Source organism: Enoplosus armatus, chromosome 10, assembly GCF_043641665.1.
Source record: "Enoplosus armatus isolate fEnoArm2 chromosome 10, fEnoArm2.hap1, whole genome shotgun sequence".
Classification (NCBI taxonomy): Eukaryota; Metazoa; Chordata; class Actinopteri; order Centrarchiformes; family Enoplosidae; genus Enoplosus; species Enoplosus armatus.
In genome coordinates this window covers 9,330,004-9,438,332 of record NC_092189.1, presented here as the reverse complement: position 1 = coordinate 9,438,332, position 108,329 = coordinate 9,330,004, and the positions used below count along the sequence as shown (strand labels likewise).

Sequence of the window (108,329 nt, the reverse complement as noted above, 5' to 3'; positions counted from 1 at the left end):
TTTGCTACTTTTATATGAATCTATGATAGTAAACTGAATATCTTGGGTTTTGGACTGTTGGGCTACAAACAATAAATCAATTAATCAGGATCTGCAGATGAATTGATAATGAAAATAATTGTTGTTTCTAGGATGCTACCAAAATATTGAGACAGTATCAAGGCTCTGCTTTGGACTTGTGTACAACGTAGATGTGTGTGTGTGTGTGTATACAGGAACAATAATGAGGGTAAAAGTAATGAAGCAATATATAATTTCAGTGCAATAGAGCATGCCCAGTAGCATAATGTGGCTTAATGTATCTGCACACAGCATTGTTCGTGTAAAGCACAGAAACACACACATACATGCTGAAAGACTTTCCATCTAGGATTCATTTGTCTGTTTGTCTGTGTACTTCTCACACTCACACTCACACACACACGCACATACACACACACACACACACACACACGCACGCACGCACGCACGCACGCACGCACGCACGCACGCACACACACACACACACACACACACACACACACACACACACACACACACACACACACACACACACACGCACACACACACACACACTTGTGCACGTGTGTGATGTAAAGGCTTTCTGGAGCATGAAATAAGCTTTCCTAGGGAACAGCGAAGAAGAGAGTGGCTGACGTCCCCTGCTATTTCTTAATTAAGTACACACAACTCTCATCTTAAAATCGTAAATGTCACCTCAGAGCTTCTGGCTACCGTTCCAGTCCTTCCTCTTGGTTATGGCTCTTAAGTAAAATGCTGAGGTGCAGTCTGAGTAATGCAGCACTTGGCCATACTCTTAATAAGTTGCTCTGAGTGAAGGATTCTGTAGTTACAGCGGAGGGTCATTCATTATTTTGTATTCCCAAAGACAAACCAGAAGAGTGAAATTTTGTTCATAATGTCACAGTGAAAAAAAATGCTCATGCAGTGTATCAACTGTCAAAACACAACATTTTCCCAAGAGATTCTATTCCAAACAGGTAAATAGATTCTCTATTCTCCTCCTTCTCCCCTCCCTCTACTCCTTCTGCCTGTATATCACTCCCAAGGATGTGTGTGTGTGTGTGTGTGTGTGTGTGTGTGTGTGTGTGTGTGTGTGTGTGTGCGTGTGTGCATGATGTGCTCTGGACTGTGATGAGCCGAGAGGAGGCAGCTCAACGATAAGAAACATATCAGTGCCCAGCACCTGCCTGCCTGCCTGCCTCCTGACTGACTGACTGACTACATAAGCTGCATGCATGTGGAGCCCCCTCTCATTGTAACAGCAAAAATCCCAAAACTATAACAAGGAAATAAAGTGGAGTGTGCAGACTTTAAGGCTCGGTTTTGCCAGTGAATGCATTTTCTCCCTGCGTGCCGCGAAAATTAACCACATCAAACAAATTTGAGTTGAAATAGAATTTCCATTATTTGCTGCTCTGACTTCAACATGTGATCAATCCTGAGGAAAGATGAGAGCAGGAAAGTTGTAGCTTTGAAGATGAAGCTGCTTTGAGCAAACCTCAAAAACAAACAATTATGTCTGAGCCCCACGAGCCTCAGTACATTTGTCACTGTGTAACAAAAGGCTGCAGTCATTTTGCTGACAGGTTAGCTTCTGTCAGTACAGTTATACGCCTTTCAACTTGTTTTACCTGCTCTATAATGGCCCTGCCAACTCTGATCATGTGTTGCCAATACATAAGGCTTCCTTTTATTGGGACACTCGAAATATCTTGTGTCTTTTCTGTAGCGCCTGACTTTATTACCTTGAATGTTTCATAAGCACATAATCTGTCACTCGAGTCACTGTTTGTGCTCTGTTTGGTTTGGTTTGTGTCTGCAGCTCAGTGGAGCGGCAGAAAGAAGGCTGTTAATGTCATTTAGTACATGGTATCACAGAGCACAGCTGTTAATTATCTTAATGCAATCAGACATTTGTTTGTCCTCAGTTCAGAGTAAAAGGCTTGTGCACTCACATGCCTGCAAACATCTCAGGCTTCCAGACATTGCTAGCATTGCTACCACTAACACCAACCACTGTGTCTAATTTGATTACGCTTAAACTGTATCCCATGCAAAACCTTGTATGTTTCTCCCCACACAAACCATAACCAAGGTCATCTAATTTGCCCACCTCTCCCTGACTTCCCTGCTGTTCCTTCCTTTCTTCAGCCCCACACCCAAATACATGTATACAATAGCTGTGTTGCACTAACCTCTCAGTGCCCCTGTCACAACACCACCACTTTGCAATCAACTTTGCTTTCTCAAACTTCACACACATGGCTGAGCACACGCTATCACACAATGCTGAAGAGGAGAGGAGAGGAGCTGTGACGATGAGCTGAGACAGGGCCGGGGCCTCAAGGAGAGAGGCGATGAGCAGCCAGTGAACACCTCTAAGCCACTCCACACCTTAGAGACAAGGATCTTAATTTAACATTAAATGTTAGATGTGTCATTCATGGCATTTTCCATCACTTTTATGACAGCCTTTGCACATAATTATGAAAAGATGGATACATTTTTGTAGCTGTTGAAAAGGAAAAATTATATTCCTGAGAAGAACAGCTGAAATTACGACAAAGTGACAAGCTTACACAAAAGAGACCAATGCTTATTATCTGGGACTCAAATAGACTCATATTTTTCCTATTCTCGCCTTCACCATCATGACACAAATGTTCCCCAGTGCACTGTAGGTGCTGTGCACCACTCTTTATGCAATAGAGACGATTTTACTGATTGATCCCTTCAAATGCTCCTGCGAAAGGTTCAATATGACAGACCACCCAGAGCATTACCTGCAATCTTGTTGATTATCTCCCCATTCACATCGATTATCATGTGGTTGCCTCCCCCCTCATACTCAGTTATCACTCTGTTGTTGCTGATACGGAGCTACGTTATTGATCGTAGCCCATTAACAGGGACAAAAGTGCAAAGTTGCTGCCTGATTCATCACAGCTCATGGCAGAGCCATCACTCAGTGGGCCACCTACACTTGCAACTGGAATAAATATCCATCCACAAGTGAACTTAACACCTTTAAAATAAATTGAAATGAGTTTAACAGAGTGTGAATGCTGCAAGATTCCAAACAGATCTAAAGTGTAACAATTATTGTCAAAAACAAAGCAAAAAAAGTGAAAAGGGAATTATATGATATATTATATATATATTATATGCCATGTTCTGAAAATCTTTATTCTCTGATTTCTCCATTAATTGTGCTGGTTGCACGCCTACAGAATTAATAATAAAACTGTACATTTTACTGGGCTTTGTACTGTGCCATTTTGCATCACCAGCTGGAACAACAAACAAACATTTGTTGGTGAAATGGTCAATATATCATTGCTGCAGAGGGACAGTGTCATTGATTAAAGGAGTGGCTTAGCGCCAAGAGAAATTCATTGAACATACTTATTTACTCTTTGTAAGATAGTTCTTTCAAATATTGAACACCCTGACTAATGCTAGCGAACGCATTACACATGACAATGACAACCGCAACAAGAGTTGCGAGCAGTCAGCGGTTCTGCTTCAATGCAATAGTCAAGCTCTTTTCGATATGTGCACCACAGTAGGCTACATATTCCTCTCTCCTCTCCTTTGCCCAGGGTGCATTAAATGGATTAAAGCACTAAGAGCAGCCAAGCATATATTCATTTCCTCCACACTGAGGGTAGCAGCAGACAGCAGACAGCATATTATGGAGTGTCACAACGTCCCTGGACCATCTCGCCAAATCAAAGACGGAAGATTAAAATCTTTAGAGTAGATACAATCTTCTTCATTTAGCGGCTTTGATGCAGCAGCGTTTGTTTGCTTTTTGCCCAACATAAGCAGGAGTTACCACACTCACATGGGAGAAAAGATATGAATGTATTAAACAAAGAATAGGCCTATGTCGTGCAGTATTTTTCTGCACAATTGATCATATTAAATTTGTATCAATATTCAGTGTAACGCCTGAACAGGCACTTTATAACAACAGAATCATACTCAAGGAACTTGACTGATGCCTTACCTACCTTACCTCTGCCTTATCCTAACAAAACTGAAATGGATTCTCTTGTAATATCTTTATATATAGTCACTGTGACGATGATCACACAATGCTAACAATGATTTGATCGAATCAATCAACTCGCTAACTGCCACTAGGGGTCACTGGACATTGCCTACAAATTACATTAACATACAATACATTTGCTTTGGTGTATATGTAATGGAGGAAACGTTATTGTTGCCTGGATTACGTTCACTGGTAATATTTTGTGACAATACAGGAAGTGCAATTTCTTATAAGAAGCAAAAAGTAATTAAGAGGAGGTCGCCGTGGATGGTTGGATGTACATTACAAAGCTTATAAGTTTGACACCAGACATTGCAGTTTGAGTCCCTTGTTAAGGCAGTTTCAGACCGAACACACGAGAGTGAATAATTTCCATGAGGTAGAACGCAAATTTAAAGAGCAGCGCGGAAAGCAGCTAACTAGGATGCTACAGACTACACCAGAACGTAGAAACGCACAGTAGGACTTTTCTAATATACTTTTTTACTCAAGTCTCGTTACAATCAGAGAGTAGAGTTACATAAACCTATTCTTTGCTGTTATAACTTCCACTTCCTGTCAATGCCGAGATCCAACTGGACGGGTGTTGTGAAGCTCAGTGTATTTGGAGTCAATGTCCATTTTGGTTTGTTGGAAACATGTTGGAAAATAATCGTAATGCAAGCTACTATCACTCGCACAGCTGCCCAGGAGAGCACAGCAGCAATGTTGAACATTTGGTGCTTTTAGTGTGAAATTTACATCTAAATCATACACATCTCGTTAAGGTCAGATCTTAAGTTATCACATCCTGTCTCATGTTTCAAGTCAGCGTTGACTTTTCCAAAACAGAACCGAGGCCACAATCTTCTCACTGACATTTAAGTGCTTTGAGTAGACCAGGTATTGTAAGGAAAACAAATTGCATACACTGACAGTGAATGTTATGCAGATACATTTGCAGATATTTCATTATGTTGATAAGAAAAAGGAATCTGTCAAATCAAAAAAGCAGATATACAGTAGGTTAAACCTGCTGTTTAACTGAGGTTTCACACCTTGACCACACCACGCGGCACTATCAACCAACATGTGCTGTAAAGTGAATGGCAAAATTACATTAGAATATCTGTTTATCATAAAGTAAAATGATGATACTTCAGTAGAGATGATGTTCCACTCTTTAAGAAAAGCCCTGCAGCCACAGTGGATGCTGACTAATGCACCCAAAAAAGATGGCCATGCAGTTGTTGATATAATAATTAATAAAAATGACATTTGAATTTCTTACTTTGCTCAAGTGAGATAGCCAGATGGAGAAATGTGGTTTAGAAATTGACTGTGGCAACACATTGGAAAACCTCAAAAAGAACAAAAGCCATACAATTGCTGCACAGTGCTTGGCCTGATCCAAGCCGAGGCAGGGGACGAGTGGGGCCTGGCTGAACCCAAGCAGGCAGGCAGCAGGGGCATGGCAACCCAGCAGGCCAGATAATTACACACCCTGATGGTGCAGCCACTTGGTATTCTCTGCACACCCACTAAAACATACCAGCACTAGATAAGTCGGTGGTAAGAGAGTGAGACGGAGGGAAAGAAAGGGAGGGAGAGCTGCTACAGAAGCTCCCAGACCAGCCAGGCCCAGACCACAGGGAGGCTGGCTTACAAATCAACCCCATGCCTTGGTCTGAACCAGAGCCTTCTGAAAGACAAAACCAACACGCTATGCTAAAGGACTCCAACTCTCTCCATGATGCATGCCTCATTTTACTCAGTGATGTGTAATCTTCACCTTGTCATGTCAATAAATACAAGCGCTCTCCTGGTCAGGATGCAGATGGGGAAAAGCAGTGATAACAAACACAGACGATGCACTTCAGTGAGTAGTGAGGTAGAGGGGTTTATGAGGTGTTGTACTAGTGTGTCCACACCTTGTCATTACTATATGTAAATGCAAAATATTGGCAGAACTGTTGTACTAACTGTTGTTACAGCAAAGCTAATCAATATTCTGTCTTCTGCTTCTTGTGTTGCTGTGAAATGTATAAAGGAGGAAAATGGAGCTGAGGACATCACCTGTTGCGCAGTTAAGCACAATGCATGAATTAATATTACAGAGAGAGAGTTTGTGGAAATGTGAGTCAGAAAATGTGTTTACACTGTGTGAAATGCATAACTGAATATTAGTCAGAAGCACAAACACAGAAAAGGTGTGGGGAAATGAGCTGCATGCTGCACACTGCAGGAGAAGACCACTATTGGTAGTCACAAAAGGGCGGAGTTGGGAGGGGCGTGAGGGTGATATGTAATGGGTGGCAGCGATAGGAGGAGGGGGAGGAGGGGGAGGCAGCCATGCTGTATTTGGTAGAGAATGAGTGTCATTCTGTGTGGTTCCGCTGTCAGGCGAGCTGCTGAGAGCTGTGTGCTTCACTGAAGGGTGACAGAAAAGAGACAGAGCCGCACTGCTGCTGTCACGGCCACTCTGCCTCTCAGTTCTCAGCTGTGGGCAATGAGCTGGTGTACACTGGCTGCAGGCTGCTGGACCTGAGTGGCTAATCATATCAATTTCACGTCGTACGTGAAAGCTATAGTCAACTGTTAGCTAATGGTCTCATTTACAGGGAGGAGGCTGGAACTCATTTTGTAAAAATGAGCCTGAGCCACACTGCCAAACACTTAAAACCTCTGTCTTATTTACAGTATTTATATTTCATCTTGAAAGGTTAGCTCTGGTAAATAACAAGAAATAGATCAGGAATGAAAGTTGAAGTTGGCACACAATCTGTACAGCGCAGAGTCCCATCAGAGCACGGGCTGGCTGGTGGACTTTGGGGAGAGAATAATGTTATGCAGGCCTGACTCTCTCCTTTCAGCTCCTGACTGATGAATCAAATGTAGTGAAGTGGAACCTCCTCAGCCTGAGAACATAGATTTAAAATAACCAGCCAGGGAAACTGCATCTCCTTGCTATCTAAGGAAGCTTATTGAACTATGACGGCTGATTTTTTTTCCTACTGCGCTGCAGTTTCACTTAGGAAATATTCCTCATCGCTTATTTCTGTGCTCCATATTTCATTTTACATATTTCTGTTTTACTGCCCCGTGGTTTTTAAATCAATTCTCTATTGCTGCTCTTTTTTTCACCACCACTACACTGTAATGTAAAAGTAAGCAAATGCATTCAAGTATATTCACACACACAGAAAAGTGTTGGTGTGGAGACATGTAACCGATTGGGCATTAATACATGTAAGCGTATTATTTAATCAGGTTTTTTTTCTTCAAATATTCAGCGTTATTTGTCTGTTTTTCCCTTTTCATGTAATTTTAATTAATGTTCACTGGACTAACAAGCAAACATCTGACTCAGTACATCCCACAGGGTAATTGAGCACTGGTTCTCCGTGTCTGCCTCATATATACGGTATGTATTTTACCGTCAGCAGACCAGTGAGTGTGCTGTTTCATTGATTGGTAAAGTGGACCCAAATGGAAGGTTAAGAAGATTGCCTCCAGCCGCAGTGCTATGGAGATGCAGCTCTACACTTGTAACTCAGTTTAAAAGCCTGTTCTTGCTGCTGGAATTCAGATGCGGCTCATAGTGGACAGGAATTATGGTATTATGTAATTTATCACAGGTATGCAAAACAGTCGATTTTATGTCAAATTGGTAAAGTGAAAAACCTCTGAAAAAACCTGTGGAGTAATAAAGTGCAGTAAAGTCTCCTAGTTCACAGCATCAGAGAAGTTATAATGGTTTAGGTTTAAGTGCTGTATTCAGGAGCCGCGAAGGTGACTCTGAATATTGTAGCCCATAGTTATGAGGACCACTCAGAGGAATAAAAAGAAGAAGAATGCCTACACCGCTTTGGCTTTCGTCAGACAGCACCGTCATGTTTGCCTTAATATTTATGACCTCTACAGGGCTACCGCAGTGTCAGGACAGCATTAAAGTCTGCCCCTTGCCCTCTATAAATATATTCTTTATGGGCAGGGAAAAGGGGGAAAGTCATAACAAGCTATTACATGGATGAGCTGCATTTCTTAACCTCATCCGCCTTTTATCAACCAAGATCCTGCTCGGTGACCCGCAGAGACCGTCAGAGCTGAACATCTGTTTGGCTAACCTCCTCCATCCATCTCTCCTCTGCGACGGACTCGGCTCTTAACTGCCATGCTGATCCATCACCAGCTCCACCAGTCCCTCCTCTCTGTGTCTGTCTGTCCGTCTGTCTGTATGCCGGAGACAAGGCCGGGCTATTGATCTCAACTCAATGAAGCAGGCTCAAGGTCTTTACAGCAAAGCTATGTTTTAACTGACTGAGAAACCCGTTGTCAGACCAGGTTTTGTCACAATGTGACAAGGTCTGTGCTGCCAATGTTAATGGTGCAGCTTGGTAGAGCTGAATTATGCTCTGAATGTAAACCCAAGGCACCAAAAAGAAGCTATTCACTGGGCTTGATGCAGGACTAGCTGCACACACACAAAGAAACACTCCTAGTAACTATGCTCAGGGACTGTGCCAATGATCAACAGCAGCTGGTTTACAGTAGCCCATGGCGGCCAAATTAGGCTCAAGGTATTGTATTACTATAGGGACTGATAGTGTCCCTGTGTGCCTGTGGGAGTCAACAGTTAGATTAGTTTACAAGGCTACAAATAGCAATTGTTTTCATTATTAATTAATCTGCCAGTTAGTTTCTTGAGTAACTGATTAATCATTTGGTCTAGAAGAGGCCAGAATATAGAGAAAATATCACGATTTCCCAGCTCAAGTTAACTTGTTTTGTCCTACCAACAATCCAAAACCCAAACATATTCACTTTACAACAGTGTAAAACATAACATATACAGCAAATATTCACATGAGAAGCTACAAAATGACTTAAACCATTAATGGATTATCAAAATTGTCAGCCAACTAATTGTTTCAACTCTATTTATAATATTTATATAATGATAAATCAAAATACTGCCTATTTTTCCCTCCTGATCACAAAAAGTCAGGAGAATTAGGGCTGCAATTAACAATTATTTTCATTAGCGACTGCTGATTATTTTCTCTAGAAATCAATTACTGTGTTTGTGCCGTGGGGATATGGAGACACAAGAAAGACAGAGTAGGTACACAGCAGGTAAAAGGTGACATAAGAGACTCAGAGAGGGGATTGACATACAGAGCAGGGTGGTGGCGCTCTAACCTTCCTATCAGAGTGAACCTCTCGGCTGGCGCCAACATATAGCTACTCTTTAGCAGAGAGGTTGCGGGGTTAAGCTGGCCTGCAGACTGTGCAGTCTGGGAGGTGGGATATTAATTTCCATGTTGTGGTGAAGGTCATGTGGTGTGATGATCACATTAATAATGTAGGAGTGAGTCAGAGGAGCAGCTAAGGCCAAGACCAACAGGTCAGCCAAGTCCAGTCAAGTGAAATCAAGGAAGTCTTCAAACATGTGGCCAAGCAGATGTTGCCTTTTCATCACTTTTTTATATCAGGATGTGCCTGATTTCTTTTCCCCCTCATGGGATCCCCAATTAGAATAACTGGCCGACTAGTTTCATCCAATTCTTGTCATTCACAGCATTCAAACACTTTAAGATCAAAAATAAAAGAAATGTTGTGAGTAAAGGCAATACGAAAGATCTCTAGCCTTTGACACAATAAAGGAATAGAGGAAGATTTAAGCACACGCTATTGGGACATGTGAATGAATGATTGATCTCTCGTAGATACATCTGTTTATACTGTTCAGATAACACTGTGGGACATGGCATGATAAAGCCTGTCCACTGTCATTCATCTTCATTTGTCTTGGTCGAGGTGCTAACGAAAAACAGAGTGACTCAGAGAGGCGGAGAGAGAGATGTAGAGGGAGTTCAGTCCAGGTAAGAATGATAGGATGTCAATGTGTTAACAAAGCTCCACTGAAATCCATTTCTGGAGGAGGGTTTGTTTTCCATGTTTCCATTTGTCGCTTAATGGACTTTTGGAGAGGAAAGCGAAATTATGTGCGGTGTCATCCTCAAGGTTGTGAACTCCATTGTGAAAGAGTCACATCCACTCCAAGCCCCATTCACTTCTTCATTTTTTACCATCTCCATTTCCAAGACAATAACACCTTGTAGAGAAACACCATAAACAAAACACATGCGGGGAAAGCATATATCACTTTTTTCGTTATGGCATTTTCTTTCCCCAAGTTTATTCTCATCCAAAACTTTCCCCAAGATGTTCATTGTCTTTTGCTTGCTTTTTCTCAGAGGGTCTTTATTGGGGTTTCAGTCCAGTCCAGTCCAGTTCTGAGGAACTCAACCGAGCAAATTGTGCTGATGCAGTAGTGTCTTGTTGCCAATGTATAATATACATGTTTGTCAGCTCCTATAGAACAGTGGCTCCCAAACAGTTTTCTCTGATGTAGCCTCACCACCCTGTCAGATGAGCTCAAACACTCCTTTATCAACACCACCTGTCATGTTCCAAACATGTTCATTTGAATTGATTTAAAATGGGGTTTTTTTGGACTGGTCATCATATAAAAGTAAATATTGTGAGAAGATTTTTTTTCAGACACAATGATCCTGGAATTGTTGCAGTCAATTCTTGGTCTCCTTTTTTCTTTGTTTCATAAGGTTTGATCAAGTTTTCAGTCATATTACTACCACTTGGGAGTGGCAGAAGCTGGACATTTCAACCTTTTATCCAATACTTTCAGCTATTTTGACTTTTTTGCTCTTTTGCTCACTCGTTTTTATGCACTCCCGATCACAGCACGAGGTGTTACAACTGACTCAGATTAGTGGGAGGTGTGTCCTGTGCTGACAGCTTATCATAGCTGGTGGTTTGCCGGTCATTGTGACTATAAACATACTGTTATACTAGATACAATAAGATCACCCCTACACCAATTGTGTGTTCATTTTCCTCCTATACACATGTGTATATATATTTATATATATATATATTTAATTCATTTTTAACAAATCATAAATTCTGTTTTTTCATCTACTCCACAATCTTTTTACACAACCCTGTGTTGAAAATCATCGCTATGTAACACTCATTCATCTGCTCAGAGACGCTCACATATTCACAACTGTGCAACACAGAAAAGCACACATTGTATGAAGGCATGGCCATGCATGCACACCTTCAAGGCTGAGACCACATTTTTAAACCATGCATAAAGTACACATCTGACATAACAACTTTTCTCCACTGAGTCATAACCTCATTAACCATTCCAACCTTTTAGGCTTGCTGGCCTGACATTGGACAGTGCAAATAAAGAAAGTGGCTAATTGTTTGGCAGGACAAGAAAGGTAAAGCGCTCAACAGTTCAGTCAACTGTGTGTAAGTGGACATTTTTCACACAAACAGCCCGAAGAGCCGATGCTCTCTCTCTCCTTGCTGCATCAATCACCACTCAAGCTGTTGCTTTTACCCACAGCCACAATCCATTTTCAAATAGACAGCCAGCTTTAGCTGTTAGAGGAGAAAGACTAGGTGGTGACAGACAGATAGACAGACAGTGACAGAGAGAAGTATAGGTGGGCAACAAGTTCAGAAAGTGAAAGTGAGAAACAAGTCAGCAGTGCTCGCTAAATGAATGCCATCTGGCCCTACGAGGGAGGTCATTTCTGTAAAGAGGGGAAAGGAAGCAGCCATGCTGGCAGGCAAGCCAGCAGGTGAACCCAGCCAGAGACAGAAAGAGGGATGAGTGCTGCAGCTGCACAAATCTTTCTGTCTGTATCTTTATTTCGTATGACAGAAATGTAAGCGGCCAGCACATCAAGTGAGGCTTAGAGAGATGGAGTTTTTATCGTTTACCTAGCAGCAGGGATAAGAGGGGTTGGCTAGAGAATCTACCTGCAAGAGAGAGAGACATTGGGGGAAGCAGATTAGATGTACGATTCAGGGAGGAGGTCATGTAGGTTTATGTAAATTTAAAAAACATGTCTGTGTGTCATAGGTGCCACAGGGTGCAGTGCACAGGTATATGATTGAGAGACTGAATATAACTGCATAGTAATGGTGAACAACAGAAGAGGACGGATTTGCAAAAAAGATGTAAGAGCAATGTGAGCTACTTCCAATTTAACATCCTTCTTCCTAAAGTTTTAAATGATCCAATCTCGCAGATAAAATACACTATGAAAAGTTTATCAGTAAGGAAGTCCAGGTCTGACTTTCATATCAGCCTTCATTTGCCCCACAGAAGGAATTGGTTGTGTTGTCCTGCAGGATTTCTGCGGGACTGGCCGGGGCTGCCTGCAGGGACAGAAAGGATTAGGCCCGGTGCCGATGGCTTCTTTTGATTGGCTCTCTCAGTGCAAAGGCCTGTCTATCACCATAAATCACAAACCGCAAATCCTTTCAAAAAACAGTACAAATATTTAGCAGAGGTTTTTTTTAAATCACAGCCAGCAATTGAAGAACAGATTGAACACAGTGGCGACCATGCTGCCAGCATGACTTTCATGTTTGCAGCAGCTTCCTAGAGGCCCGACATGTGACAGGCAGAGTATCTTTGTCCAAGAACGCTCATTTCACAGTACACTGGGGAGATTATTGTGTCGCCTCTTTCATAATCCTGACAGGATTTTTGCAGATTCAAGGATTTGCTACATTTGATACGAAATGTTGGCAGCCTGCGTTCCAGGCTGACAGAGGATTTCTCAGTGATTGAATGGGATGAGTATGCAACATGACCTTATATACATATGTATGTAAAATTAGATATAGTGGTAACTGAAACTGAAAGATCTACCATCTTTAAACTGCATTATCTTTTCTAGTGTTTGTGGTCCAAAGTATTTTCAGCTATGGTTAAGATGTGTCTTGTCACGAAGCAGAGGAAAAGCATTAAGAAGTTGCTTACACTGCAGTTTTCTCCCACAACTATTCAGAGTTTCCTCAGGAAGACAGTAAATCTGTCTTGGACACAAGCAAACACTGACTGATACACATCAGCTATTCAATACTGCTATTAGCTCAATCATCTTATGTGTTTGTGTTTGATTTGTCTGAATGAGCAGCTAAATGCATACAGTGTGTGTGGCTAGTAACATAACATTTTAAATGGGGAAAATGTTGTCTGTTCAATCTGTTCATTGTGATACTGTGAATTTCACAGATAAATAGTATGTCTGCTGTGTCCCTGACACAAGAGTGTTAACACCTATGCCCAGTTCATGGAAGATATAACATTCAAAGTAACCCTTCAACTCAGCTGAACCACAGTTGAAGAAAACATCACCTCAGGATTACTTTTCTACCATGAATTGTTCATGTGTGAACACGAGGGCAACACGTGTGACTGTGCAAGTCAACACACACGCTTCATGGCACCCACCACTGATACTGTCCTCTTTTACTGTCTGGCTATATTCCAGTCCAAGTAATTCATCCCTATGCTCCTGACTATGCTCAAGTATCAAAGAACATAGTATTGCTCCAATTGATTGCAGTTACTAATTGCATTTTTCCTACGTTACCCGATAGCGAATTTCACGGTACTGTTTTAGATATAAATTAATTGGCACAATAAATCCTTATTTTTATTATACATTTTATTTATTGACTATAGACTATTTGTGACTATGTTTGACTGTTTGTGAGAGAACATACTTTAGTCAAGTCTAAGAGTCTACAGATGTTTTACAGGTATAATGTTTATCATCTTAGTTTAGCGTGTTCTAAAATTAGCTTATTAGCAACAAAACATAAAGTGCAGCTGAGGCTGTTAGGAATGTCATTAGTTTTGCAGGTATTTGGTCAAAAATGAAGATTTTTTTTTAATTTTGACCAGATGATGCTGATGATGATGGCTAGAGGTAAAGTCAGGGGATCACCAAATTCATTTTCTGGGGACCATTAATGTCTGTACAAAATGTCATAGTCGAGAGATTTCAGTGGTGGATCAACCGACAGACTGACTATGCCATCCATAGAGCCCCGTTGCTAGCGTGGATAAAACCTTGTAAGCTATCTGAGTATATTTTTCTTTCTATTTCTTATTTTTATATTTTGTGCATACTTTTATTTCTACATTTATGCTGCTTTCTAATCTTGAATGGGAGCACCAGTACTGTTACATTTCCCCCCCAGGGATCAATAAAGTATTTTTGATTCTGATTCTGATTAACTGGTCTATAGAGATTACTGCCATCACTGCTGCCATACATAGCTTCAGCGTAGATAGCCAAAAGTAATAAAAGTTCACTCAGAGCAGTTTTCCAATATGGTACCACCACAAACTGAGCAACAGGGCAGTATACAAGTAGGGTGGTGCAAACTCCTCAAGAGGGAAAACCCATATTAGATTGAATTCACAAAATGGCACCGGTGCTGATGCATTCTTATGTTCATTAATTATTTAGTCAGCTAGAGGATAAAAGCCAGGCCTGTCTGTCTGTCTGTCTGTTTGTCATAAATAATCCCTCAGATAGTGCTCACCTATTGTCTGGCTTCTCAAGGCAATGATCCAATAAACACACAGTCACTTATGACTCTCCTCAATTTCCAATTAGCGCTGCACAACTCCCAAGTTTCTGCCGTTGATTCCATCTCTGATTCAAATTACAATTTATAATTCAGGCATTTGCCAGACGCAGTTAATCAGAGAGATTAACAATTAGTGCAACAGTAAAATAAGTGAAAATTCCTCAAGCATCAACAGGGTAAGTAGCCAGATAATTCAGAGAGCCATGTGGAAGTGCCATACTAATTGTCACTGGAATGGACTCTTTAATTCCTATTAAACCATAATTAAGAATCTACATTTGAGATGCAGCATCCAAAAGGCTAAGCCGCAACCCCTCCATGAGGGAATAGGCTAACCTAATTAAGTCTGAATAATGTTGCACGAGCAGAAATTATGTTGCATTCATTTACCCTAAATGCATAAATCAATGTTGTCAAACTCATTGTCCTCCATGTGAGTATGCCTGTTGACAAGCCAGCTATTTCATTTAATAGGCTAAATGTATACTACATCACAAGTTGTTTTTCCTACAATATTCCCTACAAATGCATTTAATCAAATTTATAAATGCTTAATTCACCAAGCAAGACATCAACGATCAACAGATAATGTTTTTGTGTTGTGTGTGAAAAGTGATATATAATTAAGGATCAACAATGTTAACCAACTCTGTCCTCTTTAAGCATGCATCTTCAAGGTCTGTGCAAGATTTATAGAGACTTTTTCTATAAAAAGGATTTATATAATTTTGAAGAGATCATATTTTCTGTGGCATCATCCTCTATTAGTCAGAGATCACGCTAATTGTTTCAACAAGGAGAGGCAACCTCCACAGAAGAATTTAAGTGCAGCTCAGATAATAAATTGAACTGAAATTTAAGCTAAAAACTGCTGAGTAAACTGAGCAAATGCGTCAGCTGGCAGCAGGGCCTGTATGCTGTTCGCCACACAAAGCTACAGGAGAGGCAACTTATTTATCCTCTCCTCAAGGGTTTTCAGCGGTATGTCTAATTTTCCTCAACAGGACTGCAGCTTTTTTGTATTCACAATGGCTAAGATGTCCTTCATCTTTACTAAACTAGTTTGCCTTCTTTCACAGTAAATTTCCTGCAGAGCCCATCCGGTTTCCACAGCAGCTTTGGGCTGTTACACTCTTCACAAAAATGTAATTCAATCCCATAGAAACATTTTAAACAGTTTTGAATGGGCTTCATGTATGTAATTATAGGCAACAAAGAACATTTGACCATTAGTTTTCTTTTTTTCTTCTCTCTTCTAGTCATAGAAAATCTGACTTTCATCTCAGACTGGATTCTCAACTGAATGTGACAATCTGCCTGTTTGACTGCAGTGCCCTCCTCTCTGATCTCACCAAGAAATAGCCAGAGGTCAACTACAACACATAAAAACAGTTGCAGGTGTTTTAACGAGGACCATAAGGGGAGCACATAGTCTTTCTGTCTTGGTTGCCTGTCACTATTGGAATTGACATCTTTTTTTTATTTTATTGTCTTAAAATACATTGCTGGCAATATACATTAATACTAATACTGCCAACTTGTTTTATTTCTCTTATTTCTCTTGCACCTTTGTATGAATTATGGTTATGTTATACACTGGCTGCAGATTATACACATCAGCTACATCCAGTGAAAACCAATAAATAAGCCAAACATCTTTTGAAGCTTTTTCTCGATGTTTTTAAAATAATAGAAACACTGTACAACATAATGCAAGTCAGTTCAACATAACCACAAACTGCAGCCTCCAACACGTCCAAGGAGCATCAACATCTCTATGAGAACATGATAAACTTAATTAAGATTTTATTGGATTGTATCCAATGTAGCCAGGTACTGTATGAAATGCAGTATCCCGCCAAGCTAATAATAGCCCTGTTAGAATGCAGGCCTGGGAGGATAATAAGTAAAAGGTCATTCTTCCCAGACCCTGAGGCCTGGTGGGTCTCTGCAGACTGGGACACTGGAGCAAAGCAGGTATGTGATGCCCTGACCTCTGGTGCCCGAGGAAATGTTGGCATCTGGCCACAGTGGCTGCGGAATGATGGGAAAGCGTCTGGCCACATCACTATTCTCATCCACCCACCATCCCTCCGTCCACCCGAAGCTTCAACAAGCTACCGAGAGCCGTAGTCATAGCAACGGGCAGGCCTGCCGATGCCCTTGGGGATCATTTCTTGACAGAATTCCTCTGCGTCCTCTCTCAGTAAAAGGTCGGCCCCTCTGCTGAATGGCTGTTTATCTTTGCAGACGCGTTAGCTTCGGTGTCCCCCAGCTACCTTCATTGCTCTCCCTTCTGTTCACTTCTTCCTCGCCACTTACTGCCATAAGTCATCTCTAAATGAAGTGAAGAATTTAAAGCTACAAACTCAGTGAGGTATCCACAAAGCCACAGGACAAAAACAGACAGAGGAGGGTGTATTCCTCTGTTAATGATTCAACAACAGTTACTTATGCTTGTATAACGATGATGTTGGTGGCGCTGCACAATTTCAGCTGTATTTCAATTTGATCTTGATATGTACAAAACGACTCGGGGACTATCAGAGTCCTACAAGAAAGGCTCTGTGAATAATGGACATGGTGTAGGTGCAGGCTATTCACAACAAGGATATTTATATTGTCTCCTTGCTGAGGTCACAAATCTTGGCTCCTCTGCACCGCATAAGACATGCTGAGGAGTTGCTGACTTTCACAAAGACACACACCAATCACACACACACCTGATGAACGGCTCGTCACTGGCACCTCCTTAAAGATCCCACAGAATGGGTGTCCTTCCAGCAAGTGGAGAGGGAGACAGATGGCGGAAAGAGGAAGACATTAGAGGGACAGAAAGAAGGAGAATAAATGGGTGGGGGGGAGTGCACTGTCAGAATCCACTGGGAGAATCAAAGGAGGAAATAATCATGCTCAATCAAAAATATGTAATCCTTTTTCAAGGCAGAACCAGCTGGTGAGGCATCATTTGTCACTGCTGTGCACCTTTGATACAGACAGATGATCCTTTGTAAGTCAGATGAATGTTGAATACAGAATTTCTTTATTCAAATCTAATCTTTTTAAATGATTAGTATAATTGAAATTCAAAGCACACATAGCATAATGGATTTTTAGTCATGGACTGAGCTCAGTATGAAGCCTATCTACGATTCATCAGCCCTCATCTGATACCATGACACGAGGTAGAGATCAGTAATGCATCACTGGAATTGTAAATGAGCCATGCTCCCCCATAAGCCACTGTTATCAGAAACAACAAAGTGACAAGAATATGAATCTGAACTATTGACTAATGTGACTCAGCCTCCTGTTACTGACAGTTTGTTCTCTGCCTGTGGCACTCAGAAAGGTATTTGCTCTCGACAGTGTATCCCTGCATAATAATCCCCAACAGTGCTGCCGTGCTCTTTATCCGTCTCTCTCTGTTTTAGCCCATCTGCACCATTAACATCACAATCACTGGCTCATCTTTAGTCGGCAATCATCATCATCCTAGATCACAGATATGAGCATAAGTATCTGGCTCTCTTTCCCTCGCACAAACACTTCCATCCATTTTTTTTTTCTTTCAGTCATTTTTTTCTGCCACAAACACAGAAACCCACATGTCGCATACACACTCACACACAGTCTTTCAGTAATCTTGCTTTCACTGCCTCCCACACAGGCATCTGTAAAAGAGCATGTGTGGTTCACAGCAGTAGTTTGGTCCACACTAGGAGAAGCTGGCAGATTCAGAGACCTTAATGTGTTACATACTCTATGTGCATTATGTTATAGGTCCTTGATAATTGCAGTTTCTCTAAAGGCCTCAAATGTCAGAAGCTTTTACAAAGTAAATGCCTACATTTCTTCTTCCATCCATCAATACAATGCAGAACCTTGTGAGGAGCCAGATGCAACTTGTTGACAGTGAAAGATGCCTGGGATTGTAATCTTGAATGTTAAATTTTTCAGCTTCACATTTGTCATTTTATTTTTCTGTTCCAAGATGTGCTTAGACAAGCTGTGGTTTCAACACAGAAAATGCTACGAAAGAGTCTTTTGGCATACTGTGCACAAAGCAGGGTATCACATGTCTTCGCTTGTTTCTCTTGTGCAGGTGAATGATTGCGAAACAGAGAGCGGCTTTTGCAGTGCGACCCTGTCCCATGCTGCTCCCTCCTCTCAGGGGATGGCCAAGGTCCAGGATGGACACACGAACGCATGTGACAGGTACACGGTGCTGCACATGACCTTGACACTTGTTTGTCTATGCACAAAGAGAATATTCCTCTTTCTAAAAATGCACTTGTACATTTATTTGTATGTTATTCAAGAATGTGTGTATATCCTCCGCAGCTCTGCAATGTTAGAGGAGAGCCAGGATGGTATGGACAGTGGTACCCTAAGTCCTGCCTCAGCTCGACAGGTCACCATCCAGCGCCACCCGACTCAAGGCTTCGGCTTCATTGCAGGCAGCCAGAGGCCTGTCATTGTACGCTCCGTCTCTACTGGTTAGTGTGTGTGTGTGTGTGTGTGTGTGAGTGAGTTTGTGTGCGCATGTGAGAAAGAGATAGAGAATATAGGGAGAGTGACGGCACTTTGAGTAGATCCTGTTAAGACTCAAATTTAACTTTACTGTATGTATATGACTTTGTATGCTGGCCCATCTTATCTGCAGACGGCCCCTCCTTTGGCAAGCTTCTCCCTGGAGACCAGATCTTGGCCATTAACGAGGAGACGGTGAGCGACGCGCCCCGAGAGAGAGTCATAGACCTTGTAAGGTAACATCCTTTACTGTCCCAGGAGGGAGGGAGGGAGGGGGAGGGGGGAGGGGGGAGGGTGCGGGCCAGGGGACCAGCAACACGGGTGAAAGGCAGTAAAGAGGACACGGGCAAAGAGGGTGGATCAAAAGGAAACAAACTGTTTCTTTTTGCTGGTGATGTGTTACATCAACACAAACCTGTGGATGAGTCAGTCCTTTTATAGCTGAAGGACAGCAAGGAAATGGCAGATACATAAACCCGGAGAAGCTCTCCAAATACCATGCTGTCCGCGGCATTATCTAACCCACTCCACTCTCTGTTGTCTTTCCATAGACGCTGCAAAGACACTATAGTTCTCACTGTGCTGCAGCCCCATCAGGTAGTATAATGGGACACTCACTCTCTCTTTCATGTTCCTCTCCCTCAGGATTTCTCTTACTCTTCACCAGTCTTAACACATTTTTACTGTCACTCTGAATCATACAGAAACAGCATTCTGTTCAAACTCTGCACACTAATGCAGTGAAGACATACATCAGTATTCACGGCCATGCGTACATATTAGAGTAGTTTCTTTTTCTGGTAACCCCTTTCAGAGCACCTACATGTAGGCACATAAACACATAAACGACCTTAATAAAAAATAAAGATTGTGTGTGCTGCCATTCGTATATAGGAGATAGATAAATACCACTTATTTAGCCAACTAGAGATAAGATAGATAAGATTTATTCTTTTCAATTTCATAATTTGGAACCTAGAGTCCTAGAGTCATATGAGTTATGCAGCAGTTCTGCAGGCATTGGGATGTGCTGGCTATAATTGATTAACATCTATATTGTGCTCAGACCAAAAAGCTATTGAAACAGTTTAAAAATATTGAAACTTCTAGCAGGTGAGTTCCATGTTGAAAATCAGGTTTTGCAGTTGACGCATTGCAGCGGCTCTCCAACACATGTCTCTTTAGCACTGGCAGTCACAGGGGCTTTTCTCTCATTTACGACTCTTCTTTCAAGCTGACTCTCTCTTCTTATCCTCAGTCACCTAAGTCTGCCTTCATAAGTGCAGCCAAGAAGGCCCGTCTGCGAACCAACCCGCCTAAAGTGCGCTTTTCAGAGCAAGTGTCCATCAGCGACCCAGACTCAGTAAGTTCGTAACTAGCCGTGTTTCTTGGTGCATGCAAACTCTCATAAAGTATCCTCTCTCCATCCTCTTATTTCAGTCTGAACTTCTCTACTGTGTGTGTGTGTGTGTGTGTGTGTGTGTGTGTGTGTGTGTGAGCGTTTGGCCTTGGCCTCAAATAAATTGCTTTCTTGACTGATTTGAATTCTCACAGGAGCAACCTGACCCTCTCTTCACAGGAATTTAAACATTTTGAAAACAATATCAGTTAGAAATCTTTGAAATGTTTGTGGTTGTCTGGCCGTTAGTGTTCAATCTTACGTTGTTGCACACGGTGGAACAAACATTTTCTTACCTGACTAATCAACAAATAACACAACTCTCACTTTATGCAATTAAGACCTGCTGTGTGAAGTAAAAGTGAGGGTATTGGTCTTTTTTAGAAAATTAAATACCATTCAGCAGTCCTCCCCAACGCATCAATTTCCATACAGTCCCTAAAGCCTGGTGGTCAATCAGGATCTATGGGGGCAAAAGGAGGTTACATTGTAAATAAAGTGGGAGCACAAAGATGATAAACAACGGACAATCAATAAAGAATCAGACGTTGGAGGAAAGGGTATTTCATCATTTTCTATTTACCTGAACTTAATGGAAGAACGTAGAGAACAGGACTGCTCATCACATGGACCACCAGGTCTCTGATAACCTTTGGGTAAAGGAGTGGTAGGCAGACGGCTCGAGCTCGCTTTCCAGTACAGCTGATTTTACCGTCCACTCTAGCCAAGCGAGTACCAGTAGTCAACTTCATGTGAACCCAGAGATTCCCTTTATTAGACCTAAATTAAGACTTTAGTTAAAGTGAGAGATATTCCCACAAACCAGCCAAACCAGGCCATCAGCTCCATTAATGACGAGAGCAACTCTGTAGGAGGGCTGGATCTCCTCTCCGACTGAACTAATCTTCGTCCTCGTTTCTCTCTCAGAATTGTGAATCCAATTGATCACAGCTCAAGGCACCGCTGATGCAGAGATAGGAGGGGGGGTGCTATGATTGGTAATGATCAGATGTTTCAGCCACCAACCCTTGGCAAGACATTTCTTAATCTCCGTCTCCAGTGATCAGGAGCCACAGGCTGCTATTGATCAGTGGAAGGCTTATCAGTGTTGCCCATCTAACTTGGTGTTTATTGAGAGAAGGGGGCCGTTGAGCTGTGATTTGCCTCTCATACTTTCCCTGCATGTGACAACTCAGCTCCAGCTCACCCTCACTAACAAGAACAAAGGTAGTGGCTTGTAAGGGGAAGTGATAGAGTGTGGCGTCTCTTCGCTGATCCAGCCTCACTCTAATGCTGCAGCATGGAGAAAGATCTGCTCACTCACAACCCAGGCCTTAGTTGCCTCCAATCTGCACAGAAGAACAGCTTGTTAAGCCTTCTGAATACTTAAGTTCTCCAAAAAACAGACTGCCGGGCATCTGCTGTGGACACAGCTCTCCATTTCAACTAAATGCATTTTCTGAGATATATTGTTACAATAAATCCACATCCCTTTACTGTCACGAGAAATGTCTGCCTGCTGTTCTGACAAATCCCATCATCAGATACAAAAAGGAAGAAATACAGGAAAAAAGATAAGGATTTATTTTGTTTTGGCCCAGATTTATGGAGGATTTCATTTGGACAGCAAGGCTGTTTCTTTCTGCATCCTTGCCACATGCCCCTCTGTCTGCCTTATTACATTAAGATATCATCTTCCTCTCTGATCACAACTGTGGTTCTTTGAAACTATATAATGAGAACTGAATAATTTCCTTAAAAAGCCCTCAGTAAGATAAGAAAAAAAAAGGAGACAGAGACAGGATGGGGAGAGTGCCTGTCACATCACATCCGAGCAAGAATGAACTGAACAGCATATTATAACTTTTCTTATAACGAGTGCTTTGAGTAAAAGCAGTAACCTTGAATCGGGCCTCTTCTGCCTCCACTGAAATTCTGTGGTGAATGCTTTCAATCCCTGCACACCATCCAATTTTCTTTGCATGGTATACATATTGAATGGATAGATGGGATAAATTGAATAAGTCCTTCTTTGATCCTGATACAATGCATGGGGTGGGCATCCTAAGGCAGAGTTTTTGCTCCTTCTCAGACTCGCCAGAGTTCAGTTAAAGAATCTCTCCATTGTTCACATAAGACATCTTTGTTTCTTAACACTCATTAACGCCTCATTAGCAAAGCACAGACCCACCATTACAACTGATTGTGTTTGTATTGTACAAATAACTCTTGATTACCTTTTTGGCACATTCTCACACATACCATCATTTTTTCCCCACTAAATCAAAGCTGTTTTCTCTTTCAATCTCTTTCAGACAATGCTCAAGGACGACTCCTTGCTACTCATACCAAATGTGTTGAAGGTGTTCTTGGAGAATGGACAAATTAAGTCCTTTACATTCGATAGCCGTACCACTGTTAGGGTATGTATACACTGCAGCTGTGCACTTGGGAAAGGTAACTGAATTTCAACATTATTTGATTTTTACTTAAAGCAGCTATAATCCAAATAATGGTCGCTCATAGTGATGAACCCACAGATAATTGTCACCCAACTCAGCAGTTCCCTCTGGTTCTATGGAGCGTTTCAGTGTCTACTTTAATACTTCTGTTCAATCTCATCGCTCTCACCAGTGTCTGTTTCAGTGAAAAAATGTTTGATAACACACTACTCTGTAAGGTGATAATATGTCATGGTTGTGTTTACAGCTTGATGTGCTGCCCCCAATTGGCCCAAAAAAAAATTACTATGGGTTAGACATTAAGCCTAATATCATAAATACATGAAAAGAATTGGCATATTGTTGTTGACTCTTTTCCATGACATAATGTTGAATTTCGATTTTTAACATCTTATAATATAATGATTGTTTTAGAGCTTCATTTGAAGCGATTGGCAATACAACCCATGTGCACTTTGTCACATATGATTTCCTGATTGATATAAATTACATAAACCACATGTCGCTTGAGCCTCACCTTCAAGTTTATATCTAATAAGTAATTGCTTTGAGAAAATGAAGAGAAAAAACAGATTTAATTTTGTGAAACTTCACCCTATCAAATTGTGGAATTTAAAATCTCAGTAATGTGATTAAGGCCATAAAGCAACAAATGATTTCCGTCAGACAGAGGTCATTTCTGTCTGTATGTCAGCCTCTGAGATGAGTCTGACATCTCCGAGCAGACTCATTAAGCGGACTCTATTAGATTTCACAAATCTCTCCTTGTGCTCGTGGAGGGAGAGTGAGCAAGAAAAGGAGAAACATAGCAGCACTTAAAAGGGGGAGATGGAGGAAGCTCGCCCCTGTCAGCCTAATTAAATGGAATTTCAGGATAGCAAGAAGGCCCAAATCAATAAAACAATGCCACCAATTAAATCAATGACACAATAGGATCCACAGTTGTATGCCCATTAGACTGTCTGTCAACTAAAGAAGATTTCCTGCAGTATTTCAGGCTACAATCTATAGCATTATGTGGGTCCTTTAGTTGATTGTGTGGCTTCCCCAGGTGTCATTTAATGCAAGCCGCACAGGTCAGTACTGTTAAAACTGCTTATCCCTGTTTTTGCTTAGGTCACATCAATGAGGGTCAATTAAATTATTTATGGAGAGCAAATCATTAGTGGACTTTACAGCTCTTAATGAGCCTCCATACTGACACTTACAGGCAAACTACAGTAACATACCACTACTGCCCATGCCTCTAATATATTAAGAGGGCAAAAAAATAATGAAACCTTATCCTCAGGCATAGCCCATGGGAAGATGTGATAAACCATGAATTTCCACGCAGTGTTCTCTGTACTGTATATGAGAAAAGCTCTACATCATTCATAGATACTGATCCGCACAAGAGCAAGAGTTTGCCCTGCACACCCCGCCATGCAGACGTTATTTTCTTGAATAGGATACACTCACTGTACAAAATAAACAATATCTATGGAAGCTCTCCATAGGACAAAATGACAAATAAGATATCAAAGTAAAGAGCCTAAACAGATCACAAAGATATACATTTGATAAACTACCCTGTACAAATATGGAGTGAATTCAGGGTGAAAATAGCCTCCATACATCAAATATATGTTTTTAGTTTAGCAGTAGAATGTATTCTTACTGTGGAAATCTATTAAAATCTCTAATCTGTTTCCATCTCTCCTCTTCCAGGATGTGATCTCCTCCCTGCAGGACCGCCTCTCACTGCGCTACATTGAGCACTTTGCATTGGTGCTGGAGGCAGGTGGTCTGGACCAGAATCAGAGGTTGCATCTGCTGCAGGAGAACCAGCCCCTGACACATGTAAGAAACCCAAATCGGTAAAGAGTATAAGATGTGTGTCAGAAACTGTTTCAACTGATGGATATGCTTGCGGGATTAGCAGTATGAAAGCAATAGCAGCAAACCCAAGCTATTATCAATATAAAATATGACAAAGTGCTAAAATGACAATTGTAATGAACTTTGCATTCAAACTCACAGTTTCAGCCTTGATTGTGTCTGGGTTGAGTTTGCTTTTGTCAGGTGTTTAGATTTCAGGCTGTTGGTTGTTGGCTTGCAGTTTACATTTCCCTCACATCTCCTCACTTAGACGAAACTAAATCCATACACACTTACTATAGCATTGTGGACATACACGGTGCTGCAAGTACATCCAGAATGCAAACCACCCTGTTCACTTATGGAAAATGCTACTGTGATATGTGTGACTAATGCCAAAGATGTAGTTGGTTATCCAGCTGATCTTGTCGTTTTCCTTCAGGTGGTGCATAGAACCTATTTCCAAGGGATGAAGTGTCTGTTCCGCATCTGCTTCTTCCCCAAGGACCCTGCGGACCTGCTGAGAAGGGACCCCGCTGCATTTGAGTATCTCTATATACAGGTAAAGCACTGGATTAAAGTAGGATTTAAAGGATGTCATTCAATCTCATGACACTGTTGGAGAGATGTCTCCTTAAACAGCAGGGGGTGCCAAGAGGGAGCCAATGATTAGAAGTTCTGATAGGTAGCTGATTTCATTTTACTGTTTCTATTAGATTGTGTTTACCTTCTTTGACTGATTTTAAAGTTAGAAAGGTTGCATATGCCAGAGTCAGGCTTTTGACACAATGGCTGTTGCAAGCTCTCCAAAAACGCTTTCACATTAACTGCAGATATCCAACAGTCTTATGAATTTGGAAGCTGTCCCTGGTAATTAAACTAATGATATGACTTACATAAGGATTCCAGTTGTTAACAGTGTTGTTTGTTGCTGGCTGTGTACAAAACAACATTTCATCATGTCCTAACAGAGTCGCAATGATGTCATCAAGGAGCGCTTTGGCATGGATTGGAAGTCTGACATCACGTTACGATTGGCTGCTCTACATATCTACATCACTGTGTCCTCCGCACGGCCCAATCAGAAGATCTCTCTCAAGCATGTCGAGTAAGTCCACAAACTAAATTAGCCTTCAAATAAACTTATGAGAAATTACAGACAAAAATTGATGTATTGCATTTTTTAACCTCATTACACAATTCTGTGTACCATATCAGTGAGTCCCACAGTGAAGTTTTTCATTCAATAATGTCTAAATGATTAATATTTAATCCTAAGAGTATTAAAAACTCAAATTACTCAAGGATAATTTTCCCTAGGTCGTTATGAGACAAAGAAATCCACTGCTTTGTGAAATTACATCTCTCCCTCAATTTGCTCATTTATTCTCCAAAACCTCAACCTAGCAAGTAATTAGCTTTTGCCATCACAACCACAGAAGCAGAACAGATCCACTGTGCTTGTAATAAACTTAGGGGGTCCATGTCAAGCCAGGGGTCATAGAGGATGTAAGTAAGGCTCACTGTGTCCTCCCCGTGGGATGAAAAAACTCCTTTGTCTTCTCGGTTGTGACATCTTCCCTGGACTCTTATTACCCACACTGTTGTTCTTTTCTTGTGTGCATAGTTCTGCCATCTTTCCCTTTGTTTTTGATCACAGAAAAGAGTGGGGACTAGAGCCCTTCCTTCCCCTCACTCTGCTCCCAACAGTCAAGGAGAAGAATGTGTGTAAGAGCCTGTCTCAGTTGCTGAAGACCTACCAGCATCCACCACCATCGGGCAACAAGGTTTCTCATTATAAAACATTAAGCTGTTGAGGGTGTTAATCAGTTGTTAATTATAACAATTTCAAAGACTGAAATATTTAGACAATTCTTTGTGGATGATTTTACTGACTTTGGTTATACTGCTATTATAACACATTGATAAGCATTGCAAATTAATTGAATAAATCTCAACATTTTGCTGCTTCTTTAGAGGAGATTGAGCAGATTTAATTCAGTGTATTCTATGGTATGTCTGCATGATAACTAGTCCTTTATCTTAGGACAAGCCCTTCATCTCTATAGATGTAACTGTTGCATAAGACTTTATGATCAACATTTGTGGCTCAACAGTGCCCCCAGTAGGAAGTGCTGTGTGTAGAAATGCTTTCAAAGATGAGCGTTCCTTGTTTATCATTCTGTTGACAGGTCCCTCCTCTCCAAGGAAAGCTGCAGTACATGCGTGTACTCAACGACCTCCCACCTTTTGGTGGAATACTGTTCCACACTGTTGGACTGGTAATACATTTTTAATGTAATACATGTGTATCTCTTTTTCCTTTGAAAGGTATAATATGGTGTTCCAATATTGTAAGTAAAAGCAAATAGTTGTAAACCTCCTGTCTTCTTCTACAGGATGAGAAACAATCAGCTACAACACTACTGGTGGGTCCTCGACATGGCATTAGTCATGTGATTGACCTAAAAAACAACCTCACAACGGTTCTAACCGAGTTCAGTAGGGTTGCCAAGATCCAGCTCTACCGAGAGAGCCAAGGAGTGGCTCGTGTGGAGGTGACAATCCATGAGGCCAAGGTATTACAACACAGTCTCTAAAGCTGTACACTACAGTTACATCTGATATGGCTAGACATCTCTTTAGAGATGCAGTTTCCATTTTTAACGTACAAAACCATTCAACAGTTTTATAAATTGTATTTCATCAGGTCATTACAAAATGAGCAGGCAATGCTCATTGCCTGTCCCCTAAATAGTCTCCTAATTCCCCTCCCTACTACCCTCTGCAGCCCCTGGTCCTACTCATGGAATGGCCTGATGCAAGTAACTTTGCATGCCTCATCTCTGGCTACTACAAGCTGTTTGTAGACCCTAAACGGACCATCTACTTCCGGACCCCTGGTCAGTCTCAGCTGACCAAGGCAGGTATGTTAGAAGTCTTCTTGACTTGTAGGGGGTTCAGAACACAAATGTAAAATAATTTACAGAAATCAACGCTGTTTACTTAAAAGCTTAAGATGAAATATTCATATCACACATTTAGAGTTGTTTGCGTGAAGTGTCTTTCTTTCAGCATCATATGAGACACTGCATGTAAGGCAATATTTGGCAATCTTCATTACATTTTCAGTCTACATGGGCATCGATCTGCTTCTTCATTGGCTGAAACCATTACCTGTAGTAACCAGGTTATCCTGGAACTACCATCCCATGGCGCCCCCTGCTGTCTCTCCTCTCATCTCAATCTTGACTCATGGGAATGGGATACTCTATTTTATACACTATTTTTCCCAAGATAGAATAAAATTATGGAATTTTACAGTGAATTGTATTTTTTGCTGTCATCATAAACATTTACTGTTCAAACATGAGCAGATCCTCTGCCATCTGATGTTTCAACCTGTAGTCCACATAATAGAAGGATCATCATACCATCACATTCCACCAGAATCTAACCCTCCAGCCTCAAACAAACTTCAACTTTCAACATCCATCTCTGAAATAACAAATAATCCCCATGTGACCACCAGCTGTCACCTCTGCTTTCCCATGTGGATCTTCTTTATCCCCATTAGTTCTTAACACCTCAAACTCTCCACTGCTCTGACAATTCTATCCTCAGATTACAGAAGTTCCCACCATGCCCACCCACGTTCTGGGGCAACCAGCTTGCCAAGTGGAGGGCGGCGAGGAGACGAGAGGGAAAGCTCTCACAGGGAGCCAGGGTCTACAAGGGCCCTAGTTCCAGCAGAGCCTCAGCATCTAGGCCTGTGTCATGTCCACCTTCGAGAGCAACAACAATTTCAAGAGCTCCAAACACATGCCGAAGCTGAACTCGACATCAATGAGAACTTTATTTCCCAGGATCCCCCCGGGCGGCCCCGCACCAAGTCAGACCCCACCCAGCAGAGTACAGAGGAAATAGCTGGGGTTTTAGAGAGCCCAGCAGTGGAGAATACAGGATTCAGAATCCGAGCCCAAACAATGGGTCAATCCCAGAAAACCCCAAGATATTTTTGTGATTCCTGCAAAGCCAGGCACAGGGCAGAGGGTCTGTCAACAGCAGTGAACAGTAGTGGGAGCTCGGGGAAACACTGCTCCAGTGCTTGTGCCTCCCGAGATGGAGGCGCTGTTGACCTCATGGCCCTACCGCCCCCAGGGAATGAAGAGGAGGACGAGGCAGATGGTGAAGGAGAGAAGCTGCAACCACCACCACCTGCTATTGCTGCACCACCACCTGGCTTCAGGGACAACAGTTCAGATGAGGATGACACAAAGAGAGGGAGGAAATCTCGAACCAGTGCCAGCCCAGCGGTCGCCTCTGGGAAGTTGGCCCAAGCCAAGGAAGATGTGCCTGTGACACTGATTGATAATGTGACCACGAGAACAGTCCGAGATCATGCCCAGGAGCTTGATGATGCTCTAGTGTCCACCTTACAGGCGCTAGAGGCCTTGGCAGCCTCTGAGGACTATCCCCATCACCCTCAACAGCCAACACAGACTGCAGGTCAACAGCCTCAGTCATACCATGGCCCACATCTCACACACAGAAGTAACTGTGTACTAGTAGTACTGATCCATAAATGTTACTTTTTTAACACAGTACATTTGCAGTAGATCATCTTTTTATTATCACTAAAGTGAATCTCCTCGTGAAATAGCAAGAAACCCCTGTATTCTCTTAATTTTGTGGCAGCAATGAATGTATAATAACTGCAAATACAACATATAATTAAGGTAGAAGGTTCAAGACTACCTCATACTTACAGGATACTGAACAATAACCCAAACTGGATTAATATTAAAGTCAAGCTGAAAATATTATGAACCATGAAGAAACAACAGCAAGAGCTGATTATTGCACAACAAGTAAACCTTTTTGTAAATGACAATTCGGCCAACACATGTTTTTAGATTTTATGAACACAGAGTAGGAAATTTGTCTTTGCACGTTTCTCAAGCAAACATGTGCATCTGCATGCAAAAGCTGCAGTTCTTTCAGGTTGGGTGAGATAAGCCCACTGGTGCATAGATCAGTCTGGAAACAGGTTATGAATCTGATCCTGAGGGACTGATTTTGGAAACAAATTAAAACTATTCCAAAATTATTTTTGCTGTTTTGTGATCAAGATGAATCCACTCAACTGCAAATGTCTGGTTCAATAACTACAGTAAAACACTAACACACTAATATATATATTTCTGTCTTATTAATATTTGTTTTTTCTTGATTATCCTAACAGTGTGCTGTGTTACATTCCTCCTTAGGGCTGATTGTCTTAGCTGCCATTACACCTGAGTCATCATTGGACTCAGGCCATGAGACCAACTCCTCTGAATTGACAGATGTTTCTGAGATGGTGTCAGCTATGAAGCATAACCAGAACCAGGCCTACCTGCTTGCTCACCATATCAACAAGGAACGTATCCTCTGCCGCAGAGACTTTCCCCTTGCTATCCCTGGCTGTACGGCAAAGACCATAGGGACTGGGGCCTTCTCTGTGGGTCAGATTCGCGCTGGCTGTCCACCCAAGCAAGTAATCCTCAGCAAGACTGTTCCCTTTAAAGTCAGTCCCCGTCAAGACTCTGCAGTACTCAATGTTGTGACAGAGCAAGGGGGCAATCAAGACACAACTCAGACTGAACAGAAAGCAGAAATGAAAGCAAACCCTGAGTCCACCAAAGCAAACACCATTGATCCCCCTTCTAAGTCACCTGAAGAACTTAAAGTGTCCGATTCTTCACTGACAATTCAAGTCAGTAAAGATCAGAAGTTATCAAGTTCTTCTGGGGAGACACTGAGCCAAAACTTTTCTGAGGGTGTAAAGGGGAAGACAACAGGACCTCTTAATACAGACCCTAGCAACAAAGCCTTACCTATCCTCCTGCCTGTGGACAGAACTGCCTCTGCCAAGATTTTTCCCACTAATATGTGCCAAGATGCCAAGACTGCCTCTAGCGAGACCATGAAGCCTTCAAGCTCTACAGAACTTCTGTCAGTTGACGATCTTTTCTGCACATGCCCAGTTCAACAGGAGCCTGGGCCTCAAATAAGACTAAAAGACCCACAGGTTCAGAAGGTAGTGGTGTTTCAATCCTCCTCCCCCACAGATGATGAGCGTCTTCGGGCAAAAGGCCTCCAGCTGGCTAACAGCAAAGAAAGTGCAGTGAGAGTAGGAGCAGATTCTAGTTTGGCAAAACCCAGCCCTCAAATACAAACCAAGTACTCTCCTAATTTGCCTGTAAAAGCAGAGAGAAAAGAAGCAGCTGAAAGCAAGGCTGAGGGTGCCCAGGGCAAATCCCACACTGAGTCACAGAAATGCCCCATAAAATCCTTACCTATTCTAGATGATCCAACAACACCAAGCCCCTCTGTAGATAAGGTCTCCACTCTCCCAGCCAGAGACTCAAAGAAGCAAGGCAGTGGTAAGGGGAAGTCCCAGCGCAGCGCCCCTTTCTTGAGCTTTAGAAACCTTCTTTCAGCTACGTTCCCAGCAAGAATGCGAAGAGAAACAGATGAGCGAAGGGCTCAGTTGCAGAAAGTACGTCAGTATGAGCTAGAGTTCTTAGAGGAGCTGCTGAAACCCAAGTCATCCCAGGGAGAATTTTTGCCCCAGGGATCCTCACCTGTGCCCTCAGGCACTCCTTGTGCCTGCCAGCTCCGCACTAGCCCTGTCCTAAAGGCACCAGGTATCTCCAGGGAACAGCGACGCAGCTGTGACTGTAAGCGAATGTGTAGGGGCATGCGACTACCTGACACACCAGTTGGCTCTACAACAGAGACACAACACAGAGGCAGAGAGAGAACTATCTCAAAGACCCCCCCAGCAGTGTCCAAAGCACCTCACACCCAAGGTGCTACAAGGAGACCTCAGACTTTAGAGATCAAGACCACGCGAATACGCTCAACCAGCCTTGAGTCAAGAGAACCAAGGGGAGAGCAGGGCTCCTGCTTGCCCACCTGTACTTCTCAAACAGATTGCATGGGAGCTCCACAATATAAGAAGCTCCAGAGGCGATACAGCATTGGAGAGCTGGATAACAACACTAGCACACCTGTGTATGCTGAGGTGAAGCCCAAAGCCAAGAGTCTAGAGAAGGAGATGGAGAGAGTGAGGGCCACAGGGCTGAGGCTCCCAACCCCAGTTGAGCCGGTCCACACTCAGTCTCACCAGGCAGAGATAAAGGGGAAAAAGGGTGTGTTTTTCATTCAGGGAGAAGAGTTACTGCGTGAAAGTAAAGACGGGACTGCAGAGGTGCTGCTGACCCTGCCTAGTGAAGACAGTGATGACAAGGATAAATGCTGCTCATTCTGTTTCTGCTACAGGAAGTGTGAGGCAGCAGATGAAAGCAGTGAAAAGGATGAGCTCTCATACTCCATACCCCTTCAGGTCCTTCCAGGAATGGAGTTGGACTCACGTACCTTTCCTGTAGTAAGCAAAACACTCCAGGTTCTTAATGCAGAGGACTGCAGTGGGGAGGAAGAAGAGGGGGAGGAGGAGGAGGAGGAGCCACAGACACAGGAGATTGACCTGAGAGCCTGTGGTACACTGGAGGGGAGCCTGGCACGGGTACATGCTCTACAGGGGAAAACTTTCAGCTTACCTGATGGTTTCCTAAATGCACAGCTGGATGCTAATGAGTTGCTAGCTATCCTGCGTCAGTGTGCTAACAGCCCACAAGCTGAGGGTGAGGCTCGTCTTCAGCCCTCACAGATTGCAGAGTACAAACAGGAGCTGGCAGTGCGCTTCAAAGAATTTAGAGCCTCTTGTCGGAGAGTGGCAAGTGTTGAAAAAAGCCCAACACGTATGCTTGCTGTTGTCACAGCCAGCTTTCAAGTGTTGTGTGAACTAACTCAGACCTTCATCAAATTGGTCAGAGGGGTTCGTTCAGAAACCCAAAGGCTGCAGCTGCTGAGAAAAGTTGAGGAAGTAGCTATCAACTACACTTTGCTTTTGCGTGCAGCAGAAGAATCAATGGGACACTCAAGCAGCTTACCGACGAAGACAGTGAGCCCTCAAGTTTCCTCCAACACCAATAACATGAGCTCACTCACTCGACCCATCAAAACTCTGCCTGCCCAGTGAGAATAAATCTGGCAGGGATGTAATCAAAACAGTCCAGAATGTGGGTGGCTACTCTATCCAAATTCATCATTTGTTTATTGTTTACATTTTTTACAAGACATGCAATGAATCATCCTCAGTAAAAATTGCAATGCAGCTGTTCCATCCCATGTTTACAGGCCCTGAGGTAGCCTCGTGGATCTTGTTTTGAAATATAAAGATACACCAAACTAATGCACAATGGAATAAGAACCCTATAACAGACTGGGTGATACAGGGCTAATCACCTCATATCAATATTCATAATATACATAAGTCATTATAGTATAATATTTTATATGTGATGTATATTTGAGTTGTGTCTACTTAGCAAATAATATGAAGTTTTGTGAAGAAAAAAAGTGAAGAATATATTTGAAATGTATTGAGTTAAGAGAACTATAAAGATTATAATAAATCATCACAAATAAATGTGTGCTCTGGACAAAAATATTTCAGAGATCTCGTGAAGTAGCGACTTCTGTAGATTGCGTAGTCCAAAGCGTTGGTTGGTTGGGTAGATGGTGATGTATTTGTATGTTGAATTTTCTAACTGTTGTAATGCAAAATGGAGATCTCTGTTGGCTATGTTGACAATGTCTGGCGTATTGATACAAGAGTGAAAATGTAAGTGACAGTGTTGGAAAATGAAAACTGCTGAAAGACAGTAGTATGACATTTTAAACTATACTGACTGACAGAGGCCCATTCTCTCACTATAACAGTGCAGGTATGAAACACACCTGCTCAGGGCAGACAATGTAGCAGAGACCCAAGTCACAGTCCTATCCACTATACAGTAATGAGTGCCATTACCTCACTCAGCTGTAGAGAAGGAATACCCACACATACTTAATAACGCACAGCGTGTATTTTACACCATCACTGATCCATGGCTCACTTGCGTCTCACTTGTTGTGAAACATAGTTTTAAACATAGCCATCCACTTGCAAGTGAGTAAGCTTATCACTAGAATTTTGCACAACCTCTGAAATTAGCTCTGAAGTTGAAATGTATCTTTTAATGTCTGATTAAATGTTTTTTTATTCACTCTGCTGCTGAAAAACTCACTTGAGTCAACGCTACACTTTTACATAACTCATCTCTTCAAAGCTAAAGCTTACCCGTTTCAAAGAATCCTTTGTTTTTATTCAGGTTTTCAGATACAGTATAAACAAATTTGCTTTCTATGTGCTGTTATACATTGTGCAATCTAGCAAATATATAAGAAACACACAAAGTAGTTTTCTATGTATTTTAATAAAACTAACACATCTGTTTCCTGTCTGAAATCGTCTTTGTGTCTCATCCTCTTGTTATTCTTGGAAATTAATCACAGAGGCTTTAAAGTTGTGCTGGCCTAACATGTATACTGGACATACTGTTAAAAGAAAGTGCTGTGAAACCAAATGAATAGTGTCAACTGGGCTGCCACAATACTAAAGACGAGAAACGCTACCTAACTCAAAGGTTTATAAAATACTGTGTAAGATGTAAACATTCAACCTGAGTCAAGGCATTTAACTGGCAAGAAACTAATTTCAGGATACTAAATGCCAAACAATGGACATACTGTTTAAAACAAACTTTCAAATGTTCAATATTTGACAAACATCATTCATTTAAATGCAAATGCAAATGCCAAATAATGTCTCAGTACTGCTGTAAATTTCAGCCAGTCACAACTTTTTGTTCATTTTATTTATATTTTCAGTTTTGATTATTATTCTAGGTATTTTTGGAACAATACCGTTATTCATCAATTTAGCAATACAGCCCACCTGTAATACTTTTGATTTCATACTGGGAGTTTGACTTTCAAGACAAAGGGAAATCAGGATATCAGCTTTGTTGCACTTCTTTTCTTGGTTTCAGAACACATTTGTAGTGTTTACAAACTCTCTTTTAACGGTTTGTCCTTCGCTGTTGAAGTGGCATTTTCCATAACCATGTGCAGTGTTTTCTCTTTCACTGTACTGCATGTTTTCCCTAACGTATTCGACTTTCAGGGGCAGATACTTTGAGCATTGAAGGTGATAATACTGTTTGTACAGATCATTTTCCAGTTCTAAAGTGGAAAAACAGGCAAAAATGAAAGGCCGTGGCGGCAATATGTTAATGTTTTGCAAATGATATTCAGTATGGAAATGTATTATTCTACACTGTAAATGTAAATAGTAAGATAAAGTATTTGAGAGAATAAGAAACACTTTTAGAACATTATCTGTAACATTAAGATTTACTCAAACTCTTCACTATTTTGTAAAATGGAAAAGATAAAACATGTCTGTAAGGTAATATTTATAGTAGTAATGTAACATAGAGACTAATAGCAAAACATATATTTTAATGACTATATAACGAGTATAAAGCATGGGACATGTTTATTTTTATAAACAAAAATAATCAGACAATGTTCTCTCATCAGCACTTGAACATTTTAACATTATGATAAACATTTTCTGTGGTTGTCATTGTTCAGTTGCTTTACAAAACTGTGTGGATTTGTCTGTGTTTCATTCACACAATGAGCCCACCATGGCTTAATCCATTGTTTCTTTATGTGCACCAATTCATTCCTGTTTTTATTTACTGTCAATGATCTTGTCGTCACTGTGGTCTTTTGTCTGTGTACAAAGTTAACTCATGTTTTAAGAGCAATAAAGTATATTATATAAACTCTTTCAGAGAATTTGGAAATGGCATTGCATGCAGTAAACTTGCAGTAGTGACAAGTTGTGCATTAGAATGACTTCAAACAAATGACGTCACATGAAAGACAATTATCTGGAAACGTCTCTCTTGCTGCTGCCAGCAGGTTCTTACTGCTGCGGTTGCTTCATTCATATGCCTCTGGCAAAAACTGATGTTGACTCAATAGTGCAGACCTCACTGACTTGACACAACACCAACCACTGACAGTAGAATGGTTTTGTGTTGTTGACATTTAAGATAGATTTACTTACTTTTTTTCGGTGTTATTCGTATTATTGCTAAGCATTTGAAAAGCAGATCGAAGCTGAGCCAACCACTAGCCAGGGGAGCCTCTTTGCCAAAAACACTGCACTAAGGTTATGTTCATTTGCAAAAATGGCAACAAGAAAGATAATCCAGTAAAAACACGACTTTAACACACATAATTCTACACACCAGCCAAACCTAAACATACACTAATATGCCACTATAATAGTTGATAGGATTTATTCACAGTAGACATGTTGCCATGTCACTGTAGGAAAAGCACAGGTGTAAATAAAAAAAAATGAATGGTGGCTGAATTCCATTTAGCTGCTTCAGTTTCAGGGTCCTGATATTGTGCATGCTGGCTTACTGTCACAATGTCATGGTTTTAACGGGACACTTGAATAGAATGGAGCCTTCGTTATTAGTAACAATTAGTTTTTCCTACTATGACAAGTCAAAATGTCTGCTGTGAAAAAGGCTGATACTTACCTCTTTGTTATGGTCCCTAAGTTCGCCATGTTGTCTCTGAGGTCCTGAAGGGAGGGTCAGGCACATGCCAGGGATCTCTGCCAAAATGTGAAAATTAGATTCAGCTTTAATGACAACACAAGGGGAATGTGCAGTTTTGTTATCTCTGAATCTAGAGTATAGACAGGCTAAATATTATTTTGTATGAATCATATCTAAATCCAACAATCTTAGATAAAGCTAATATGGACAGTGTGTTAGCCTACATATGCACTGCAGTCCCTTCCACATGCCAGGAAATGTGGCGCATGGTTCTAGGAGCCCACATTTCCAGAGGGCCCACAATCAAGTTGGAGGTTTAGAGGAGACACATCAACAGTTAACAAACATTAACGTTTAAACACTAAATAGATTATTTATTTGAAAACTTAAAAAACTTAACTTATAACCCTAACTTAGTAACTTACGCTCATTTGCACTTTTAATATGCATTGCTAGGCCTACATCCTTGGTGGGCTCAGAGTGTCCCTAGATGTGTCGCGCTCGCTCATGTGCTCCTGTTCTTGGCCTCTGCCCGGTGTGACGTCATGGCGGCAGAACGTAAGCGAAAGCGTGCGCGCCGCCCTGGGAGGTAGAGCCGCACGCGTGATGTGTGGGACATAATGGTGGATAGGTAGGGAACACACTTTAGCTCGGTAACAGTAGCTCATCAACTGTTGATCGATCACCAGCTGTTGTCTTGCACTCTTCGGTCCCTCTGACTCGACAGCTGCTCGCTCGCTCGGACTGAACGACGCCCTGGACCGCAACAAAATGCCAAATATCAAAATATTCAGCGGTAGCTCACATCCGGACCTGTCTCAGAAAATAGCTGACCGCCTGGGTCTCGAGCTGGGGAAGGTTGTTACGAAGAAATTTAGCAACCAAGAAACATGGTGAGTTGCTCGTTGGCGTGGCCACTTTAAAGAAGCTTGTAATGAGAGATATACCTTGTACGCATGTTGTATCCTAGCGACATGTATTTAATTAGAAAACGTGGTGTCACGGTGAAATTGCCGCGCAGTGTTGTTAGGAACTTGTAGTCCACGCATGGCTGAGAACTCATGCTAACTAACAACCTGTCTGGTAATTCTGAGCAACGAAGCCACGCTAGTTGCCTCAATAAACTAAAATTATAATGTCATATCTCATATCACGTTGAGGCTCCTTTTCTGACTCAGCATGCTGCTCTTTTAACCGTTGTTCAGACCAGACCACATCACATGTAGACACAAGCTCATTGTTTACTCTCTCATCTGTCTCCTGCCTGCTAGCTCCATGGCACTAAGTGCTGTTTGTCTTGTCACCTCTCTCCTCTGGCAGCGTGGAGATAGGGGAGAGCGTACGTGGGGAAGATGTCTACATCGTGCAGAGTGGCTGTGGGGAGATCAATGATAATTTGATGGAGCTGCTGATCATGATCAACGCCTGCAAGATTGCCTCTGCCTCCAGGGTCACGGCTGTCATCCCCTGCTTCCCGTATGCCCGGCAAGACAAGAAGGACAAGGTGGGGGTGAGGGATATCTGTCTAATTACTTCTGTCATGCCATTTGTCATCCAGCATCATGACCAGAAGCCTGCAGCCATGTCCATCAACAACTGCTTGACAAGGCATATTTGCTACATTTTTTTCTCTTGTTTGTTTTCCTCGTTCTGTTTGCTTTGCTGAGTCAACTGCCGCTTCCGTCCCCCTCCCTCTTGTGTAGCTATTTGCCGGTTATTTACTCTCATTCCAACATTTTAATCATATTGCATGAAAGGAATGTTTTGCATTTTAGCTACTGCGATGATCATTGCGATGCAAGACTAGATATCATCCTGGATTTTGCAATGAGTTTGTTATATAGCAATAAGTGTTGTATTTTTCTTATACTATAAGCCACATTGCAGTTGTGCCAAATGTGGTCATTTTGAACTTTACTGTTCTATCTGAGCAAAATGAAAACTGAATGCCTCTTTGTGCTGGAGTGTGTGTGTATATATTGAAAGTATCAATTGTCAAACCAAAAATATGTGTTTTTATTATCAATATAGCGGTCTAGAGTCTAAAAGATTATAATATTTGACTGGTATAATTTTACTAAATGGCTAAGCTCTCAGTTAAGTGTTATTTTTAGAAACAAGCTATCATGGCCAGTTCACTCATGCCATGTGACTGAAGAGATCTATTTTCATTGCAGAGTCGTGCTCCTATCTCTGCCAAGTTGGTGGCCAACATGTTGTCAGTGTCAGGCGCTGACCATATCATCACTATGGACTTGCACGCCTCACAGATACAGGTGAGTAACATGAAAGCAGACCTAAACCAAAGTGCATCTTATTCACTATCCTGCCATTAATGTGTTCTTTGGGTAATCTATATCTTCTGCAACCCATTTGAGCCTGATTTTGGAAAACCTACATTAGAAACCTGACTTTCATAGCCCTACATTTAAATAGATGTCAACATGAGACAAAGGGAGATATGAGCCTTCTATTGGTCCTTCCAGCAGGTAGTATACATTCAGCTCCTGTGACCCCAGTCCATGTACCTCTATTATCTTTTTCCAGGGATTCTTTGATATCCCCGTTGATAACTTGTATGCAGAGCCAGCTGTGCTGAAATGGATCAAAGAGAACATCCCTGAATGGAAAAACTGTACCATCGTCTCACCCGACGCAGGAGGAGCCAAGAGGTATGCCAGTGCCACTTGCCATAGGTGTTTTCTACCCTTGAGCGTAGTTTACCCTTACCATATCTCCTCTGGAATTTACTTTAGATTGAACATTTGTTGGCTTTATTTATCTTTGACAAGGCTCTAATTTGTCATGTGCATTTATAGTTTTAGACACTTTGGCACGCACACTAGTTCTAACTCATGGACATTATACTTTCCCTTTGCAGGGTCACCTCAATAGCAGACAGGTTGAATGTGGACTTTGCTCTTATTCACAAGGAGAGGAAAAAGGCAAACGAGGTAGACCGCATGGTTCTTGTCGGAGATGTGACGGATCGGGTTGCCATTCTAGTGGATGACATGGCTGATACATGTGGCACAATCTGCCATGCTGCTGACAAGTAAACCCCTTTATTTACCTTCATGTGGTAAATAAATTTGGAACTTTGGAACAGAATAACAAAAGACTTAACCACAGACAAGTGGGCGACTGTGGTTACTTTAGTCCTGATGTCAAACTAAGTTAGAATGAGATCATTACTGAATCCCATGTAGAGACCTCTGTTCCAGGATATATCTAGTCACGTGGAAATGTGTAACACGTTATACTGTTTCTCTCCTTTTAGACTAATATCTGCTGGTGCCACCAAGGTGTATGCCATCCTAACCCATGGCATCTTCTCTGGCCCAGCTATCTCGCGCATCAACAATGCCTGCTTTGAAGCTGTGGTGGTCACCAATACAATCCCTCAGGAGGAGAAGATGAAGCATTGTCCTAAAATACAGGTCAGGATACAGCATTTACTTTGTTTTTACGTAAGGCTGCAACAGATAAGTTTTATTATAATTTTTTTATGTATATGTTTTTTATTTTATGTATAAAAAACAATTTCCCAGAGCCCAAAGTGATGAGTGAAAGATAATTGTATAAAAAGCAACTGTATTTAGAATTATTTGAAACAAAGCCGCAAATCCTCAGTTTGAGACTTGATAAATTACTTACAAATAGTCATTTGTTTTTTCTGTCCACAAACAAATAATCGAGTGTAGTTCTATTGACAACGTCCCATCTTCTCTCCATCCAGGTTATTGACATCTCCATGATCCTCGCAGAGGCCATCCGTAGAACTCACAACGGCGAGTCTGTGTCGTACCTGTTCAGCCATGTCCCCTTGTAACAAATGGTGTCTACCATCTACCGTGTGCTTTTACACCAAATAAGAGAAGAGGGAATTCCCCAAACCAAACACAACCATTAGCAAAGGTGTTCTGCTAACTAACCGTAAAAAAGAATGAACTGTCATGTCTGTTACTAATGCTGACCCCACTCACTTGAGTCCCTTCCCACTTGAGCAGTGGCCCTTCATGCCTGGGGCACCAAAGCAATTGCAAGCTACCAATGTAGGCCAGCGTATTTATTGTACTTGGATAAATAAGTGTTTATCCACTGTGAACTTTGTCACCCCTTCCATAACATGTAGATAAAGAGTTTCTCCTGACCATTTCACCTCTCCAGGAGTCCTTTCAATCTGTTGTCAAAGAGCTTATATAAATATCCCTGGCAGGTTCCAGTGGTCAGGAGAAGCATCTGCCATATAAATTTGTTACAATGAACGAGTGTAGTTTTTCCATGTTGCTCTTGTATCCTCTGCTGTTTGAAAGATTATAATTAATGAAGTGAATGTGTATTGAACTAGTTTACAGTGCCACTGAAGCTCCACTCAACCAAGAGTGCCTCAACAGTCTGAAATGGAATTACTTTTTCCCTCCAGTCCCCCCTTCCCCTATTTAGCTGTGTTTTATTTTGTCACTGGATGAAGAATTTTCACGTCTTATCAGACTGTAGAAGATGTTTGGGATGTTACTTTCAACTCTTGAGGTGCCCTCATTGAGTGGGGTTTGCCCAGTGTCCAGGGTTCACCCTTGCATTGAAGGTCTTTCTATAGAGAAACTATCAGGTTTTTAGTTTGGGGTCTCTGCAGGCTGGAGCTTCCGTCAGAAATGTTCACCTGCTTTTTTTTTCCTTTTTGTTTTTGGTCTTTTTGTATGTCTGAAGGAAGGATTTGTCATTAATGTGCATATTCCAAACCTTTGTGTTTACTTTTTCAGTAGGGTGAATGCACCAGTTATCTGAGGATGCATTCTTAATAAAAATTAAATATGCGTAAAATCTTAAAAACCTGGCACTTTGTTTTTGTTATTTCTCATTAATGCATCATACCTATGGGCTTATAAGGCTTTAAGTTCCACATAACCAGGATCATAGAGGCCTGAGACCTGAGGAAGTTTACATTCTACAATTAAAAGCCGTTGGTCAATATTTTATAGGCCTATTCCAGTATTTTTAGACAATATAATGGAATAAATTCTTTAAAAAAATAAAATGTTAAAATCCAAATATATTTAAGGTGTTTGTTATTGGACTCGTGGCCTCTGTATTTCTAAAAAGTAAAAGAAGTAAAATGTCATTAGGATAATAATTGTCGTGGTATATACTTGAAAAAACGTGTTTTCACATTGAACACACCCTTGTGCTGAAGAACAAGACTTTGATTGATAGGCAAAACAACCAATCGCATACCACGTGACGTAGTTCGTCTTAACCAATAGTTATTCTAGAAGGGGCGTGCCAATCACACCGGCTGATTAATGCTCAGTGCATCCCTTATTTTGGTGCCGCTGAACATCGTTGGGGTTTGACTGTTTATTTATCGGGTAGAAAGGGATAGAAATTATCATCGTAACTGGGCGAACAGCCAGAAATTAACCCCTTCCACGTGCAGCATTGGACGCGCGTGCTGCCTTCAACTTCCAACAGTTAACGGAGGCTAATTAGAGTAGACCCTACGCTTTACATTTTCAGTTTCAGACCGGGTAAGTGACTTTCGCCTGTGGTTTGTCTTTATTGATCTGATCACAGACCATAATATCAAGTGTAATTTATTTTGCTGTGGCTTTTGTTTCTTGATATTCAGTTTCAGTTTGACTGTATCAGGTTACATTTTTACACAGCTCAAGAATGGCAGGAAGTACTGACCATAAACAAGATGAAGAGGGCCTGAAGGACCCAATGGTTGGTTTCCGCAGCTATTTGCACGGAGGGACCTCCAGCTTACTATCCACCCTCCCCACCCTCATCGTCTTCCCTGTCTACAAAACTGTTTTCCGTCAACAAATCAACAACACCCCACTTCACCAGGCTGTGGGACAGCTCTACAAAGAAGGACCTGTAAAGCTCTTCAGGGGTGTGGTCCCACCATTACTGATGAGGACGCTGAATGGCACGCTGCTCTTTGGCCTCCAGGACACCCTCCTCCGCCAGCTCTCCCTGCCATCCCAAAATGTCATCCCCAACTCTGCCCTGCCTGCTCTGGCTGGATTTGGTGCAGGTTTGGTAGAAGCTGTGGTTTGTACCCCCTTTGAGCGTGTCCAGAATGTTTTGCAAAACAGCCAAAATGACCGTCATCTACCCACCCTGAAGAGTGTTCTTGTCAGGCTGAAGGCACAGCGGACGGCCTTAGGGTACTACAGAGCCTTCCTGCCCATCACAGCCCGCAACGCTCTTGGCAGCTCCCTCTACTTTGGTCTGAAAGGGCCTGTGTGTGCTGTCGTGGCGGGACAGGGGCTCTCTCCAGTGGTCTCCTCCTTCATCTCAGGGACGCTGACCTCCATGGCAATCAGTTTGACTCTCTACCCACTGTCTGTGCTGGTGGCAAACATGCAGGCACAGGTGGGAGGGGAGGCGAAAGGGGTCATGGCTTCTTGGAGAATGCTGTGGAAATCTCGGCAGCGGAGTGTGGCTCTGCTGTACCGAGGAGGTTCTCTGGTTATTTTGAGATCATGCATCACATGGGGAATCACCACTGCGATCTATGACAGGCAGAAACGTTCAGGCTGAAGAGGCAAAATTGTTTGTACTATTTATACCTCATCGCTGATAACTCTCACCATTTTCCTGGTGAGTAAATAGCCATGTTGCTCTTTCAAGGCACATTCATCTCCAAACAAGATCCCTCCCTCCCTTCGTGCAGGTGCCCTGTAACCATTAGGCCTTAATCACAGCAGACATTTTGACTTGTCATTGTAGGAAAAGCACAGGTGTTACTAATAACAACAATGGCTCTGTTCTATTCAAGTGTCCCAGTAAGCCATGACAGAGTAAGCCAGCATGCACAATACCAGGACCCTGAAACTGAAGAAGCTATATGGAACCCAGCCATTGTTCATTTTATTATTTACATCTGTGCTTTTCCACTGAGACACGGCAAAGTGCCTTCAGTGAATAAAAAGCCTATTAAGCAGTCGTAAGGACATGATCCCTCACCATGGTCCACACCAACAAACACGCCAATTTTGTGTGCCAGAATGCACAAGCAAGTTGAAGGCACCACTGCCAGGACTTGAACCCCGGTCTCTGAGGTGGTGGGTGAGTATTTATTATGAACCAAAGTAGTTTGTGCACTTGAAATATATAAATATGGTGCTGGTGAATCACTGGTGCCTTGTATTTTTATTGTCTTAAAGGGGGAACATTTACTCATTAAAGTCTGTTTACTCATCATAGGAAGTACCACTCAGCCGGTGAAAACATATACGTATTTTGTGGCTCGTTTTTCAAATACTTTTGGGCATTTTTGCCTTTATTAACATATTAGAAAGAAGAAATGGGGAATGACATCCAACAAAGGTCACCAGCCACTCGAACTAAGGAAGTTGTGTAACATGATCAGCAACTTAGATCCCTAGGCCACCAGGATGCCCATGGAGTTTCCTAAACTCTGATGATCCTGTCGGGGTTGTTTCAGATTGGAGAGTGCAACTTATAACACAAAATCTGCGTTACAAATTGGGGTGTGGATTTTGTAGAAGATGATTATTTACCAGAGAGGTCTAACAAAATTGTTTTCATTATGGGATTTTTTGGGCTGGGCCCATATGAGGGACTGATGGTGAGGATATCTCGGACTCTACTGCCTTGATTTTGACCATCTGTTTCTTGGGAGTCCCCCAAATTCCTGAAAATGCAATACTAAATCACTGGAGCTCCCCTTAAGGGAGATGGATGTATTTTCATGGTGTATAGTCAATATATTATTTAATTTTCTGTGTGATATAGATATTCCATATGAAAAGGACTGGAGCAAATAAGGTGGTACATCTACAGTGCATCCAGAAAGTATTCATACCGCTTCACTTTTTCCATATTTTGTTATATATTTGTTGTGTTATATTTGAGTGTTTTATTTTTAATAAATTTCCAAAATTGTCTAAAAAAAACATTTTTCACTTTGTCAATATGGGGTATTGTGTGTAGAATTTTGAGAGAAAAAAAGAATTGAATCCATTTTGGAATAAGGCTGTAACATAACAAAATGTGGGAAAAGTGAAGCGGTATGAATACTTTCCGGATGCACTGTAAGAATCTGCATGTTCTCCCCATGTCTGCATGGGTGTCCATAGACATGCAGGTTAGGTTAATAGGAAACTAAATTGTTCTATAGCACTGTAATACACTGTCATCCCATCCAGGGTGTACCCCTCCTCTCCCCATTGTGTGGGACAGGCTCCAACCCCCTGCAATCACAGTAAGCCAATGGATGGGATAAATAACCTAATCACAATGTAGCCCATTCAATAAAAGTGTATCTGTTTGACTTTGAAAGAAAAGTTTCAGCTGCCTGTCTGTAACCTCATCATGTACCTGTGGAATTTATATATAATATGTATTGCAGAATAGAGACTTTTTTCCTCAAAGTGCATTAATAAATGTATCTTATCAGTCGAGCATATTAAGTGACACTTGATGGTCTCGTACTTTTCTAATGGATTTTTGTCAAACCATGTCATGTCATAACCAGCCCACTAGATGGTAATGTTGTAAAAATAATAAACATGAAGTCGTCAACTATGATGGGAGCTCAGTGGCTCTTCATTCTGCCACGCAGGTACAGGGAGGAACAAATTATTCAAATGATTACAACACTGCGTGGCAAGAACGGGCGGCTATGCCCAAGAAGCAGCCTGTAATATTTCAGGGAAGTCGGACATCAAGTGTGTCCAATTAAATTCTTCCTCTGAGCTTCGGGAGCCAATGAGAGCCAGAGCATCGGTGTCCATGTTGGCGTGCAGAAGGGCGTGCGGTCTCTATTTAAACCGTTGGCTTTGCACAGATTAAACAGACGCATCTTACCTGTAAAGGACGTCCTCGCTGCGCTCTCCTGCACCAGGTAAAGCTATTCTGAATTGTCTCTGTTCTTCAGCCCGTACATGCAAAAAAAAACACGTAATCATTACAATGCAATGCAAACATCACAATTAATGTTAAGACATTATTTCTATGTATCAAAGGCTTATAGGTGTTATGCAACATTTCTGCAAAAGGCCATACAGCCATTCCAAAACAGTCCGGCTGCGGTTATGCTGGTTGCTCCGTTACACTGTGGGTTTGTGTGTAGATACCTGGCAGCGCTGCATTCCTCTGCACGCAAGCTGTTTGACTGTATGTGTCACTTGATCATTACCATGTCGTAAACAGGCCTGCGACTACTGTGTTCACCTGTCACATCCATAATGTGATGCTGAATATAAAACCTGCATGCCGTGCAGCCTTTTGAAACGCAGGCTGTCCAATCTGAAGGTGTGGACGGTATGATGTGTAGCCCTCAAGGCAAACACTCCAGAGTTACAAGCACAAACTGTGCAGAACGTCTTGCTTTAGTCCTATATCTTCTGGGGAAAAAATGTTATGACCTCATCAAACTTTTTTTTTTACCCGGGCAGACGCACTTTGCGCGCAAAACTGAAGCATTTCATTTTGCATTGATGTTCTTATTTTCTTGCTAGGCGCTTCTTTGTCCCTGGTGTGCATTTCATATTTTCTTAATATCTTTAATGACCACACATAGAGGCAGGTCGATGTGCAAGTACAGCATGTTTCTGCACCTTTGTGGAACTAAGTACAAACACAGTACAACATGACACCATCAGAGCTGTTTGTTCATTGTGGGCAGGTAGGTTATAAAACAGGTTCATGTTGATTCTTGTGGCTCACATAACTCCAGGACTGTCTTTTTTTAAACTGAGGTGGGGCTTGATTTGTGTACCTGTATGGGCATGTACTGCAGACAACATCTTGAGTGCTTAAATGATAATGGGATCATGTGCTCATGCTTTTTGGTGCATGCTTTTAACATGTTCTCACGCTACTTACGGTTAATAGTCCAAATCTGTGTTTTGATATGAATCACCATTTTTGCTCTGTCTCCCACTTTTTTTATTAGAAACCTTCCAAAATGGGCGACAAAGATGGGGTCAATAAGGAGGTGAAGACTTTTAAGAAGGACAGCCTAAAGAAGACTGACACGAAAGAAAAAAATCCCATTCCGACCCAGCAGGGTAGGTGTTTAAAAGAAAAGTGTGCTCTCGCTTTGATCCAGGCTTCACCTTTTCTTCAGCTCCTTGTTCTGCGCAGTTCAGCTCCTCCCTGCCTATCATTATGAAAGTCGACTGCAAACATTGCATTACTGATTAACTGCAGGTACACACCCGACCACCTGAGAGCTCGTTCTGCTTGAAGCCAAGCTGTTCAGAAGTAACACGCAACCCCTCCCCCATCTGTTTATCATAGAGAAAAGCAGATTGTAGTCACTGATACAGCAGAAAAGCCTCACATCAGACCTGGAGTCACATGACGCAGCAGGAAGAGGAGAGTTTAAGTTGTGGCAAAGTGGGCATCCTTTCCTTCCAGAGGCTGAGAGGCTCCCTGATGACTGACTCCTGACTCCTCTGTCTTAATCTGACTACAGCCCCGACTGGTATGTCAGTGGGGAGGACTGTGATTTTTTTTCTCAGGAGAGCTGTGCTATGTTGTACCGTGGAAGGAGGAACCTGTGTTGAACATTTCTTTAGCACAATGTGGGACTTTTACTGTCCAGTTGGTCCTGAATTCCAAGCATGAAAGTGAGACTATGTAACTTTTGAAAGAAGAAGTAACACTTCCTTCCTCTCTTATAAATGAGAAGTTAAATTCATTTGCAATTAAATACACCTTTGATCATTTCAATACACGCAGCGGTTTCGCCGCTACAGCCTTACCTGGTCTGGTATGACCAGTAGCTTATGGTGGCTAATATTAGCTAATTAGATAGGTATTGCTGTATAGTTGACATTACTGAGTCAGTTCACTGACTTTATGACTCTTCTCTACTTGAGCTACTGTGTTTTATCATTTATCATTAACCTGTAAATGACACTGTTCAAGTTACATAGGCTCAGACTATAGACCAAGTAATGTTATGACTAAACAGTAATTATTTTGCTGAAATCAGATCTTTTTTCATTTTAAAGTTGATTTTCATTCCTGTGCCACGCCCTGACGCATACTACATTCATAGTCAGACATTACACTGAAGGGGCACTCCATAGATTTTACACATGAAGTTAAGTTTACTTTTCATGAGGAGTACTATGCAGCCTGTGAAAACTATTGCATAATGTCTTCTGTGGTTCTGAAGAGAGCTGGCTAAATTTGAGAAAACAGCGGGTTAGACTTAAAATGTATAAAAGAAAGCCTGTCACACACTGGGAGTGTGGAGTTCAAAAGGCAGTTATCTAATAAAATATGCTATGAGTTGCATTATGGGAAATGTATGAACCAGCATTGATCTCTGTCTCTGTCTCTCTCATGATCACACAGAAATTGACGAAGAGAAGAAAGCCATGAAAGAGGGGAACTGAGACGCACCAGCCATGATTCCTCTCCCTCAGTCATACCTGTTGCCTGCTCTTCCTCCAATTAGGAATGCTGTCCATCATCTCCACCTCTGCCTCTGTTTTCCGTGCCGCCATGTTTGATTAGAAATGGTGTTGGGGCTGATGCTATGGGGAAAGATCTGTCTGTAATCCCAAACAAATTAATGCAATGGATGTATTTTACTGTGCTTTTTTCCATGCTGTTTAGAAATGGAGCGAGATAACAATTTGACAGGGTCTAGGTTTCTAAAAAAAAAAAAGAGAGAGAGAGAGAAATCATAAATTCTGTTGTTTTAATGGAAACCCAATCATGGTATTGCATTGTTAAAAACTCCATAAGTATGCCTGTAAATGGTGCCATTCAGGACATGTTCTGAAACATAACATATAAAATGATATTTTTGCTTTAATAAAAATCGATGTGTCAAAAATGTTTTGCATTTGTGTATATTTTGTCTTGCTAAACCATCTTGTTTAGTTTTAAGCATATTTGAACAGATTGTATCAGGACGAGAGTGTTTCTAACATAAACTGGACAAGCTAAGTAATTATCAACCATGAGTGGCAACATGTTTCCTTTTTTTCCTCCCCTGACCTCATGTCAGGTGTAACATTGCTGCTTAAGAGGTCAGAAAAGAAAGTTGGGGCAGTTTGAACACTGGATGGTCTGAGACTTGAACTGCAGGCCAATATAAAACTCACATGAGAAATGACAGATTAAACCATTTAAATAAATGAAATGATTTTTAAAGCAGTGTTTGTCATTTATTTAACTTTTAAATATTAGAAGTCACAAGGTTCAAAGTAGAATTTCTTGTCATTGCCTTGACATACAGTTATCATCATACAGGGAAACAATATTGTGCTCCAGTGTGCACAATAAAGAAACAAAACAACAAAAAAGAAACTGGTACGAAAGACAATAAAATATGGTAGTAGGCAAAAGTATGTTGCAGTTGTTGTCCCCTTTTATGCGTTTTGCTATCATAAGCAAATGTCAGCTTATTGTCAATAATGATACCAAAATATTTGTAGTAATGGATACTCTCACTCTCCTGTTACTTAATAATGTTTGAAAAATGTTAAATAAGGTCCAAGTTTCATTTTTGAATAATAAAAGTGTGATCGTTGTTTGTGAGCATGCATATTCAGTTATCCTTGGCTGCACATGAGCTACACATACAGTACTTGACTTCAGTTAAGAATAGTTGAGTGAATCCTCCTTCTAGAGTTACAACAGGTCAAAGCCTGTTAAAGAAAAGGGAGTGGATCAGCTGCAGGTGTTGCACATTCCAGATTGCCAACATGAAATACGGTCTATGTTAGAACAATGAGTTTTAACTTAGTAGTGGTGTCACACTTTTTTTAAAAGGCGTATAACGTATAGCAACATGTTCACATGAATCTTGTGTCTTTGCAGTATGAACGTGCTGCATATTGAGAAAAGAGAAATGCATCACATGGATCAGTGGCTGAGCTTTTTTTTATTTTCCTCAGACTATGTGTGGATTGCTTAAGATAGTGCAGGCTGTGTTTTTCCACAACAAGCCTGTTGAAACATGCACATACAACAGCATGCAAGTACTTGAGAGCGAACCGCATACTTTATACCATCTAATTCTCTTTGTCTTTGCTAAGAATTCAGTTACCAAACTTATGAAGAGTTATGCAGATTTACAATTCCCGTTCTGTTGTAAGGAAGCCTTGCAGAGATCATCGAAAATGAATTACTTTTCAAGGGAATTTTAGCTTTCACAAATCTGCAAAAAGTGATGGTATGCATGTTTCTTTAACATGTTTCTTTTCCAATGATCTTTCAGGATCAAGCTCGTCTGTGCACTATGACAACAGACTAGAGATTGCAACACAAGACGAGAGAGAACACCTAAGGACACAACTAAATGATAGAAGGTAGTCACGACTTGTGATCTTATTCAGCGTCCTTAAAATCATTCTTGAGCCATATACTGGAAAACCAAAACTTTTACATGTGATTTATGCTGTAGCATTGCATATTGTCACAGGGATACTGCTTATTAACTGTCCCACCTGTTTTTTTATTGCCTGCTATGTTCAATCCATGTGTTATCTCCGCGTCAATATTTTGACAAGTGCACATGATTATTGTCTCTGGCAAAACAAGTTATGCAGGTACTTTTAGTGGCATCACTACTTCCTTAAGTTCACATTGTCCAACAATAAATACACAGAAATAAACTTCAAGCAGAGGGTTACCTCTACTTTGTGTATTTTGTTAATCTCTGTCCACCTACTGTACAACATGAAGACAATGAAGACACATTTGAGTCAGCTACCATTACAAAACCACCACTACATAAACTACAGTGTGCAATAACTTCACTCATTTGTCCATTTAATTTAACACCAATAACAGATTTTCTGCATTAATTCGTGCCACAATTTAGGATTTTTCTTTTCTTTAGCAGTTTCCCTATCCTGCATTAAGCCTACAAGACCTGCTTGTATTCAAGGAGTTCTCAGGAATAAGGATTTCTGGGCCCCCCTATACTAAAAAGCATGAGCAAAAACTCAAGCAAAAAAATCAAAAGAAGTGCTTTTCCTAAGAAAAAATGTACCAGGCACTTCTTTCTTTGTATCTAACCCCTAACCCTAACCCCAGATGAAATATTTATTGAGCTTCTTACTTTTAATACAGGGGTTTGTAGCACCATTGTGTAAACAGCGACACCCAATGACTACAATATAGACTAAACAAAGATGTTATTGCAGTACCACATCTCCCCCATAAGCGGCGCCAAATAACAAGGGAACCCCGTAGGAGGCGGGGCGAGCGCTGCTGCTGGTCCGCTCACTAGGCTAACTAAAGTCCATCAACAAGCTAGTTAGCAGTGACCGAGATGATGGATGCTATCGGTGATGCTCTGGCGACAAGAGAACATGCACTAGCTAACTGAGAGCTACCTCGGTGCCTTGACAATCACGAACAAAGCCGAGGAACGTTTCAGGTGGTTGCAATTAGCTGCTTCATTCATGCGGTCGCTGGCGCACAGACGAGTTTGAGCTCCGAGTGGCGGGCAAGCTCAGTCATCAGCTCGCTGGGACAACTGGGACAACACGGCGCACTCACCGGTAGCGATTGTTTTGCTGATAGCATGCTAGCCGAGCTATCGTTAACTAGAGCGCTCAAATGTACACGTATGACTAGATATACCACAATATAGCTGCTGCAGGTTCACAGCTCAGAGGTGGATTTGATGGTGCACAGAGTCCTCTTGTAGCTAGCTGCTTATAACGGTAATTGCAGTCGCAGAGTTAGCAACGTTACGAAGAAGAAAAGTGATCGGCGACATGTAAATACTAGTGATTGTTAGCTGAAATGGGCCAGTTAACGCACCGGTATTAGAGTTAATTCATGTGACTACGACCAAAAGCGTTGCATGTGTTTGAAGTAACGTTAGCTAGAGAGTATATATTTTACTGCTGGCATTTATATGTTGTTGTAGTTACAATGAGTACAGTTGCTGTAGTATTGCTGGCAGTGTGATGGTGTATTCAACACCATCAAGCTTGGGCTCGTGCGTTCATATATAGACTTGTTGTGTAATGTCATCATGTAAATGCTGATGTTATTCTCCCTCCCAGCAGAGTAGGAGCATGGTGGTCCCGGACAGTGCCAGCGTGGTCCCCCAGCCTGACAATGGCTGTCCCACTGGCCTCATGGAGAGCTCCAAGCCCGGGTGTGAGGAGGAAGTGGAGGGGGGTCAGGACCTGGCAGGGGTGGAGCTGGAGGAGGTCCGAAAGCTGCAAGAGCTCGTTCGCAGGCTTGAGGTCCAGAATGAGACCCTGCGCAACAGGGGGAGCAAGACTATCATCCACAGAGGCGCCAGCAGCAACAGCAACCTCACGGCAGCTGTCAATATCAATGACAGGCTGACTTGTGAAGGGGTGACCAACTCCCACCTCAGATTGGAGCACGGTGGCGAGCTGGGCAGCACAGACTTTCAGCTGTCACCCCCTCAGGACAGCAGCAGTAGTGAAGAGATGTCCCCGCTGCCCGTGGCCAACAGGCTGGAGGAAGAGGATGAAGAAGAGGAGGTGGGAGAGGAGGAACGGGGTCCATGCGGGGGCTTTCTCACCTTGACCTGCAGTTACGGAGGGGGACAGTCCCAGGGGCAAAGCCTCACGCCAGAGAGCCCCTCTCAGGAAAGTTATGAGTCAGAGACACTTGCAGAGAGCGACTCAGGGGTGGACCAAACTGCACTGGATGAAGTGGATGTCCTAGATTTAGAGGATGAGTGTGCGGAAGTAGAGGACGAGGACAGTTGGTATGTTTTTACTATCTGCGCTGCTTGTGTCTGATCTCTCCCGTTGCATGCTTTGATAGCCTCCCATTATCCCATGTGTTTTGGTTATCTAACATGTAATTCTATCATGACTGGACAGATCAGTGTGCTGCATCTAAACATTTGCAGTCAGAGATTACAAGTAATATCCACAATACGTTGCAGCGGTAATATAGGCTCTGGGGAAGCTCCATTTAAAGTTTGCATGTTCTATTCGGCAGTTAGAGGAGCCCCGTCAGTCAGATAGTAATTTCTCCTTTTTCATTTTAACCTCTGATTTTAAAGTGTGCTACTCCCCCACAGGGCAGTGACTATGTACTGTACCGTAGCATTAAGTTATTTTGATATTTCAAATTAGACTTAATTCTTGGCCAATACAGAAACTGCATCTCATCCACAGTAAGAAGGCACGTTCAAAGCTTTGCTTAACTGTGGCAAACATTTTCCTCACTGACTCTGAATATTTACTGTAATAAGGAGGGAATGATAAGGTGTTTAGTGGTGGAGGAAAGGGAGAGATGAAAGGCACCAGAGTGTTGAGGAGGCAGAAACAGAAAGGGCAGCCAGCCAGAGCGAATCATTTCAGAAGTAGTTGACATGTGAATACATAAGTCTGAGGCTGTTTGTTGTCTCTTGAACTTGACTCTGAGCTCTCTGGCCAAGGTAAACAATAGACATGACCTATCTGCTACCTGTTTGGCAGGTTATGATGAACACAAAGCTTTTTTTAAGTTATTTGCACCTGTCTAAACTAAGCATGAATGAAAATGCTGTAGACACCAGATATGTTCTATCAAACTGTTTCAAGGAGAAAGGCTGTTTCATAAAATTATCTTAATAATGATTACCTTTATTGTTGACTTGACCCTGCATAGATCTACATTCACTAAGCCTTGTTACACAATGTACTGAACATCAACAAAGCTATATCTGCATTAGTTTATTCCTGTACCCAGGTCAGGTTGTTTGTTTTGAAACAAGATGAACTTTGCTCATTTCTTCCAATTTAATTGGCAGAATATAATTACCCAAAATGAACAGTAATGGTGGGTTAATTACTAATAATCCATGTTAATTTTATGCCAGAGATTAGTCTAGATATGTTTGTTTTTGCTGTGCGCGTCGCACTGCCCAAAACAGGTACCATATTGTGCTCCTGATGGCTACTTTAGCTGCTGAGCCATGCAGCTTAACAGCCAGACCATTCATGACTTATTTTCAGTTTCACATCATTAGCCATACCATATGTGCTTTGTGAGGTTATCATAGCCAAAACATGCAGTAATCCTAACAGCAACATAATCTGATCTGCTCTGGGCTGGATGCTGCCACATGGCTAAACTGCTTTGGGTGGGATTGCACAGCATGTGATCTGAGGGCCGCCCCTGCGTGACCAGACTGCAGCAAGGACCGAAACACTGGAGACAGAGCAACTCTCTGGTTGTGGGTTTTTGAATCTAAAATCTGTAGAAAAAAGAGAAAAAAAATGTATATATTATAGTTCCCAGACGTCATTAGACCAGACAGACAATGTTTCAGCCTTGCCAGGTCAAATCAAAGTAGCAGTGTAAATGTCCCTCTGGTTCTTAAGTTGTGGTCATTCGAGGATCGAGGATGTTGGTTTACTTATGGAAGATAACATCATAAACTCTTAGGCTTGGCAAAATGGTGTCTCCCGCCTATTAGATTCCACACACAAGCTTAAACTTCAAACCTACTAACTTCCACTCCTCACACCGACACAGTCAAGCAGAATAAACCTGAATTTGCAGTTGATTTTGTTGCGTCGATCAAAGTCATCCAACCTGCCTCCTCGATGCTTCTCCTGGGTGTGGTTGAAAAACCACTCGGTTTTTCACTGAAAGAAAGAGCCCCTGTTTTTATAATAACTCTACGACTATTATATTGAATTTAAAATTATTATAGAATTACTGTAAAATTATAGATATATTGATGCTGACTTCTAATCCTCTCATCCATAAATATTATTGTAGAGGTAGGTTGCACAAATGTGTCCATCTTCAGTGTAAACATTGTAGAGAGACTGTTAGCAAAGTGAAACTCAGCAACTATTAACATAACTGTGTCTTGCATGAATGGCAACAACAAGGTGTTAACCTGTGACCAAAACTCTGGATCAAACAAAACACAAGCAGAACGCACGTCATCGTTTCACATCAAACACGGGGTTCGTGCATGAAAGAAGTAGCTCCTAACTCCACACACACACACACACACACACACACACACACACACACACACACACATACAGAAGCTGTGCTCTCTGGCAGGATGTGTGACCAGTGGGAAATGGGTCCTTTTGTGTTTGCCCAATGGGAAGATGATTTGTAGTTGATTGGTCCAGAACCAGTCAGTCTGGGCCTTTTGTGTATCCAGCTCAAAAGGACCAGCCCATGTGACCGCCACTTCAAAGCCTGTGGTGAACTAATGGCTGTTTGCTCTCACTGGGGCAGCACTCGCCACATCTCAGAGGAGGCACCGGAAACACCAAGTCAAGTGTTGATTTCAGATGGTGACATTGTGTGGCTGCAGGCTTTCTGGTAGTGGAAGTTAGAAGCTAGACCTTCAGAGTTGGACAGGAGTTGCTTTCAGATTTGTCCAGTTGGCTGTGGATATAATCTGACTGTGGCATTACATAGACTAGGATGAGCTTGATATGGTAGGCACATGTAGATGAGGCAAATGTGTATTTAACTCAGCAGTCATGTTAGAGAACCAGTTTGAGGCTGTGATAAGGATGTTCAAAGATGACTTACTTACCTAAAGTGTTTGCTCACTCACTGTTTGGTCTGATTACATCATTCACTTTAAACAAAACAGCTCGGTTGTTTGTTCGATGTGGGATCTTTGCTGCTTCATTTTCCTTTTGCCAGAAAACCATTCAGTGGTTGGGTGTTAATTCTGTCAGTCATGCCTATGTTGTGCTTGGTGGAAAACATTCTTACTGTACACGGCATGCTCAAGACTATTAAGTGCATACCTTAGAGGCCAGTAGTTCACACTAATCTCAAGCTTGTTTTTTATTCAAATCTTCTGCTCTGCAGTTACTGGCCCCATGTTTAATAAAAAGTAGATTAGGCTTACTTTTTTTTTTTTTTTTTACCTCCATTTTCCCATCTCTGTATTACTCTCCCAACCCCTTTTACTCCTCGTCATTACTCTCATTTTGATCATTTGTTTTCTTCTTTTCTGCCTCTTCTCTTCAGGTTGTATGTGTCTCCAAAAAAGCAAGTAGCAGATCCAGGGCCAGAGTCTCCATTGAAGTGGTGTCGGCAGGCTCTTGACCACCGCAGCCCAGAGACAGAAATAGCTTGCCGGACTCTGATCAGCCGTCTGGACCAGAGTATGCCTTTAACAAACACATACAAATTCAGATTCATTCAGATGACACAGTATTTGCCTATGTAAGCCCCAAGATTTACAGTCTTTCAGCCATCATAAATGCTAAGCAACAACAGCTTTCATAATCAGCGAGAAACAGATGTTTGTATCTGAATGTCTTTGAGTCACATGTCGCTGCCTTAGAGATGGTTGGCCTAAATCAAGATTACGGCAGCACAGGGAGACAGTCTTACCTCCCTCTGTGAATGTGCTGTGCTCTTATTTACTGCTCACCTCCGCAGTAATGTGTACACTGTGTGTACGTCTCTACGTGTGGACAGAAGTTTGTGTCTGTCAACAAATCCCATATATTATTTATCCTGCTCACAGCTCCTACTTCCTGCACACAGCAGAACCTGAACAACAAAGCCATTCACACCAGGGATGAATGACGACATGAAGTCATGGGTGTGGATTACCCCCCCGGGTCAGCTCCCCTTTTTAAACGGCAGCACCAGGTCATGAAACTGCCTGGTGGCATAGAACAGGTTTTAGCCAAACTGTAGAGCAGGAAAGGTGTTTTTTTTGTTAACTAAAGTATGAATGCAAATATTGCAGCGGTTTTGTTCTCAAAGGTCTCAAACTGTCTACATATTGTATACGGCTATTGTGTAAAACAACAGAACAGAAGAGGTGCAATCAGGTTGGAGGTTTATTCAAATGAGGCAGCATAAAGCAAGAGCAAACTAAATACTTGGAGCAAATGTGCAGAAATGACAGAATAATGCTTAAAAATGTGGTTAAAGCAGGAACGCCTGTAAATAGTTCAGTTCTTTAAATTCCTGCAGCCATCTGAAGGCAGCAGGACGGAGATGTTGATAAATCTGCAGCCTCTGATTGGAGATGTACCACACCAGAGAGCCGTGCCATTACGCACTGTCGTCCATTGTGTTTAACCTCATTAAATCACGTGCAAATGACAACAAGCTGTTACAGAATAACCACACACACCTCTACACACATCAGACGGAGTTGGTTATAACTCGGTATTCTGCCTGTTTATGCGGGAGACACGGGATTACTGGAGCTCATTAATCCTGTGCGTCACAGCCTCCTTTCCAACTTTGAAAAAAAAAGAAAAGCAGATCATGTTTTATTTCTGAAATGCATTATGAAGAAAATGCTGCTGTGTCACATTTTAAGATGTGATGTTAGCATTTGCAATGTGAAATACAGTACAATTATGACTTAATTAGCGTTGGATTGATGCGATCATATAAACTGCTTCACCAAACATTTTTTGTTATTAGTTTCTAACTGTTAAAAAAACACACACCATCTGCCTCTGGCTGGTGCTGTGTCTTCACATCCTGCACCATCCCGACAGCAACGTGATTTCCTGGAGATGCGGTTTCTTCATTTGTTGAGCTGTTGTCGTCATGCGTCCCTCTGATTAGTTGAGCTGTTTCAGAGCAATGAGACCGGTTATTTATTAAGTGCCACACCTTCCAATCTATTTTCACCTTCACCCAACCCGTTTGCACTTTGCACTGCTGCTGCTGGAGACGCCCACACAATCCGTGAGCCCAAGTCCTTCCGCTTTGCACACGAGTGAAATGGAGTCCTTATTATCATTTACATTAATCCCAACCACACTTAGCTATTTTTCATGTCTCTCTCTTTATGTCATCCCTTAAAAATGTGTTTATTGTTCTTGGAGAATGTCTAATCGCTCCTCTCCTGTTCCCTGCAGCGTCTCGATGGAGGAACATGTACAGTAGCCCATCAGCAGAGGCAGGCTCGGCAGGCTCAGGCCTGATCTCTCCTGGGTACCACAAATCAACTAACAAAACCCTACTAACCTGTGGCAGCTCAGGTATGGCATGACATTAACACACTGTGCTCCTTATTTTCTGCTCAACACAACAGTGGGATTGACGTCAGTTATTGTAAGGATGTAGGTCACTTGGTTTGTGTGTGTGCACTAATGCATCAACAATGTGTCCTCTGGGATTTGAATGGTAATAACTATTCTGGCATTTTTTGCATGTTTTACTCTGTTTACTGTGTGTCGCATATACGTTACTGATTAACCAGTTTTCAGAACAGTTTTCTAGATTGATGTTCTACTTCTACAAAGCAGCCATTGTTTACCGTTCATTTTATTACTGTATTAAAATGAACAAAGAATGTAAACTTGTTTGAGAGAGGCAGCCCATCACAGTGACCATTATGTAAGGTTTAATTAATGTGGAAAGTTCTGAAATCACAGCCTAAACTGTTGTCTGGTGAACAGCAGTGAATTCAGGACTGCCTGAAAAATAAGTAAATACAGAAGTCATGAAACGGCAAACATGTATTTGGTAGCTTCTTGCATGACAATGACTGCTATTTGCCAGCCAGCACTGCCATCAGAAAACGAGATGGTCAGCAATTATGTAAGTATACGTGGTTTATACTTCAGGGGACAGAAACAATGTATTTTGATAGTGTGTGGCAATGCTAACCTGTGTGAAATGTATAGGTGACCTTGACTTTTTGATGATTGTTACTTTGCACTCGTGTTATTCCTCACATTGTCTCACAGTACCTGGCATTTCACTGTGCAGAGACCAATAATGCTGATGTTGTTGTGAAAACCCTGTAATTAACAAATCTTTGCATGAACTTGAAAATGCTTGGCTTGCGGGTGGGTGACCCTATCTTATCCCAGACTTTTTACATAACCAAATGCCCCTGGATGATAGTGTCATTTCCCGTTTGTCTCAGTCTGCGAGTCAGGCCTGTGTCAGACAGACACGCCTGGCAGGGGAACTTTTGCATACAGCTTTCCTGGGCATCATCAGCAGACAGTCCTTTCCAGACTAATGTTGCTGAGCAAGGCTGAAGTGAAGTCAGTGTGGAGAGACGTGTTGATTTAAACCTATCAAATGTCAAATTGTCAAACAAAGATTTGTCAACATTCACACCTTAAATTCTCAAATATCTGCCAAGTCAGTTTATAAATTTACGTAAAATGCACATTCACCTGGTGAATATTAAAGTTAAATCAAAATTTGTCCTGATACAGGCAGCAGGAAGAGTTATACCTCACACACCTCCTCCAGCTGATTGTGACTGATTAAGCTGCTTTTCTCCAATATTCCCCAACTTAAAAGAACTTCATCAACACTGTGAAGTGTTGCTTAATTACCTTGAAGCGATAATACAATTGTATAAGCCTGATCAATCAGTCCCAGTTATCTACGGAGCTACTGAGTCTGACAGATCCTGTTGGCATCTAATCTTTTGTGATCAATTCAGTTACCACATTGGTGATGATCCAACATTTCTCATACTCATTTTATGGTCGTGAAAGGGGTCCATTAAAGAGGAGGTATTATGCACATTTCCAGCTCTATATCTTTATTCTGGGACACCACTAGAGTAGCTTTGCATGATCACTGATCAATAAGTCCTTATTCATCTGGCCCTTCATGCAGCCCCTCAGTTCACCCTCTGTCTGACACAAGCCGTTTGAGCTCCTGTCTCTTCAAGGCCCGCCTCCCTAAAAGCCCACTTTCTTTTGGCCAGCTCCCTTCAGCCCACGAGGGGCAGGGAGATGCCTCTGAGCCCTGAGCACAGTGCATCGCTTCATACTCGAGCTGCTGTTGTGGACTGCATGACAGCAACAGTAACTGAGCTTGGAAAATAGAGATATGGGGCACTGAATTTGATGAACTTAGTGTTTATCAGACCACAAATGAGACAAGAAGTAGGTTGTAAAAACGATAGATGCTACTGGAGCTGAGTGTTTCTGGGGACTGGGCCTCACTGATTACTGTACAAAAACACACAACTTTATTCACTCATTTAGGGGAAACTCGGATCATTTTATGGAGAAAATGTTTTCTGGTTTTCCCGCTGATGTCCTCTGGCTGCTCTGCCTCAAAGTTTTATGAAGTAGCTACTAACTGCTGCTAACTGTAACTTCTTCTTTGTGGGCGTGCTGTCACTGCTGTGCCCTGAACAAATGACCATCTGAAGAAATCCGGGATGTATTACGTGGTTCATCTCACAGAAGTAAAACACGAAAAGCGAAGGGAGTGTTCTGAGCAGTCTGAAGACTGAGCTTTTGGCTCACAGGGATTACTTTTATATACGTTTTCCTCATTATTTGGCAACTTTAATGGGAATATCCAACATTGTAACACTACGTATATGATAGAAAGTAAGGAAAAGCATAATAGGTCCTCTTTAATGAAGACAGTACTTTACGTAGGCCTCATATTCAATTTCAGATTTGTCTTATTTTTGGGGCGCTGACGTCCTTATTCTGTTAGGCAGTCACCATTGTTCTGTACAATGGAGGGAAACCTGTCACTGTTTATTCATAGGGAATATCCCTGCAAAGGTTTATTTATTTAAATTACTAATTGAAATATAAGCTATAGTTTAATACGTGTTTTGAATTAATATGAAGGTGCAGCGCTATTGTTCCCTCCTGCCCTGGTCATTTTTCTTTTTTCCCTCTGGCCTTTATTTGTTCAAATAGATATGGCAGTAATTTCAGTACCACTTTTATTTGAGAATTGAAGGTAATTCTCCCCAAAAGACGTGGAAGTATCTTCCAGAAACTGTGGTTAATATTGTTACCATTTATTTGTGAGATGCAGCTTGTTGTAACAGATATCCCACTGTGTTTACAGGTGTCACAAGCATGCAGTCCGCCTTGAGCTCGCAGTCCTCCATAGACAGCGAGCTTAGCACATCCGATGATTCCATCTCTATGGGCTATAAGCTGCAGGATCTCACTGATGTCCAGATCATGGCTCGCCTACAGGAAGAGAGTGAGTAGAGGTGTTGTGCTTGTGGTATGCTGGACATCACATGTAATTGTGTTTCCAAATTATGTTACATGAGATACATGCATGAATCTAAGTGTGTTCGCATGTGCATTTGCACGGCTCCCTGTATGTGCAGTTTCCTTGTTACATTCACTTTATATTTTTGGTGTCAGGTCTGAGGCAGGACTATGCTTCCAGCTCAGCGTCTGCATCACGCCGCAGCTCCACAGCCTCTCTGCAGTCCCTGCGCCGGGGCGGCACCTACAGCGATCAGGAATTTGACAGTTACAGCCTGGAGGACGAAGAGGATGACTTCTGCTCCATGCCCCAGCGACGGCACCGCTTCACCCCTTCGCCCTTAGGCTCACCACGGTGCCTGTCTCCCTCCACCTCCAACCACGGTCAGGAATACAGCAGCCGACTCGGGGCCCCACGCACTAGAACACCCAGACGTTCTCTCCAGGGCCCCAGTGCAGAGCTGCTTAAATTTGCCAAGAGTGAGGGTAGGCTATAACCAGTAATAATCAAGCATTTATACTGTAGGTCAATAAGATCAGAATCACCATCACAGAGATTCTTACCAAAGCTGTGATGACAGACGTTGTGTTGTTGTTGTTGAATGTGTTCTGTATGTGTGGTTCCAGAGGAGTTGAGGCACAGCATGCCTAATCTGGCCCCTCGCACCAGCCTACGTTCCCTCGAGGCAGTCAGAAACAGCCGCAGCATGGAGGCTAACCTCCAGAGCTCTGGCAACCGCATGTCCCAACTGACTCACTCCCCCTCCACAGGTAACCCTGCCCTCTTCACCTGGTCCACACCACTCCTCTAATATAACGGCACATGCATTTGCCTTGCATATAGCCCTTTGTACTGTCACTTTTATCCTCCCACTTTACCTCCTCTTAGCCTCTGCATGACCACAGGTAAGTAAGATTCTTCTTAAACCTACCCTGTGAAATATTTGACCACTACTACTGCTATGGAGCAGCCTATGAGTAGGCTCCCATTTTGCTGATATCTTGCATGCACATGAGGACGCACATGGGTGACACGATACACAGTCTTGGCAATAGTATGAAACTATTCCACAGATCTACAGGTGGCAGTTATGCCAAACTGCTAGCAAAAAAACATGGACGCAATGCAGTTTTCCAAATTATTTCAAAAATTGGCTTTGCAAATATTTTGTAAGGAAGGACTTAAAGGGACAAATGCAAACACGTTTTTGTGAGTATCAGAATCAGAAATACTTTATTGATCCCGGGGGGAAATTGTACAGTACGGGTGCTCCCATTCAAGATTAGAAAGCAGCATAAATTTAGAAATAAAAGTATGTACAAAATATAAAAATAAGAAATAGAAAATAAAATAAAAAGTGTCACTGACACTCAGAGGGGGGAGTTGAACAGTCTGATGGCCACAGGCAGGAATGATTTCCTGTGGCGCTCTGTTGTGCATTTGGGAGGAATGAGTCTCCCACTGAAGCTGCTCTTGTGTCCGACCAGTACGTCATGGAGAGGATGTGAGACATTGTCCAAGATGACCCGCAGCTTGGACAGCATCCATTCAGTAACACTGAATGTGAACAGAAATTTTGTTTGTTCACAAGAAAATTCTTTAACTGAAGCTGCCAATAAGCACTATTTTGCTGATCTATACATTGAATAAGAGTACATTAAAAAGAGTAATAAATAAATAAATGTATAGGGGGAAAAAACAAAATAAAAGTGCCCTGAAGGCTACTGTCAACAAAAAACAGTAATCTATACCAACAGATGTCATAAGCACTTTACTTTTCCACAAACAAATCTCATCCAGTAACAAACAAAAGAAAAACAATATACAAATGTATTCAAACAAAACATTATTTCCCACATGTAAATACATTTAATAAATTGAAAAAAATGAAACACTTACACACTGATATATTCCCCCCGCCAAAACATCTAATATCAGTCTGATATATCAAAATGGATGTATCGACCTAACCAGTGTAATCTTAACCACACATGCCATCATAGATCGACGAACTCATACTATATATGGGTCACAGCTACTTATAGGAGTTCCACACACCATCCCAAATTTTGCCCTACCCTTTCCCTGACCACTCATCTTCCCTGACATGCTCCAAACATATCCTTGACACTCCAATACTGCTCCTTCCAGGCTTGCCTACAACTCCTACATGCCATAAATGGGCTTTGGATTTCAACTGCAGCATTTCTATTTTTTGTATATATTTACAATTTTTATTTGATTTCCCAACTTGTCTGAAAGAAGTAGCTGGTTGAGATTCTATTATACCACTGTGTCTTTCTTCCACTCAAGGTATGGCTTGTAGTCGGATGCGTAGCAACGGCCAGTCACCTCTCTCCCTGCGGACTCCAGTTAAAGCCGTCACTCCTGTGGGCTCCATGGCAGCTGGCCGTCAGCCTTCCAGAGGTCTGCCTGTTGTCCAAGCACCGCCTGCAGGAGGGGGGCGCAGGGTCCAGTCCCCAGGCTCTGCCAATGGCGGAGGCTACATGACCGGTAGATCCTCCACCGGGGCGGGGCGGCCTGCCATGGGCCGAGGACAGGCTGGGCCATTAGCATCCACCAGGAGTAAACTTTCACAGCCCCCCAGGAGGTGAGTGCTTAAATGGAAATCAATTAAGGACTGTTGAGATATTGAGGAATGTATCTTTTTAATAATGGCGTATTTATTTTTTTGCCATTCAGATCATTACAATTTGATACTTGGCCTGTTGTGTGAATGAAGACTAACTTCCTATTTTATTGACAGGTCTTTGGGCATGACTAAAATGTCGGATGAATCCTGGAAAGATGGCTGTTACTGAGTCCAGCCGGTGATGAAGGATGTTCACTGCTGCAACCCTCACTTGACTTCTCCCCATTACCTCCCATAGTACAAAGAACTCAGCCACTGTGTACACAAATGTGTCGTACAACCATTCGGTCCCCTATTTCAGACTGGAGCGCTGGGCTGCACTGGATTCGTAGTTAAGACTCATCTCTTTCCCTCGCATGAAACATTGTCAACCCACACAGAGAGGATGTGTAGGCAGACAAGAAGGCACACATGCACACTCCACTTGTGATATGGACCAACTCAGAGCTTCCAGAAGATTTGTTTTGTCAATTTTACTTATTTTTCTATGGTAATTGTGAGAAACTGCTGGAATATTAAGGGTTGTATTACTGTTCTATTGATGTAATTGATATGAAGACAATTTAAATGAAGATATTGCTGGTTTGTTCATTTTCTGTGTGAATTCCTATTAGATGAAGGTGCTGAGTGTTGCATGCTCGGTTTTGTTTTTCCTTATCCCTACAGCCTTTTCAACATTATGTAACTGCAATATGACAAATCTTCCATGTGTCCCACAATGATCGGTGTGAATTTATGAATGTTTGATTGGTTCATCGTGAAATTATCATTAGATTTGTGTTGTATTTGTGTTTTGCTCTTTGACTACACAACAATGCAACTCCTGTAAACCACACTGCCCTTAGAAATAATACAAAAAAAGGAAAAATGTGGTTTGTGCCAAGGTGCATTTCAGCTGCAACACTTTCTAATTCCAGAAGTAACCTTGATTGAAGGTACTCTTAAGGTACAGAGTTTTCCAGGCATTTTTACTGCATATCTAGAGACGGTTTTGAGTTTGCTTTTGGATACCACTGTAATAAAGACAATGTTTATGCACGAAGGCCATGTGCCTTAGACAGCTATACACCCTCATGCAGAGTGCCTCGGAAAATTAGCTGTAATGAAAATGGATAATAAAGTCTACCCTGAAACTATAACTGCAGCATTTCTGTTTATTTTGCCAAATCTAGGCTTGTTTGCATCACAGGCTAATTAGTCACATTAATGCAGTGCATCCGCATCACAAGCAGCGGCAGCAGAAGTACCGTCATCGTCTCCCGGATATTTCCTGGGTGCATGACCAAACGCTTCACAAATGAGTGCTCGACGCTTCCCACCCCTTGTGACAAAATGGCCTACAGGCCCCATCTGTGCATACAAAGTCTGACAGCACAGTCTGCAACAACATTAAAATTTTTAATTTCTTGGTGTGATAACGTTTGGATTTTGTGTCTCAGAGCCGGGCGTAAATGTATTCCCATTAAGAGAATGTCTGTGTTAATGTAACTCTGCTCTCTTATGCATGACGCAAATAGTAAGGGATCAGCGGTAAACGAGGCCACGCATTGTCTGCCCCCCGCCCTCCCTCTGCTTGTCAGGAAGCAAGCTGATTGGCCGAGGCCTAGCAAAGGGTGCCCGGGGATCCAAAACTGCAGGCCGCACTTAGCTTACCGTCAAAAATAAACCAAAACAATAACAGACAAAACTGAGAAGGGGGAGAAACACCGGTAGAGTCAGAAGACGACGTTATCAGGTAAAATTATTTTGAATCAGTTAGAAAGGCATGTGGTATAAGACGCGAGGGCCCAGTCGGCCGTAGCGGGCCTCTTTCAGCCTTTTCGAAAAACAACATGGAAGATAATGCGGCACAAGCGGCTTCACCTAGCTTAGCAAGCTAGCTAGCCGAACGGACGGCAGTCGTCGCGCAAATCAGAGCGACATTCAAAACAAATATCTTATGAGGCATATTAGTTTGTTGATTATGCTGATGCCTGTATTAATGTTGTAACGGTGTGTGAAGTTGATTCTTGAATGGTCAAATGAGACCGATTGTTGCTTTACTTGAATTAGCCATTATGCTATAACAAAATGGCGCTCGGAGGAACAGCCCTAGCTTGCTTGCTAGTTAGCTTCTGTGGGTGGAGGGCGGTAGCCGCCCTAGTATGCATTGCATAACGTCTGCGGTACTTTCATTGGCGGCCATAAACTCTGAGCATGTGTAGTTTTGTGCAAAGAGTCCAGAGTAACTACAATACTTATAAAAGACAATTGTGCCAGCACAGTGTTAATTTTATCGTAAAATGATAACGTTATATCCGTGGAAATCAGGGACCAATAACGCCACTTCAGACCATTGCAGACATGACATATTTGGCTTATTTTGAACTGTCATGTGACGACAAGGCATTTCATCCCACAAAAACAAGCAGGACTCATTTTCCAAGGTTTATCAGAGCCGCTGCCTGTGAGACCGTCCTCCGGTACACTGAGCGGGACATCCCTTTGTCTCAGCTGGGCTCCAGCCATCAGGCTCAACCAGCTCCAGGTGTATAGCCGTATGTCCTCAGGTTGAAACTGCCTGTAGTACTCTAGATAGGCAATGGATGGAGCCAGCGGTCAACAACACAACTGCCCCCCTCCTCTGTGGCAGCAGGCAGAGTTCAATCCATGTAGAGATTTTGTACAACACTTAGACAACGATTAACTAACTCATTACTTCTTTTCTATTATCAGCATAATGCTTATAACTACCAATTGATTGTTTTTTTCTTTGTCAGACTGATTGAGTACCTTGATGGAGGGAAGCACATCAGATATCTTATTGATTTTATTCTAAGGGTTTTGTCATCAAATGTGAAGGTATGTATTAAATACTAGCCAGTGAGGCATTGTCAGTTGTTGCATTCACTTTCATTTTTAGTCATGCTCGCTAACAAGTGAAAGAAAACAGCTAACACAGTACACACTGTGATTTTCAGTCTTTTTTCTGAGTGAAGACATGGATCAAGGAGGAGGGGTGTTGGAGCTACACACTCAGGAGCTGAAGATGCCCCACGCTATGATCATGCAAGATTTTGGTAGGTGGTCAATTAGGACGAGTTGACAACCATTGTATTGGAAATGGTACTTAATTTCAACATGCAACATGTAATCCAAGACAAATTTCCCTTTCAAATGAAATTAAACTTTGACAGTTCAAATGCCATTTAGCTTCATTGCATAGCCTAAATAATAAAGTCGCAATAACATTACATGGTTAGTCTGACATTTTCACTGCATACCAACAACAATGAAGCAATACACCTTCACAAACATGTGACATGATGCTGGGATATCTTGGCTGTAGCTAGACTGTGCAAAAACGGTGGGTTGTAACGTTTTAATTGTCATTTTGTAGTTTGAAACTCTTTGTCATGAACCCCTCTCTGCGTCTTGTGTTTACAGTTGCAGGCATGGGGGGTCTGGCCCACATTGATGGGGAGCACATTGTGGTGTCTGTGCCCGAGGGTATGCTTCTTTCTGATGTGATGACGGACGAAGGCATCCTCCTGGAGCATGAACTTGAGGTAGAAGGCCTAGAGACTCAGGTGGTTCAAGGTCTGGAGACAGAGGTGGTTGAAGGATTGGAGACAGAAGTGGTGGAGAGCTTACATGCAGATGTAGAGGGCTTGGAGGCAGAAGTGGTTGAAGGGCTGCAGACACAGGTGGTAGAGCTGGAGGCTCAGGTTGTCGAAGCCCTGGAGGGTGAGGTAGAAGTGGAGGGTCTTGAGGCGCAAGTGGTGGAGGGCCTGGAGACTGAGGTAGATGTTGAGGACCTGGAAGCTCACGTTGTCGAGGGCCTTGAGGAGGAGGTGGAGGTGGAGGGTTTAGAAGCTGAAGTTGTTGAAGGTCTGGAGGTAGATGTGGAACGTCTGCAATCTCAAGGGGTAGAGACCCATGAAATGACCAGTGAAGACATGGTGACCTCAGAACACAGTGTGATCATGCCTGAGAATATTCTGGGATCTGAGGTTGCGATAGAGGAAGCACTGGACTCCCATCATCACCATGTCCTGACCTCAGACCTCATCCAGAACTCAAACCACCACCATGATGACATGTCAGACCAGGTGTTTGTGGCAGAGCTACTCTCTGAACACCAGGACAACACTCTGGACCACCAGCTTGTGTCAGAAGGCTTAATGGTGACAGAGGCCAACTCCGAGACCATAATCCATGAAGAGCTGCCAACTGAGGCTGTTCCCCTGCAGACAGACGAGGATGATGACGCAAGAAGCAGCTCTGAGGATTACCTCATGATCTCCTGTAAGATGGCTTGCCATATGATAGCATAACTTATATTAATTATATTAACACCGTTCTTATGCAATGCCATGTTTTATTATTGCACATTTTTGATAATTAAGGTTGTTTGTGTTACTGTAGTGGATGAGGTGGGAGAGAAGCTGGATATAGGAGACACCCCCCTTGAGATCAGCACTGAGGTAATGGAAGACAAGGAATGTAAAGAGGAGGACGGCTCCGAGGTCATCAAAGTCTACATTTTCAAAGCTGAAGCAGATGACGATTTAGGCAAGTGACTTGAAATGTCAATTCAATCATTTCAACAATACAATAAATTACCTGCAGATTCTCCCCTTAAACTGAATGTAGATTATGGCTTTGATTCAATTGTACATTTTTCCCCCTCCAGGCGGAACAGAGGTAATAACAGAGGATGATTACCAGAATGGCCATCCTGACCTGGAAGCTGCATCATCAGGCAGACTAGGAGTCGGCCGTGACAAGATGGTCTACATGGCAGTCAAGAACCATCCAAAAGAAGAAGAGGATGATGAGGATGACAGTGATGAGGATGACGATGATGACATTAGTATGTTCCTTTGTGAAACAGCTTTTAGTCCATTTTGTGTGTCTGTAAATAAGTAGAAGTCGTTGACTGTTGAAAGGAGATCAAAAAGAGGAGGCTGCTTTACGTCAGCAAGATGTTTTTGCCTCTGTCTTTGTACAATGAATGTCAAAGCTTGGATATATAACATGTTTATAATATGACAACACCATAGAGCGAACTTTTTATTTTCAACATAACCCCGTTTTAGCATGTGTCACAATGAAAAGTGTCTTCTATCCCATTGATAATGAAATCTAACCTGTCTGTGCAGGTAATACCATTGATCAGGTGAAGAATGGAGCATCTACACAGTTTCTGCAAATCCGAGAGGGGCTGGGTACCAACCGTGCCCTCAAACCCAAAGCAAAGAAAAAGAAGAAAGGAGAGATACGGCAGTGTCAGACTGGTATGAACTGCATCAAAATCTGCGACGATAAGATGATGAGATTAGCATTCAGTACTTTTGTTGTGTCAGAACAACAGATTCGTAATTCAATTTTATTTATATAGCGCCAAATCACAACAGAAGTCATTTCATGACATTTTACATATAGAGCAGGTCAAGACCATACTCTTTGTAATATTATTACAGAGACCCAACAGTTCCCACCATGAGCAAGCACTTTGGTGACAGTGGCATGGGAAAAGTTTTTAAAAGGCAGACACTTCGAGCAGAACCAGACTGTAGGTGGGCGGTCATCTGCTGTGACCGGTTGGGTTGAAGAGAGAGAGAGACCCAACACAGACAGACAGGCAGAGATGTATAGCACCACCAGTAATAGCCACAGTATGATTTGTAATAAACATTTAATATTAAAAGGTTGTTAACAGTATTTCATATTTTTCAACCATCTCTTCCAGCTGTTATCATTGGACCAGATGGCTTGCCTTTGACTGTCTACCCTTGCCATCTTTGTGGAAAGAAGTTTCGCTCACGAGGCTTCCTCAAATGCCACATGAAGAACCACCCGGACCACCTGCTGAAGAAGAAGTACCAGTGTACAGACTGCGACTTTACCACCAACAAGAAGGTCAGTTTCCACAACCACTTGGAGAGTCACAAGCTGCTTAGCCACAACAGTGAGCGCTCTCCAGAATACACTGAGTACACACGGCGCTACCATGAGTCCAGCCCCCTGGGCTCTGACAAGCTCATTGTCAAGGACCGGGAGCCCAAACTGCATCACTGCAAGTACTGCGATTATGAGACAGCTGAACAGGGCCTGCTCAACCGTCACCTGCTGGCTGTGCACAGTAAGAACTTTGCACACGTGTGTGTCGAGTGCGCCAAAGGCTTCCGCCATCCATCAGAGCTGAAGAAACACATGCGGACCCACACAGGTGAGAAGCCCTACCACTGCCCGCACTGCGACTTCCGCTGTGCAGATCAGTCCAACTTAAAGACTCACATCAAGAGCAAGCATGGCGCAGATCTGCCTTTCAAGTGCAGCCACTGTCCTCAAGCCTACGCTGATGCACGGGAACTCCAGCGTCATATAGAGATGGTGCAAGGCCACAAGACCCACCAGTGTCCACACTGTGAGCACAAGAGCACCAACTCCAGTGACCTGAAACGACACATTATCTCTGTTCACACCAAGGACTTCCCCCATCAGTGTGATGTGTGTGAGAAAGGCTTTCATAGGCCGTCAGAGTTGAAGAAACACGCGGAGACACACAAGGGCAACAAGGTGCACCAGTGCCGGCATTGTAACTTCAACGCTCCCGACACCTTCACCTTGAGTCGCCATATCCTGTCCTTGCATACGAAGGACCTCCCCTTTAAGTGCAAGCGCTGCCGGCGAGGCTTTCGGCAGCCCGCTGAGCTGAAGAAGCACATGAAGACGCACAGTGGTAGAAAGGTATATCAGTGCCAGTATTGTGAATATAACAGTACGGACGCTTCTGGCTTCAAACGCCACGTCATCTCCATTCACACCAAGGACTACCCCCATCGCTGCGACTACTGCACCAAGGGCTTTAGGAGGCCTTCAGAAAAGAGCCAGCACATAGCCAGGCATCACAAAGACATGTTGATGTAATGTCATCGCACACACAAACGCACTCCTCTTTTCCCGAGTAAATCTGTGTCACACACCCAGAGGTCATTTTAGTGTATTAACAAAGAAATGACGGATGTAGGCTATTGATGAAGACGACAACATTATAATTGCCGTTCTGTGTTCTGTGTTGTAATGGGTGTAAACCTCCTCCCCCAGGGGTAATGGATGAACACATTTTAGATGGGGGTGAAGTCTAAAAAAGACTGTGTACACTGAGTGGGACAGCTGTAAATTGTGTTTTGTTTTGTTGCAGAAAATCACATATGAACATATATTCAGGGTCTCAAATGTCTATATTTTTATACCCACTCAGCTGAAATGCTGCAAGATGATGACTGTCCTGTAAAACAGAAAGTGGTGCTTTGTGAACGTCATGCCAGTTTTTCAGATGGTGTGGAATGAGTACAGGAGAAGTTTGCCTCCATTGTACCAACTAGGATCTCTTTCCCGTATTAACCAGCTTTTACCCTGACATTTGTTTTCAATGCCATCTGGTCTTTAAGGGGCAGGGCCATTCATGAGTTCATAAGTGGTTTTGGAGTGATGTTGACACACATTACGCACCTTAAAAAGATATCTCAATAAATCTAACAGTTGAACTTCCATCCTTTTGGATTTTCCTCCCAAGCCTGAACGCTTGGAGTTCCATTAAACAAATCATGTATAATATAGGCTATATTCTGTTAAATATGTCTTAAAAGTTGAGTCAGAAATGTTTTGGTCTGATCAGCAGTGTCTAACAAGGAGGAGAAACGGTGACGTGGGTATATTAGTAGAATATCCCTTTAGTGTACACAACACATGTCTGACACAGAAATCTGCAATTATATTTGCTATGATGGTGCCGATGATTAACAGGTGTATTATTATATGAACTTGACAGATGGTTGGCTTCACGTTTGATAACCCCTGAAGTTGTTATATCTGGCTGCCACTGTAAGTTGCGTTTGTGTGATGTTACCTATGACACAGATGTGCTCTCTCAGCTAACCATTTGATTGCGATCATGCCTTACATCTGTTGGTCTTTATCCCTTAAGCACTGATGAACACAGCTAATCAGAAAATAAGTGATTTTTAACTCTCAAACATGCTGTATCAATACCGTTCTCTCAGAGATTGTGTGTTTGAGTCAGTAGAAAGCACTTTAATAACTTTTTTTGTATTTTAATTACGTGTTTGTACACATATATATTTGTGTGTGTATATATATGTGTGTATATATATATACACATATATATATATAAATATATATATAAAACCCTAGATAAACAATTACAGAGCTTTGTGAGTTGGTGAAGGTAAAGATTGTTTTGAGTGTTATCGCTAGCAAGTGGGCACGATCCATTACTCCATCAAAACTGAATTGTCATTGAAAGTGGTGGGTGAAACCATTTATTGTTTTGTTCTATGGATAAGTGATTGGGTTTTGTGTTTTGTTTGTGCTCACTAACAAGTTCCCCAGACCCTCGTCCTACAGTCCTAAATAACCCAACCCGATCCCAAGCATGGGATCATTCCCTTGAAGTCAGTGGTCATCATATTGGCATTAGTCTTTAAAGTATGCACATATGCTGTCCTCATAAAATTAATTGTGGTATATATTAAAAATCCCTGCATTTCGTGTACCTTAGTCTATATTTTCTTTCAGTCTGATTGTGGATAAACTACTGGTGGAGAAGAACCAAAATAAACAATTATCTTTTTACGCTTTTTGTCCTTTCTGTCCTGCAATCATATTTACATGACATCTGAAAGATCCAGTGAGCAATTTTATCACCATGCGTATTAATTACAGGTTTGTTAGATATTAGAGGTTTGATTATAGAAAATCCATATGTTGTCAAAGCCAACTTGTTTTACATATGTATCGCAGATCGGCCCTACAGATGAATTTGTTCCATACATCCTTATTTCATATAGTAGGTTTGTAGGCCAACCTGGTTTAAGGAGGACGTCATGCAGGATTGTAGTTTCAACCTATTTCTACCATGAGTGACTTCCATGCTCCTTACCACCTCTGTAGATCAGTGAAATTGTTCAGGGCAGATAAAAAAGAAGCATCCGCAACTCTGTGATCCTGTTTGGGAACTTGAAACATGCGTTATCCACAACTTGCGATCAGCAAGTCTGTTTTGGTAAAACCTCTCATGAGCGTTGTTTTAGCAGCCGACACAATGATCCTTGGAGCACAATTTCAACATTTGTTGTGATTGTAAAACATTGAGAAGTGATGACATGCCTGTAAGCCTCAGTAACTGGTTCCAGTGGCCAACAAGCCATTTATCAGTAAGTAAAAGGGAAAATTTCACCTGATCCCCAGCTCATCCTCCGACACACCTTTGTATAAATGTAGGATTTAGTGTATGAGGAGACTGCGCTGCCCAATCTTGCAAGCACTGTCCCAGTCGACTATAGTCTTCCACTTCAGTTGGCAAAGAGTGAAATTTACGCAATAGTCTTGAAGCTCCAGACTTGACATCCAGAAACACTAAAGTCTTCCAAAGTTTTGCACTTTGAGTTTAGCTCATTGTGGGCATGCTGGTTTATTTGGAAACATTTTTTATCAATTGCTATGATGCAATCCTGCAGCATTAAGAGCATGTCCAACTCGACAAGTAGATTCAGTACATACTGTACAAGCTGAGGTCTTTCAAGTGCTTCAAAGAGAGATCAGAGCCTCGCTAGCTTTGTAAAAATCTAAAACAACAGTTGCCTAATTAATGTGCATGTGCAGATAGAAGTTACAGGCACAAGTGAGTTCAGCCTATTTTCGGAAATCGTCATACGTTGTAGCTCTGCTGATCAGTCTGGTTGTTGATGTCTACATCATGTGTGGGTCACAATACAATACAGTTTGTCCATTGGTTGAAGGGCAGTTTGATTATATCTGCCATGGACTGTTATTGTCAAGTGCCTGGATGTGAGACAGAGGGTAATAGCAGGAGAAGCACAGGTGTTAATAATGACATTAACAATGGCTCTATTCACACTGTTCGTTCAAGTGTCCCAGTAAGCCAGCATGCACAACACCAAGACCCTGAAACTGGAGCATCATTCATTTGATTATTTACACCTGTGTTATTCCTAGTGTGAAATGTCAAAATGTCTGAAAAAAAGCATATTATACACACATCAGATGCAGATGCAGAGGTAGTGGAAAAAAAGCATTTATGAAAAGAATGACACCTGCATACTGACTCCAAACCACACATTTATTTAAATACACAACATTTTGATCCCAGTCAGATCTTCGTCAGGGGTCAATATGTTGTCTATTTAAATAAATGTGAGGGTTGGAGTCATTGTACCTAAATGTTGCCACAAACTAAAAGCTTTCACCAAGTTGAGATTGATGACGTGGCTTGTTGGGTCCACTTTACAGCAGCCATCTACCTGGAAACTAAATTTGATTTTCATTCAATCTGCTTTTTTAAAAACCTAAATTGCAAATAGTAATTTCCCCAGATTCAAACAATCGATTTCAGTAATGTGCTTACTTCAAGTTCAGACCACAAACTTCAGAAACGGTAGATGCCAAGACGTGAAAGATCAATGTGAGAGATGGTGATGACTGTGGAGCCACATTTGTCAAAGTTGTATACATTATGTATGTCATAGGGAGGATGTGATTGGTTTGGGGGTGGCCTCGGAGAAGGAGGAAACAAACAGGTTGATTAAACGATTTGGGTGTGACCATAAAGAGAGGCTGAGTCAGGAAGAAAGTGGCATAAACTGATTCGAATAAAAACTTTGTCAGAGCGACTGCTGTCGACTCTGACTGAGTCTCATTATTAAATAAACAACTGCACCTTTTTCCTCTAAACCGAGACTCACGGGGGGATTTGACTCTCTCGACGAGATGTGTTGCGGTCGTGTCTTTTTTCACTTCCAGGTCACCTGTCTTGAAAGATGCATGATGCCTTGTACTGAGGGAAATGAGGCTCTGCAGATGGGTTCACATGGGCACCGCAAACACCTGAGCAAATAGATGCAACAGCCTGTTCATTTTCGTTGATCCCACAGAACATCTCATAAATCACTTGCTGGTGCAGCTGTCAGCAGAAACCGCTGAAAATGCAGAGATCAATATGCACACATATCCATGAAATCCTCCTTAAGTAACCCTTCTTTCTCACTGCATGATCCAAGAGTTCAGTAGTGGTAGTAGTCGAGGGGTATGTCTGGTTGCTGCAGATTTAGGAACAGCAGTAGCAGTAAGTGCATTTTCCCATTTCCTGTCTGAGTATGCTGAACCACTATCGGTCTCCCATAGGTTGCAAGCCTCTTCTCTGCCTATTTCAGTTCAGCTGAGCATCAAACACACACACACACACACACACCTCTGAAGGCCATCACTGTGATGAGAATTGACAGACGTGCACAGATAATCCAGCCGTTGCAGAAGGTCAAACTAATTTATTTGATGTAGTCGTTTTGTCCACATTTCTGAGGATCAATGGGCTATGGTCTGGATGTGATTAGAGAGATGAAATTGCCAGTAAAAACCCAAGGTCACGTGCTGATGTGCAGGGATTTCAGAGTCAGTGAGTGAAAAGGTGATGATTCATATACAAATATTTCAGTAACTTAATCATTTTTAATCACTGGGTTAATAGTTGACAATAATCCCAAATATTTAGATATGGTTCTGCATCAGAGCATATTACTTTGGATGTTTTGGACCGCGCAGCACTCTGGTGTTACACAGCATATTGCTTTTGCAAATGGAGCAGACTCATTGGCATACAGCGCTGCCATATTACCTCCAGATCCCATGGTGGCCCGCGTAACCAGAGTCGTCCGATCCAGATTGTCGACGGCAAGGCTGTGAGTGCTGCAAGCCAGCTGGAGACTGCGGGGGCCCTCGAGGGAAATCAGTGCCAGATTGGTTGGAGACGGGCAAAAATTGGCCTGCTGATTACTCAGAGAAAGGACTGTGTGGTGGACCACACATGACAAGAGAGAGAAATAAATAGCAGGCAGCCTGTTGAATATACAGGTCTCTCTGACTCACCCCCTAATGGTACGTTTACACTGTGACTATAGGATGCTTCATCTGATGTACCTCAATCTGAAAAATCATTTCCAAAAGCCAGCAAGTGGATGTTCAGTTGGGATTGTTTTGTCAAACTGCTGTTTCAAAAGTCAAGAATTAACTTTCATGCTTAACTTTTTAAAACTGCTGTGGATGAAACAGGTCCATTTCCATGACAACTGAGCCAAAACCATCCACTGATGAAGACTGTGTGCTACGATTGAAAGCTCTGGAAAAAGCAACTATTGTAACTTTTATATTATTACATCTGTGTTTAACTACATTATCATTCATTATGTGTTTACACACCAGCCTCCACTCACATGTGACCACAAGAGGGCTTGTAGTTGTTGGCAAATACATGTGCTTATATCTGGCCACAACTACATTATAGTGTATGTGTTGTTGTTGTTGTAAACCATTTATTACATGTTTATATAGTGCTCAGAAATGCGCAGTGGGGGGTGGGGGTTAAAGTAAAGTGTTTCTATTATTAGAATACTTAAAGACCACCCTCCAGACATGTTTACATGTTTCAGATACAAAAATCAACAAACAAAATCAGTCACCTAGTTGAAAATTCTTACAGTTACATCTACACCCTCCCTCCTTGAAAAATCTGAGTATGCAAGTAGCGTTCATTTCAAAAGTTTCAAAACTGCTGAGCAAAAGACGTCTCCTACTTCACTGGAGGCTTCAAATGTCCACATCACACTTGTACACACACGTGTAAGTTGCATACTGGACTGTGATCAGCTTCCTCCAGTTGTGATGTCACAAAATCATGCTTGTACGTACATGAACAAGACATACTTTGAGTGGAGGGGGGGGCTTTAATGCTAATTAACATAGAATACCAACTAATACTTAGCTAACTCTCTCTATATATGATCCGAATCAATAGGTATTAATGTTATGTAGGAGAAAAACATTTCCTCTTGAGTGTTCACTAGATGTCACTGTTATCCCATCCTTCCAAGAGACACTGGCTGCACTGATCACTGTGCAAGTCAGAGGCTGGCTTTTAATGAGACTCCAGAAAAATAAGAATTGGGCGATATTATTAGGTTATTTTGTTCATAGTTGACTATTTATTTAGTCAAGCGAGCACACTGACAAAAGGAAAATACATGAATGGATGTTGGGACCACAGGTTTGGTTACTGTTATCTTCCCATTTATAGTGTATTTATGAGATTTACGAATAAAACATTTATAGGAAAACCAATAAAAAGAGAGGCTCCATTAAATGGATTCTGTGGCCTTGTATGTTTTTATGTGAGGCAACAAGTTCAATAGCACTTTCATGAAAATTGTCAGACTTTATTACCCATGCACCCTTCAGGCAGATACAGTAAAGGACCTGCATATTTACACAGGCAGGATATGTTGACCTGGATCACAGCAGCGGCGCGTCACCGCGGGTGGGCGTGGCTAACCGGGGTGAATAATGCCGTATCCTCCGTTACGTTGCAGCAGAGTACAGTCTGACACGAGAGAGAGGAGCGGAGGGACCGAACAGCTGACCACCTCGCGCACATTTGAACCTCGAGTGATGGAAAGGTCGGAGATCTTTTTGTACATCTTCCTCGTCTCTCACTACATCGGCAACGTCCTCTTCGTCTCGTGGCTTTTCATCAGCGGGACACCCACTGATCTCACCAACTATGGATTGCTTAATTGAAGTTGGGCCACCTGATCCTGTTTGCGCCAGGACAACCGACCAACATTAGAGCAAGAAAAGTCGTTATGGACAGTTGTGCAAATCGTGGATTTCCTGCTCAGAGAACTGGTGTCAAAAGCAGAATTTCAATCCCAGGATACCACATCTATTTGCGCGTAAAGGACGTGGACTTAACGGTTCCATTCAACGCCGCCTGAAATCCTCTGCGCTATGTTTTAGTAATTATGGGGAAAAGCTGTAGTTAGAATAGAGGGCGTGCTTGTGTGACTGCTTTGTTTCTGCCGACTTTGATGTGAGAGTGGCGGCCAGCTTTTATTGCGCGCATACCAATTGTGCGCTGCAGTTTAGCCACAGGCGATCCACCGCAGCAGGACCTCAATCTCTGACAGGCAACAGGCCTCATCAACCTCTGTGAAAGGTTTCACGGGAAATCCCTTTTTTCGAGTCCTGTAATTTGAACTTTCTCTGCAACAAAGAGAGTTTTTAAAGCTGCATCCAAGTTCACCTGTGAGGCAGGAGTAAGCCATGGCTTTACCAGATAGTAGCATATCTGGGGAGGAGGTACCCTTCCCAGAGATCATAGAGCTCAATGTTGGTGGACAGGTGTACATAACCCGCTATTCTACCCTCACAAGTGTGCCAGAATCCCTGCTATGGGAGATGTTCAGTCGAAAGTCAGCCAAAGGACTGGCCAGGGACACCAAGGGTCGCTTCTTTGTGGACCGTGACGGTTTCCTGTTCCGTTACATCCTGGACTACATGCGGGACCAGCAGCTGGTTCTTCCAGACCACTTCCCGGAGCGCGGGCGTCTGCAGAGAGAGGCTGAGTTCTTCAACCTGCCCGAGCTTGTCAAGCTACTGGCGCCCAAAATCAGCAAGCAGAACTCCCTTGGCGACGAGGGATGTCAGAGCGACCCAGAGGACTCCTCACCTGGGATTGACACGGCCCGAACCCTCAGCTCCCTCGGTGCTGCCGCTGCTGCCTGTGCCAGCCTGGTGCCCGGTACCATGGATGGCAAACGCTCCGGGTTCATCACCATCGGCTACCGAGGCTCATACACCCTGGGACGTGACAGCCACACCGATGCCAAATTCCGCCGGGTGGCACGGATCATGGTGTGTGGGAAGACCTCTTTGGCCAAAGAGGTGTTTGGGGAGACGCTTAACGAAAGCCGTGACCCTGACCGCCCCCCAGAGCGCTACACATCCCGCTACTATCTCAAGTTCACCTTTCTGGAGCAGGCTTTTGACAAGCTGGCTGATGCAGGCTTCCACATGGTGGCCTGTAATTCCACAGGAACCTGCGCCTTTGCCCATGAGCAGACGGACGACAAGATCTGGACCAGCTACACTGAATATGTGTTCTACCGTGAGTGAGACTATCGGCTTTGTTACCCCGGTCCCCCACCTTGTCTCCAAGTGCCCCCCCCCCTCCTCCTCCAGCCTCCAGCCGTCCTGTCCTCTCTCTGATGGCTCCTGCACCAGTAGATGTACTGTAGATGTTGTGCCCTTCCATCTCTCTCTGCAGCTTCCAGCTTTTATCCTGCGAGCATTACCCAGCAGCTGCTCCGACTCTTCATACCTGCAGGTCGAATCTGCAGCCCCAGCCCCCCTCAAACCCAGAGCCATTCCCCTCATCCTCAGGTCCAGCTTTTGCCCTCGCCTAAACTGCCGCTCCATCTAGTTGTAGTCCCCAGTCCTCAACCACAGCAACCCAGCAGCCTTTCCTGCAGAGACTGTTACCTTCTATGTACTATTCCCCTTTTGTACTCTATATATTGCATCTGCCTTGGTGAAGCACAATACTGTATCCAAGAGCTAATTTTGTTAAATAAGCGCCCCAGTGTGTCTATATGACTACTGAACCAGTCATACGGGCATAAGGGAAAGGGCTTCAATGAGGGGCCGTGATGTACAGTGCTATACTTGGCCTGCTTACTCGAGCAGATCGGACTCTCTCCTGCTCCTCTGAACTAAATTACCAAATAATTGGACATCTTATCAGCCTTGAGGGACGTGAGCAGCCCCAGCACAAGAAAGAAGTGTAACACAAAAATCTAATTTCCTTCCGTTTTTATTAAATGTGTCCAGTACCATGTGGTTGGGAACGTGCCATAGCGTAATTTTATCTGTTCAGCTGTTGTTATGAATGAATGAGGGAGCCACATGGACAGGGGTGAAAAAAACAAACATTTATTTTTTATTTTTGAAAGGGAAGAGTAGATTGTAGGTGTGTGGAGTTTTCCTTTTCAAAAAGGCGTTGGTTGTGTTGCAAATCAACAAGCAACAGGCTTTGATTTAAAAAAAACAAAAAACAATGAAAGCTCAAATATCAATAGATCTCGTAGACGGGGTTGCCAGATGAAGTGTGTATTGATTGTGCGATGGAGCTTTCAGTATTTTAATCACCCACGCTGGGAGGGCAGAGGAGATGAAGGTGTTGCATCACTCACAGCCCACTGCTCTATTTGTTTTTTTTCTCATTGTGCTTCTTAGACATTTGTTTGCTCAATTACATATTTCAGAGCATTTTAACAGTGAAGCGCTTCTTTGGGACAGTTTCCAAAAAAAACAAAAACAAAGTGGTAGTCACCTTAGCGGATCACGTTTTGAGTGTTCTGTAAACAATAATGTTATTCTTAATACTCAGTTCAGTATTAGTTGAAGATGTTGGATATTTGATGATAGCTCTCACTCGCTGTAAGTGAATACCCATGAGAAAGGGTAGGATTACACTGTAGCCCGCCAAAGCTCATTGTTTTCTCACCACTGTAGCAAGGGCATTGTGAGGGCAGTTTATAGTGAGCGGGTGTAACTTCAGTTATAAAGGAGCGAGTCAAGAAAGAGGGTCGTTTTCCAGATACAGCCTCAGGACAGGTCTGCACATCATATACCTCAGACTAAAACACAAACTGAAGGCACCTTCAGTCCAACGAAAGATCCAGCTGATCTGAAGGCAGAGTTAGGAAAAATATCCAAAATGTAGATACTGTGGTAAGAAGGATGAATAAGAGGGTTAATAAAAAAGTGGATTTTGAGTTGAGAAACAGCCGCTGAGGCAGTATTGTGCAGGATTTTCTCCTGAGCTAGAAGGTGTCAGGTTGTAGTTTTGACAGACCGTCTGACAGTGACAATAAATGTATTCTGAAATGTCTAGAAACCGCAATGTTGTGTTTCAGTGTGATGAAGTGCTGTTGACATCTTGAGTCAATATGTTAGACCTGCTGCAGCGTGTCGCTGCAGGCGTAGACGACACTGAAAATTAAAAGCAAATTGATTTGTCAAATAAAAGATGTTTTCTTTCTATTCGGATTGTATTTTCCATTCATAACAAAACATGTTTTCTCAGCATTGGATGGCATTCAGTACGGACTATGAGCAAAGTGGTACATGCCCTCATGTTACTACAGTTAAGATTTTTAATTTTCAGTGACAATACAACTCAATCACAACTAAACCAATTCAAATATTCATCTCACCACATCCCATTAAACAAAATGTCCTTGGACATAAACTCTATTTCATATTATTTCAACACTCACACACTGCTTTTCCACTATTTCTCCCACATTTCTTCCTTGTATGGAGCAGCTGATCAGAAAACAGAGCCAGGATAGAAATGAGGACATGCACAGATAACAGGCGCTGTTAAAGCAGACAGCAAAACCCTTATTTTGTTGCTAGTAATTGACCTAATTACTACTCACAGTACAAATCTTGAAACAGATTGGGCCTAAAACCCAGGACTATGAAATGCTGTGGTTGTACAGGCTTCACAAGATTAGAGATGGTTTGTGTGTGTTGTCAATAAACAAAACATAATTTTTACTGTGCACACCCACAGACAGAAAAGTGGGCATGATTTACACTTGAACAACAAACAGGGTTATGTTTATGTAGGTGAAGCTGTCACATGTTGTTTTATAAACTCTGACTCATATAAGTTTTTTCACCAAGAGATTATCACATGCTAATTACCTTAGTATAAGACCTCTAAAGCTGATCTCAGTCTGGCCTAGATAAAAGCATAGCTGATGAGCTTCACAAAAAAACTGCTGAAAAATGTATGTGGCTCCCTTCCTGGAAAACAGATGATTTTCTGTTGCGGGCCTGGAATGCATGACGAATCCTCAGAGACAATAACCGTGCCTGCAGTGTCTTTTCAGCCCAAACAAACACAGTCACAGACAGCGTTCCTCTGTCACTGTCCGCCGGCACACTACTGCAACACGGGAGCGCCAAGGTCAGTCATTAGCACAAGCATGGAGTAACACGCCTCATGTGTGAAATTTCAGGCATCGGTGTACTAAACCGCTCTCTCTCTTTACCTCCATGAGTCGCCCTGAGACTCAACATTCAACAGCAGACGTGTGAGAAGTGTTGACACCCCGACATTGAACAGCAGCAGCAGCAGCAGCAGCAGCAGCAGCGAGGTCCACAAGGCCCGGCTGTGATGAAATGCTGCTTGGGTTTTTTTTATTGCTCTGTTGTGAAACCAGTGGCTGGAAAAGTGTAGCTCTCCTGCTTGTGTGCCATACAAGAAGCAGGTTTTAGTCGTGTCACCGTAGTGGTAATCCTGTTCTATCCAGAGCGTTACAATAAAGATGTTTTAACATGAAATTTGCTTCTCTGTCTTTTGGAAAAGTCCAAAGATTATTTGCTCAGTACACAGCACAAATTCAAGTACTTAAATCCTTAATTTGATTGAATTCATATTATTATGTTTCTACCTCATGGTTTGCAGTTAATACAGTTTCTCAGTGAGCTTGTGCCATTCATTATTAAACCCTTGCCATGAAAGTACAAGAGAAAAAGAAATGTGCCCAGAGAGTACAAGACTGCTCTCTCTACCTTGAGGCAGTGATTTGACCCATGTCGTGTTCCTGTGGTGCTATTGTCACTGTAGGGTGGCTCTACATGGCAACATGCCTCGGCTCGGGCTGCCTTCCTCTCTTAGAATGATCCCCTCGTCTTGTATCCAGCTGGGTCATCGCTTCCCGCATTTGGAAAAAAGAAAAGAAGTGAGCGGAGGAGAACAGGAACAGATGTACGTCAAAGGCAGAAGGGATTGGAAAATGGGGCAAGGAAGCAGAGAGACAGCGAGACAGATAACCTGGTAGAAGCGAGTTGAGAGTATTTAAGCGGAAAGGATTTGGTGTTGCCGTCTTACCTCTCTTACTCCAGCATGAAGTGTCCTGTTATTTGGAGAGGTGCTGGATCGTCCTGACAACCACTGGGCCGTGCTGTAATGTGTTCCTCTGTGGCCTGTCTGCCCCCATCAACACTCACAGATCCAGTTACACCAGACAGATATAGACCCACAGGGTTACTCAGTATGGTTGGGATTAATATTGATTCGTGGTATGATTACGTCAAAAGAAACGGGGGAAACTGATATTTTCCAACAGGAAAACATTGTATTTGCCGTCCCATCTTTATGTGAATCATGAGCTGCGCCTTTAAATTGATTACAACCGGCCCAGGTTCCCAGACTGCATCCTCTTTTATGAATAGACATGCCGCATGCGTTAGAGTGACAACACAAGGCACTACAGTGAGTCATTTTCTCAACATCTGAGACTGAGTGTACTATCAGATGTTGTCTGCATGCTGCTGTTTCTGTTCATTCTGAGCGTTCAGCTGCAACCATCTGTGGCTCTGCGCTTGTTTATGTCTTCTCAGCCTCAGTGCCTTGTCTACTTTTGGATCTGTTTGGCACAAATACTTTGGCTCTGTTTTGTTTTTGTCCTCTTGCATTTGTGCTTACGTGGATGTTTGGAGGACAGGTTGGATGAGTATTTGGGCCCCTGCGTTGGGCGGGTCAGCGCTGGGTTGGTGTGGGGGGCCACGCTGGGGGCAACAAACTAGATGCACTCCCTGTCTCGCAAATGTGCTGAGCGGGCAGTTGGCATCTCTAAACGCGCACCGACACAAACACAGACACACACATGCACAGAGGGAGGGAAGTTGCTAGGAGAAGTTGTGCAACAAGCCTCCTGTGCGAGGCTAATGACATGGAGCTGTGAGGTTTTAGATCTAATTGGCTGCCTTCTTTTCACTCTTCTTTGAGATCAGTTAAAAATGCATTAGCAGGCAAACAAGCCATTTGCCTCCCCCATTGTCTCTTGACAGCAATAACAAGAGAAGTCCATGTGAATAGAGAAAAGCTTCATTGCTGCTAATTAGCTTGGAGGAGCATCTCGGCCAAAAGGAGGACGTAGTGGAGAACTGGAGAGAGCGTGCAGCAGCCTGAGGCCTACCACCGCTCTCTCTGCCAATATGTGACATATGTATGTGAAGCGAGTGTGTGCATGTTATGTGTGAACGTCAGCTGAGAGCTTTGCATGCTTTTGTTCATTTGCACATGTATACGTACATGAGCTCAGGCCCCGAATGTGTTTGTGTTTTGTCCTTGACGACAACATGGTTCGCCCACGCTGCCATGTTAGCCCACGTGCACCGAGTGCTACAGTAGCGCTGGCTTGGGGCATCTTTACCTCATTGTGTGTTGGGTTATTTATAGTGAGCCAGGCATTGAGTCAGATGTGTACCACCACTGCACTTCTCTATCCTCCAGCATGGGTACATATGCCCCACTGCCCCCTCCTTCTCCTCTCAGCTCCTGCAGAGAGCAGCTATCAGAAAACATATTGGTCCCCCTGAACACCAGGGGGACTCCGTCAGGCAAGGTCAGGGGGTATATATACCAAAGGGGCGAGACAGAGGGGGGAGTTAACATGGGATGAGGTCTAGCAGCTGAAAAAGAGCAGATTAGGTAACGAGAGACATACTGTATCTTCTCATATCTCTCTCTCTCTCTCTCTCTCTCTCTCCATGTTGTCTCTTTATTATTCTCTTTGGCTTTACAATCTTTTCTTTTCTCTTTTAAGCTCCAAAACACAGAAAGAATAACTGCCAGAGGAAGGCATTAGGGATGTGTGGAAATACAAAGTCAAAGTAGGATAGGAATGAGGGAGCATGAAATGAGTTAAAGGGCGTGAGTCAGAGTGTCAGAAGCTAGCTGTAGGATTAAAAAAGAAAGCTACAAAAGGGATAACTCTAGTGGCAGAGTTCCTCATATACAGTGTGGATATCTGAAGAAGAGCTTGATGAGTGGGGCAGGGTAAGAGGAGAGAAAAACAGAGAAATAGAGATTGTGCAAAGTGAGGTGGAAGTTGTGTAATAACTGATGGAGGAAACAGTTGGAAGACAGTTGAACTTCCCCTGCTACACTCAGCTGCAACTGGCATTTGAAAGATGTAAATTGTTTCACTACAAATATAACATATTCATTTCGCTACTAACATTATGTGCTGATGCCTTGGATGGATAAAAGGGCCCTCTGGACACCGGCTGAAGGGGCCCTAAAACCACAGCCTCCATATGAAGTTATTAACAAGAGCTCAGTTCAAACTAAGGACGGTCATTCAGAACAAATCTGGCATTGCGGCAAAAATGGCAGTCCTCCCATTCATTCATTCATTCATGAATGTAGGAAGTAATAATGTTTTTTTGCTCCTGCTCATACAGAGTCTGGTTTTTTATGTTTTGTTGTTTTATTTTTAGACAATACAATGGCTAAAAACTAAAAAGCCACAAATTTGGGTTCTTTATGAGGAGAATTGCAAATAATTTAAAAGTAATTTTAATCCTGGTTTGTTTTAATGCTGTTGTTCTTCTACCCCCTCACCTTTTTAAACAGTTTTTTATCATGGAGTATTTTAAGTTGTATTTATCTATGTTTTTTTCCATGGATTTACATTTCCTATATTTTGTTAATCAGAGTTTGTTGACTAGGATGGGAACACTGTATGTGTTTATGTTTTTATGGATAGATAAACTGAACCTTGGTGCTTCCATGTATCTGTGCCCATCTGTACCCATTTCCTCATAATCACTTTATAGATGATGCTCAACAGTTGATATTTTCAATAATTTCAATTTCAAGTTTCTTTCTTTGCAAATTAATGTCTCAAGAAGGAAAATGACTCATCTGATGAGTTTTAATTACTCACTGACAGAGGGGAAAAAGTCATATTTTTTATACTGAAGGAGTTTGTAAATGTAATTTTGCAATGAAAAGATTTGCATTCACTGGTTATAACAAAGCAATAAAGCATTTCACTTCACTGTTTTATATAATAATAATGTTGCAACAACTTCCCCACAGTACATCAACAGTCACTACGTCTCTGCTGATGTAATGTATCCTGCTTTAAGGAGTGAGTTGTAAATGTGTCTGTTGGTGTTGTTGTTCGGACGGGATTCACCTCAGCCATCTGGAGACTTGGGCTCTAATCTGCCTCACTAATTATCAGTAATCTGAACAGTCAGGCCTGTCCTTGATGCTGCAGTCCTGGGCCGGGCAGGACGCTGTATGTAGCAGGTGGCGGGGGGGGGGGGGGGGGGGGGGGTTGAATGCTCTGGACGGGCTGAGGGGTGCCAGGATGGGCTTTAGGGTGCTTCGGCAGGCTGGTTACAAGCCAAGGTAGCCAGGCAGCAGCTCAGGGGAAGATAAAGAGGAGGCATGTGGAGAAGGTGAATCTGCAGGACACTTGGATCCAATTTACATTTGTGCAAGTCTGCAAAATACAAATCGTATACCATTGTACCCAAATGAATTGAAAAACCATATTTGCTGGTTAGTTATTGATGATGGGCTCACAGGTTTCTTTAAAACACCTCCCTCTCGTCCCCCTTTTCCTCTAACCCCTGCTCCCTTTTTTTTTGCTTTTCTTACTCGACAGCAGCTCCCCAGTCTCCAGCTGTTTACGTCACGCATTTCCTCTGCATTATGTAGATTGACAGATTTGTAATTGCTCAGAGACTTGTGAGTACACTCCAGTGATTTTGTATCTGGGCGTCTGTTCTTATGCCCGGGCATGTAAAGTTCGTCTGAAGAGTATTACCATGTCTGATCACGCCCCCGTATGTATTTATTCTGACGGCAATCAGAGAGGAAAGACAATGAATAACAACACTGTAGGTGGTGAGACCCACTCTGTCATTAGGCGCCATACTGATCATTTCACAAAGCAGATGTTGGATATCTGAGCTGAATAGTGGGTAATTACATATAAAACATGCTGTAATTGCCAAAACTATGTAGTGTGAGCTCCCTTTTGAGCAGCAGGATGAAGCCATATGTATAACTTCCCACTCTGGATAAAAGGCTTCTCTCCGTCTGAGAGACATTATTATGCATTTGTGTAGCTCTGGCTCCTGCACATCGTTGTGGCGTTACCATGGAGATGATGCTGTCCTCTTGTTTGTCAGTCTCCCCATCCTCGGGTCACAACACCTATCAGCAGCCACAGTGAATTTTAAAAAGTACCCACAGGCTGATTGACCAGGTCACATTCAAGGTACTTCAGAAGCAGCAGATGTATTCACTTTTAAACAGCTTTATCCTACATTCATACATTGTTTGGTATTAAAGTCGAACTGAAATTACATTGTTTTCCTCACACTGTGTAAGGAGATATAAACTACAATGGTGCTGCAGCTATTTTTCAAAAGAGGATTAAACCATTTTTGGACATTTTGTGGAAACAGTGTCTAAGCATAATCCCTATCCACCTACAAACAAGACAGTTTTTCCCCTTTTTCAACAAGCCCACATACTTTAGCTTTGGTTATAACCTTTAGAAATTTAAGACATCTGTAGTTTTGCAACATTGAGAGGACCCAACATGTTGTAAAAGAAATAGTTCATTATTTTGGGAAATACACTTATTTCTTTCATTTTATTTATTTATTTCTTTCGACTTGCTTTCTTTCAGAGGTTTTGTTAGAAGACTGATAACACTGTCAATTTGTACGCTCAATATGAAGCTGGAGCCAAGTTAGCTTAGCACAACGAGTGGAAACAACTAGCCTGGTTCTGGCTTTATGGTAGCTTTTATCAGCCAACCCCAGTTACTGGCCTTAGCCAGGAAATAGTCCGGTACAAAAATCTGTGTGAAGTGGAGAATTGTCATTTGTAAACTTTATTTTTTGTACAGATGAAACAAACAAGATTTAATGTGTTAATTAGTGAGTTTTAGAGGTGCTGGACACACCCCGGTTAGCTGTTCCCCCCCATTCTCAATCTTTATGCTAAGCTAAACTAACTGGCTGCTGGCGGTAGCTTCATGTTGCCATATAGACGTGAGCATCTTCTCATATAACTCGCAAGAAAGCAAATAAGTGTATTTCCGAAAAAGTCGAACTATTCCTTAAAGTTTGTATTCTACTTGGAAAGTGTAAGCTAGCAAGCCAGGCTAACTAGTGAGTGACAGCTATAGCTTAGCTTGCTAATGTTAGCTTAGAGTAACTAAGGTGTGGGGTCACAAAGTAGGCTAACATAGGGAGTGCTAAAGCTAACAAACTAAACACATTTTTTTGGCCCTTCCACACCAATCAAATTACCAATACCAACATTATCAGTCAGGACCAAAAACACTATCACTGCACATATATAAACAAATCTTTCTTCTTTTTGGTAATTATAATTTTGACCAAAAAGGTACACAAGTCAAACACCAAGGATATATATGGAGTATCTATTTCAATGTCATGCTTTTATTTAGTCTGTGTGTAAGAATACACAGTGTGCTATGACTCGAGTAAAATATGAAGATTCAGGTGGGTAGAAAAAAACAACATTACACACCGTTGGAGACATTTTGTGACAGAGAGGTGCTAAACCCTGGCAACAGTGACATTAGGGTTGCTAATAGCAGTAATGATGGCAACGGAGGGATGTGTCACACTGAACAGATGGGAGAGACAGAGAGAGAGAGGCAGTGAGAGAGGAGAGGATGTGTGAGAAAGTGCTTTGGCTTTTGCATATATATCCCTGGAGAAGTGGCCCGGGGAAAAGGGTTGAGTGCTCTCTTTCGCTGTTCTCCTCCAGAAGGCTTAGTGGTGGAGGAAAGCATGGAGCCCATCCCCCAGTGGATTATTCCTCCGACACTGCTAAGCCCCCATACTCCCACGTCCAGGCGGTCCTCAAACACATGTATTCATTATGAGAGACACTGAATGCAGCGAACACACAAACACAAGTAGCGGAGAACATGCTTCTGCCAACCCTTTCCCATATATCTCCATTCTCTCTCTCTCTCTCTTTCTCTCTCTCTCTCTCTCTCTCTCAGTCTTTATCTGTCTTTCTTTCAAATGCCAGTACATGCCCAGAATATAACCACACACACACACACACACACACACATCTGCCCACATACACACACATGCAAACACCCACACCTACTCATACAGTACGCGTACACGTGCTTACGCATGCATGGACAAACACACAGGACAACACTCACTTGCTCTCACACACAGGCTTGTGCACTTTCTGTCACAAATTCACACACACACACACACACACACACACACACACATACACACGTATTCAGGTATTCAGAATGGCAGTGCGAGAATATTCTGTGCCGCCTCCATTTGACACAAGCAGCTTTTCCTGTTATATAAGACGGGTTACCGTGACAATGAGCCCTGTTGAAGGAAGGAGTGCAGGGCCTTGTGTGTGTCTTTGTATGTCAGTACACATGTGTGTGTTTAGGTCGTGTGTGAATGCTGCTGTATGTGTGGCATATTGTACCTTCATATCTCTGCATGAGCGCGTATGAGGGGCTGTGGGAGAGATTAGTTGTTCATTTATATTTTCACATACTGTAGCAGCACATACTGTATGTGGCTGCATCACAGTGAGGGTGAGCATATGTGTGACCGTGGCTCTATTGGATGATGCAGTTCCTAAGCAGTATGCATACAAGGCTGTCATTACCATTTAAGTTGGTCTATGGTCAAACTCATGTGGATAAATTTAAGTGTTCCTCTCTGTCCACAGAGTATTTTCTGATTGTTTTCTGAAAGTTGAGTGCCCGCACTGAAATCCCACAACAAGAAAATGCTCAAATCTGTTCTGCTGGATGTTTGTAGCCAATACAGCTTTGCACTATTTCCTCCAGAGGGATTTGAAATGCTGTTTATTGTACAGAGCATGTCAAAATTCTCCAAAATGGATCATATGACAAGAGAGCCTGAAAATGCATAACAATCATATGTTACAGTATAAGGCTCCGGCTCTGTTCTCCCAATCCACCCAAACACAAAAGGGGAACTTTGAATTTACCCAGAGTGCAGTGTTCTCCATGGTCAAAAACCCAGGATTAGTGTGAAAAGGAAGGCCAAGAAAGATGCAAATTTATCCGCTTTAGTGTGGACATGGGCTAAGTTTGCTGTGACTTGCTTAGCCAGTCTGAGGCTGTGTGCCATCACTTAGACAGTGAAAATCTCAGGGAACAGAGGGGCTGATTACCCGCTCACTGGTTTCTGAAAAATAGGCTGTTCGTAAAGAGAGAGGACAGTTCAAAATGGTTGATGGGCTTTCAAATACCAGGAGGTACAGAATGTGCATGTGCCACTCCGACTATTCTGAGAAGTCGCACCGCAGCAAACCTCCTCTGTCCTCACACAGAGATGAGATGAAAAATCAACACACCGTGAAAAGTGGCTTGTCAAGCTTCAGTTGGGAGGTTTCCCACCATCCGTTCAGTCACAGTATTCCTTATGGGATAATGTACATACAAGCAAAGGTAAAGGGAACTTAAATGAAACTGTCCTCCGCTCTCCTTATCTCTCATTTCCTTTTCCTCTCCCGCTGAGCTCTTTTCTCTGCTAATTTCTGTTTCCACAATGCTCCCTACACACTCTTGTGCCAGCATGTGTGTACTTTTGTACTCTTGGAGACAAAAACTGTAAAGCTCAAAGCTGAGGTGCTTGTTTCTGTGCCAGCCACACACCACTGACACACTTTGATAAGGCAAACAAAAAAAAGGCAAATGTAATGAAATTTCTGAGCGAGGCTCCACTGTTAGTTCAGACATTCATTCAAATAGACCAGACACCTGAGTATGAATATTATATGTATTCTCTTACTTCAATCAATTTTTGAAGTAATAGTTAGACATTTTGGGAAATACACTTATTGGCTTTCATGCTGAGAATTAGATGAGAAGATTGCCACTCTCAGCAAGCAGCCTGTTAGCTTAGCTTGGAAGACTGGAAACAGAGGGAAAAGGCTAGCCTGGCTCTGTGCTTCAGTAAAGCTGTTTGGCAGATTTTGTTACCCTGGGACAGAGTCAGGCTAGCTGTTTCACCCTGTTTCCAGTCTTTGTGCTACCCTAAGCTTCCCAGCTGCTGGCTATCAGTTCTTTTAAATGTCCCTCATCCACTGATTTGTGTGTTGTTTTTTCACTCTACTCATTTTGGGAAATACAGATATTAGCTTTCTTGCTCAGAGTTAGATAATAACATTGATATCACTCTCAAGTCTGTACAGTAAACTTAATTTAATTTGCAATTAATTCTTTCTGCTGCAGGTGGTTCATCTGTGATTTCCAAGTTGACGACCTCTGACCCCCCAGCCATCACTGAAGTAGTGACCTCTGAACCTGCCACTACTCATACTGAATCAGCCTCAGTGGAGCCCAGCAGCACTGGCCGAACCCAAAGCCTTCCAGAAACCAGCAGCATCGCAACACTGGACATACGAAACCCGCTGGCCCTGGACTCTCCTCCTCCTCTAACACCTCCTCTTCCTCCTTCACCTCCTCCTGCTGCAGACAGCCCTGACCTTCCACCCCTGTCACCCTCAGTCCTGCCTCCACCTCTGCCTTCCTCCAAACCTTCTTCTACCTCCAGTCCTCCTCTCCCCCCAACACCGCCTCCCGCTGAGAGCCCACTGCGTCCGACCACCCTCAACCTAAAGACGCTGCCTCGGCTCACCACCAGAGAGAACGGCGGCCCCCCGCCGGGGGTGGATGAGGAGGAGGAGGAGGAGAGGAAGATGCTGGAGGAGGATCTGAAGAAATGCATTGACGACTTCAAAAAGATCCGCTTGCCCAGAGTATTTCCGGACCGCAAGAGGCACTGGCAAAGTGACTTGCTCAAGAAATACAACGCGTAGAGGGCTTTGCTGTGGCACCGTGGTGAACAGACATGACAGGATTTTATAACAATGCGAGAACATGTTGTGAACAGTGGACTCCAGCTTTATATTTCTCTGATTCAAACTGTGTGAAGATTGTCAGCGAATTTACTAAGACCTCTAATGTCGTAGCTTTTGCATGTCAACAGAACTAAATTGTTTGATTAAGTGTAGCGCTTAGGCTGAGCTTGTCTAGCAATCACACATCCACGATTAAACCACTATGAGATTTGTATTTTCCCACTATAGAAAACAACATCCCTGTAGAGATAGTTAGTGACACTTCTTTTTTCCACACAGCTATTTGGAGACATTGAAAAACATTTTAAATACTTTTCACTCACTCAAAGGATAATATCTGTAATGTTGTTAATTAGAGATTTCTGCCCTGCTCTCTGTTCTGTGTCCACTGATCAAGTAACTGGAAAATGTAAGCTAAGTGTGAAGTTTTAGGCATTTGACCTTGCTGATGCAAAAATAAAAGAAAGAAGTGAAATCTCGGGTGCTAATCATCTAAAATATCTCACCTCATCAATATTAACCGTATGACTTCAAAGCCTTTCTTCTCCTCTCTGCCTGTGACTCAGAAGCTCTGCAGTTTGGTTCATTTTGTGATTACATTATCTTCAAGCCAGCAATGGAATAAATTCAGAGAGAGAATGTGGCGTACCGGGAAGCGAAGTGGGTAATTACAGACGGCCAGAATGTGGAATAATAATGACAATAATGACTAACTACATGAACCAATGCACGGTGCCATTTGTTCCTCAATCTGCTCTGCATAAAATGTTCACCCAGCTTCACTAATGAATTACCAGGTGTGTGTGTATATGCGTGTACATGTATGTGTGTGTACCTGGTTCTAGTCCTCGTTATGGGATATATGGGATAAGTCACAATAAAATGGAAATTGACATGTCATCTTTTCAGTCACCTCGTGAACTAATTCCCAACAGCGTACCATTCACTGGCTTAAAGCAATAGTTTGATGTTTTGGGAAATACGCTTACTTAGTTTTCTTACAGAGAGTTAGATGTGAAGCGCACCACCACCCTCACGTCTGTGCATAAAGTATACGGAGCTAGACCCAGGTTTGTGGTTTCAGAGGGAGTTACGTGACTTACAACATAGCTCCCTCAAAAACCGTTTTAACATTTCTGTTTGCGCTGAGTCATCATGATCTAACATGTTAATTAGTGAGCATTAGAGGTGCCGGTAGGTGTATTTTTGAACTTTGGAGAGAGCAAGGCGAGCTGTTCCCCCTGCCTTCAGTAATTTTTGCTAGATAAGATAATTGTCTCCAGGCTCTACTAAATGGATAGACGTAATAGTTCTATCAATCTTCTCATCCAAGTCTCGCCAAGTAAGTAAAGTAGTAATATTTTCAGTTGTTTCCTCATGGCTAACCAGTAAGTCTGTATAATTTCCAACTAGTAACAATCCGTTGTATGCTCCATGAAAACCTGAAATTTAACCACTTTCAGAGTAAGAACCGTGGGTGTTCAGCCTCGATAATGCTGCATTCACTTTATTGTCAAAAGTTAACTTGCCACAGTAACTCTTTCCTAATTACTTTTCTTCAGTTTGAACATCAACATTTAGTGACAAATCAAGATACCACAAAAAGTAATTTTGAATCCTTTTGATGATTTTTGATTTGTGTTTCCATCAGCATCCGGCCTTCCAAAAGAAATAATGACTGATGCAAGAGACCATCCCATTTCTGTTTTCTTGTGATCTACAAAAACATCCACGTGTTATTTTGGCTTCATATTAAGTCTTCTGCGAGCAACAAATATTACAAAGACCCTCAACCACATTCATAGATAAATAGAGCGCTGACAAGTGCAGCCTTGAAGATGTTTTGTTGTCTCATTTAGTTTTTTGATCATTTTATTGTCTCTCTCTCTCTCTCTCTGTCTGTCTTATTTCACCTGAGCAGAACCGAATTCCAACCGGCTGCTCTGCCTTTGATCACAATGAGCCTGGTGGCCGTCCACAAGCACCTCTGGTTAGGAGTCCTGATGATGTTGTCTTATCCTGGAGCTTTCTATCAGCAGCAGGCCTCCAGCATGATGCAGTTCAGCTCTATGTTGGCCCGGGTTAATATTGAGGTTAAGACATTAATCCTCGAGTGTTGGCTGACAGGGAAGTTTTATCTCGTTAGACATCAGACAAATAGAATAGTTTTTTATCAGACACACTGGTAAAGGAGCAATAGAGATATCCTCTTGCTCTGAGTAGAGGATTAACATCAGATTAAGGTTTGTCACAGTCCTAAAGAGCCTCTAAACAGCAGGCTATTCCTCTCACAAGCTCCACGATGGCGATCATTTATACCATCCAGTCAGTCTTCGCTGAAACATTTCACACCGGCATCAACACTCGATTGCTGAGAAATCGATAGAAAAGATTTTACTTTGCAGCTCATTAGAGAGTATTGCCTCGTCAGCTCCTTCTCTCACATTTCTCATCTTTCAGCGTTGGCTTGGACAGCGACAGCGTGCTGGCCGGGCTCCCGGGCTCGGAGGAGTGTCATCAGAGTGCGCTCGAGTCAGGATGCATGCAGAGGATTGAAACAACAAGTCGTCCCGATTTAATAATCCTGTTTGCTGTGGCAGAAGCTGCGCAGTCTGCTGTGTTGGAGTCCTGTTAGACAAAACAGACATCCCTGTCCAAAACCAAAGTCCTTGATATGCATCCGGGCCTCTCCATAGGAATCTGCTCGCTTCCTAATTCTCTTTCACCCTTTGTCTTTTTTCAGCGTAACCCTCTGAAGATGGCCTTTGGAGCTATTATGGATGCACTATGAGGATCTGATCTCTGAAGTTGATAGGCTCAGCCCTTCAACAAAGGGAATACTTATCCTTTGAAATGAAGAGGTAAAGCAGTCTAGTGGGAACAGGACCAACAGAAAAACATTCTTTTACAGAATATTCAAGCATGACAGATCAAACCTACGAATTGTAGCTGTGGTGATTATCAGCGGACAGAGGTAGAGCTAACCATGGGGTCTGTGTTTAAAGTCACTTCCTGAAGTTTTCACTGGACTGGCACCCAGGACACTTCCCCTATGATTTTGACACTGCTGGATCCAAGGCCAAGACTTTGAATTGTTTTTGGTGTCCACATTTTTAAGTTTAAAGTGTCACCCATTAAAATGGCATCTGATTAAATACATAATATGATAAGTATTCTGAATAAGATAGAGAGATGCTTTAGGTTTTGCCTCCTTTGATTTCAGGTGACGCCTCATTGACCACAGTACCCTTCAGCAAGAACAGGATGTCTGAGGAAAACTCGCCACAAACATCCCGGACACGGTCTTCCATCTTCTCTCCTCAGATGTATCCGTTTTTTGCCTTTTTGCTGACACATGGGCGGCCTTGCATTTGCATGAAAGAGCACCTTGCAGATTTATTTCAAATGGCTAGCAATACATTAGCATCTCATTTCTTCGGGGCATGAGTTATCTTCAGTACAGTCGGCCCTCCTGACAATTAAAGCTCAGCTGAAAGTGATCCTGGTAAAAAAAATAAAAAATACTGTGCGGCAGTGAAGGTCTTGGGATATTTTAGTAAGCCAGTAGTCAGAAGGAGTTTCACACTTAAAGATAAACTTTGTGTGCAAGCTGTACATATGCACTGATAAAATGTAGCTTTAGGGGAGATAAGAGAGCCAAGGCCTAATTATTACGCCTGGAATGGGAATGCAGAGCTGGCAGTCAAGCTGTCTAACACTCTCGCAGGTTCATACTGGTGTACCAATTTAGCAGCCTGCAGTTCATTATAATATAATATGTATAAAAATACTATAATATTGTTATGTTTATTCTTTGTGGTGATTCACTACAAAATTGTTATGAGTAGAACTTATTGGGAGTGAAGATCCCAAATGATCTTCTATGCACTCTAATAATTAATGCAATGCGATTAATGCAATACTCCAGTTACTGCATCTGTTATTAAACATTTTATTCAGGTTAAATCCAAGTAAGAAAATCTACGCTGATTTACATACCTGAATCACATATCAGCATGCACAGTGATTTGATTTTGTAGATCCTCAAAGGTAATGCAGTGATGCATAACCATTTTTTAATTTAAAAAAAATAGCAAGGCTGGGATTGGTGGGGAAATCCTTTGGCTGACAGCAAAACAGCTTTCAATTTACAGCTAAAGCCACATAAATCATGTTAGGTTGCGTACTGTAAATTCATAAATAATAAAAGCAAAGCATCAACAAAAGCCTTCCATTCTCTGTCGCTTATTTTGTGGCATTAATAAGATGTTTCCTCCCAGACGTTAACCTGATTATGTAAACTCAGGTTATTGTGAATGTCTGATTGCTGTAAAGCAAGAAAGTGCTTTAACCAAACTATTACCTTAATCCTGTTATTTACAGTGTTTGAGTTTTGCCTGTGAATGCAGTCGTGAAATGTCTGAGTGAGTGTGTATGGCCCCAAAATGTGTGCTAGTGCATGCGGGCAAAAACTATGAAAGTGTGACGTGCACATGCAAAATGTGCACTCCAGTCCACGTTATCTGTAAAGCAGAGCGGCCGCATTGCTTTAGGAAACGTGCGCTTGCGCATAAATGTTCTTTAAAGAAATGTATGCTATTTAATGGAGAGCAGAGCTGGCTCTCCCCCGGGGGCCGTCCACACAATCAGCAGGAGACACATGCTCCGGAGAGAGGCAGTGAAGAGGAGAGGCGGGCCAGAGAGAATGTGTCAGACTCTGTTCACAGCTTTTCCATTTCCATCATTAAAACCTGGGGGTCTAATCCTGCAGCTACTTTAATCTCCTAATTCTGCACCTTTTTCTCTCTGCATACAGTAACACTCCTATTCCATTCTTTCTTTCTCCCTCACTGATTTAAAATCATGCGTTTCCACAGATTCAGAGTGAAAGCTTTCAGAGCCCCTCCACCACACACACACACACACACACACGGACGGACACATTTCTAGTATTTCAGTAGGGTCACTTTACCCGCTTTTAAATCATTTACATCAATGTGCCTCTGTGTGCTGGCACAAGAGGTTTTGGATGCTCATTTCTGATGTCTCCATGATCCTTGTCAACCCTTGAACATGATTAATGGTATGTAAGAGGATAGACAACAGCGTCATGGGTAGTGCTGTATAATGGCAGGGAAACAGGCATGTGGAGATGAGCAGTAGCATGAAGTAAATGGAAATAGATGACTTGATTACCAAGCATCACATAAAAGAGTGAGTGTGTGGGATGGCGCGGCAGATGGCCTGATAGTCTGATCTGTGAGCCAAGTGCCTGGCCCGCTACTTTTCTCAGTGGAAAATATGACATGGCCTGTCTGAATGGGAGGCACATTGCCGTGTTGCTGTTTTGCAAAGACTGCTGCGTGATTGGAACAGCCTCTCTGGCTCTGCATGGGAATTATAAGGTACCAAATATAGAAACAAAGGCTAAGCCTCCTGCAGGATAGTCATGTATTTATACAAACTTATTATAATGGTAAAACCACGCAGTAGAGATGTAATAGCCTTCACAGCACATCATTTGAATTGATTAAAATTCAGCCACGTCACTTCGCCCGATGATGCTTTTCTGCACATTAATGCTTTCCTTGCTGCAAATCATTGCACTGTGTCCCATTCTCTGCCTTTTGCAGATTGTTGCATTTTCATGCACAGCAATGAAAGCCCTGCTGACATGTTACCCTGCAGGCCATCTGCTGTCAGTGCGGAGAGGAGCGGGGCAGAGACTGTAGCTTTTGACATGAGTTTAATCTACAGCATCAGAGCCGCCTGGTTTGTGCTGTCCTCTAACTGGTCCTGTTTCTCTGTGTTTTATGAACTATGGGATGGTAATTCAGTGGGATCACGGTGGGAAATATGAGCTGTATAGAAATCACTGCACTGTGTGCGCACAAATGAGGCAAGGCATCCTGCCACTGGAGCTCCTCTTGATGTTTTTTTCCGAATAGTATTAAAAATATACAGTGTATCTGACGGTAGGAGACAGAAGCTCACTGATGTTGTTGTAAACAGCAGGAATTCTGCTGATGGTAATGATGTAGATGATGTGCAAAGGCATTTGTAGAAAATGTCTGTAAAAACAATATGCACAATATTTCCACACCAGCCAAAGTTTATTTTATTATAAGAACATAATGTTGACATTTACATGTCTGAGGGTGTGATCTGACACTTGGGCTTGACCTCTTTACAGTTGTTAATTGTGCCTTAAACACCTCTATAGCACGGAGTACTAGCAGGGGAAAAGACTTGTCACATCCAGCGAGAAAGCTGCCTCTTAAACACCAATTAGCCCTTAATCCTATTTGACAAGACTTCACCTTTAATGACATTTTTAAGAGTGTTAAACCTCACCTGCAAGTCCCTCGTTAGCTGTGGTCTTATCTGTCATTCAGCAACAACAACCACACACAATCCTGCTTCACAGGTGTATAGTATACAGGAGATTTTCCTTATACAGCTTCACTTGCCTGCATTGTACTTTTTTAAAAAACGATTAATGCAAAAAACATAACACCAAGTTGAGGAAAAGTTAAGATTTTGAAAAATAAATTTTAATGTGTTTGTTGAAAACTAAATTCTCATACGAAGTTTTCATTTGCAGCCTCAAACAGTCTTTTGATGAAGTGTTTCCTTCTGATCTTCGCCAATAAGATCCATCTGTAACAAACATCAAACACTGTGCTGTCACCTGTAAGTACGCTGTAGCTGAATCCATAATCTTTCTTTCCTTCATTAACTTCTCATTCCTATGCTACCAAACATTTCATGATCATAAAGAATGAAAGAGAGAAGCATTAAAATATGGAAATACTGTACAGTTCACTTGTTATTGTTAAAAAGTGAACATTAAGTCAATACAAAAGCAGAATTTATGCATTTTTTATGTGGCCTTGGACAAGTCGTCCCAAATAAAAAAGAGACAAACAACTGTAAAAGCGGGAGATAGAAAGAACACTGCCTATAGCTGCAGTGGATACTGATCTTATTGTCTAAAGAAAATCCCCAGTGTGCAACACTGACATTAAAACTATATTAAAAGAATTCCCATCAAAATGTCAGAGACTTTGAAGCTCTTGTACTACAGGGACTGTCGCTGCTGTCATTTCCTGTCTTCATTTCATTGTTTCACACTTACACCCTGAGGTGATCATTCCAAATTTGGAGTCTCTTTTGTTATTATTATTAATTGAATCATTCATTTACCAGGAAGATCTGCAGGACCAAATGTGCTTTTTGACTTATTTAGCACAGCGTGGAAAAAACGAAAAGATTATTAGCCTTGTAGAGGAATGAGGAGGAGGTCAAATAAAAACTCAGCATTGCAAATGTTCAACATTCAGGGACAGAAAGACAACATTAAACAACATTACCATTAACAATGGGTCTTGGGAGTCTTTGGAAACTGGGCTCCAAAAGCTGCAAAGCGGCACTGTTTCTGGCAGGGGAGGAGCTGTGGTGCACTGGGAGCAGATAGTAGTTTCCTTGGCCCTACACTCCCGCTGTGTCAGCCTGAGTCACTGCGCTCTCTTGGCACTGTGTAGTGCTGAGGAGGCTCCTCAACACACCGAGGCTGTACATCATCATCAGTCCCTATGTACTGTGTGAGTGTGTGTGTGTGTGTGTGTGTGTGTGTCTCTCAAGAGGCCCCACAAACTCCTGAGCAACAAACAAACACACTGCAGCAACAATAGAGCTCGCTCGAGTCCCCTGCTGTTCCAAAATAAACCAGGAACATCGTCGGCTTCCTCTCTCTTTGCATCCAAATGGGCCGTATGCATTAGCGCACTCTCTGGCAAAGTGCCAGTCACATACACTACACTACACCACAAGTTCACGCCTCAAAAGATGTAATGGAAAAACTAAAACTCCGAGTCACAGAAATAGACTTTACTGAGTGCTTTGTTGAAGTTCTGCAGAGGTTATAATTGTAATTTCAATTTTAGCATCTTTCAGCTCATTGTTTTGGTTTTCTGTTTTGGGTCACTCACACTGCTCTCATCCATGTTGTTTCCAGCCACAGCAGACAGCTGTTTTCAGAAAAAAAACCCTCTGATAAATCCACCACCATATGCTACCTGCCTAGCACCAAATGGCAGACTGTGAACACATTGGAGCTTTAACAGCTAACAAACCAGATATTTCCCTCAAGAGTTGGCCAAAATCAGACCTAACACATTTACCATTATAAATTTCAATATTGTGTTTACAGCTTGTAGCTGCTGCCCCCAAGTAGCCAAAAAAGTACTTCTTTAAAGGGACACTCTCACTGCTTTTACACAGAAAATGTAGCTTTCTTGTCACATTGAGTACTACACAGCCTGAGAAAAGTGTTGTATAATGTCTTCTGTAACTCCGGAGGGAGCTTTTCAAGGTCTGAGAAAATAACCCTGATGACGTCATAGTGGTGTCATAGGGGTCTTCTGTGATTAGGCTTGAGACTTCAACTTTTTAGCAGGATGGCTGTGTTATGAATTTGTGGCTTGGATTTTGAAAGAGGTGGGTATTTACCAGGCAGGGAGGGACTAATGAAAGATGCTATTTAGTATTAGGATCCTGTGTTTATGGGGATTGACCCACAAGGTCTTTGGGGTTCTCTTTTAGTGCACTGCTAATTTGCTGGAATACCCCTTTTGGTAAATGTACTTTTTTCCTCTGAGAGATCTGCCAAATATCTATGTGCATGGTTATAGTGTAGGCAAAAAAAATGAGATTGACAGTGTTGCAGAGCACATCAGGTTGACTGGCATGTGATCATGGTTTTGCTTGTGAATGTATTTTCTAATTCCAGCAGTAGCAGCAGCCTCTCTACAGTGGCCTTTCGTCTTATTAAGGTGCCCAAGGAATTATTACCTCTAAATTAATTGGGAGAGGGGAACAATGCACTTCAGAGCGGACTGTGCTTGTGTCATCCATTATGTATAGGCCCTCTGACGGCTTTGAAGTGATCATCACACTGCTGTATTCTTCTCCCAGAGTTTTGTGAAGTCTCTATTATGGCCTGTGGCTGTGTCTCTGTCTCCAACACATCAAGGTGAGCAGGGAGAGCGCTCTCCCCTGCAGCCGCCGCTGTAACAACGTACAGGCATAATTCAATTAAAAAGCACCACTAACAGAACGTGTTGGAGTTATTGAGATTTAATCAGAGTCTGTCGCACTGAAACACTCTGAATGCAACCAATTAATGGGAGGCTGAATTAATGGATTAATGGAGGGCTGAAAGAGCAAAATGTTAATTCCTGCCTGTTACCCCCCACATATTCGCAGAACTGCATTTAGAGCTTTTGTATTGTTGTGAACCTTTAAACGGGAATGCATTTGAGATTTAGCTTTTTTTATCCCACATTTAACTCACAAATCCTGAGTTTGCTAATGAACACAAGAACAATCCACATTTGAGGGTTCACACCAGATTATGGTCACAAACTCCCTGGTTGTTGTTGACAAAACTTGGGTTTCAAGCGTTTTTTGTACACATCTCAAAGTCATTTCTGTCTTGGTTATTTATTTAATTGCAAATGTGTTGGGGAATTCACACAGCTAAAATACAATATCAATTGAGATGGGTCCTTTATTATTACCTATTGTTGTGGCCCTGTCTTGTCGAGGAGCCCTGTGTCACCTCAGTTATTTTAGCTTCTACTGTGCTCACCTGGATCATATTCCCATATAAATCTGTGTGTAATCAAATTACCACAAACTGACACATGGAAAACCAAATAATAAAGCTGCCATGTGCAGTCTGGTGTGGGTTCTGGAGTCTTTAACTTATTCATCAGTCCTTTGTCTCAGTCACATATTACAAAATATATACTTGTTCTACCGTTGACAGGCACCCACACAATTTACAAATTTAAAAACTTTGTTAAGAAACACTGTTTTGCTTTTTGAGCTATTGCTGGATAGGGGAAAAAAATACTTGAACATCAAGTATTTCTTTTGCAGATGAATCAGAGACAAGATATTGAGCTGTTGCCTGAGTCATCACACCCTAGTCCAATATCATTTCACTTTCTCTTCTTTGAGCAGCTCTTCTGTACAGTATCTATTTTACATTGCATTGCAAGAACATTGTCTGTCAACACTACACTCAAAAACTGAGCAATTGTATTATGCATAATAATAATATGCATTTTTTCTTCCAGCGTCAACACACTATAAACAAAAGAAAAATGCTTAAAAGTACATCCTGGTTTGGTACATGCAACACTGCTGCAACAATGAATGTGTCTGCTCAGTGAGTCGCAGACGCACATATTTCTCAGGACAAAGTCTTCTACAGAGGACACAGCGTACAAGCCCTGCTGAACCTGTTCATTATCTCAGTGAATGTGACCTTGATCTATGGATCCTTATCTCCAGTCATTCAAAATTTCAAAAGGCCCATTGAGTCATGTCAGTCATTTCAATATCATGGTACTCCTGCGGTTTTAGTGTAGTTTTGGGGCAAGCCCAGATAATTGGATTTCCTAACCTCAGACTGTCGGCACTGCCAGGGAGGTTTGAGGGAAATTAAAATCTTCCCTGTGCAGTGAATCAATATAAAAACAATCCCCTCTCACTCTTAAAATGTGCTAGACATGCACAGAAAAGCAATTAACCCACTACAGGAATTGATTTGGTCCACTTCAGCTTATCTCCTTTGGCATGGCCAGGCTTTTACATACCCGCTGGGAAGATCAAAAGTTTTTCTTGTTTCAAAACCTGACAACAACCCAGGATTAGCACTGATTTTTATCTTCACCAAGCAATTACCTGCTATGGTAATCAATGCAGGGCTGCTGTCTTTAACAGTCTGTAGCATTGCCTCCTCTGCAGGCTGTGCAAATTACAGTGATTCATCACAGAACCACACTGCACTGCCAGCAAGGCTGAATCAATTCACACAAACTGTACACACACACACACCTTCACACTGCTGCTGATGCAACTACGGTGGCTACTAACTAGCTCTGTGTATCCTGGAGGAAAGGTTGCTGAGAGACTATGATGCTTAGTCTTTTAATAGGAAACATTTCATCAAGAGGATTTCAGCCAGGAATTAATAAATTAACAACAAGCATGGAGGCCTTCACAAGTTTTCCATCTCACACCTGCAAATCCACAGACCTACAAACACAAGCTGCCAACAGCAGTAAAGCATCTTGGTGAAGCAGGTGCCCAAGTTTCCACAAATCAAATTTACAATCCAAGAGAGTGTGTTAACTGAGATATTTTGGCACCATCGATATTCAGTGTCTCAAAAGTTGCAAAAAAAAGTCACCTAAATTCCACTACAATCATAACGGTGGGTTCAAAAAGAGAGAAAACCAGTTAAAATAGTGGCTGTGTTTAGCCACTGCTGAGCAAAACTGGTCTGAAATTCAGGAAGATAAAAGTCTTCGTGAGACAGAGAGAATTAGAGAAGACCTCTGCCTGGCTGGATGGGGTTGTAGGTTAGAGAAGCAGCCTCAGAGAAACTGATTAACTCCGGGACGAGAGCTTCTGCTCCAATGAGCTGCAATGAACACATCTGGCCATTCTCCCTTTTCGCTCTCTGCCTAAATCTTTTATGCACGTGCACCAGCTCATGGAGAAAATCAATAACACTCCCACCTGTTTCTACCTCCAGGCGACACCTGCCAACTCCCGCAAAAAGTAACATCTCACATCCAGACATTTTAGACAAACACGCAGCAGTTGAGCAGTGCTCAACAGGAAGGAGCGGAGACAGGAAAAGTCAAAACAGGAAAAGATCTGTATGCTTCCACATCTGAGGGGCTGGATACATTCTGGAGAGAAAATAAGGGGTGTGTGTGTGCAGAGAGCAGTGCTGTGCGCTTTGGGAACAGGACAGAAGGGTGGAAACAGGACACTTCCTCTGCTGGTGTCACAACATTATCTGAACTGGGCTGTTCATGAACCCATGATGTGGAATGATCCTGTAGTTAGAGCTCCTTAACAACGGAAATGTGAACAAGAGCCATAATTAGTGAGAAACCCAGTCATTAAATGTGTGCTGCATGTCTTACATCTGGCACTAATTACTATAATGTAAACTATGTATTTATATTGTAAAGAAGTAACGGTGGGTAAATTATAATACACATACTGTGTCTTCTCCTGTAAGTATTTATCATAGCACATCATATATATCAAATCCACTATAACAAGTGTATCTCCCTCTCACCACTGCGTCAGAGAGATTGGACAAAACGTTTGTACCAGATTGTGTAAAATTGTTATTAATCAACCAAAATAATTTTTTTCTATCTTGTCATTCAGGACTTCAGTCTGATTATATCAATAAGCAACTGCTTCTCCCACAGTTCCAAGACACAATGTGAATAAGATTATGAAATGTTTTAAATTTAATCTCAGAATCAGAATCAGAATCAGAAACTGTTTATTGCCAAGTAACATACATTACAAGGAATTTGCTGTGGTCTGAAGGTGCTATTGTTTTGATAACAAATAAGTAGAATATAAAAGCTAAAATAAGAATGAGAATAAAAATAAAAATAAGATAAGATAAATAACAACAGTGCAGTGACCAGAATAAAGTAAAGTGTCCAGATAAAGTGTCCAGTAGGGGGTGAGTGCGTTAATGTAACGCAGTGGGGACAGGGGTGATGTACGTTAATATAACGTATAGCTTGTGTTTGTGTTCTGGGGGGGGGGGTCAGTGAGAGTTTGTCAGGTTGACTGCAGAGGGGAAGAAACTGTTTTTGTGGCGGGAGGTTTTGGTCCTGATGGACCGCAGCCTCCTGCCAGAGGGGAGGGGGTCGAACAGATGGTGTCCGGGGTGGGAGGGGTCGGCAGCGATCTTCCCTGCTCTCCTCAGGGTCCTGGAGGAGTACAGGTCCTGAAGAGATGGGAGGTTGCAGCCGATCACCCTCTCTGCAGAGCGGATGATACGCTGCAGTCTGCGTCTGTCCTTGGTGGAGGCAGCAGCGTACCAGACGGTGATGGAGGAGGTGAGGATGGACTCTATGATGGCAGTGTAGAAGTGAACCAGCATTGTTTGTGGCAGGTTAAACTTCCTCAGCTGCCTCAGGAAGTACATCCTCTGTTGGGCTTTCTTGATGATGGAGCTGATGTTCAGCTCCCACCGGAGGTCCTGGCTGATGATGGAGCCCAGGAAACGGAAGGACTCCACAGTGTCCACTGGAGAGTCACACAGGGTGATGGGGGCGGGTGGGGCTGCGCTCTTCCTAAAGTCAACAACCATCTCCACTGTCTTTGAAGCGTTAAGCTCCAGGTTGTTGCTGTTGCACCAGGTCACCAGGTGGTCAATCTCCCACCTGTAGGCAGACTCATCCTCACCGGAGATGAGTCCGATGAGGGTGGTGTCGTCCGCGAACTTCAGGAGCTTGACGGACTGGTGACTGGAGGTGCAGCTGTTGGTGTACAGGGAGAAGAGTAGAGGAGAAAGAACACAGCCTTGAGGGGAGCCGGTGCTGATCGTCCGCGAGTCTGAGACGTGTTTCCCCAGCTTCACGTGCTGCTTCCTGTCAGACAGGAAATCTGTGATCCACCTGCAGGTGGGGTCAGGCACGTTCTAATCTAATAATGCTTTTGATACTTTTCAGGTCATTTTCCAGTTTAACTGAAGCAAAATTCTCACTAGCCAAAAAAAAGGTAAATAAGTTTATTTTTGTTGTCAGATGCCAACGTTTGATTTCAACTGAATTTAAATCGCATCATTTAAATTCATCTGCCAGGTGGCACAAATCTCACCCCCATATCGCTCCTCCCACTTCAACACATTTTCTTCACATTTGACAACTTGCACGGCCTCAGACAGCGATGACTCCCTGATGAAAGTCGCTGCTTCCTGTAGGGGTGGATTGTATCTGGATTCCTGTCCTCCTCTGTATGGCAGACATGGGCTGAGCATGCAGACAGACATATCTTATTCTGAGCACTGTTCCACACAACAGGGAACCGTATCTGAACAATATCCTCTGTGCTATTCGGTAATCCAAACAGATTGGTGGATAAACACTACCCAGACTAAATCCGTGGCTCACGGTTGCAACATTTTCTTTGGTTCAAGCCCCAAGGGTGAGGGATCAGCTGTGCGTGCATCAGCAGCCCAATTTGATTCTTTATGAGGTAGATGCAGCTGATAAGAGGCACTTAAGATGCCCACAGGTTGTGTGTCTCAGCATCGCAGTCCAAGATGCAGGGAAGTGAATAGAAGCTGCTTTGTTATAACTAAGGGACTTTGAGTATCAAAACACCTTTAACTCTTATGTTTAGACACAAAACGAGTCTCTCGGCTGCTGTTGAGATGAAAATGAGGTCGTTATGATTAAGTGCAGCTACATGAGCAGAAAGAACTTTCAGTTCCTGGAAAAAAAGATTCAAGATCAGATTAATCAGATTAATGGTGCAGCGACATCAACCCACACATTTAATGACAACATGGACACCAGTTTTCAGATCCTCTACTTGAGTAAAAGTGGAAATATCACAACATACTGCATTTAAAGATTTAATTGAGTAAAAGTACAGCAAAATATACTCATTGAAAACTCTCCACAAGGTCCATTTAGTGGCTGTTCTGGTTCTTTCAACTTGCATGCATGTTGACAACCGGACAAACTCTATCTGCTGATTAAGATCATGTGATATGACTGAAAGCACCAGAACAGCTATTTAATAAACTTTGTGATGAACCTGTATTAGTAGTATATTTATTACAATATTTCTATATTATATTATTGGTTTGTTTTTTCTGATGCAATAACATGAAAGCAGTGTTTTGTTGCAACTGGTTGAGATGACTGAACGCAATTACACTACATACTGCACAGTACCACTGAAGCTGATGGAAATAGATTTGCATGTATTTGGTCTTAAACAAAAGTAATGGACAGATGTTTACAATTTTAACCTGATGATGGCAACAGATGAAAAATCAGAGAATCACCAAAGTCATTAGGATTCATCTTCTTGGCACCACAGACATTTGTGCTAAATTTCAGAGCAATCAATTCAAAAGCGGTGGGGACATAAACGCAAACCTGGCGCGAGATAAAAACTCAGGGGGTCACCAAAATCAGGAGGTTTCCCCGTCTGGGGATGAACGTAGGAACCACATTTCATGACAATCCATTTAAACAGTTCAGTTCAGACATTTCAGTCTTGACTAAATTGGTGGACAGACAGACCGACGTTACCATCCATGGAGCCACACTGCTAGTATAGCTAAAACTGACAAAACGTCAAGGCAACACATCAGTCGGCCAAGTAACTAGTAACTGTGGCTGTCAAGTAAATAGAATTGGGTAAAAAGTACATTATTTGTATTTATTTGAAATGTAGTGGTATAAGTAGTAGATAAAGTAAATAAAGTGGCATAATGAAAATATTCATGTAAGGTAAAACTAACGTTTAGAATAGTACTTAAGCACAGTAACAGGAGTAAATGTACTTTACATTTTACCACTGTGTGCTGTAGATAATCTGCAGACCAGAGGACACTCACAGGAATACTAATATGAATGCATAGACATGCATATTATTATATGGGGACACACAGTTCAGTGTCCGAGGGTAAATCCTCCAGAGCCCATGTTCTACCCTTCTTAACTCTGTATCATAGATTGAGGATTAGAGAGTCTGTCATGAAGTCAGAGTGTCGCTCTGCAGGCAGACCTCGCCGCAAAAAGTGGACTAATTCTTGTTTTACTTGCAGGCTGGAAGAGTTTACACTGCCTGTCAACCAGGAGACGAAAGCAGCTTCCAAATCTAACCAGAGGCTGAAGCACCTAGCCACTGCTTACAGAGACTCAGAGGGCCTTTTCACTGTTTAACTGTGGATTTCCGCTTGGGAGCTGTCCTCCATACAAACATGCATGCCAGCCCATTTTCTGCAATGATAACATTTACTTTGCTGCAGGTGGGGTGTTCGCAAAACACTGTGCGATGTGAACACACTGCAATAAATTTCCCATACAGATGGACGGAAACAGTTTTTCCTCACACAGCTTTGCCTTGATCTCGCTTGCTTCTACCCGAGAGAAGATGAGCATTAATGGAACAATTTGTAATCACGTCACATCACATTCAGCCCATGACAGGTGGCTTTGTGGGACTTTTGTTTCAAGCGCTCAGCAGCTCTATCTTTGCTTACGAACACCAGCGTGTTTCGGGGCTTTTGCGTGCCTGCGGGGATGTGTTGAGTGCTCAGATAGGAACTGAGAATATGTCAGATCCTGTGCCGGATCAAAGCCGCCATCACTCTCGCTCTGTCAGGGAAGAGAAAATACAGACTGTCACATCTGGCTGGCTGGCTGCTGCTTCTGCAAAAGCTCATACGCGCTCCGACATCTTTGTTATCTCTGTCATCACATTATTTCCTTTATGTGCTTCTCTGCTACCCTCCCCTTGGCTCTCTGTCTCTGTCCTTCTCTCACTAAGAGCTGCAGGTTGAACCTCGAGTCAGAGATCAGAGAACATTAGTGTTTGTAAGCCCCACAGGGAGGGAGAAGGTGAGTCGAAAACAGGATGTCAGAGCCTCGTGTTTACATATTCAGGGATGAGAATATATACTGAAATTGCCTTTGCCTTGCCAAACAAAATAAGGCCAGAGGTTGCCTGAGATATAAAAGAATTGCTTTGGACAGAGTAAAAGCTTCTATATGTAAACACAAGTGCTCTGTTTATTGAATTAAAAGAAAGACAGCGCCCTGGCGGCTGATTTGTGTGTGTGTGTGTGTGTGTTAGTGGCATGTAATACTAATGGGATCTGATTGCTCCTGATCTCACAGAGGTGGCAGAGGTTCTCCCTTCATGCCAAGTTAATCTATCTTTATTCAGTAGATAGTGCATGCATGATGCATGATGAACACCTGACAACTGTCCTTCCCTCTTTTTTTTTCCTGGCGCTCGATGACACCATCGAACGTTATACACGAACGTAGCAGAGTCAGTCAGAGTCAGCACAGCTTATTTCCTGACTAAAACAACGTCTCAAAATACTTTTTAATAATGTTAGATAATAGGAAGGTGACACGAGGACTGACTGCATCTGTCTCCTGTCTGGACGGGAAAATAAAAAGTGTACACAAGTGATTAAAAATACATTAGCGAGAGCAGCCGTCTCCTGACTTCATACTCTGCCGGTCCCAGGAGCTTCGGCGGCTGATGCATGAAACAAGCTAGTATTTGTTTTTGTTCGACGCAGGTAGCTTCAGTTCCCACGGGAGGTTTGCCATTAATGACTTAGTCGAGAAAGAGCGTAGGTGTAGGGGTGGGTTGGGATTAAAAGAGAAGGGAATAAAAGCAAGAGCATGAGCTAATCACCAAAGGCTAATTAGTCTTACGAATTTATGCAAAAGTGTTGGGTTTCTAGTCTGGAGAGATTTCATGCAATCTGTGTGATTTCAAGGTAACTCAGGCAATGACAGTGTTGTTTATTGCTGTCAAATTATTGTTGCATCTGACTTCTCGAGACCAGATGATACATTTTGTATGTGAAATAGTGCTTGAGGCTTAGGTTTAATTAATTAAAGGAATTTTGGGGAATAAACTCATTAGCTTTCTTGTCGTGAGTTAGATAAGAAGATACCACTCTCCTATCTGTCTGTTGAATACTGTATGAAGCAGGAGGCCGGCAGCAGGTTGGGTTAGCTTAGCTGGACTGGAAACGGGGAAACATCTAGTGGGGCTCTTTCCAAAGGCATCTGCCTATCA

General features: G+C 42.4%; 6 protein-coding genes across 9 annotated transcripts; all 6 read left to right on the top strand.

Moving 5' to 3' along the window:
* The first annotated feature begins 18,677 nt into the window (after positions 1-18,677).
* On the top strand, positions 18,678-32,909 carry frmpd3 (FERM and PDZ domain containing 3). Its single transcript, XM_070913359.1, has 15 exons — positions 18,678-18,784; positions 18,911-19,065; positions 19,233-19,335; positions 19,651-19,696; positions 20,358-20,462; positions 22,814-22,921; positions 24,671-24,802; positions 25,263-25,382; positions 25,792-25,928; positions 26,481-26,607; positions 27,013-27,102; positions 27,220-27,399; positions 27,612-27,747; positions 28,445-29,329; positions 30,091-32,909. The coding sequence occupies exons 1-15, from the start codon at positions 18,744-18,746 to the stop codon at positions 32,907-32,909; spliced, it is 5,184 nt and encodes a 1,727-aa protein (XP_070769460.1). The 5' UTR covers positions 18,678-18,743.
* A 4,185-nt stretch (positions 32,910-37,094) lies between these two features.
* prps1b (phosphoribosyl pyrophosphate synthetase 1B) lies at positions 37,095-41,381 on the top strand. 3 transcript variants are annotated; one of them, XM_070912987.1, is made up of 7 exons: positions 37,095-37,295; positions 37,723-37,906; positions 38,580-38,678; positions 38,950-39,074; positions 39,284-39,457; positions 39,683-39,842; positions 40,142-41,381. In XM_070912987.1, exons 1-7 carry the CDS (start codon positions 37,174-37,176, stop codon positions 40,232-40,234), a joined length of 957 nt encoding a protein of 318 aa, XP_070769088.1. In that variant the 5' UTR covers positions 37,095-37,173; the 3' UTR covers positions 40,235-41,381. The 3 variants fall into 3 exon arrangements, with proteins under 3 accessions (XP_070769088.1, XP_070769086.1, XP_070769087.1); XM_070912985.1 differs by having other exon boundaries at positions 37,723-37,912; XM_070912986.1 differs by having other exon boundaries at positions 37,723-37,926; positions 38,579-38,678.
* Positions 41,382-42,075: 694 nt separating this feature from the next.
* LOC139291691 (solute carrier family 25 member 53-like) lies at positions 42,076-42,954 on the top strand. The gene has a single exon (XM_070913795.1). It carries the CDS (start codon positions 42,076-42,078, stop codon positions 42,952-42,954), a length of 879 nt encoding a protein of 292 aa, XP_070769896.1.
* Positions 42,955-50,686: 7,732 nt separating this feature from the next.
* LOC139291277 (SLAIN motif-containing protein-like) lies at positions 50,687-64,110 on the top strand. 2 transcript variants are annotated; one of them, XM_070913255.1, is made up of 9 exons: positions 50,687-50,794; positions 51,435-52,114; positions 55,360-55,496; positions 57,228-57,350; positions 60,163-60,303; positions 60,474-60,803; positions 60,945-61,088; positions 62,632-62,929; positions 63,086-64,110. In XM_070913255.1, exons 2-9 carry the CDS (start codon positions 51,444-51,446, stop codon positions 63,138-63,140), a joined length of 1,899 nt encoding a protein of 632 aa, XP_070769356.1. In that variant the 5' UTR covers positions 50,687-50,794; positions 51,435-51,443; the 3' UTR covers positions 63,141-64,110. The 2 variants fall into 2 exon arrangements, with proteins under 2 accessions (XP_070769356.1, XP_070769355.1); XM_070913254.1 differs by lacking the exon at positions 50,687-50,794 and adding an exon at positions 50,891-50,918.
* A 517-nt stretch (positions 64,111-64,627) lies between these two features.
* znf711 (zinc finger protein 711) lies at positions 64,628-71,037 on the top strand. The gene is made up of 8 exons (XM_070913193.1): positions 64,628-64,706; positions 65,731-65,812; positions 65,932-66,030; positions 66,398-67,258; positions 67,379-67,525; positions 67,647-67,826; positions 68,116-68,250; positions 68,706-71,037. The coding sequence occupies exons 3-8, from the start codon at positions 65,952-65,954 to the stop codon at positions 69,884-69,886; spliced, it is 2,583 nt and encodes an 860-aa protein (XP_070769294.1). The 5' UTR covers positions 64,628-64,706; positions 65,731-65,812; positions 65,932-65,951; the 3' UTR covers positions 69,887-71,037.
* A 6,115-nt stretch (positions 71,038-77,152) lies between these two features.
* On the top strand, positions 77,153-78,004 carry kctd12b (potassium channel tetramerisation domain containing 12b). The gene has a single exon (XM_070913152.1). It carries the CDS (start codon positions 77,153-77,155, stop codon positions 78,002-78,004), a length of 852 nt encoding a protein of 283 aa, XP_070769253.1.
* The last annotated feature ends 30,325 nt before the right edge of the window (positions 78,005-108,329 follow it).

Bases quoted from the DNA above. Each gene is read 5' to 3' on its own strand.
- frmpd3 (XM_070913359.1), top strand. From the start codon at position 18,744: ATGGCCAAGGTCCAGGATGGACACACGAACGCATGTGACAG. The intron at 19,066-19,232 runs GTTAGTGTGTGT...TCTTATCTGCAG, and splicing joins TGTACGCTCCGTCTCTACTG to ACGGCCCCTCCTTTGGCAAG. The intron at 25,383-25,791 runs GTAAAGCACTGG...ATGTCCTAACAG, and splicing joins TTGAGTATCTCTATATACAG to AGTCGCAATGATGTCATCAA.
- prps1b (XM_070912986.1), top strand. From the start codon at position 37,174: ATGCCAAATATCAAAATATTCAGCGGTAGCTCACATCCGGACCTGTCT. The intron at 37,296-37,722 runs GTGAGTTGCTCG...CTCCTCTGGCAG, and splicing joins TTTAGCAACCAAGAAACATG to CGTGGAGATAGGGGAGAGCG. The intron at 39,843-40,141 runs GTCAGGATACAG...CTCTCCATCCAG, and splicing joins AGCATTGTCCTAAAATACAG to GTTATTGACATCTCCATGAT.
- LOC139291691 (XM_070913795.1), top strand. From the start codon at position 42,076: ATGGCAGGAAGTACTGACCATAAACAAGATGAAGAGGGCCTGAAGGAC.
- LOC139291277 (XM_070913255.1), top strand. From the start codon at position 51,444: ATGGTGGTCCCGGACAGTGCCAGCGTGGTCCCCCAGCCTGACAATGGC. The intron at 55,497-57,227 runs GTATGCCTTTAA...TGTTCCCTGCAG, and splicing joins GATCAGCCGTCTGGACCAGA to CGTCTCGATGGAGGAACATG. The intron at 61,089-62,631 runs GTAACCCTGCCC...CTTCCACTCAAG, and splicing joins GACTCACTCCCCCTCCACAG to GTATGGCTTGTAGTCGGATG.
- znf711 (XM_070913193.1), top strand. From the start codon at position 65,952: ATGGATCAAGGAGGAGGGGTGTTGGAGCTACACACTCAGGAGCTGAAG. The intron at 66,031-66,397 runs GTAGGTGGTCAA...TTGTGTTTACAG, and splicing joins TATGATCATGCAAGATTTTG to TTGCAGGCATGGGGGGTCTG. The intron at 67,259-67,378 runs GTAAGATGGCTT...GTGTTACTGTAG, and splicing joins GGATTACCTCATGATCTCCT to TGGATGAGGTGGGAGAGAAG.
- kctd12b (XM_070913152.1), top strand. From the start codon at position 77,153: ATGGCTTTACCAGATAGTAGCATATCTGGGGAGGAGGTACCCTTCCCA.